Raw genomic sequence first — 144,179 nt, forward strand, 5'->3', positions numbered from 1 at the left:
TGCGGCTAGTGTAGTCTACAACGTATTCTGAATAGCCCGGCTTTCGTTGAGCGAGGACAGCTCCTAGCCCGAAGCGGGTAGCGTCGGTGTGCACTTCGGCAGAAGCCGTCGAGTCGAAGTTGCGAAAAATAGGTGGGGAGGTGAGCAGACGGCGCAGAGTAGTAAAGGCAACGTCACATGCAAGGAACCAGGAGGAGAGGTTCACGTCACCGCGAAGAAGGTTAATGGTGACATGACGGATGCAAAATTGCGAACAAAGCGCCAGAAATAGGAGCATAGTCCTACAAAACTGCGTAGTTCCTCCATGGTCGTCGGCTTGGCAAATTCTGCGACTGCTCGAAGTTTTGCTGGGTCAGGTAATACGCCGTGCTTGGACACGATGTGGCCTAAGATGACGAGCTCGCGTGCAGTGAAGCGGCATTTTTTCAGGTTAAGCTACAGGCCAGCGTGGGTCAGACAAGTCAAAACATGTCCTGAGGCGAGGGAGGTGTGTAGGAAAGTCATAGGAGAAAACCACGACATCGTCGAGGTAACAGAGGCACTATTCCATTTGAGGCCACGTAGCGTATTATCCACAAGTCGTTCAAACGTAGCAGGCACGTTACAAAGCCCAAAGGGCATGACGTTAAACTCGTATAGTCCATCTGGTGTAATAAATGCAGACTTCGGCGATCGGCTTCAACCATTGGGACTTGACAGCAGCCACATCGCAAATCTAGCGACGAGAAGAATTCCGCTTCGTGAAGGGTGTCAATGGCGTCATCAATGCGCGGCAAAGGATAGATATCCTTACAGGTTATCTTATTCAAAAGACGACAGTCCACGCAAAATCGGATAGATCCGTCTTTCCTACGCACCAGGACGACAGAAGACGCCCAGGGACTGTGAGATGGTCGAATGACGTTTCTACGAAGCATATCTTCGACTTGATCGTTGATGAGGCGGCGCTCTTCAGTGGAGACACGGTATGGTTTTTGACGCAGTAGCTGGTGTAGGCTGGTGTCAACATGATGTTTGATTTGCGACGTGCGGCCCAGTTGAGGTTGCGACTTCCGGAACTCATGCAGAAGATCCAGCAGGTCGGCATGTTCGGTGGGAGTGAGGGTGTCGGCGATGGCGCTGGAAAACGTATCCTTGGACGACTCCTCGAGTGCTGACAGTGCTTTTGGGTGGTCGCTGTAGTCATCCGGGACATCAACCAAAGACGAAGAGTCGAGATCCTTGACGCGGCTGAGACATTCCCCGGCAAGCAAAGTGACAGGTGTGGAAAGCTGATTGAATACGAACATATTGCTTTTTCCGACGGCAAGGTCAATCGTTGCGAAAGGCAGAGGCAGAGCTTGACGACTCGTGAAGATATCGGAAGGCATAAAAAGGACTGTAGCGTCAGTGTAGGCGTTGCATAAACGGGAACAAGTGTGAAATTTCCAGGTGGACTATCGGTATCTTCGTGAACGAGCAACTTCGGCGGCTGATGAAGAGCGTCAAGCAATGGGACATCACACAAGGGTGAAAACTCAACTTCAGCGCTTGAGCCGTCGATGATGGCATTATGGCGGGATAGGAAGTCCCACCCGAAGATGACGCTATGCGAACAGACAGTGAGGGCAATAAATTTCACAATGTAAACAATGCCTTCGATGGACACTCTTGCAGTGCAGGCTGCAAGAGCCGTTACTTACTGTGTGCTTGCGGTGTGGAGCGACAGTCCCGAAAGTGGCGTTGTGACTGCGTAATAAACGGCAGAGATTAGCGGCAATAACAGAAACAGCGGCGCCGGTGTCCACAAGGGCGAAAGTACAATAACCTTCAACAGCTACTGCGACCACGTCAGCACGAGAGGAGCGAGGCAGTTCGGAAATGGCGCAGTTCTTGCCTCTTGAACTGCGCTGCTTAGTTTTCGTGGTCGGAGCGTCCGGGCCGGTGACGCATGGGGGAGGGCGATCGCCGACGAGGAGAGGGTGCACGCTGCGGCTGGAAGTCAAGGTGGTCAGTAGAGGCATGCGGAGGTGACAAGACCGACCCGTATTGGGTGAAGGGTTGGCTGCCTGGTAGCGGCGACCACGCATAGTCACCGAACGTCTGAGGTCGACGGTGGCAGTAGCGGGCAACGTGTCCGGGAGTGAAACAGGCGTAGCAAATCGGTCGGTTGTCGGGCGTCCTCCAAGGATTAGTGACTGGCGGTGCCGGCCAAGGTGTAGTATAACAGCTGGGTGTGCGTGTTGTGAGCACGTGGGGTAGGGCGGTTGCGAAAGCCTACGCACAGTCTCTGCATATGTGAGCGGGGTGGCTACAGGCTGCATCTCTTGCGAACAGGCGACCGGAGGAGCTACAGGCTGCACTGCATACCACAATTCAGCGACACCAGTGAGATATAATATGACATGGCCCAGCTTGTCGGCTTCATCCCACTTATTATTGGCGCTCACCAGCTCGTAGTGCTCGAGCCAGTCTTCCACGTCGGTCCCATCCACACCGCTGAAGACCTTCGGGTCCCGTAGCCTAGGATGGCCAGCAGTTGACAAACTGGGGCGAAGACGCCGATAGATTGGCGTTGTCAGTCATGACGAGTGGTAGCGTGCGGCTTCGCCGCTCCAGGGTGTAGCGACGGGGATAAACAGCACCCCCCACCAAATGCGAAGAGGTTTATTAGTCGTTAAGGACAGCGGACAGACAGCGTGAAGAACCGTCCAGAGACTGGCACAGCAGCGAACCGAAGCACGAGCTGAGAAAGCCGGGCGTTGGCGATGTTGCTCGCTGCAGGCACATCTCCTTCACACTAACATCATCATATTTCACGAACCTCAAAATTACGCAAAACGAATTCAATAATGAAGCTTCACCCCGCCGTGGTGGTCTAATGGCTAAGGTACTCGGCTGCTGACTCACAAGTGGCGGGTTCGAATCGCGGCTGCGGCGGCTGCATTATCGATGGAGGCGAAAATGCTATAGGCTCGGTTGCTCAGATTTGAGTGTATGTGTTAAAAAGAACCACATGTGGTTCGCTGCCTGTGAACAGCTCAGACCTGTCCACGGGCACGGGAACGTCAGCGCAGCCTGGTAGTCCTGGAACCCCTCAGGTCACCAGAAGATGAAGGTAGTAGCCTTGGCTCGGGTAAGAAACCCGGCCACCCTTATCCGTGGCTCGTATTCCTCTCGCCACCACTGCGCCTCTTTTCCTTTTCTCTGTCTCGCGCGGGCCACCAATAAAGCTGTGTCTGCGTCGAAAGGGCGCTTCAGTCATTTCTCGTTTTTCATCAACATCCGTGCCATCTTCTTCTTCCTTGACGACTTCGAACCTGGTTCAGGGCACGCACATCAAATTCCGCTGACCCCGTTTCATGTTCCGCGCACTCCGCCCGCTTTAAATTCCGCGCACTCCATCACAGAGGGCAGACCAGCCAGCCCAGGGACATCATATTCGGTGTCCCACAGGGCTCCGTACTGAGTCATTTCTTCTTCAACATAGCGCTAGCAATACTTCCAGCTTCCCTCCCGACAGACAACAGGTTCCCGGCCCTCTGTTCGGTCTACGCTGACAGCGTGGCACTCTGGGCAAGCGGACCAAGGCGGTCCATCCCTACCATCAGGAGGCTACTGCAGGCAGCCCTGGACGCGGTGATCTCCTTCCTCGGAGGCATTGGCCTCAAGGTCTCTGCCAAAAAGACCGAGATCCTGCTGATCCACCCACTTGCTGCGGCACGGCTCCACGCGAAGCAGATAAGGGTGAACAACCATGGTCTCCCATAGAGGACAAAAGTGAGGTACCTGGTCTCACCATTCACCACCAGCTCGGAGAGTCGAGAGTGTGGCGCGAGAGAACGGGAAAGTGGGGCGCAAGGAGGAGAGAGAGCGAATGGCGTGAAAAGGAGCGGCGAAGCACTGCTCCTAGCCTCTCCTACACACTCTCACACCACAAGCTCCAGTTTCTATAGGCGAGGCTAAGCGCGCGCGCCCGCAGCTGTGGCTATGGGAGAGGGAGTGAGAGCAGAGAGATAACACCTGCCGGCAGGCGGACACCGCCGCGCACGGCGCCGACAACGCTTGATGTCTGACACAGCCCGACTAGGAAATGCATTCTCATTTAAAAAAAAAGGAAACACTCTTCACCGTACGTTAGGCCGAGGTAAACAAATCCCCGCGAAACTTAGGGGAAGTTCTCCCACGGCGTTCCTCATAACCCGCTGAAAATCTTACGAACTTAAAGTGGGAAACCTAAATATACATAGAATATCACACAATAACCCCACTGCATTTTATGCCTACAACGTGTTTCCGTACCTACATTGCTCCTTTAGATCTGATACGCAAACTTTTAACGCGCTGTGTAACTTCATAAAGATAGAGCCGTCGAGGTACGAAGCATATGACAAACAAGAATCTCCCCTCTTTTTATTAAGACGTATGACGTCTCCAGTGATACGAGTTACTTTGGTTTGCGTATTAACCATGGCGAAGCGTCTATTCAGCTTCAGTAATGCTTATAGCTCATACGTAGTCGTACCTTTCAACGCGCAGATCATGCACTTTTTCTCTTTTTTTAATGAAGCGCAAATGCTTGGATGTACCCACTCACACATAATCGCGTCAAATGCATTTTTACCTTGACTAAATTGCCAAATAGTGCTTTTTTGTCGACAACATGTTGACTAGCACCGGTTCATAACGATTTCCATAGTTATCTTAAACAAGACGTATTCACAATGCACACGGCACGCAAAAAAATTCAACGTCTGTAATGGTGAACCAATGATGTCGATACCTTTCAATGTAGTTCACAATTTCGAAGACGATGCTGTGGTTCCTCACACAGACCACTACGTGTGTTCGCTTCTTCAAGATAAACAGCCATCCAGTCAAGAAAATATTTCGCTCCACAGTTTACCTCACAATTAGACTCTTTGTCACATACCACGCTAACGTTGCCACAAGTATTATTTTTCCCGGACAAAATAAACACTTGATTGATTGATTGATTGATTGATTGATTGATTGATTGATTGATTGATTGATTGGTTGATTGGTTGATTGATTGATTGATATGTGCGGTTGAACGACCCAAAACCGCCATATGATTATGAGAGACGCCGTAGTGGAGGGCTCCGGAAATTTCGACCACCTGTGTTTTTTTAACGTGCCCCCAAATCTGAGCACGCGGGCCTACAACATTTCCGCCTCCATCAGAAATGCAGCCGCCGCAGCCGGAATCTTATCCTGCGACCTGCAGGTCAGCAGCCGAGTACATTAGCCACTAGACCACCGCGGCCAGGCCAAAATAAACACTACGGCAATTGCTAATTAAAGGTTCATTGTTACTGTCAACAATAATTAGTTTGGTTTCAGAGAAATTTTGAAATACCATACAAACTTTACTAGAAGGTTCAAGTTTTCAAAGTAAAACCAGCGACACAATTGCGGATCTGTGTCATAGCAAAGACGGAAAGCCTAGACAACGGATGCGAGCACAAAACTGTGTTATGATCACATGTCTTCATGAAATGTGAGGCCCACGGGACGTCTTTATGCTCTCCCCTAGTAGAGTACAAAGTACTCTAAATTGTTAACAACTTTTTTCTAAACAGGCCAAAATGCTAAGGGGCGGCTCAAGTCTCACTCATAATTTGAATACGAAGTACTTGAAACGTGACACATATTTCGAAACACGTAATACCACGCCGAGCACACTTGTGGCATCGTTTCAGTGAATCCGGCAATAAACTTGATCGATAGGTGCAGTTTAATATCCCAAAACCACCATATGATTGTAAGAGACGCCGTAATTGAGGGCTCCGGAAATGTAAATTTCGATCACCCGGGGTTCATCAACGTCCACCCAAATCTGAGCACACGGGCTCACAGCATTTTCGCCTCCATCAAAAATGCAATGCCACCGCAGCCGGGATTCAATCCCGCGACCTGCGGGTCAGCAGCCGAAAATCTTAGCCACTAGTCTGGCGCGGCAGGGTGGCGAAGAACTTGTAACATGCGATTACCTTGAAGCGCTGATACTCAACACAATATCCCAACAGCGTTTAATAAAAAAAAAGATATCTCTTATTCTACTACTTTATGTTTTGGTTAAACGCGTTGTTCGCGACTTGCACGCCTCATCATTTCAGGATCCAGTGAATAACATTATTTCACGTTGCAGCTGGGCGACGAAAGCTGTGTCAAATTTTTGAAAGTAAAACCGAGCTCACCGTACGTAACGCAGCGTCCCTGAAGTTGACGCTCACTTAATTTGAATTTCACTGCGCCGCGTGAAAAAATAGAGGGTGGTGTCACGGCCGCTTTTTTGTCAGTGTTTTTGCCGTGTCAAGCCTGTCGTCGTGAATGTAAATCAATGACACTTTATAATTGCCGTCCTCTTTTTCGGGATTAAAAAGGAGCACAGCATTAGACTTCGTTGATTTCCTCAAAACACCGGAAATGTGCAGAAATGCGTTGATTCTTTTCAGCGTGTGGTAAGTGTTGCGCTTTCTTCGTGTGTTAAACCAACGTAACCACACGTGTCAAAGTCAAAAGACTGCACAATGACTTTCATTGCATCTGTCACCGGTCACAGTTGTGTACTGTGGAAGGTGCTCCACTGCTGACGCAAAAGTCATGAGACCAAATCCCGGCAGTCTGAGCGCATTTAAATCCATCCGTTAATGTTCATTGGTAAAGAACAGCTTTTTCAATACAAGTCATTAATCGCTCTATTCGAAATACTAGCATGTATAAAGTAAAAAATAGACATCATAAATGGAGTAAAGGCTTTTTTGAAAAAAAATTCTATACGCTAATAAACAATATAAATCGACCAAGATAAAGTGATGTGTCACAAAACGGCAAAATTGGAATTATGTCCAACACAAGAAAACAACTGAACTGTGTCATGATATATGATCGAAAAAAAATCAATGACAGCAAGATAGAACCAAATGAACATAATAAATTACAACAGATTTGTCACATGTGATGCAAACACGAAAAGGAAATCCTACTTGAAATGGCCTATACTACAACGAAGCTAAACGTCACTTGAAATAATGTTCCGCAAGGACATTGCTGTGAATTCAAAGGAGAATCTACCATAATTAGTTGCAATATTTGGTCATAAGAAGTTATTACTTGATCATAAACGCATATTACTTTGGTTAGTCAGTTGTCTATTGTTAAAAACTATCGAGAAAATGTTTGAGTTAACGTACATGCAAGTAAGGATTGCCATGCTAAAACTAAGAAAAAAGTTTCTGGAAGCTTATAATTCAGTGATCTTGCAAAACAGCAGGTGGAATGCACCGTACGACTGGCAGGATATAATGCGGATGGCCTGGTTTTGAACATATTTTGAAGCAGCTATATGAGTGTTAAATGCGTTATCCTACTAAGAGATGCAGTAGGTGAAGTGATTGTGAATGACGGCTTAATACAGAGAAAGCCATGCATTTACACTGAAATAGGGACGTGCTTTGATCAGGATTCTGATGCTATAGGCAGTTTTCCACTTGAGATGTGAGACATGGGAAATGTACACCAAGTGTGAATCAATGATGACTCCTAAAAAGTGACAATGATTCGGCGTCTTGGTGGTTTATTTATTAACTGTTATAGATACAAATTCAACGTTCTTTAGTAGTTTCAAATAGCGTAAGTGGAATGTTGGTGCAGCTCTGCTACCTTTGGTGCACGGCTGCTGACTCGAAGGTCGCAAGTTGAAGCCCGGCCGCGGCCGTCGCATTTCAGTGGAGGCGAAACGCTAAATTGAGGTCCATGTACTGTGCGATGTGAGCGTATGTTAAAAACATCAGATGGTCGAAGTTTCTGGAGCTCTACCCTATGACGTCTCTCACATCACGGTTTTAAGACGTAAAACCGCAGACATAATCAGATATGCATCAACTGTGCATCCTGTATTGGGGTCGTTTATGTCGGCAGAAGCCGTGGGCATGGAGGAAGGAAAGTAGGAGCGAGTGTCACGTGATAACCTTCAAGCGTAGTCAAAAACTGTTATGGAGAACTAGGCCCTAATCACGCGCTGGCGAAGTGATTCGTTTGTATACACTAAGCTTAGTAAAGCTTCAACCAGGCGAAATAATTGAGTCCATGCTTTTTCATCCAGGTAATGTGCCAGACCTTAACACATCACGTTGACGCGGCGCAACATGCACACTTTAAGGCTGAGGTGAACGAAGGCTTCAGAAAATTGGCATTATGCACGAATGCCCGAAGACCATCTTGAATATGACTGGTCACGTTTCCGGGTCGTTTCAGATAAACAAGGCAAGCTTTCGTACCGCAAACATGTGGAAATAACCAAGGCATCCTTCCGACATCGATATGTCGCGTCCGCATTTTCAAATTGCGGAGGATTGCGGGATTGCGAACGCCGAGCACCGGAAACAACTATTTTCGCAAATTTGTGTTCTCTTGGGCCCAGGGCCGGACAGGTGAGCTGGGGACCCCGAATATATTCAAGACCGTGCCTTCCCGTGCACGCAGGGGCTAATGCAAACCATGTACTGGTCAACACTGTCGTTCTTCTCGAAGTTTTCAGCCTCTTCGCAGACAGGCGGCTCTACTATACCACGTAAATCTGCATTGCAGCGTTGGAAGTTTCAAGCGTAAAAGAGTCCGTGTGGTAGCATATGATTCAGGCTGCTGTGCGACTCATCCCAGATTTAGAGATAGGGGACTGAACTCCATAGCCTAAACTCGAATCGTTTCTCTTGTTATATAAGGGGAAGAAATCCCCGAGGCGCGTTCAAACATCGTAACTTCGTCACATCTCAGCATTATCAAAAATAGCACGCCATAATCTGAAATAGGGCTACGATTTCGGCGTTTTAGAGTGTAGCCAATTTTTATGAGATGCGAAGTATTTACTGCTCGGCTCTACGCCCCATGGCGTCGGCGTCCCACTCACACTACGCAAGCGCAATTTCTTTTCTCTCCTACGCTCCCCCTCTCACCTCGCAACGCCGCCGCAGGGAGCGTCTGATTTGCTGCGCTCCCTCCCCCATCTCCTCTGGCATTCCATCCCGCGGCGTTTACATCACGATTGCACATGGGCTTCCACTCCCTCTCCTTATTCTCTCCTACGCTCCCCCTCTGTCATCCCGCAATGCCAACGAAGGCCGCTTTTGCTAGCGAGTTTCTTGGTTGAAGAAACCGACTGCTTGATTTATTGATATATGTGGTTTAAGGTCCCAAAGCCACCATATGATTACGATAGACGACACATCATAGTTGAGGGCTCCGGAAATAAGGAACCGGCTGCTCGCGCTGCACTACCGCGCACTGGCCACCCCGCATATATAGGCACTGTATATTGACCTCCAAGGTTGTGAGGATGGGAAATTTCTTCTGTGCGTTGCAGAACAATAAAAATTCGCAGCGTGCGTGTTAACTAAAAGCCGACTGTGGGTCTCTGTGTCCAATCGGAGTCTTCTGTCTCTCATAACCCATTAGCAATGATTGGCATGTTCCAGTAGGAAACACCGGTCCATCACTACGTGCTTGGTGCTCCCCTAGGTTTCTCTCCTGTGCAACGCTGTAATGAGCACCTGCAGCGTCAACGTCACCGCCAGGGTAAGCGTTAGCGCCCGCGGCTTCGTATCTACACATAGTTCCCTTTGGCGGAAGATGCTGTATTATTTTGGCTGCTAACACGTAACAGAATCATTGAGTAAGCGAAAATACAAAACATGTTTCCAGGCACTACACAGCGGGCAAAACTTATCAAAATGATCACCACCACGTCTTTCTCACCGCTCCGGTGCAGAGAAAGGCCGTGGGGTGAAGATCGTGTATATGCCCGGCTGCGGCAACTGCATTTTCGATGGAGGCGAAAATGATGTAAGCCCGTGTGCTCAGATTTGGGTGCACGTTAAAAAACCCCTGGTGGTCGAAATTTCCGGAGCCCTCCACTACGGCGTCTCTCATATTCATATGGTGGTTTTGGGATGTTAAACTCCACATATCAATCATCGTCTATATGACCCTACCCGACTGCGTCATCATTTCATCGATCAATATAGTTGCTGCCAGGTGGTTGGTATCCTTGTAACGTGGATGCGCGTCCCTCACGTGCTGCTTTGCGTTATCATGCCTTCACGTATCGTTCAACAAACAACGCCCGAGCAGCTCCAACGAAACTTTAGTCGTTCCGAATCAAAGCGAGCTCACAGACGGGCCCAAACGTAGAAAGAACGTAGTACATACGTGCGTGCGTAATGCTACACATCCGACGCACGATGCACCTTGTGTGCCAGCAGCTGGAAGACGAGCCCGAAGCGATAACGTTAAGGGACCCTGTAGTTGGGTAGCCCGAAGTGGAAGCGCGTTGTTCTCGTTCTGAAGATGGCGCATAGCGAGAACTCGAGGCCGACGCCAGGTGACAACCCCAACAAGACCCATCAGTTCTCAAGGACGAAGTGGACACGCATCTCTAATCACTTCGCTAGCTTGTACTTGATTGATTGGTGGAGTTTATTGGCGCAAGGGTCATATGTGGCCAAAGAGCGCCAGAGTGATGATAAACTGTGCGCTACTCAGTGTGGATAACACAGATGTGACGTGGCTGTAAATGGGCCTAGAACAGTCGCTGTAGGTGCGTAAAATATACATAGAGTAAAATTATGGCATTGACAAATGATGTGTGCTATGGAGACATAAAATTCATTAAAAATGATACGTACATGAAACAAAAACTTGGCATGGAGCACTAGTGCCTCGGCAGAGCCCTTGTAACAAAGGCATGGAGCTCATTGAAAGCTGCTATCACAGCGGCATCTTCTGAACAGAGGATGCGCTATGAACTTGTTCGACTGAAAACATTCAATACCACATCTTTTAAAAAGCCAAGGACTAATTTGCCTCAAAAAGTGGCTATTCGCCGAGAAACATATTAGGATGTAAAGGAAGAAAATGGCAGTATGCTAAAGGAAAATATTTTTTTTTCTCTCATTCAGCTTCCGGACACTCCAGGAGGACGTGGAGGATGGTTAGCCTCTCGCCACATCTACCACAAGTAGGAGGCTCATCGCCAGTCAGAAGAACGCTATGGATACCATAAGCGTGTCCTATTCTGAGGCGACAAAATAGGACATCAGTTCGCCGTGTTCTTGTAACGGAGGGCCAGTAACCCAACCGCGGCTTAATCAAGTGAAGCTTATTATTTATTTCTGTGTCCCACAGGCGTTGCCTGTGGCTTCGGAGTTTCTTACGTTGGGAGGGTTTTAGATATGTTGCAGGGACAGTAGCAGTAGGGTTAATAGCACGCAATATAAGTGACGTGGCCATTTGGTCAGCTAACACATTGCCCTCGATACTTCTATGGCCAGGTACCCAGCAAATAGTAACATGCTGGTTGGACATATACGCAGTACACAGGACGGAATACAACTCAATTATTACCAGATTTCTGAATCTAAAAAGTGATCTTAATGCCTTTACGATGCTTAGTGAGTCTGTAAATATAATTGATTTTTGTATGTTTGATTTACGTATATGCTTCACAGCCGACAATAGTGCATAGCCCTCAGCCGTAAATATACTTGTTTGCAGGTGCAGTACACCGGATTCCGAGAAGGATGGTCCGACGGCTGCATAAGCCACTCCTGCATGCGACTTAGAAGCATCGGTATAAAACTCTACGCATGAGTAGTTGGACCGAAGTTCTCGGAAATGCATTTCAATATGTGCTTATGGTGCGTGTTTAGTGATCTCGACAAATGAGGTGTCACAATGTATAAGCTGCCACTGCCACGGCGGTAAAAGTTTCGCTGTGGTCATAGGACAAAGTTCTAGCAGTGGAACACCCATTTCCTCACTTAAGTTTCTCAGTACGGCTTTCTCGCTGCGGGTCGATTATGGAAGAGGGTGGAAGCGGTCATATCGTTTATAGTTGAACAAGAAGGATGCTTGATGTTTGCACGTACCTTTATAAAATATGTGAAACTGCTATAGGATCGCTGCAGGTGAAGTGACCACTAACTTGACTCTACATGGAGGCTCTGGATCGGACTTGTCCTGAAAGCACCGGTTGCAAATCGGATACCCAGATAGTGAACGGGGTCTAGAATTTGTAGTGCACTTGGCGTTGTGTAATGATAAATTATAGAGGCATAATCAAGGCGCGACCAGACAAGGCTTTTGTACAAGTTCAAGAGGCACTTTCGATTACTACTCCATGTTGTACGTGATAGGAGCTTTAGGACGTTCATCGCTTTCAAATTTCATTTTTACATATTTAATATGGGGAATAAACGTGAGCTTAGAATCTAAAGTGGTTCCCAGGAATTTATGCTCGCTCCTCACAAAGAATTGGTCTCCCTTGATCGCAACACTTGGTAGTGGCATTACTCCTCGTTTGTTGGAGAAAAGTACGCATTTACTTTTCTTGGTGTTTATTTTAAAACCATTCTCATCCGCCCATTAAGAGAAATTATTCATTCTAAGCTGCACTTGTCGTTCGCAGATAGACATATTGCATGATTAGAAACTCATCTGCACATGATCAACATACACGGAATAAAACATCGTGCTCAGAATTACTGTCTGCAGCGAGTTCATTTTTACAAGAAAGAGTGTGCAACTAAGCACGCCCCCTTGCGGAACACCAGTCTCTTGGGAAAATGATCTAGAAAGAGCATTTCCCACTTTTACGTGAAAGGTTCGGTTAGACATAACTTTCACTTGTGTTTAACATGTTCCCATGGATGCCCATGGCGGCAAGACCGCGTAAAATCCTGAATCGCCATGTGGTATCGTACGCTTTCTCTAAGTCTAGGAATATTGAATGTACAAACTGCTTCTGATTAAATGCACCTCTGATGTATGTCTGTATGCGAACAAGGCGGTGTATTGTCGACCTCCCCTCTCTGAAACTACACTGAAGGGAGTCTAGTATACTGTTACTTTCTAGAAAGTGGATTAAGCACCAGTTTAACATTTTCTCATATAGTTTGCATAGACAGCTTGTTAAGACTATTGGCCAGGAGCTGGCGTTAAAGGATGGGTCTTTGCCTTGTTTAAGTGCCGGGATGGCTATCGCTTCTTTCTATGTGGAATATACCCAGCTTCACACATGGTATTGATGAGGGTTAGGAGAGTTTTTAGTGCTTCGGGGTGAAGGTACTTGATCATTTCCTACATTATACGATCGCAACCTGACGCCGAGCTGTTGCATCACGCAAGAGATGTCTTAAGTTCAGCTAATGTAAATGGGCAGTTGTAAGTCTCACTGCATGAACGTTTACGTTTAGGGGCTGCCACACTTCGCGTTCTTTGAATCTTGAGAACGTTTCTGTATATTGTGATGCACTTGAGACATATTCAAAGTGCTCACCTAGGCAGTCCGCCCATCGCTACTCCCATCGGCTACTTAACAAGGGTAGGGAGTGTGACTCCAGACCCATTAACTTGTTTACCCTATTTCAAACCTTAGTTTCGTCGTTGTAAGAATTTATACCCGAGATGTACCTATTCCAACTTTATTTCTTTGCAAGACGACGCGTTCTTCTGGCTTGCGACTTGACTTGTTTGAAATTGACGAGGTTCACAGGCGTTGGGTAATTTAGGAGTAATCTTCAAGCTTTATTTCGACTATTGTGTGCTTTCCGACAATCGTCGTTCCACCACGGGATGCGACGCTTATTAGTCATTCCGTTAGTTTGCCTAATACATTTCACTGCAGCGTCAACAATAAAACCTGTTAGGTATGCCACAGCATCGTCTATAATAAAATCAGCAATGTCATCTCCGTCTAAAAATATGTTTTCTAGGAACAGTTCCCAGTTGGCTGACTTGGTGTTCCAACGAGGAAAGTCAGGCGAGCACGTATCTTCTTTTGTTAACTTAAACATAATCGGGAACTGGTCCCGCCCAAAGGATTTCTTGAGAACGGACCACTATAGATATAGACTTATGGTACTCGAGACAATACTCAGGTCTATAGAAGAGTATGTGTTTTGTGTAGTGGTTGGTTGGTTCTTTTTTGTTTAGTAAACATGCGGTACTAGGAAAAATCAGAAGTCATGACTTCTAAAGACAATGAAGGTAGTGAGCCTAGAATAAAGGAGGTCACGCTAGAGATAACAGGTAAACACAAATATCTGGGCGTATGGATAAGCAATGGGGCCGACTACCTAAAGAAACACGAAAAATACGTGACGACTAAAGGTAACAGGAGTGCAGCGGTGATGAAAAATAGGGCACTGTGGAATTACAATAGGTATGATGTTGTGAGAGGCATATGGAAAGGGGTCATGGTTCCTGGTCTGATGTTCGGCAATGCGGTATTGTGCATGAGACCAGAAGTTCAAGCAAGATTAGAAATTAAGCAACGTGGAATAGGTAGGAATGCTTTAGGAGCTCACTGGAATACAGCAAATCAGGGAGTACAAGGTGATATGGGATGGACATCATTTGAGGGCATGGAAGCTAACAGCAAGTTAAAATTTGAGAAGCGATTGAGAGAAATGGGGGAGGAGCGTTGGGCTAGGAAGGTATTCAGCTACTTGTACATGAAGAATGTCGATACAAAATGGAGGAAGCGAACCAGAAAATTGACTGGTAAATACTTAGAAAACAGCAGGGGGCCAAACCAAAAAAAATTATTGGTTAAGAAGAAGGTGAAGGAAACTGAGACCGATATGTGGAGAATTGGCATGATTAAAAAATCCGCACTAGAGATCTATCGAACTTTTAAGCAGGAAATTGCCAAGAAGGGATCTATGATAATACTCGAGGTAGTTCTCTACTGTTTGAGGCCAGGACGGGAGTACTGCGAACCAAGACATATAGGGCCAAGTACGAAGGGGTAGACACAGTATGCAGTGCGTGTGGAGAGGAAGAAGAAACTGCCGAACACTTGATATGTTCTGTAAAGGGCTTCGCCCTATAGTTCTGTAAAGGGCTTCCCCCTATAGTTCAGAATGATGGCGCAGAGTTTTTCAAAGCACTGGGGTTTAGGGACCGGGAGGGCAAAATAGACTTTAAGCGGGTAGACTTAACTAGAAGGAGGCTATCTGATTGGTGGCTAAAGTCAAGGCACGAGTGAAAATTAAACTCTTCACTGCAAAGTACGAATCCTCAAACTCACTTTCAAAGGGAAAAAAATAAATCTAGTTTTGGGTTCATTAGGTATTACGGCTTGGTGGCGCTAGCCACCGCCCGATCTGAAGGGTACAGCCATATCCATCCATCCATCCATCCGAAAGATGCGTGATGTTATAAAACTAGATGGTGGTACTTGTACTTGATAACGAAAGATGCGACATGTTATAAAATAGGAAGGATGTGTGTGATTGGTGGAAGGCAATCATTCGATTCAGTGCGGCGACGTACGCGAGGGGGAGCGTTGTAATGAAACTTGTTCGCCGTTGGCGTGTGCTCGGAGTCGCCGGATGGACAAGGCTGCAGAGCGGTGAGCGCGCAAGGTGGCGGCAGTGCGCGCTTGCAGACAGAATGCTAATGTGCGAGCCCACGAAGCAGAAGTGCGCCGTGAAGCTGCGCGACGCCACTGCTAAGGTCCTGTCTTATTAGAGCGGGAGGCCTAAGCGGCACGGCATACACACACATCGTTTCTCACGTAAATGATGATCGACTCGGTGAATTACACGGAATATTTGTGGTTTACCGATGATTCCCTTCGTATATTCGCCCTCCCATCATCATTCACCCCGTGGGTATGCTGCGATTTTTTGAAGACGATAGTCTTTCTTGGGAAACTTTGACGCCAGAATTTTGGTCTGTCTGTCTGTCTGTCTGTCTGTCTGTCTGTCTGTCTGTCTGTCTGTCTGTCTGTCTGTCTGTCTGTCTGTCTGTCTGTCTGTACACTTGTCTGTTTGTCCACCGTAACGATACCCCAAACGGCACTAGACGACACCCCAAATGGCCAACCCTATCCGCAGCGTCCACCAATATTGGTCAAATTTCAGTGTTCATACTTGTGCGATTGTCAATTAAAAATCAATTATTGCCCATATCTGAGCAACCAAACAACACGTTGATATTTTGTATGTGTGGCTTTATACTAGAGAAGGAACACATAAGTAATTCTAAGGACCGTAGCGTTTATCACGCTGCGCTGACAGTGCAACACGATGCTCAAAAAGGCAAGTGTTTCCAACGCTTTGCCAAACGACAAGGTGGTGGCACCTGCCTGTCGCTTTGGGTTCTACACCTGCCCTACCACGGTGGTCTAGTGGCTAGGGTACTCGGCTGCTGACCCGCAGGTCGCGGGATCAAATCCCGGCTGTGGCGGCTGCATTTCCGATGGAGGCGGAAATGTTGTATGCCCGTGCACTCAGATTTGGGTGCACGTTAAAGAACCCCAGGAGGTCAAAATTTCCGGAGCCCTCCACTACGGCGTCTCTCATAATCAAATAGTGGTTTTGGGACGTTAAACCCCACAAATTTGGGTTCTACACCTTATCGCTTCGGAGACAGGCGCGCATCTTTATCGGTGGGCGCACACGCCTTCCTTCGTTTTCGAAGATAGCTGCCAGATAGCGCTCTTGTCTAACGTGCCTTGATGCGCTCGTTCGCCTTCACTGCACGTATAGAGACTCTCTAACGCAGCGCTTCCAGAATGCAATTCACTGATTTCCTCGCGCAGAACATCAAAGAAACGTTTTGTTCACTCCCTCCACACGCAAGTCTATTGTCTTTCGAAGACATTTGCAGTGAAACATGCAGATACGAGGCCAGTTATTTTTTTCTCCATGGCAGCGGGCTCTCAGAACCATCACACTTCGCGCACTCAGGAACACACATATACAGATATGGGTAAAAAAGAAAACTGCTGGGAACGGCCGGAAACGGCCGAGAGTGAAGACGCGCCTGTGTGCCAACCGTGGGACGAAGAATTGTGTTGAGAAAGCAGTTCCAATCAAAGAATACGCTACTCTTGCAATGCAAGCGCATGCCCGCACACTTGCACGGGGTGGAAAATGCGAGAAAGCGTAACACAGGCGGCCGAGAAGTGAAAAAAAAGGAAGGCAAAATTTAGAAGCCCTTTTCCTACCGGGAAAAGGGGGGGGGGGCAACCGAAGCTTCGCATTGGCATGCCCAACTTCCTGCTTTTTACTCTTTATTCCTTTCTCCCTTTGCGCAAAGCTCTCTTCCGGCATGCTGGGCATTGGAACTTTATCCACGTGCTTAGTTAGCAGTGCAACACTTCAGTTGGTATTAACGTTGGCGGTAACGCGTTACGAGTAACATCATCACTGGTCACGCGTTACTTTTTCGGTGGTTTCGTAACGTACTAGCTGCTATTTCGTAACTGTAACGGATAACGTATTTACGTCAAGATTTCTCAGTAATGTGAGGCGTCATTGTACTCGTTACTTTAAAAAAATTTACAGTTATCTCCGGAGCCTTGTGCTAAAATCCTTCGCCTCGTTGGCGCCACATTCCCCGAGGTAATCTTACGCGGCAGTGGTGAACGTCTATCAGCCTGCCAGATGTGGGGAATAGGAGTATCATATTGACGCGTGTGTACTGGTGGACCAAAACGACGATAAGGGGATTTGGCGGACACCAGGTAGTGGAGCTCTGGCTGATTGAAGATAAAGAAGGCGATCTTGCTGTTTGGCTGCTGAGAGTCCCTGTGTCAACGTTTATCTGTTTTTGGTTCACGCTGTACCGTGACACTGGTGGAGGTGCTGGGACGCAACCCTACCTAATGCTCCATACTCCCACTGGGAGCCGTTCATCTAGCTCGGACGCATTGTCACCCATTGCAACTCCCGTGCACCGGTTCAGTCGGCGGCTGATAGGCCTCGCTCCAGAGTTCACGCCTTCCACGGAACCTCGCAAGTACCGATTACCTCTCCAAATGGCCAACGCCAGTCCGCAACCTGCGCCCCAAGGCCCCCTGCCAACACAGCCTTCACAGGTAACCATCTTTCAACCGCTGGTTCCCTATCACTTTAGTGGCGGCGCCCATGAAGACGTGGACGACTGGCTCGAGCACTATGAGCGTGTCGCCAAGATTAATCTGTGGCCTGAACAAGAAAAGCTCCCACGCGCCTATTTCTACCTTGACGGCGGTGCGAAAATTTGGTATGAGAACAGAGAAGCCAGTCTGTTAATTTGGGGCGACTTCCGACAACAGCTTGTCGATACGTTCACCAATGTCGATTGACGCGACCGTGCGCAGCAGCTGTTGGAGCTACGGGTTCAAAAACCCAATGAAAGCGTTACTATGTTTGCTGAAGATATGACTCGTCTTTTTCGTCGAGCTGACCCGAACATGAGTGAAGATAGGAAGTTGACCTACCTCATGCGCGGCGTTAAGGAGCAACTTTTCGCCGGGCTACTGTGCCACCCTCCAAGTACCGTAGTTGACTTCATCAAGGAGGCTACGGCTATTGAGCGGGCGCTCCATCAACGATGCAGGCAGTATCATCGAATATCTAGCAGCGCCCCAATCAATGCTGCCGCCATACCTGAGGATCAAAGCTCCCTGCGAGACCTCATTAGGGAGATAGTTCGCGAAGAACTGCAAAAGTTCCAAAATCCAGTTGCTCCAACCCCCGTTGCGTCCGTCGCTGAACTGGTACGCGACGAAATCCGCCACGCATTTTCTACCGCTGGTCCTGGTGACGAGCACCGTCCCATGAGCTATGCCGATGCTCTGCGACGTTCACCGTCTGGTACATCGCCGCCATATCACCCAGTGCCGACGGCCCATACGTCACCACGGCAAGAGCAGACCCTGAGCCGACCGCCAAGCCAACCGACGTACCACCAGGCGTCCACAGCAGCACCATGGACATCGTCGCAAGAAGGGAGGTTCAGACGTCCACCCCTCAGAAGAACAGACGCATGGCGCACAATCGATCGACGTCCACTATGCTTTAACTGCGGATGTGCAGGTCATATTGCCCGTCATTGCTGGCACCGCAGTGATCCGTTCCGCCCTCTTCGAACATGGTCTGACGATCGACGTACGAACGAAGAATACATACCACGCCGGGAGAACACCTCTTTCCATGGAGCCCGTTCTCACTTTTACGAATACCGTACTTCTGACGAGGAGGCAATACCTACCCGCCAGCAAGGTTTGGGACGTCGATCCCGCTCTCCTTCTCCTGCTCATTCACCTTCGTCACACCGACGTACCTCCGCGGACCTTAACGCAAGAAGGTCACCCAGCCCGCGACGGGGAAACTGAGGGCGGCGACCTCCGGGGATAAGGTTGCAGGCCATGAAGATGACGACGAAAAGCCCCCATTACACGACGCCGTAAATCCGACAAGGCGTGAGAGCGACGACATTGTGACCGCTGACCTGAGTGTTTTTCTTGATGGCCAGAAAGTGACAGCCTTGGTCGACACCGGTGCCGACTTTTCTATCATCAGTCAGGACCTCGCCATCCGCCTTAAGAAAGTGAAGACACCGTGGACAGGCCCTCAAATAAGGACGGCAGGTGGTCAGTTATTGATGCCCTCTGGAAGATGTACAGCGAGAATTGACATAGAAGGTTCTTCTTTCGTTGCGTCGTTCGTCGTTCTCGCCGCATTCTGCAAGGATCTAATTATTGGTATGGACTTCTTACGAGAGTACGGCGCCATCATCAATATCTCAGACAGTTTGATTACATTCCGCGACAGTTCGGGCGCACCTGATTGTACACAGGCACGACCAAACCAATTGCGTCTAACTGATGACGATGTGGTTCTCCCTCCTCGGTCATGCACGCTTGTTTCTGTGGAAGCCGCTGTCCAGTTTGACGGCGAAGGAGTAGCAGACCGAATAACCTCGCTCCTTTTCACACACGGCATTTCCGTCGCAAGAGGTATCGTCAGTGTCGCCGCTGGATGCACGGACTTGCTTCTGACAAATTTTAGTGATGAGCGCCGGCACCTTCCAAAAGGCATGGCTGTCGCTTACTTCGACGATATCACAGACGCAGAAGGCTGCTTGGCAGTAGTCGACGAGGCGCCAGAACTTGATTCGACACCAGTCATTGACGTTAGCACTGCTTTGCCTAATAACGAGCGAAAGAGGCTTCTTGAGCTACTGGCCGAATTCAAAGACTGCTTTTCGACAACATCAAGAGTTGGCCGCACGCCTCTCACCAAGCATAGAATAATTACCGAGGACATGGCGAGACCAATTCACCAAAACCCTTATCGCGTGGCTGCAAAGGAACGCGAAGTGATACAAGAGCAAGTCGACAAAATGCTAGAAGATGACGTCATTCAGCCCTCAAAAAGCCCCTGGGCGTCACCTGTAGTCCTCGTTAAAAAAAAAGATGGCAGCCTGCGCTTCTGTGTAGATTATCGAAAACTCAATCAGGTGACAAAGAGAGATGTGTATCCACTTCCTCGTATAGATGACTCTCTCGACAGACTTCGACATGCTCGTTACTTTTCATCGATGGACCTAAGGAGTGGGTATTGGCAAATCGAGGTAGACCCAAGAGACCGCGAGAAGACTGCTTTTGTAACACCAGATGGCTTATATGAATTCAAAGTCTTGCCCTTTGGTTTATGTTCAGCGCCTGCTACCTTTCAAAGACTTATGGATACCGTACTTTCTGGGTTGAAGTGGAAAACCTGCTTGGTCTACCTTGATGATGTCGTAGTTTTCGCCGCAACGTTTGACCAGCACCCTAAAAGACTTGAGGCAGTTTTACAAGCCATACGGTCTGCGGGCTTGACGTTGAAGGCTGAAAAGTTCCACTTTTGCTATGAAGAGCTGCAATTTCTTGGCCACGTTGTCAGTCACGCAGGCGTTCGTCCTGATCCTGAAAAGATCGCAGCTGTTGCACAGTTCCCGGTGCCGACTGACAAGAAGGCTGTCCGACGATTCCTCGGACTATGTGCGTATTATAGGTGATTCATCGCAGACTTTGCACGCATCGCATCACCGTTGACCCGCTTCACGAGAGAAGACGTTGCTTTCCAATGGAGCAACGAAGAGGAAGCTGCTTTTAAGAACCTCCGCCAGCTACTACAGACGCCTTCAGTGCTTGCCCACTTTGATGAGAAAGCCCCAACGACGCTACACACTGATGCCAGCAATATTGGTTTGGGAGCTGTGCTTGTGCAGCTGCAAGAGGGCACAGAAAGAGTTATCGCCTATGCAAGCCGAACACTAACACGCGCCGAGACCAATTACTCCACGACTGAGAAGGAATACCTCGCCGTGGTATGGGCGGTCAAAAATTTCGTCCGTATTTATACGGCCGCCCTTTCAAAGTCATCAGCGACCACCACTCACTGTGTTGGTTGACAAATCTTAAAGATCCTACCGGGAGATTAGCGCGTTGGAGTCTCAGGCTGCAGGAGTACGACATGACTGTCATACACAAGTCAGGAAAGCGCCACATGGACGCCGACTGTCTATCCCGCTCACCCATTGAATCGGCAACTCTATCCGATGAGGAGGAAACAGCATTTCTCGGCGTGCTTGACTCAACCGCAATTGCACAGCAACAACGTGGTGACCCTGAGTTACTTGCCCTAATTAATTACCTGGAGGGAAGATCTCAGAAGGCACCAACTGTTTTCGTAAGAGCGCTGTCATCATTTTGCTTACGGAGCGGAGTACTGTACAAAAGAAACTTCTCTTCGACAGGATCTGTGTATTTGCTCGTCATCCCAGCAGCCCTTCGCTCCGAAGTACTCGAAGCATGCCACAACGAGGTGACTTCAGGCCACTTAGGTTACACAAGAACGTTGGCCAGAGTACGGCAGCGCTACTTCTGGCCAAGACTGACCATAGCCGTAAAACACCATGTTCGTACTTGCCTCGACTGCCAGCGACGGAAGTCACCGCCGACTAAACCAGCTGGCTTCCTGCAGCCCGTGCAGGTCCCAAGAACACCATTCGACCAGATTGGCATGGATATTTTGGGCCCACTTCCTACGTCTACTGCTGGGAACCGCTGGGTTATTGTCGCGACTGATTACCTTACCCGTTATGCTGAAACAAAGGCTATCCAGAGAGGTACAGCAGCGGAGGTGGCACAATTTTTCATCGAGAACGTTGTCCTGTGGCATGGTGCACCAAGCGTCGTAATCACAGACAGGGGAACCGCATTTACGGCAGCTCTTTTGGAACAAGTCCTCATGCTGAGTGGCACAACCCATCGTAAGACCACCGCCTACCACCCGCAAACGAACGGGCTTACAGAGCTTCTGAACAAAACAATTGAAGACATGCTTTCTATGTACGTAGACGTCGAACACAAAAATTGGGACGAAATCTTGCCATATATCACATTTGCATACAACACTGCCAAACAAGAAACAACCCAGATGACCCCGTTCAGCCTAATTCACGGAAGGGAAGTACGAACCATGTTAGATGCGATGCTAGCGCACGAATGCGACGACATCGAACTGGACGCCAAGATGTTTACAGAACGAGCGGTAGAAGCAAGACAACTAGCCCGCCTGCGAATCCAGCAACAACAAGAGTACGACGCGAGCCGCTACAATTCTCGCCGCAGAACAGTCGTTTACCAGACCGGCGACAGAGTATGGGTTTGGACGCCCATACGGAAACGAGGACTCTCTGAAAAGCTACTAAGGAGATACTTTGGGCCTTATCTAGTACTGCGACGACTGAGTGATGTTACCTACGAGGTCGTTCCCGACAGTTCACATAGTACGAGGCTTCGCCAGCACCGTCCTGGACTAGTTCACGTTGTGCGCATGAAGCCTTATGAAAGGTAGTGACTGCGCAAGACACTTCTTAAAGAACAGAAAAAAAAACTGCACTACTGGTTTAGCATCGGGGCGATGCTCATTAAGAGGGGGGGGGGGGGGGGGCAAATGACGCGTGTCTACTGGTGGACCAAAATGACGATAAGGGGATTTGGCGGACACCAGGTAGTGGAGCTCTGGCTGAATGAAGATAACGAAGGCGATCTTGCTGTTTGGCTGCTGAGAGTCCCTGTGTCAACGTTTATCTGCTTTTGGTTCACGCTGTACCGTGACAATATCAAGCTACATTTCTCGAATATGAGGTCATGAAGCCATTTTGGGGGTCAGAGGGTCCCAATATAAAAAAAAACAAAATCAAAAAGACGCTGATTCCTTGCGTAACATTTTCGCACCAGGGCGAAGCCAACTTGTGTTCTCTCTTGAAGTGAGATAGTTGTAAGCATCAATTGCAGCTTTTTATAACATATGCACGCGAGCAAACTTCAGCATACTTGAAGGGCATTCATATAATCGGACTATATATTCCTATTACAGTTTGAGCATTATGTACCGAAGGAACATAAAAGGCACTTCTTTACTCTTCCTGCAAGGGATTCCTTGTCGCTTCCACCACTACACAAGGGGTCCACCAAGCCTCCGTGGCTGAGGGCCACTGATCTAGCGCACCCGTTTAGCGCCTATACTGATGTAGCTGTGGACGAAAAGAGAGACATATTGTCCAACAACAGCTAAGAAACGAAGCTGTAGCTTAAATTCCATAAGTTTTAGCAGTCAGCAAGCTGTCCCATCAATACCAATGCGCAGTTTATCAATTATGTGTTCTGTATTAGGAACAATGCAGTTCTGTATCAGTTCTGGATCTGTAAAACAGAAGTCGCTTCTTTCTGCTTCTAACTGCAGGTGTATTTTGCTGGTTGTTGAATTTCTGTATACGAGAGAGGGTGACCTTCAGTGCCTTCGCGTAAGCCTTGATTTGATTGATTTGTGGGGTTTCACGTCCCAAAACCACCATATGATTATGAGTGACGCCGTAGTGGAGGGCTCGGGAAATTTCGACCGCCTGGGGTTCTTGAACGTGCACCCAAACCTGAGCACACGGCCCTACAGCATTTCCGCCTCCATCGGAAATGCAGCTGCCGCAGCCGGGATGCCTTCGCGTAAGCACTTGAAGTTTTCGTATAGGAATAATATTTATGTTAAAGGGACAAAAAGGATTTAAGCTGAAAAAGATTTTTTTCTAGGACTATGCAATTTGGAAAATTTTTTATTCCTAGACTATCTGCACATATGATTTCAACGCTAGTAGAAGCACGGCTTTAGAACAACTGTATATTTTCTTTATAGATTGGTGAAGTTTTCTTTCCGGAGAACTTTCCGGATGAAATATCATTTTATGTCGGCTGTCACATTAACAAATGGCGGACCACGGGCCACGAAGATAAAATCCATCAAATGCAACTCCGATGTTTACATAAAGCCACTATATAATTTTGCTAAATTCCCACAGACTAGTGCAAAATATTCAGCTGTCTCAAAAATTCTGCTAAAATTACAATAAAATAGAAACTTTGGTGAATTGATATGCGTTCATCTTTCTTGAATATTCATCATTGTTACTCGTCCAATGTGTGCAACGTCAACGAAAGATCAGCTAAAATCGTTGTTTTGGTTAAAGGTTTCATGTGATATACAAATTTTAGGTTCTTCAAATTGTTAATCGAGTACCTGCAGTGACAGCTCACTGATGATTTGTCACTCCTAAAACGACAGTTCTAGTGCGCCGGCAGCCATACGCACTAGCTAGAGGATGTTAGCGTCAGAAAATTAGACCTGCATGGGTGATTATCGTGACAAAGCTTTCATGCTCAATAAGCTTCCATGCAGGTCAACTCTTCTTACACTGACGTGACATTATTTGTATATGGCTGCCAACGCGCTCTAATTGTCGTTTTAGAAGCGGCATTTCACGATCTCTTCAAGTAAAATAATGATCAACCCCTTGCAAATGATATCAAGCTGCCAATCTTTTCATTAAAACAACGCCACCACCAAATGGTCGCGTAAGCATCTTGATTCCGTCTTGCATGGGCGCTTAGGCTAAATGATCATGCTACAATGTCTATTAATTAACGCAAAGACAATTTTACGTGCTAGACATATGGGCGCTGCTATGCCTTAGCCTGATCAGCGAATGTTTTCTTATTTTTGTATCTTGTGACGTGACTTGATAACGTCATGAAACGTGGGATTCACCAACCCAATCATTTTCACGCGTGTACACCACCGTAGCTCAGCTCGTTCAGCTCTGCAAAACTGAAGACGGCAAGGTAAAAGGGGTCGTGAAATGTCCCTCTTAAAACGGCAGTGCGAGAGCACCGGCATCCATACGCAAAAACTATAGGTGACGTTACGGCGGCTACAAACAGTTTCGTAAGAAAACTGCTTGTAACCGTTGACAAGATGAGCCAGTTAGCTGATAGTTATGTTCGAAACGGAATCAACATATGATATGGTCAAAAAAGGAGCAAAAAAAGTTTCTATATGGTGCAAAACGAAGTGCCCCGTGCTGGACCGGTGGCTATGGTTTTTGTGTGCTGACCCGATGGTTGATCCCGTTTCTTTGGAAACTAAATACACGTGTGCTGCGTGGCGCCAGTGCGCGTCTAACATTTCCTGTGGCGTCATTAGGTCAGATGTTATTGAATTGAAATTATTCAGTACCATGTCGTTCCTCTTGTGTTGGGCGACAATGAATCAGCGCTACCTACCTATCCGTTGAATTGAGGCTACAGCGAGCACAACGGTGGAAGCCTGAACGAGCGACTTTGAGCGTCCGCAGTGAAACGCCCCTATTCAGGACCGTAGAAGCACGTAAACAAATAAAAAACAGTATTGTGCTTATAGCGCGGACAGAACGCCGCCATTTGCCCTCTTCAATCTCAGGCAGCCTGCGTGTCGCTTATACCCTGCCCTCTTTTCACAAAGCGCTCTTCCGATCTCCATAGAATGTCGTTTAAATGACCGCACAGTCGCGACCCGGCGAGATCCGCCGTTCAGACCCTCGCTGTCTCTGCAACACGAAAATTGGGGACGGCCTCTCGTGACCCCGATTTCTGAGTTCCGCGCGATGCTCATCTTGCGTGACCGCCAACATTTCTCTTTGTTGAGCAGTGCGCACTTACTTAAAGTGCACACGAGAGTGAGCGTGTAATATAAGAAACGTGATTTCCAGTCATGGGAATAAAATGGAGACACAGCACATGCTGTTTTCTCTTTTTTGTTTTTGTTCATTAGAGTTATTATTTAATTATTGGCTAAAGATCAATGCTGCATGTGCATTACTGGCAATTTCACAGTAGTGATGGGCGACGCAATAGGTTTTCTGTGAATCCATATGTAGAACCTTATGGCATATCTTCTCCAGCTTATGATTTCATCCTGGGCGCGGCACATCACATTCCAATCAACCTTGGTAAATGTAGTGGCACTGTTCGTTGAACTACCTGTGTTATTATGTGATGTAAACAGCTGTTTGACGCCATGGTCACATCAAGACAAATAGCGTTTAGCTTCTTTCTCGTTGCCTGATCAATTTCCTGCAGAAAAATAAAAATAAACATTGCACGCCATTGGCGCGAAGCCCGGAGAATGGGTGGGTTGGCAGCTGACTCCCCTTCAAAATTTTCTGAGAGGGGGCGGGAGATGATGTCACCCTTTTCAGAAAAGTTCACTGATCACCCTTCATCCCCCCCCCCCTCCCTCAACCTCTCCGTTCACTCAACGAAGGTTCCATTTTTAATGGACCACTGGAAAAAATAAATGAAAGAATCGAACCAAAAACATCGCCTGATATAATTCATGACAAGAGAAAACGTTACATGCGGCACTATTGCTGTTGTGGTCACCAATATGTTTTTTTTCACAACTCTAGAGTGCGCAAATGGTCCCAAATCACGCGCCTCTGTCGAACTCTGCGGCCCGTCCAAGGGAGCCAAGTGCGCCGTACGCATCGCGTGCAGCCTGCGATGATCGAGGAGGAAAACGCGTGCGCGGGGGAGAGTGTTACCACTTTCCAAGATCAAGGGAACGTGATGACTTCAGGCTGGCTTCCAATAGACATAAAAGAAAGCGCTTTTTCGGTGCTAACCGAAAAGGCACTTTTTTTAATGTCTAGGTGTTTTTTTTTTATGCCAACTGCAAAAAGTGGTCGGCCTGAAAGTTCGGGCCGATCACTTTTTTTGTTGTTGTGTGGCCGACTAAACTGGCCACTGACTGGTAATCAACCCTTTGCCAGCCGTCAGCCACTGACTATGTCCTATTGAGAAATTTCATATTTTTCCTTTCTTTTTAAATAACGTTCATGGTTTTATCGTGCGTTTTTTTTTACTGCATAATCGTGATGAAACGCAGGTGGTTTACTAAAGACACCGAAGTTCGAAATGAATCCTTTTCTCAAAAACGCCGTTTATCTCTAAAATTGAATTCAGTGACCTCTTCTACCATTTCGTGTTAAAAAAAACATTACAATAATTTTCTTATTGACAAGTTCTATATCGTCACATGTGACCAAGTCGGCCTTGCTGCCGCACCGTGCGTTATGGGCTGCAAAACGGGTATAACATTAAGTTGTTCAAAGCACGTAATGCAATCACGAAAAAGCAACTTCTCAACAGCAAATGCTCAGCAAGTTTCCATGGTACAGATAGCTCTTTTTTGCGATCAGCCACTTCACAAATCTGTGACAGCGGCTGCTCGTTGCTGCGGGCACTCACATTGCTTAAGTGCCGCTTCGGCGCGCGGACAAGTTTTGCTATCGCTTGAAAACTGCACTCTGAAAACTAATGAGATGCGGAAGACTCAACTATGTCGGCAGAACTCTTTCTATGCGCGTTCAGAGTACGCGCGCAGTTCGAACGCCTTTCCAAGAGCACGACGGGCAGATACGCACTAGAAAAGTTAGGAATCCGCTCAACACGGTATGAAATACTGGAGCACATCACTTGCTCTGGACCTATACTGCTTGCTGAATGACGCGTGATGATGAGCCGCTATCGCCAGGCAGGTCTTCCTGCTACAACTGCTTAGGACTTCCTTTTCTCCGCCCGGTCGAAGATAACGGCTCTACTAGAGTTTCTGGACTTTGCTGTTCCCGCAGACCTCGCCACCTTGTAGCCGAACGCTTTGCCATCGTGCTTCCGACTGCGCTGACAACACATTAGCTTGCCATGTTTCTCACTCCGTTTGCTTGCTTGCTTGCTTGCTTGTTCCTTTCTTTTGTGGCTCTCACCCACTAAGGGGGATTGGCCAAGAAGCCGGTGGTTAATGCAAGTAAATACCTATAAATTTTCTAGATTAGGGGAATATGATTACTGTGTTTTGACTGTGAAATTAATTTGGCGCAATGTTAAAAAAAAGAAAAAAAAGGGGGGGGGAGAAATAATAGAATTTGTTGAATATCTGTGGTGAAATCGTTATATGAAATTCTCCTGAAAGTTGAATCATTGCAGTGTATCAGCTAAATAATAAGTGGTAGTGTGACTAGTAAAATTCGAGAGCTGATGGCTGACTCAGCAAGGTAATCTTCTTGTGTTATATATGAATTCGCAGAGAGCCCCGCAGATGTTCCTGTCACTATGTCCCAATGAAATGGCCCCAAAAGACAAAATATTGGGAGTATTAGTGATATTCCTAATTTTCTGAATAAAATTTTGAAGCAGTTTTTTCTTTGATTTTTGAATCGGTGACATGTGATAAGAAAATGGTCGATATGTTCAGGTTCGTTACAGCTTGAGCACAGAGGGGATGGCACCAGACCAGACCTGTTTAAGTAGAAATTAAGAGGTGGTACACGGCAACGTAATTTTGTTACCAAGACTTCCAATTTACGCGTGGGACACCATTTATTATTCCTTGTGAAGTGCAGGTGCGAGAAATCTGGATTCGGTATCATGGTTTTTGATGAGTTTTCAATAAGGGAAAGTTTTCTAAACCTCGCTTCTGTTACATAAGCTGTAGGAGGCATGATTGGCACAATCGGAAGATCAAGAGATGTTCGCGCAAGTTTGTCAGCCATCTCGTTTATAAATATACTACGATGGCCTGGCACCCATATCATTCGCACTAGACGAATGTTTGCTGGGATTAATGATTTAAAAGTCTCTAGTACTGCTGATGTCGACGATGATGATAAGAATGAACACACGGAATACGAGTCAGTCACTATCACAGCTGTCGAATGAGTCGCAGGAAGTTTACGAATAGCTAGTATAACGGCCGTTAATTCCGCTTCAAATATTGGTGTATAATCTGGGAGGCGTAATGAAAATGACCACAATAATGAGAGAGAAAAAATACCCACACCTGCCTTTTCGCCACTCATAGATGCATCCGTTGCAATTACTGTATTAGTACCTAATTGAGACAGGTGTTGTTCTAATAAACCAATCAAATATTTAGAGGGCAAGTGTTTAGCGTTCATGGGGAAGATATCGTCAAATTCTATTTGCACTTGGCCGATTGGTTTGACAGATGGTGTGATCTCGAATATATTAACATTTAAAGCATCTAGAAGTGTTTGAACAAATAGCACTTGGGGTTTATATACACGGGACCAATGCTCATTGAAAAAGACACCAGGCTCGGCAAAGAATACAAATTGTCGCCTTCTTAAAGTGGATTCAGAAAATTTTAAATGGGTGTTTACTGTTAAAATACGAAATCTGCAAGCAAGGCTGGGTATCCGAGCTTCTTGATACAAAACATTGTTAGCTGTGAATTTCGGCACACCTAAACAACTACGTAGGGCTTCCCGCTCTAAGAGAATGAGGGGGTTTATTTTGTATGCTGGTCCACCAGAGAATAGTACACATCCGAATTCAAGAATCGGACGAACGTACATGCGATAAATCATGATCATCGTATCTCTGCGAAGACCAGAAGGGAGGCGGCCAAGCCTACTTATCATTCCAACAGCGCGTGTAGCCTTATTTTTAATATATTCAATGCGGTCACGCCTGCTCAGTTTTTGATCGTACAGTGCACCCAGATATTTAATGCAATACCTCGGGTATTATTTCTTGATGGTACTGAAGAGAAATAGTCACTGGTGCGTCCAACGGAAAAACTATTATAGCACTTTTAGTTACGTTCAGGTTCATATGAATTTTCTGAAACCAGGTTTCCAATGTTGCCAAATAATACTGTAAAGTCGAATGTAGTGAATAAATATCGTTGTCAGATGCAAAGAACGCGATATCATCTGCATATACATATACGTGTACCTTATCACTCTGTGGTATTGAACTTAACAAAATGTTAAGTAGCACAGGCGATAGAACAGAGCCTTGAGGAACACCTCTCGTTTGGCTATACTTCGGCGTGGAAATACCTCGTTGGAAGCAATAAAATTTTCTGTCTTTTAAAAATTCGTATATCCAATTTGTTATGTACTGCGGGAACGTAAGCTCTTTTAGGACATTGATAAGAACAGCATGTTCAACACTGTCATATGCCTTGGCTAAATCAAGGGTTACTAGGGCTGCATATTGTCGTCTGTGCCGAGCAAGCTTTATACGAGCCTCTAAATCAACATGCGCCCACCATATAGAGTAACCTGGTCTAAATCCAATCTGGCACGCACTGAGTATTGTATTATCGGTTATGAACTTCGTAACTCTAATGTAAAGTATTCTTTTTATTAACTTAACTACGTGGGATGTTAAAGCAATTGGCCTAATGTTATCTATCTGCATTCCTAGTCCCTGTTTTTTAAGAAGCGGTGTTATTTTTGCAAGTCTCCAGTCAGGAGGTATCCAACTATTTTCAAGTGAATAGTTGACAACGTTAAGGAGGTCTTCAGGAGAGATGTCGAATAATATTTTTAACATTTCCGAAGTGACGCCATCTGGTCCAGGACCTGTGTTTGGCAGAATACGAACGACGTGTGCAAGTTCATCCCTACTTACTTCAATAAAATCATTTCCGAATGACGGTTTTGCACACTTTATTTTGATTTGTGATGTAAATCTCTTCTCCAATTCTATTGCAATTTCCGTTAATGTATTTTCCAAATCAGTTGGAGAAAAAATAACTGAGTCAATATTTACGTGTGCTGTAATAGCTTTACGATTACGGAGAAATCTGAATAGAGCTTTCTTATTGCCACTCTTGGATAAGTAGCTGTACCGTTTTTCTTCATAATCGTCTTTCGCTAATGAAACTGTTCTCCTAAAGGTAGCTTTAGCAAATAAATAATTTCTCCATTTAGTCGGACATTGGTTGGTGAGGAGTTTTTTCCATGCAGCGTTGCGGCGTCTATAATCTCTGGCGCAATCCGCATTCCACCAGGCAGATATGAATTTTCCCTTTGTTGAAGATATAGTGAACTGTGATTTTTTAATTGTACACTTTAGGGTGGAACAAAGGCTCATAGCTTTCATATTTGTTTCCATATTGGGCAAGGAAGACAGCGTTGACTGTAAGTTCTTTTTAAATTTGGAGTAGTTTAATAAACTTTGCACCTGGCGATCCACCGTCACTAAAGGAATGCTGACTTCAAATACCAGAGGGCAGTGATCACTACTTGTAGCAGTATCAAGAACAGTCCAAGACAATATTGTCACACTTGAGCTAGCAAATGTCAAGTCTAAGACGGACCTGGAATTACATCGAACGAATGTCGGAACTCTGGAGTTCCAACAAACAAGGTTATTCCGGTTAGTCCAGTCCCACAACCGTTTTCCTGATGAATCAGTGCGGAATCCCCATGAAACGTGATGGGAATTGAAGTCTCCCGCAAATAGCATACTGTTTCTGCAAAAACTCGCAGTCACGTCAAGGGCTCTTTCATCTTGTATTCCAGCCGGAAAGTAGATGTTGGCTATAGATAGTGGCGCGCATCCGGGAAAGTGAATTTCCAGAACCAATACTTCATAATCGTGTGATATTTGTTGGTAAACTAAGTGTGCTTCATGGCAAATTTTGGATGAAATGAAAAACATTAATCCTCCACCACTGAGTCTCGGTCCAGTCGAAAGCACTGATAGTCTTTTAGATAGAAGTTTTGATCAGCAGACAGCCAAGTTTCTTGTAAAATTATGACGTCTGGAGATTGTTGAGAAATTAGGTATAATAAGTCTGTAGTTGCAGAGAGAATTGAACGGCAGTTCCACTGAAGTACTCTAAGGTACCCTATGATGATAAGCAAGCAGTAGCAACTGCTTGATCTAAGATACTATCTTTTAAGAAGTCCGCTTTAGTCCTAGGTTCCTTCACACTCTTTTTTGTTTTCGGATGAGAAGAATTATTAAGTTTGCTAGTGGGTGATCTGGTGCGTTTCAAAAGGCGAGCATCCATATCTACATCCCGATTAATTATTGATTCTGAATCAGATATACCTTCCTGCTCAGTTGTGTTAGGACTGGAAAGAATTGCCTCATTATCGATAGAGACATCTGACTGATGTTCGGCAGGTTTACTAATTGAGGCACTAGGAGGTGGGATACGCTTAGTTATTCGATCAGATGCACCCGACATCTGTGAATCCATAATACTATTGAGTGAGTCGAACAGATTGAGTAAAAATTTTTCTGATACTTTTTATACGGCCTTTTCTACCATAGCAGAAATGGACTGAGAAAGTGATGCATCCATAGAAAGAGGTGGACGAGCTGCTATAGCAGCATAACCCTGACTCCTGCTTTGAATTTCTGCAATTGCTTCTCTACGAGAGCATCGTCTCCTTTCAATGATTTCAATCACCTGAAGTTCCTTTGATCTTGCAGGGCAGTTAGGATCGTCTGCAGCGTGATTTGCCTTGCACAAACAGCATGTCTTATTGTCTGATTGACACTCAGCAGTACTGTGACCAGCCCCGTATATGGCTCCGCATATGCGGCATTGAGTCTCCGATCGACAACCTTTAGTACTGTGTTCGAAGCGCCAACATTTAGCACATTGCAGCGGATGGGGAGCCAAAGCTTCGACCTTATAAATAAGCGGCCATGCCTTGATCTCCGAAGGGCGATCTGTTCCAGCGAATGTGGCAATTGCAGTTTCAGTGGGAACTTTCTGTTGGTTTTCCTGTTTGGTACAGCGGTAAACAGAAATAACACCTGCTGGGGAAAAGATGTCCAAGACTTCTGCTGGGCTTACACTTGCGTCTACCCCCCGAACCAATCCTTTGCAGCAAGCTAGATGAGGTGGGATAAAAGAGCTCACCGGATGTGATGCAAAAGTAGTGCACTTCAGAAGGTCTTGGATGCAGGCCTTGTTTAATGAGCAGCATAGTATCCCCCCGCGTCCAAACTGACGGACCTCTGTTATCAGTAGAGAGTGGGAGTGATCGCACGAAGTTCCGTTTGAATTGTCTTTGGGTTTTTCATGCGGATGAACCCACTGGTGGTCGGCACCAAAGCGACAGGAACGCTACGGGTTCCATTGCGGAGAAACAACTCAAGGGGAAGATCTTGAGGGGGAACAGAGGCTGACCAGAGGGCAGGCCTCTGGCCCGGAGAAGAAACAGACATGAAATAAGAAGAAGTTACACTTATCAATGCACTAAAACAGTTGCGGAACAAGAGGTAGATCTAATAAAATAAAATAAAAGTAACCGCCGGCTACTTGACCGCAACCCTGAGGATGGAACAAGGAACGCAGCCGCAGGCACGAACGCAGTCCTCTTCACCAAGCTGACATGCCAGCTGTTCTAGAACGAGCAGATGTTGTTCTGCAGCACGATGGAACGTGAAGCCACTCCGTTCTATATTCTCTGTCATCTTTACTTCCTCTTCCCCATCCACAAAAGCCGTGACCCCACTATACGGGAGAGGGGGGCAGAAAATAACGTCATTTTTTTCTTCCTCTTTCCCCAAAGCACTCTTTCTCAAGCTTGACGTACCAAGCAGTGTGAGAGATATGTTGTCCGTCCTTTTTTTGCCGAAGAACATCTATCGCGAGTACAACAGTGGGAGGAGGGAAACGAGAGCACGGGACCTGCAGAGTAAATATGACAACTGTAGAGACGGGTGTTTGGCGTCAAGGCTAGCTAGGCGCGAGAGAGGTCGGGTTCCCAACCGCGGTATCAGATTTCGAGAACTCTTACTGGAATCGCGTAAAAGCTCGCACGAAGCACGTGGAGACTGCGGAGGAAGTGACTAAACACGCTAGCGGTGGCCACGACCGCAACCGATGTGGTCATCAGGGACTCCCAGATTATATGCACCCAACTTCATCCACAACCATGCCTTCTCAGAGACGTTGAAATTATACTAGCGCGAAAACCAGAGAACAGGGACTTTTACACTTTGTGGCCGTTTGCTCACACCATGCACTTCGATCGCAGGCAACGAGGCGGCGCACGGAGCGACTCGAGAAACTGACTGAGCCGCCACCATCAACACTGCCGTCGCCTCGGCCGCGACGTCGGGCGGCTAGTAGGTGTGGGAAGGCCACCTCATCAGTTTCAGAATTATTGCACAGCATTACAGGCTGACCATGCGCTGATTTTTACCACCACACCAAAAACAGGAAATAGGTGGTCACGTGACGACAGCTGCAGACCAGGAGGTTTCCGAACCCAATTATCTTTCATCTTCCAAGAGCTGTATTCATCAATCGGCAAATTTCGCGAGGCCAAAGCAACCTGTGATCACGTGTTATGAGAGTGTGACACAGGGGAAGTTTCAGATTGGGGCAGCGCCTGGCCCGTACAGCGGGCCAAGGAGCTCGGGACTAATACCTAAGCGGGGATATTCGCTCAAATCCCCGAATGTCTCCCCGGAATTTTTTAAAATTAGGTTGTAGTTGTAGTTGCGAAGACGCGCCGGCCAAATGGAGATCGTGCCACAAAGTTCACAGTGGCGATTCGCGTGCTCTAATGTCACGCTTCATAAACGGCAGCCAGCACGTTGTCCGGCAAACTTGGATTTCGTCTTGCTGGAATCTTTCCGTGTTGTTCACGGCTGACGCTGTCACGGCCCTTCGGCGTGAGTTAATGACTCATTGGTGTAAGATAAGTTATTGTTCCTTTGAGGCCCCCGTCTGTGCCGCTTTAACTACGGACAGTACGCAGCAAGGCTGTCGTTGCCCTAATATTTCCCTTTATGTGGACCTGTAAGCTTCCTTTAACCTATGCCCTTTATACGTATTTAGGATATTTTGAATAAAATAAACAAATAATAAAAATAATTTAATATTGCCCCCGGTCTAGCTATAGCCACCAGGAAAATTACAGCACAGCAAGATTTGAACTTCGGTGGTGCTGATATTCTGCTGGAGAAGTTTGTTTAGCAGCAGTAGCAGACTAAGTCTTGCCGTTGGCTGCGTACAAACTTCGGTACGCACAAAGTTACACCAACTGCACACTGCGCTCGCTGTCTTTCATCCTCCTCTGTACCAAATATTCGCTAGGTGCTTAAGCCTAAAACTCCCAGGGTATCATGATTGCCATAAACGGTGGCAATATATTCTTGCGCAGAGTACCACCTCTTACTTGGAAGCAAACGAGGCAGTCTTGTGCGTAGCGCTTCTGGGGCCGAATTCACAAAGCTTTCTCTTTGGCTACGCATTTTCTTAGCCAAAAATTCTCTTATCTGGAGGGATTACTATAGCGCGGGTATGAATTTAACTTATTCGGTACTTAAGAGGGCAAGGAGGACACACGATAGCCAATGAAACGACAAGGAAAGAAAGAAGTGTGTGCCGATAATATCAAGGTAGCACGCAAAGCGTCTAGCATCGAGAGTACACGATGATAGCCAATGATTTCCTGCATCTAAGTTTCAGTTCCGCGAGCGTCTGCTACAGCGCTTACGGGATGCCGCGTACGTTGTAATAGACGTTTTTGCGGGCTGTGCAAAGCCAAGCACTCGCCTTTATTCAACGACTGTAGCTATAAAAATTAATTGCTCGATGGCCTTAAGCCACCGAGCAATCCATGCACTATCTCGCCAAGTACAAGTAAACAACACTCCAGGTGCACCACATAAATGAAACCACACATAAATCGATGCATGCAATGTTTGAAAATGTGCCTCGAATGTCTTCCCCTATTTAACTCGACCAGTTACCTTACATTTCATTGAAGCTGCGCTGCTACTTAACTAATTCGGTACAATCTAGCACGGTATAGTGGTGAACGTAAGGGTGTTTTGTACCTATAGTCAAAGGTATCCTTTGTTACAATATTCTTATTACAAGACACATGAGCGACTTTAGTGCCTGCAGACGAATTGCGCGGAAATAGTTAACAGCAGTAATCAAATGAAATTGTGAGCGCAATTTCGCTGGTTCCATGCACCGCAGCATTTTTATAAAGCCGGAATGCGAGAACGTGCATACGCTTACGCTTGCGTATATGTTTACGTAAAATGAGGGAGACTCGTTGGGAGGTGTCTCAGTGCTAATGCTTTCTACAAAACACGGTGCAAATATTTCGTCCAGCGTTGTTTGAGTGCGCAAACAAAGCAAGGGACGTGTATACGAGTCTTGAGGTCCAGAGACGTTATCACACGTGCGAAAAGAATGAAGAGAGAGAGAGAGAGAGACTCTCGTTTCGGCTTCGCGAAAGCTTGAAATTGATAGATAACAAAGACAATTTTCTGGCCCAGCAGACGTCAGGGAAAGTCTCCGCAAAGCAGCGTCAGATGCTGGGAGAGCATAAAGAAGTGGAGTACGCGTTATATGGGAGTGACAGCCACTCAGAAAGCGAGATGAAGTGTGACTGTCCTTAGATGTGAGAATCAATGATAATTAGGAGAGTTGAGTTAATGAGCCAAAACTTTCCTAAATAACGATAATGGAAGCAAACTGAGCATCTAGTGAAAGTGACACTATTGACAGTGAACTCATAATAGTTGATTAGCGTTGTCACAGGCCGATATAAATTTTTATTTCCTTATTTATATTTGGCAAACTATGAGACGGTAGCATACGTTAGAGCCGGCTATCCCAATGTCATTACAGTAATGTACAAGAATAAATAGCGCACGGTTATACAGTCACACGTGGCGGTTTCTATCTTCTAGTAACCTTGGGCAAACGCATTCTAACTATTTTTTCTATTTTTGACAAAGTTTTCCCGGACGTTTTTGCATTTGGCTTCATTCGAAGGAATGACGATATATCAGCAATAGGGTGAATGCAAGCACTGATGCAGTGGACGTGCGGTTAGAGCGCTCAACTACAATCTAGGAGGTACTTAGTTCGATTCGCAGAATCACTGAGCACTTTTTTTTTTCAAGAGGTTGCCCGGCCTCACATTATGCGTGGTGGCGGGCACTGATTTTTTGAGAAGTAGGCTTTCGCACTTGCTTCTTTCATTCCCCTTTTGACCCAAAAGCGCTGTACTGTGCTCCTTCAAAAATTAAACAATTCAGGGTTCATAATTTTCTCCTCCATCCTCTCTTATCGCAAAAGTGTCCAGTGCTGAAATACCAATATCATACCTGGTATATTACTTTTCACGTGTTTGGATATTCGACCAGCAATCAGTCTTCACGGTGTTTTGAAGCAAATCTACACATGCAGTGAGCTAACTGCTTGCAGCCACGTTGACTGCCTTTGTAGGGACACGCTTTCGTGCTAATTTGGTGGGCATCATCTCATGCAGCAAGACCAAAGAGCACGGACAGTTAGAGCTGACGCAAACAGAGTGATTAGTTTGTGTCTTCTCTCCCGCTATTTGTCATGCTGCACGCTTCAGTGTAATGTCGCTGTCAATGGTTAAAATGAACTATAGCAGTTAATCGAGTTCTGCTGAGAGGGTCCCCTATTGTGCAGAATGGAACAGAACAATGGCAATTTGATTTGTGTGATAAAGAGATACCCTGCTTTTGGTTACTAGAATAAATTTCTAAACTGAAGTTTATTTTTTATTAACAACAGTTCCAGTGCAGATGAAAGGTGCATGGACAAAATTCGTGTATTCAGCTTGACTAGGTTTGTGACCTTAATTGTAATTGTGAACCGGTATCACAGTATGCATAAATATCACACACATATACAACCACGGGTGATAGCTTGCTTATTCTGATTAAAATTGAAAGTTTTAAATCGACATATTCAACCAACGCAATGTGTATGAGATATGCCATGTAGAGTAGCTATGCTCCAAACTAATCTTCGCAGGTTCGTTCCATTTTACCTAATTTCTCGCCCATGACTGTAGGTTGGTAAATGAAACAACTTCTTTGAACACACATATTCTGTGTAAGGTTACATTTATTTTTATGGAGTACAAAACAAATTGAAATGTATAATGGCTCAAAAGAGAAATAACTAGAAACAAATTCCGCAAAATCATTACCAAACTTACTCACCAATGATAAACGGATTCTCATTTAAAAGATACATACATACATACATACATACATACATACATACATACATACATACATACATACATACATACATACATACATACATACATACATACATACATACATACATACATACATACATACATACATACATACATACATACATACATACATACATACATACATACATACATACATACATACATACATACATACATACATACATACATACATACATACATACATACATACATACACGCACACACACATATACATATGTACACCCATACATACAGACATACACTCAGGTGTAAATATTAAAATGAATGGCTATAAAACAACAATTCTAATACACTCATTTTGAATATACTACAGAAAGTAACTTACGTGAGAAATCCACCGGCACTGTTATGTCTGAACACGGTGTTTCTCGAACCATCTCACAAAAGCTTGATGCATAGTTTTCCGCTGCTGCCCAGTGACAAGCAGTTTTTATAAAAAACACAAGAATAAAGCACTTGACAATGGCATGCTAAAGAAAAGGGCTGTGCATCAATATTTTGTACATGTCTGCAATATCACTCTGTTTATTTACATACCTTGGCTCATTCACAACCCACTAACTAACAAAGCATGTTAGGACACTTGGGCTGAAAGTTGGCCCAGCACGAGTAAATTCTAGACAATACATGAATAATACAATTATAAGCTACTAAGCTCGTTGGTGCAAACAGTGTTTATATTGACAGCTATAGGTGCCATTTCATTTCCCCAAAACACTTCTCAAAAGTAGAATCAACTTTATTTAGCTAAAAGTTTCTATTCTGGCGCGTCGTGGTGGCTCAACGGTGGAAGTGACTCTTTCGGCCAAGAAAACAAAGACCAATTATTTTTCCAGTTCGTGAATTCACCCCATGCTAACATTGAGGCAGCTGGTAAGAGTGCTTTTGGAGAGATGAAACCACCACATTCCCACCAGTTGTGGCCTTGGGTAGCTACTTCACTTGGACAAAAATGATGAAAAACACTCCTCAAGAAGACTTCAAAGTTTGCACAACAACACAGTTCTCATACAGCTGTCCATTAGTCTGCTTGAAAAATATTAAGTTTACTGGTGGGCAAAGACTGTACACTATGTGAGGTGATGCTCCAGTGCACTGCATGTATGTCTTGCTGCTGGCCTCAACTGCGATATTGCTCAGCACATATGTGTAAAATAACAACTAATACTATGCCACTGCAAAGTAATTATGTGTCATTTGCATGAAACAGGGACCAAAATAAAAGAACATAACGACATTTGCCTTCACAAAGTTCAAAAAATGTAAAAAAAATTCCACAGAGTTTTCACAGTTCATCTAAGCATAGTAATATTGGTTGTAAACACATTCTTATTTCCACTAACAAACTATTTTAAGATGCCAGATTCAATATTAGAGTATACCAGCACTTTTGTAGGGCTAAACAATTGTACAGGCACCTAGAAAAACACAAGTGAATGCATGCTATAGCTACATATAAAAATAAATATTTTTATTTCTAGTCTGAGTAGAGCTGCATAGATGATAAGTCACTTGCATTACATTATGAACAAACCTATCCGAGCAAAGTATACATTTAAAAAGTTACACTTACACAGTAGATAAGTAGACTGTTGAAGGACGGACAGGCAGTGGGATAATACCCAAGCACTAAAATCTACTGTTAAGATATACTAGGAGTAGTGATGATCCTCTTCCTTCCAAATAACATAATCCACATAGATTCACTTCCCAGAGCTTATACACTCATGGCATCATTGGTGCTATACAAATGAGTGTACACTGAATGATTCCATCAACTAAGTACTTAACACGCATGGCACTTAACACACATGTTAAAAACTTCAGCTCAAAAATATTTGCCTACTAACACTACAGCAGCCTTTAAATTGGTGTCATAGTTTGGTATCTTCCATCCAAAATTTAAATAATTTTGAATGCAAGCAAATGAACTGCTGAATACTGCACTGCTAAGAAGTTAAGCAGCAGCTTCTCCTGACATCACAATGTGCTCTTTCTGCTGTTGTAAACTTTGAGCAGGAGAACAGTCACTGGCAGTCCGTTTATACTTGTTGGTCTTCTGTGCTCTGTTCTTGATACACTGTACATGACCGTGGAGCACCGAACCCCTTGTTACTGCTGGAACTTAGAAAAATACAGATCATTGTTACAACCATGCTACATGCAAGAGTGTATAGTTGTCAATTATGTGCTCATATTTACCGATATTGTATTTTCAGAAGCCAATGCCAAGCCTCAGCACACACACACACACAAACAGTGAAGACTGAAAATATATTAATTATGATACAAGAGCAAAACTACAATGTTATAAATGAAGGCATGAAACTTCTGCCAGACATAAAAAGCCAATAAAGTTTCTTCTATTTTGACTTTACACTAGGTGCGAGAAGCAGACCACAAATAAGTTCACTAAGAAACACAAGTTGGACTGCATTACAACACAACAGCCAATGTTCATAACTTTAAGGCTGTCTAACATAGCCAGCTCACCGTACTGCGTATAGGTGCAAATGGGCAGTCTAGAAGACACAAAGAACTTGTGGATTATGAGTGTGCTTGTTGCTGACATCTATCATTCTAAATGAAGAAAACCTTTCAAAAATACACTTCATCAGGAGAAATAATCATACGCAACAAACACAACGGGCTCCTACAGGTGCCACCAACACTCACCATTATTGTTGATACCAGTGTCTTGCCGGATTGATATGCTGCGTCCTGCACAGAACACCAAAGGAGCGCTCCATGACTTGGATTGCATGTGTGCTAGCTGCCTCGCTCTGCTGCTGAAATAGGCTAGCCACAGACAGAGAAATGAGAAGCCATGGCTTTGAAACACACTGAACGTCACCTTTAAAGATCAACAATGCATACTTAGGTCAGGTACAATTTGTAGAAAAATATATATCACTATGCAATCGTGGTGAACATGTTCGGCTGAAACACAAGCAACAGCACTGAGAGAGAAAAAGCTACATTAGGTAAAAGATGCAGTTACTGGCCCTATGTCATCTGAGGCTTCTTCAATAGGTCTTTCTCCTTGCAAGTTGTGAACAGCCAGGCAATTTTCACCCACTTGCTATTTCCTTCCAGAGCACTTGATCCACAGAGGGAGTCACAAGCTCGAGAGCTCAATAAGGAATCAAAGTATTTGTGCTCATTTCAAAGCACAAGCTTTTCAGTCTCAGATTATTGGAGTTTCATTCATAAGCTGCAGGCTTTCAGCTGTCAACATTCTCAATTATCTTGCAATTTAGTTTCATAAATGTTGAATAAGAATTATCTATAAGAATATTACAGGTATCCACTGAAAGCAACCATGCTTGGGTTTTCAATTTGTGCACAGTAAGTGGTGTTCACGTAATCGTATGTAATAAAGAAAAACTAACCTTGCAGCCAGCCGTTAGGCAGTTTTGTGCCCTCGAAGCTCCCAAGCAGATCGCAGTCCTTCCAGATGAGGCTGCCATGCATGCTTCCACGCCACATCCGCTAAATGATAACAGTCCCAGCAGTGACATAGGCTTGCATAGTTAGGGAGAACGTGTCCTTCCTATTTTTGTACAGGTGCTCCAAGTAATAATGAGGATTGATGTGCCAGAATGTGCAACCGATGCATCACAGGACCTTAACAAACCAATCTCTGCGATCTGTGAAGAGCCAAAAACGAGATATTTAAAAACAATCATTAAAAGCACTCACTTATAATACTTATTTGAGGAAGCTATCACTTTGTTAAAGTGACCAAAATCTGCTATAATTACTTTGAAATAAACTGAAGCCTCATGTAAAATTTATGTACCGCAATATATATGTCGTACCGAAGTATAGTACTACCACAGTGGTAATCGTCTATAGAACTAATTTTCCAAAATAACAAATTATTAAGTGCAACCTGGCTCCTGAAAAATAAATTCACATTAACTTTTCAATTATCAAACCTGGTCAATCGACTGGCCCAACCTCATATTCAAACAAGAGCTCACTTGTATCAAATCACAAAAAAGTTTTGATGCATTTGCTCCATATTATATGTATGTATATAACAGTAGTAGTAAATTTTTCATGCTTCAACTTACCATAGAGAAACATTACATCTTATGGGCTTAAAAACTTGCACACGTTATAGAACTGCGTGAATTATAGTACCGGTGAAATTTAGTTATGCAAGGTGAACTCACCGATGGCAGCATTTAGTAGCCGTTGGTGTCATGAGGAACCAAGTACGGCCAACAGGCAAAGGGCATCTGCAGACTGGAAGGTGCCAATGACAGCAATGAAGGGCTGACCAGGCGTGTACGTCCATTGATAAAGTGTAAGAACTGGCCATGACCAGCTGTTGTCAAGGCTCTAGTGCCGTGCAAAACGATGGCCAGACGAACTCGGAAACCTGTAGTTAGGCGATATTGGCCTACAACTTCATCCAAAGCAAGGCACCTGTGAAATCTTTGCTTTTTCTGGGGGCCGGAGGGAAGCTTGACGTTCACGGGCTCTCGCTGCCACATAGAACTCTCAAGTTGTTACCGAAGAACAGTCTAGGCGCGCTTCCAAAGTAACACGATCCACAATAGAATGTAGCATCTCGCAGTTTCGGTTGATCACATCACAGCGCTAGGACTATGGTTATCACAAAAAGGAGAAGTGACGACTTAACAAACAAAAGCGCCAAGCTGCCCCACCACAACTTCGCAGGGCAAAACAGTTATCAACGCTGTCTTTCAATTTTCGGTCACACGAGCACAGCTTGTTCACAAGTCTTGGAACGTCAGCACAGCACCACTGTTCACAACGAACATCGTTTCACTCCCGAACAGTACATTGCTCTCAAGTAAATAGAAGCGTACGGGCTAACTAGTGGCGAAGCAAGAACCGAGCGCGTAGTTCATACGTTTCCGTACGTACTTGGGGTCACTCAAGTAACGTGTCAAAACGCTGTCAATCCGAAATGTCGCACAGCACCCAACTGAGAGACTGGAAAGTCAAGCGAACGAACTGTTACCGGCACACAAACAGACATTGCAGGCTTCTCGAGTGCTAGTTGCCGTCGATACATCGACGCTGATCCCCGCTTGATAACCACACCGATGCACAGGCTTCGCTGCGCTTCACCGTACACCATTGCACTGCTTACACGCACCGAAAGAGCTGCTGTAATCACAACACATCCGGTCAAACGCTGAAGTAACTCGTGCGAGAAGCATTTGCTGAAAGTCGCACCAACCGATATGCTCTGTTTACGACGACATGTTGTTTTCGACAACTGCGCAGCACATAAGAGAGCTCTTAGAAAGTACTTGCACTATTTTCACGGCGTGAAAAAATTTTCTCTTATGTGTGAGGGGGGTAATATGACGAACAGGACAGGCGTGCCAGATGAAAGAAGTGTTTTGGCAACGTCACGGAGTGAGCTGATGTAAAGGGTATTGCTTCACAACCACTCACAAGCTGTGCCTGTCGGCCAAGCCGTCGTCTGCTCGCGTTTGTCGTTTGCTTCGATCAGAGCATGCGACAGGGGATTCGCTTTCGCAACGCTATTATTCTCAGGTCAAGTGGTCGCTGCGTCGCGCAAAATACATGTCTGTGGCTCGCTCTACCTTTGAATGATGTTCATGCGCCAAGTTAAATGGCTGGTAATTGACGCAGGGATGAATTCAGCCAAGGTTTGCTCCAGAATCGTGAGAGTTTGCATATTTTCGGTGTCATACAAAGTTACTAGGGTCATTTCATTCCGATTGCTTGCCATATTATCACGGTCCATATCGGTGTCTGAACAGTGAAGGCGAAGATGCATGATTTGTTTGTAGTTCCATGCGTAATCACGCGCACCCCTAATACGCTTTGGTTTACAAAGTACGCTTTGTTCCAGATCGTCCCAAAGTGTATCGACAGCTGTATTTCAGAGATCGCAACCATTGGACAGTTAGAGCCAATGAAAGTACACTAGAGCACAAACTTTATGAACCACTCACTGAAAACTTCCTCTCATTTTTATTTCCAATAGCGTGCAAAGAATGTGCTCCCATTAACCTCTTTGGTGGTAATTTCCACCAATGAGGCAAGGATCTCGAGTCGGACTTTTAATTGGATGAGATGGGGCGCAACACAACAACATAACAAATAAGGTTGATCCTATGCCATTCCGCGTTCGAATGCACCGACCATTCACGTATCACATTGGTTTTCATCCAACCACAAATCTTTACATGCGTACGTTTATGCCATTGACGCCCAATAGAATTCTTCAATCACTGCGACTTCGAACTTATTGGACGATGGTGGTTGTCAACACCATCCACTGCGTACAAGGGAAACAACACGCGAAGCTCAAAGCGCCGAAAGAAATAAAAACGCACCAGCAGTCATCAGGCAGCCTTTAATGGGCGTGAATTAACTCAAAACCAGCCAGGGCACCAAAGTATACCGCCGCGGCAGCAGGTTCTAAGTAGCCATATTGTCCCTAAGAATGGTCCGGACCACTCTTAGGATTTTCTCTCAGCCATGCTGTTTTTACGCGCAATTTCGCTTTGTGAATCCACTTACGAGCACTTTTCGGTGACGTAAGCAAATATAGCAGCTGCATCACCATCGTTGACATGTTCCCAAACAGTCACAGCGCACTTTATTTGCAGCGGCCGATGTGACAACGATGGCCTCTTACGACGTTTTTTCGTTTCGTGAATCGACTTACGCAACAAAATTTCTCTTGCGCAAAAATGTTTTCGTAAGTGAGTTTTGTGAATCCGCGCCCTGTTTCGGACTGAATATGTAGGTGATTGTAAATGTGATGACTATCTATCTATCTATATATATATATATATATATATATATATATTGCGAAAAATGGCGTGCATATGCGCACGCAGGATTTTACTTTCGAGGAAGTGAAGGTTCCTTGCAGCGAATCCTCCTTTTTATTACGTCATTGTAAGCGGCAGACCCCTCGCCTTCTCCCCTCTTACGTGACTTGCCCCCCCCCCCTTCTCCCGCGCAAGCCTATGATGGCGGGGAAATATATAGTTAAGTTGAAATATTTAGTTGTGCCAACGGTTTTTTTGCAGTCAGCAACATTATGAGGGCTTTATGGGGTGAAGCTCCTTAAGGCGTCACCCAATCGTTCTCTGTAGTAACCACCTCTCTCAGGTATGATTGATTGATTGATTTAAAACTTTATTGAACTATTTACAATGTGCTCTCGCTTGTTAGCTTCAGCACCACGAAAAAAAAAACTCGGGTGAACTCAAACTGGTCAGCTTGTTACTGCAGGGCAAGGAACGGCGATCGTGCGCAATGCAGCACACGACAGGTTCAGCCTGGCTCTGATGAGTGGGTCTTCAAGTATCCAGATGGTCGTCCCTTCCATGTCTTGCTGTAGCTGAAGCAGGGTACGTTGGGCTTTTTTTATAAAAGCAGCTCGGCTTGATTCGTGAACGGGGCATTCTCAGAGGATATGCTCCAACGTTGCTGGCTCGTGGCAGTAGTGACAGTTCGGGTCGGAGTACTTTGTCGGGTGTATCTTGTGAAGGACCGAGATTGTCGTGAAATTTAGTGTTTGCAATCTTTTGAGTGTGACCTCGTAGAGGCGGGTGGATCTTGGGGGTTGGGCATCGTGTTTTGTAGCTTCTTCTAACTTGGACCTTAATTGCCACCGGCGTTGATCTTTCGCTCTCGGTAGTTGCTTTCATGGGTCTCATCTTGGTCATTGTTGCGGCCTGCTTCGAGCTCGCATCCCCAAGTCATTCCTTGCTATGATCCTACAAGGTTCGTTGATGAGCCAGCTCGTGTCCAGGTATATTTGTGTGTCCAGGAATCCAATGAACTCGGACCCGGACTGATCGTACTGGATGTTGGGCGGTATAGTGCAGGATGTGCCTGACGTACGCTGGTAGCTTTCTTCTTGTTTAGAGTGTTTGAAGCACTTCCTGCGAATCCATGAAGATGTGAATAGCTTTTGGCGATGATCCTGTTTGATTGTAATGGGCTAGAGCTTCCGAAATGGCGTACCCTTCAGCTGCTTCGGGCAGTAAGCAGGGTTGAGTTATAAAAAATGAGGATGCTTCCCCTGTTCTCAGGTTGAAAAACGCCCATGTGTTGGAGCCTTCTAGAGTGCATGAGACATCTGTGTAGATTATATCTTCTTCGCCAGGTATACTTTTAAGGTGTTCAATATGCCGCAGAGTGTAGTATGCCCTTCGCTGATTGTCCGAGGCTTAGCTCATATGTTTTGGAAGCGGCCGATTTTCTGTCCCGGTAATATCTTCCCATGGCGGAATTGTGGGTATAATGTGAGGCAGGTCTTGGTAGCTTAGACCTAGCTCGTTTCCGATGGCTCTTTTGGGACGGGTTATCTTGAGGCGCTCATTTTGAGCTTGCAGTGCAGGCTCTACATAGTAACATAATGGAAGAAGTAGACCTGTTCCGTACAGGTCTTCGACTTGGTGTATCTTGGTAGCCCTGTGGCGATGCTAATGCATGTTTTGTTGATGCATTCAAGTTTTTCATGCTGGGTCGGCGTCATTGGCAGGAAGGGTAGTCCATATAGGAGCCTTGAATGGACGAGCGTTTGTGAGAGTCTTTTAATTTGACTTTCGGATAGGCCCAGGAGCAATTTGTCAACTTTCGCAGCACTCTTGTTGTCTGTTTCGTGGTGCACAGCGCTTTTTCTACCCATTGAGTGGACTTGGCGTTTTGTTGATATATAATGCCTACTACCATAATGTGCTCTTTGCGCTGTATGCTTGTGTTGCGTACAGTAAGTTGGATTTTATCTCGAATAAATTGCTGCTTGCTGTGGTTCGTACGTTTCAGAGCAACTATACATTCTGTCTTTTCCGGTGAAATCCGGAGACCTTGCTTGTCAAGGAAAGTGGTGATAACATCAATTGCCTTCTGGAGGTGCTGCTGTTGCATAGAGATGTCTCACGTGTTACACCAAATTGTAACGTCGTCGGCATAGATTCCCGCCGAGATGGACTGAACTTCACTTAGAAAAAAGGCAAGTGGGTGTGAGGGGTTCTTTAGTACGTCCTCGTATAGGCGCCGGAGTGTGTCCTAAGTAGAAAGGTGGGGTCTAAAGCCAGTTTGGGTGCAGTGATAGTGTTCCCCATTTTCTCGCATCCATGTGAGGCGCTTGTTTACCATTCGCTCCATTACCTTTCCGATTACTGAAGTTAACCAAATTGGCCGAAGGTTACTTGCAGTCGTCGGAGGTTTGTTTGGTTTAGGCAGTGGTATAGCATTTGAATGTTTCCACTTTTTCGGGAGATTGCCATCTTCCCATACTTGAATTATGATGAAAAGAAGAGGCGTTAGTTGGTTCTCTGTCAGTTGCTGTAATTGTTTGTAGGTAATCATATCAGGGCCCGAAGCTGTTTTACAATTTGACTCCTTTAGTGCTATTATAAGTTCTTGAATTGTGAAGGGAGCATTCATTGTGCCGTTGCTTTGTTTTTCCTCTGGCCACTGGATACTCCGGATGTCTTGCCGGTTGTGGAAAAAAATGTGTTGGCGCACGTATCAGCAGTGACTGGTGCTGATGAATGGGAAGCCAAACACAGTTTTTCAGCGGCTGTTTGAGTTTTGCCCCGGCCTTCCAATGATTTGACTATGTTCCATAGCCTTTCATTGTTTATCCTACCATGTAGCTGGTCGCAGCAATCCTGCCACTGTTGCATACGTAGCTTGCATGTGTACTTAGATGCTTGTCTCGTAAGAATTTCAAGCTTCAGGCAATTGAGAGCTGATTTTTCAGTCATGTATGCATGTAAAGCAGCTATGCATGCCTCCCACAAGTTTAAGAGGTGCCTATCGGGTGCAGGCTTTTGAGGACTCTTTTTGTAGGTATTGCTTGCCTTCCTTGTCGCTTCCCGTATATGTTTTCTACATTCGTCAAGGGTGACTGTTTTAGGGCAACCGTCCATATAAGACCAATACTTGTCCCAGTCAATGAAGGAACACTCCTTTGACATAGTAAAAATTTCGCCCCAGACAATCACAATTGGTACGTGGTCGCTGCCAACATTGCCAGACCATAAGTCCTAGTGCGTACCTTTTGGTAGGTGCCTAACCCACGTGAGGTCTCGCGATGTATTATTCTGATTCGCGCCCCCAATCCTTGTGTATTGACCTGCCGTGTTGAGGAGGGTAAAGCCGACGTCTTCCAAAGCTTTTTTGAGTTGCTTCCCTTTGGGAGAATTTTGTGAGTATCCCCAGAAGACGCATGGCGCGTTGAATGCTCCCGGAATTAAGGTTGGTCCTTTATGTTCTATTTTACTGAGGGGTAGCTATGAGGGGTAGTGCTGCGGCAGTAGCGGGAGATATGGCCAACTCGGTGGCAGCGGAAGTAGATCAGTTTGTCGTCTGCAGTTCTCCATTTCACCGGATTGCGGGATCGCGGAAGAAAATGTGAGTCATGACGTGGTGCATTTATTGTCATTGGTCTGGAGTTGGGTCGGGAGACAGAGCAGGCCACAGGCAAACCTAGCTTTGCGCTTTCCTGCCTCACGACGGCTTCAATAACGGAGACCGCCGGAGGCGTGTGTGTGGCGCCGTGGTCGAGCAGATGTGGAGGAAATGGTGCCGGACTTGACGCGTCAAGCTCCTGTCAAACTATTTGTGTCACGCTGTCCTGCATGGGTGGTGCGGCACCGAGATCGGTGCAGGTGGATGTAAGAGCCGTGTTTGGTAGCCACGTAAATTGAGGCAGAACACGGCGGCTTTTGGCGATTTCGAAGTGGCGGCATTCCTTGATAAATATATCTACGGTCGTAACATTGGTGTATACGAGCAAGTTGAAGGCGTCGTCTGCGATACCCTTGAGTGTGTGGCCCACCTCGTCACTCTCTGTCATTTGCTCGTCCACTTTTCGGCACAACGCGAGCACGACCTGTATGTACGAGACATACGACTCAGTTGAGGACTGCACACAGGTGGCGAGTTCTTTTCGCGCTTCCATTTGGCAACCGGACGGGTCCCCAAAGATGTCGCGTAATCTCTCCTTGAAGATATCCCAGCTAGTGAGCTCGGTCTCAAGGGCGTCGAACCAGACCCGTGGGGTGCTGTCCATGTAAAATATTACGTTGGCGAGCATCATGGTAGGGTTCCATAGGTGTGTCTGGCTAACACACTCGTATATACGGAGCCAGTAGTCAACGTCAAACCCAGGTTGTGCGGAGAATGTACCGGGATCACGGGGGGTGGGCATCTTCAGGTATGTAGTGGCTGGAGCTACAGGTGGAGACGCTGACGGGTTGTTGTTATTGGTAGCCATGGCCAGAGACTGAACGGTACGACCACTGCCAAGCTTCGTGGTGAAGACAGGGAACGTTCCACTTCGACCAAATATGTTACGGAAAAGAAGATACAGCGTTGATTTGATTGATATGTGGGGTTTAACGTCCCAAAACCACCATATGATTATGAGAGACACCGTAGTGGAGGGCTCCGGAAATTTCGACCACCTGGGGTTCTTCAACGTGCGCCCAAACCTGAGCACACGGGCCTACACCATTTCCGCCTCCATTGGAAATGCAGCCGCCGCAGCCGGGATTCAAACCCGCGACCTTCGGGTCAGCAGCCGAGTACCTTAGCCACTAGACCACCGCGGCGGGGCAAGAAGATACAGCGTATCGACGAGCCTGGGGGTTAGATGTATTCAAAAGCAGCGGTAATGGCGTGACCGGTTCACCAGCGATCGAGCGGAGATAGCCGTTCGTCTTCATCGTCAGGCACACACGCGTGTCGCTCCCTAGAATATCAATATATATGCATGTAGCAATATAAACCTCAACCTGTCCACAGCAAGCCAGTTAGAGTAAAACACAACAAACATTCAGTCACTCCTGGCCCTGATCTTATCCTCGTTGAATTGATGCATAAACTTCCATGGGCGCCAGTCTGCGCTATTAGGTGAACCGCAGAGACTAAAATGACAGCGGGAACAGCAAAGCAAGCCTGTGTGTCATAACTATGCGCATGGCCGACGTTTAAAATATTGCAAAGCCCTGCGATCCCAAAAAGCCTAAACTTAATTGATCAAAAATACCACAGTTCCTACAGCGTGCTGAACGCGTGGTCTTGAGGGTCGTTTGGATGAAGCGGCAAACAGGTCTTCGCAATCTAACTTTTTAACCACCATACGGTTCACTTGAATCGTACGTACGTCCGAATCCGAACAAATAATCATTCGTCATTGCTGTCACCACTTCGGTGCTAAGTGGTGATGATACTAAGGAAACAAAAATTAATAGTGCGTAACGCTTGAAAATATCCTATTTCACGAACTTGTTAAATTCTTGGCCTGACAGACTGCAGCGGTTGTTGTTGTTGTTGTTGTTGTTGCTGTTGTTGTTGTTGTTGTTGTTGTTGTTGTTGTTGTTGTTGTTGTTGTTGTTGTTGTTGTTGTTGTTGTTGTTGTTGTTGTTGTTGTTGTTGTTGTTGTTGTTGTTTTATAACCTTTGTTAACATACATGTGCATACATACCTGATGGTTTTAGCTGGGCGAAGAACCACGCGTTCCACGTCATGACGCTTCGCTGTTGCATTTAATTTTATGCAAGAGTGGAGATAATCAAGGGATGGTGGAGATGGTGGTGGTGGTGGTGGTTGTGGTGGTGTTGCAGCGGGCGGGGTGAGCCTGGCCTGCATATGGCCGGCAATTGTTCCGTCTGAGCATCTCCTGAATTTGGAAATTGTCACCACGTGTCAGAAAGCCCAGTGTCTCTCAGGAAGACCAACAAAATTTGTTGCACGTTCCTTCTAGTTGCCTTGGGTTCTTCAGGAAAAATGACGTCATCAACTGTCCGGTGCCTATGACAGCCTTTTTGCAAGATACGGATCATCGCTGCTCTTTGCACATCAAACTGTGGGCAAAGCCAAATGAAATGCTCAATATCCCTGATGTCACCGCAGAAGGCACAGGAACGGGGAAGCGTATCTCCCAGTCTTGAATAACGAGGCCGGGGTGTATTGACTATCCTCATTTTAGCTCCCAAAGACAACAACTTTCGGCAATGTTAGCACGACTTAATGGCCGGCCACTTTCGGAGCAGTCAGTTTTAGCGTGCCGAAACGTTCAACCCTCCAGCCATAATCATATGGTGGTTTTCTGACGTTAAACCCCACATATCAATCAATTGACCCTCCAGCCAGAAACCGATGAAATCGCTGCTCAAGTTTCTGCTCAAAAACCGCATAATAACCAGAGCCGGTTCTTATGCGGTACAACAGCGTCGCTTGTTCACGAGAAAGTCCATGAATTACACATGCTTGGTGTGGAAACTTGTAGATCGCCTTTAGATGATTGCGTATCACATCTTTGTTGTTCTGGTAAGTCTTTGGAGTTCTTACTTTTGGAACAGATGTCCATGCTTCGCATGCAAGGGCATTAGCCTTTTCATTGCCTTCAATGCCAACGTGGAATGGGATCTACTGAAACTTTATATTAAAACTATTGCCAATTAGGTGTTTAATTAGTGCCAGAGATTGCCTGGTGAGCTTTTCTTTAGGTAGGCCACGATGCAGTCTTTATAGCGCCGATTTGGAGTCCGTCAGCACTAACGCATATCGTGCAGAAAAGGATCGCAATTTTCGCAAAGCCGCCATGATTGAAACGCTTTCTACCATTGTGGACGAGACCACGTGATTCAGGCGGCCCAACCATGACACGCCAAGGCAGGGTATGCAGAAAGCCGCTTCGCAGATGTCCGTTTGTGTGCACACTGATCCGTTGGTTTACACTTGTAGGTGGCCGCGGTACAGGGTACGTAAGTGGTCCAACACAAGAAATTTTCCTTCCACGGCTGGAATGGTGCGCTTAGCTGGTAGCTTGGGTACGCTGAAGTTGCACGCAACATCCACAAAAGACCATGGTGGGTCCATAGGGCGCTGTTTAGGTAGTTTCAAGCCTAAATATTGAAATGGGTTCAGTGTCGCGTTGAAGATTGAGCCAGTTCTTGCTCTTAGCCACCGGAGAAGCGCCGTGCCTGCGAAGGATTCGCCCAGCCTTGACAGCTGCGTCAATAAGGCATGAGACGCCAAAAGGCGGAGTGGAAGAGACTCGGCTTCATTGGTGACCTTCGTGTTTGAAGCCACCTGAGGAACTCCCATCACCAAGCGAAGACCATTTCTGTACACTGCCTCTCGGCGTTCAAACTGGCTCGATGATGGTGATATCAGGGGCAGCTGATAAAGAATGTGGCTTGTTATAAGTGCAGCATTCAATTTAAGCATAAACATAGGATTGTTGCCCCAGCGTACCCTTCTATGCGACGAAGAGCATTGACCCTTTGCACTGACGCAGTGACTATACCATTAACCTCACATCACCATAATAGTGTGTTGTCGATGGTAATGCCCAGGAAATGGGCACTTGTTGCACACCGAATTGAGTGGCCTAGAATATTCAGCGACCAACGTGTTGACTTCCGTCTGGCTCCCGGGAAGAGCATAAAGGCCGATTTTTCCGCTGATAAAGATAGGCCAAGTGTCAACGAGTGACGCTGAATGATTGAAATAACGCTCTGTACTATCCGGGTCAAACGTTTGTGCTGGTACCCTGAGATCCAAATGCAAATGTCATCGGCGTAGATGGATATTTTAACTGCTTTCAGAGCAAAGTGCAGAATGTCAGGAAGGCTGGCCAGGACACCGTTAAAAAGCAAGGGAGATAGAACACTTCCCTATGGGACGCCGAGGGAAACGCGTCTCTCTTCGCTCGTTACATTTCCAAGCTTAACCTGGACACATCGGTCTCTGAGAAATTCATGTACGAACCGAAGAGCATTTCCCGACACACCCATGGCTTGAAGCCGGTTCACGATGCCTGCCTGAAGCACACAATTATATGCCTTGGCAACGTCCATGAAGACGGCGAGTGTCGAGAGTCCGCTGACGCGGTGGTGCTTGATGTGGCTTAATAGGTCCAAAACACTGTCCTGGGCACTCAGTCATGGACAAAATTCCGTCATACACGATGGCCATCGTCTTCCTTGTTCAAGGTACCAAGTTAATCTTGTACATATTAATCTTTCCATCAACTTAGATATACGCATGATGTAAGAGATACCGGTCGATATGATGCGAGGCTCGCAGGATCCTTTCCGGACTTCGGAACTGGCACCACCCATGCAGTGTTCCAAACAACTGGGATCTCTTCCGTGCTCCAGACATGATTAAATGTCCAAAAGGGCCCTTTTTCGCTCATATGGCAGATTTGTTAGCATTTGATTGCTGATAAAATTGGGATCCACGGCACAGCGTCTTCTTAATTTGCTAAGTGCCATATCCAGCTCTCGAAAGGTGAATGGCGTATCTATCGTGTGAAAAAACTCGGATGACGAAGGAATCGCCACTCCTGCTGATCTGCGAGATGTGTACCCGTCTGCGAAATCCTCTGCAAGGGTTTGCAAATCTTTCCCTTGTTTCAAAGCGAGTGCTTCGAATGGCCTGTGGGAGCGGATCTTTCCAGAGAGACTATATATTACTGCCCATATTCTTGTCAAGGGCGTAAACGTTGATAAACTCTTACATAATTAAAGCAGCCCATTGAATTAATGAAGGGATTGAGTAATTAAGGAATCTCCACTTTTGAATGTATCTCCACTCTTGCATGTAAAAGATCTCGCTTGTTAGATATCTTAACAACCTATTTATTTAACTTTTGTGACTTTGATAAACGCCGCAAATCTCGCCTGCCTTTCTTTTCTTTTAAATGCGAAGCATTTCTTAGCGAACTTCGGTGACTTTGAGCGTATCTATCTATCTATCTATCTATCTATCTATCTATCTATCTATCTATCTATCTATCTATCTATCTATCTATCTATCTATCTATCAAGCTAGCTAGCTGCCTACTACTTTTAGCTCTCCTGGCCGTTTCGATAATAGTATCAATGCCTAACTTGGTATGACATAACATGACTGTATGAAGAACACATTTGACTAGTCACTACATAAAATTCGTAAAAAATATGTCATTATTGTCATAATTTACATTTCAGGGTCCTGTAGCTCTTGCGGTAGTTTCGTTCACATGGCATGTTGCAAAACTGGTATGGTATGACATCATTGCATGTCGAACTCAAGTGACCGACCCCAACATGAAAATCCTGACATGCGTGTTCTGTAACACTATGACTACATGCCACGCTCATGATGGGCTCGCGGCCGTTTCGTCAGCGTCACATTTGCCAAATGTTGTATTACGGTACGTGAATGGATGACGAAGGTATGTGACTGGTGCAAACATGACAATCCTGAAATGCGTGTCATGTAACAACATGACTACATGCCACGCTCATGATGTGCTGGCGGCCGTTTCGCTAGCTTCAACTATACCAAATTTGGTATGACGGGACGTCAATAGATGACGAATGTACGATACCGGTGCAAACATGATAAATATCAGGTGCGTGTCATTTAACAACATGACTACATGCTACGCTCATGAAGCGCTCGTGGCCGTTTCGCTAGCTTCACATGTACCGAACTCAGTAATACGCAACGCGAACGAACGACATAGGTAAATGATCCATCCAAACATGACAATCACGACATGCGTGTCATGTAACAACATGACTATACGCCACACTCATGATGCGCTCACGGCCATTTTGCTAGCTTCACATGCGCCAAATTTTGTATTGCGTGACGTCATTGAGTGACGAAGGTATGCGACTGGTGAAAACATGATAATCATGAGATCCGTGTCATGTGAGAACATGGCTAGATACCACGCTCAAGGCGCCAATACATTTCGACGTGACATCGTGCGCGTGCTCGCCGGCGTTCATTTCGTCGCGTCACGCCGGCGTTGCCATGCCAGGCGCCAGTCTTATCATATACTCGCAGGTGCGCACCACGCGTTGCTTTGAAGCATGCGCGTTTCAGCGCATCCGCCGTCCCTCCATCAGGAAAAGAGGGAGACACAGTGTTGTATGGGAAACCCATCGGCCCCAAATGCAGCATGTCGCCTTTCGCGCCGATTGCCATTGGTCCGCGCCGACGGACGCTGGTCGCGCCTGGTGTCAGACTATAGAGTGCTCGCATTTCGCTAACGTAGCGTCGCTGTTCCCGGCGTGCGCGAGCGTCAACGCTACATTGCAGTATATGGGGCCCTTCATGATGCGCTCGCGGCTGTTTTGCTAACTCCACATATGCCAAATTAGTGCTACGTGACGTCAACGGATGACAAAAGTATATGACTGGTGCAAACATGATAATGCTGGCAAGCGTGTTATTTAGGAAAATGACAACATACCACGCTCATATCGTGCTCGCTGCTGTTTCGCTAGCTCCACATATACTAAATTTGGCATCACGTGACGTGAATAGATGACGAAGGTAAACGACACATCCAAACATGATAATCATGACAGGTAAGTCATGTACGGCAACGTTCACCTCTACTTCGTAACATTACGCTGATTTTGGAGTTACATATCAACCTTACCCATTCATGCTTCGCATATCATCGATTCCCACTGTACGTGGAATCTGCCATTTTTTTTTTTTTTAGGGGTGAAGCTCCTTATAGCGGCACCCATTCGTCCCCCGTAGAATGTAACAAGTATAACATTTTGACCTCCAAGGTGGTGCCGGTGAGAGACTTCTTCTGTGCGTTGTTGAATAATAAAAAATAGTGCTGAATGTACATGTCAATGGCTGCTAATGTGGAATGAGAGACAGGAGCATTCGGGTTTTAGTTAACGCGCAGGCTGCAATCACCATTATTAGCCATTGACATGTACATTGAGCACTATCTGACAAGAAAGGGTTGCTACGTTATACTCGCTAGGTGTAACCTCCTTAGCTTTAGAAAGGTTTAGCGAGCGTTGAGCCGCAGTGCCATGAATACAATGAACTTGTATATACCATGAATGAACTCGAGGTGGTTAAAAATGGGAAGTAGATACGAAGCGCAAGCCGTAAGAAAGTAAAAGCCGAATTCTCCGCCTCTGATTTCCCATTAGCAGACATTGGCATGTACATTGAGCACTATCTGACTGAAAAAGTTTGCTACGTCACACTCGCTGAGCGTAACCTCCTTGGTTTTCGAAAGGTTTAGCGAGCGTTCGGCCGCAGTGCCAAAAATACAGTGAACTAGTATATACCATGAACTCGAGGTGGTTAAAGGTGGGAAGTGGACCCGAAGCGCAAGCCGTAAAAAAGTGTGCGTGTGCCACCTCTCGTTTAGTCCTTGGAATGTCCGCTGGTAGGCCGTGCTTCTATATGGGGAATATATGATGAAAAGATGCGAGATGGTGGTACTTGGAGTGTTGAATAGATGGACGAACGGACGCATAGACAGATGCATGGATGGACGCATGAAGGGACGCAGAGACGGCTGCATGGACGAACGCAGGGACGGACGCACGAACAGACGCACGCACGGACGGGCTGATGGACGCATGGACGGTCACACTGACGGACGCATGGACGGACGGAAGCAAGAACGAATGGACGGACGAATTCTTCGCCCCACTCTCCATCATTCACTCCGTGGATATGCTGCGATTTTTTTTTTGTACTGAATGCTGGTTAACTTTCATTCAGTAAAAGTTTTTCAGCCTATCGTTCTTGAAGTGCCAATAAGCACGCGGCAGGGATTGATATTTAAAAACAAAACAGTGAGCTAATTTCTACTTTCTGTGTCTTGACCCACTGCGAAAACCTAGCGGAAAGCGTGTCACGGAAAAAAAGGCTCAGTGTAGATTCCTGCTCAAGGCGCTTTCATGCGAGCCAAATGCGCAGACATCCGTCTGCTCTGATTTAGCGCCTATTTGAAAAGCCAAAAATAATCTACAGGCCCACACTGCGATGTTCCTTGTAATCATATAGGCCTTTCGCCACGTAAAGTACCATAATACGTCATTTTTTCGGGTGCAGATAAAACAAGCCAATTGTTTTAGTTGTCATTCTGTCGCTCTGTAGACAGCTCTCGCTGTCCGATAAACGCACACTTCTTTTTTCAAGCAAAAGCAAAACAAAATATGTATTCAGCGTTTAGCGATGCCCTCACGTGCGTCCATGGCAATTAGAATATAACCTCGAGCAAACGTGCCTCACAACGAACGGCAGAGGCGCGAGTGTCGTGCTCCCTGAATCCCAAAGGCGTCGCCATGCAGCCCCAAGGGTGGGCGAAACGCGGGCCGCACTTCAATGGGCCCGGTGCGAATTCCGACCACGGCTGGACGAGATTACGCCGATCAGGGCCATGCTTGGTGGAGCACCTGCACGCTCCGTGCACCGCGATAGATTTCTTTTCGCCCCTGTCACACGACTGCGAGGATTTCAGCTTTCTCAACACGCTGATCTGCTCTACCACGTCCTCGTGTATGTCTCGTCATGCTTTATATGGTGAATTTTGTTTTTGTCGCAGCCCGCCTGAATCTCTACCTCAAACTTTTAACGAAACAACGGGGAAATTATGAACGGCTTGTTTCCTTGTTAGACGTAACCTAATACCATAATTGATATGTGGGGTTTAACGTCCGAAAACCAGCATATGATTATAAGAGACGCCGTAGTGGAGGGCTCCGTAAGTTTAGGCCACCTGGGGTTCTTTAATGTGCACCCAACTCTAGCACATGGGTCTACAACACTTTAGCCTTCACCGAAAATGCAGCCGCCGCAGCCGGGATTCGATCCCGCGACCTGCGGGTCAGCAGCCGAATACCTTATAACCACTACACCACCATGGCGGAGCCTTGTTTAACTACAGTACAGTAACTGTGACATTAATGTAAGGAAACTAAAATGGGTGAAAAACCCCTGCCTCCAGCAAGTGAATTTTTCTTCCACTTTCTTTTTTTTCTTTATACGTATGTCATAATCAGTACAATTAAACATGTACCTTCATTAGTTCTCTTGTGAAAGATAATCGGTAATTTCGAACGTCGCTTTACTCGCAGGGGACCAAAGAACAGTCACAAAGACAGTGCAAGTCACCAGAGACAGCTGGTCCCCACTATAGCCATGAATTCTGGCCGTTTTGTAATATTATCTATTGCTTTCAGTGAGAAAATTCGTGACCATCAAATGGTATTAGAATCGTACTGATTTCTTGTTTCACAATTTATGACTATAAAGCTTGATTACGTGTCTTAAAAATGAATACAGAATCTCGCCCATTCATTGGTGCTGCTGCTTTTGAAGAGATGACACTAGATAATACATACATGCAATGATGGACATGATAATTTTGAAAGTGCGTTAAATATATACATGTTTTTGTAACAGTGTATAACACATTTTGGTACGAACTCTTTCTTGTCAAGTTTCATTGTATAGAGATTACATTCTTCCCCCAATAGTGTAACAGCAATTCTGTGATACATGAAATGTTCTGTGGTACAGGAAATAGATAGATAGATAGATAGATAGATAGATAGATAGATAGATAGATAGATAGATAGATAGATAGATAGATAGATAGATAGATAGATAGATAGATAGATAGATAGATAGATAGATAGATAGATAGATAGATAGATAGATAGATAGATAGATAGATAGATAGATAGATAGATAGATAGATAGATAGATAGATAGATAGATAGATAGAAACGCGCAAAGTTTTTGCTGTTCACTAGGAAATGCTTCGCATTCATTCAGCTGGGGACAAGAGGTAACTGACATATGCACTTTTGTTCTTTCGGCCACAATGGTGTCCTTCCACAACGCAGTTCAACGAAAGAACGTACTGAAAAGTTACAACGTAAAGATGCAAAATGCGAGTCATGCATAGCCTCTACAAGCGCTCGCAGACCGAGAACCTGCTAGAAGGCATACACGTCATTTTAAACCAAGAACCTAAAGAATGGGGTAAGAGTGGGACAGAAGGCGGCACGGCACAAAAAGGAGATTGTTAAGAAAAAGGTGGCAGAAGGGGATAGTAAAAGGCAACCGCTCATATTTTTCTCGGTAAGCCAGCCAAGGAGTGTCGTCCACGTGAAGCGAGGGTCAAAAGGGTGTGTCACCCCACTAGGGATCCTTAAAGGTACAATTACCCGGTATCGGCTCTACACCCAAAATTTTCCTTTCACTGGGCATGACTCACCTACGCATTGCTTTCAGCCGGAGCGGGGTGACAGCACCTTCCCCTTTGGCTCGGGTTCGTGTTGACGCTACTCAAGCAGATGAACCCAAAAAGATTGATTGATATGTGGGGTTTAACATCCCAAAAGCCCCAAAAAAAACGGTACAATCGTTTATGCTATAACTATACCGGCGTTTGAGTTTTTGTACTTATCACGAACTGTTGAAGAAGTTAGTGACATCTGGTTCGTCATCTATTGTAGCTCAAAACAGGTCATTTTGATCAACGGCACGGTTTACCAAATATTGAAGAGGAGTTCTTAATTAAAACGATAGAATAATAAATAAAAATATGCATAATATGCTATTTCTCGAGGTATTCTTTACAAGGTTTCATTCAAATTAATAAGCACCTTATAGACGGCATGATCAGGCTTACGTTTTAATGAATATCGAATAGATATCGCGCCAAATAGGAAACACACACACACACACACACACACACACACACATATATATATATATATATATATATATATATATATATATATATATATATATATATATATATGTATATATATATATATATATATATATATATATATATATATAAAATATATAAGGGAGAGAAGTGTATACCTAAAGGCTCGTATTTCCGTGTTTTAACACAATATTAATGAGATATAACAGACAGTAATGCCAAGGAAAGTACAGGGGAAGTTATTAGAACCAATGGAATGTAAATAAGAAGAAAGAAGAGAGAAAAGTGGATGAAAAAATTACCAGCTGTGAGCAGGAATCGAACCTACGACCTTCGAATAACGCGTTCGATGCTCTAACCACTGAGCTATCACAGCGGCCGTCCCTCCATCCACTTTTTGGGGTTTATATGTGAATTTAGAAGTAGGAGTGACAGTCAGCGCCATCTATAAGCCAAACAACGAGTGTGAAAACACTCTTATTCGCATGTTTGGCGCCACGTAGCACGTGAACTTATAATGAGCGGGCAGCTGATTAATTGTCCCTCTTATACAACCTAAACACACCAAGTCTGCCAGTACGAGACCCTCGTTCAATGAAATAAGGGAGAGAAGTGTATACCTAAAGGCTCGTATTTCCGTGTTTTAACACAATATTAATGAGATATAACAGACAGTAATGCCAAGGAATGTACAGGGGAAGTTATTAGAACCAATGGAATGTAAATAAGAAGAAAGAAGAGGTCGTAGGTTCGATTCCTGCTCACAGCTGGTAATTTTTTCATCCACTTTTCTCTCTTCTTTCTTCTTATTTACATTCCATTGGTTCTAATAACTTCCCCTGTACATTCCTTGGCATTACTGTCTGTTATATCTCATTAATATTGTGTTAAAACACGGAAATACGAGCCTTTAGGTATACACTTCTCTGCCTTATTTCATTGAACGAGGGTCTCGTACTGGCAGACTTGGTGTGTTTAGGTTGTATAAGAGGGACAATTAATCAGCTGCCCGCTCATTATAAGTTCATGTGCTACGTGGCGCCAAACATGCGAATAAGAGTGTTTTCACACTCGTTGTTTGGCTTATAGATGGCGCTGACTGTCACTCCTACTTCTAAATTCACATATAAACCCCAAAAAGTGCATGGAGGGACGGCCGCTGTGATAGCTCAGTGGTTAGAGCATCGAACGCGTTATTCGAAGGTCGTAGGTTCGATTCCTGCCCACAGCTGGTAATTTTTTCATCCACTTTTCTCTCTTCTTTCTTCTTATATACATTCCATTGGTTCTAATAACTTCCCCTGTACATTCCTTGGCATTACTGTCTGTTATATCTCATTAATATTGTGTTAAAACACGGAAATACGAGCCTTTAGGTATACACTTCTCTCCCTTATTTCCATGAACGAGGGTCTCGTACTGGCAGACTTGGTGTGTTTAGGTTGTATAAGAGGGACAATTAATCAGCTGCCCGCTCATTATAAGTTCACGTGCTACGTGGCGCCAAACATCCGAATAAGAGTGTTTTCACACTCGTTGTTTGGCTTATAGATGGCGCTGACTGTCACTCCTACTTCTAAATTCACATATAAACCCCAAAAAGTGGATGGAGGGACGGCCGCTGTGATAGCTCAGTGGTTAGAGCATCGAACGCGTTATTCGAAGGTCGTAGGTTCGATTCCTGCCCACAGCTGGTAATTTTTTCATCCACTTTCCTCTCTTCTTTCTTCTTATATACATTCCATTGGTTCTAATAACTTCCCCTGTACATTCCTTGGCATTACTGTCTGTTATATCTCATATATATATATATATATATATATATATATATATATATATATATATATATATATATAAATATATATATATATATATATATATTATATATATATAAGGGAGAGAAGTGTATACCTAAGGGCTCGTGTTTCCGTGTTTTAAAATGAGATATAACAGAGAGTTGATTGATTTGTGGGGTTTAACGTCCCAAAACCACCATATGATTATGAGAGACGCCGTAGTGGAGAGCTCCGGAAATTTCGACCACGTGGGGTTCTTTAACGTGCGCCCAAATCTGAGCACACGGGCCTACAACATTTCCGCCTCCATCGGAAATGCTGCCGCCGCAGCCGGGAATCGAACCCGCGACCTGCGGGTATATAACAGACAGTAATGCCAAGGAATGTACAGGGGGAGTTTATTAGAACCAATGTATATAAGAAGAAAGAAGAGTGGATGAAGAAATAACCAGCCGTGAGCAGGAATCGAACCTACAACCTTTGAATAACGCGTTCCATGCTCGAACGCGTTATTCGAAGGTCGTAGGTTCGATTCCTGCTCACAGCTGGTAATTTTTTCATCCACTTTTCTTTCTTCTTTCTTCTTATATACATTGGTTCTAATAAACTCCCCCTGTACATTCCTTGGCATTACTGTCTGTTATATCTCATATATATATATATATATATATAGAAGAAACAGAAGTTAGCGGTTGTCTTAATTTTTTATTACCAACGGTTTCGACCGGTGAACTGCTCTTCGTCAGAGATAATATATATATATATATATATATATATATATATATATATATATATATATATATATATATATATATATATATATATATATATATATATATATATATATATATATATATATATATATAAGACATTATCAACAGAGCCCGAGCACCATGTAAATAAAATTTTCTTCTCATGACACGAATGTAGTTTTTTCTACAGAAGCCATGGTCGCGCTAAAGCATGGAGCCAGGATTGCTTGAAAGCCGAACGTATGAATACAAAAAGCGAAATTTCACTTAATTGACAAAAAAAAACATACTCCATTTTTTGTCCACGCATGTCAGCACCCGCTCCCCAATCTGGTAATCCCATAAAAGTTACATTTCGAAGTCAGCGTCTAACAAACGCACTGCTACGCGCAGCTTTTTTGTTTGTTCTTTGGCGTACTGCTCCACTGAGCAGGTCACCACACAGTACATCCAGCTGTTATTTAACACTTCATTGGATAGTGTTCTGTTCCTTCATCGGTTCAGAGGAGTTGTATTGTAAACCTGTTGGTTTCCGTTTAAATTTCGCATTACTTACCAGGGTACATACTGCACAAACCTAGCCATGTTGCCTGTTTCAAACAGACAACAAGAGTCTACGGGCCCGCTATGTGCTGTAGTAGAGTCTACTACAGCACATAGCGAGCCCATAGACAGCAAATTTTTCCGGGGTGGAGGACATGAAATATATCTACTTTCGTTATTTATTCTCGGTAAAACACTCTGCAACATCTAAATTTTCTAAGGAGAAAAACCCCCTCTGTGGCTACGGGCCTAGCTTGCAAAAAGGGCCATGCTGCTTAGCGCTGCTTCTGATCCGGCAAACCACTGGCTTGCGCAACTGCGCAAACACTCGTTTTTGCATGGCCACGCGCACTCCGTGCGCGCATGCACATTTAGCCATTTCCACACGTCATAACGGAGGAAAACGCGAGTTGCCTGATCGCTCCTCCTGGCCGAGTGAAAATGGTCTGTAATTTTAAGTATAAGGGAAAACACGTGGTACCTTGTAACGTTTTCCAGACATTCATTTTATTTGTCAATCATTTGGCAATGCTTCTTCAATTAGGAGCAAAAGGGTGGAGAAGCCACAGCTAACTTTGGTACATATACGAAAAAAGGAAAACAAGGTAAATACAAGCAAGCAAGCTAAAGAGAAAAAAAATCAGCAATATACTGGACTCAATGAACATAATACAAATTTGAAGCATACGTTTGCAGAGTAAGAGACATAAACCGTGATGTGAAATCAATCACAAATAGGTAAAAAAATCAAACTCGTGCTTCAATAAAGCTGTAACCAAGGCCGTTGAAAATTATCTGCACGAAGCGCGTTGTGCAGCCATGCGTTATGTTACGCTCACGGCGTGGGCGGACGATCACTCCGACCACTGGCCAAACGCTAAAAGCACGAAAAGGAATTGTTAAGAACTGCTGATCTTCGCGGTAGTCTATTACACTGAAAAAATGCACGATAATGACAATATTCTTGAAAACATTCGTCCAAGCAGTGCATGGAAGCAGGTATACACGGCACATGTCAACATTTGAGTCTTCTCAAAATAAAAACTAGCTCCTGCCATTCGTAACAAAATCAAAAACGAAAAGGTGACACTATCAAATTATACATACTCGCAGGTGCCGTTAGTAAAAATTGAGGCCAAAAAATAAGAACCAAAGCTGTTGATTCCAAAATAAATATAAAATACTAAATTCGCGTTTCAGCGCAGTGCTATAAGCATGTGTTTGCATCATTTTAGCATATGTTCTGCTTATTTTAAACTCTGGCATCAGTTTTGGAACAGCACATTTTCACGCTCGAAAAATATTGCTCACTTATCATGATCTTCTTTGTTTTTCTAGCAATATGTTCTACACGACAATGTGACTGTAAAACACATTTAATGGGTTGCAGGGCGTTGCACATTGCATTATTTGTTTTTTTTTATTCTTTCAATTTTTTTATTGTTAGCGCTGCTGTACAGCACGCTACCTTGTGTGACAGATTTCTCAAGCTTTGATTTGTTTGCCTTGAAGCAAACCATCTTAAAAAGTGCGTTGTTTAAGACAACTTGTTATTCAAGCAGCGGAGTGTCTCGAGCAGGTTTCTGGTAAAGGGTAGTAATGGTGACTTAGTGCATGACAGACTATTTGCACCACGTGGTGTTGAGCTGAGTGCTGCGCATGCGTCAACAGTGTTTCCCTCTATCACCCCAGGCTCACGTCGCCTGTGGTGAATTTGCAGACTAGAGTTTTAATCTCGTCCCCTTCGAGCTCCAGTGACGGGTGAAACCGGATCGTCAGGCTGTTCGTGAAGCTGCCAGTCGCGTCCTGCAAAAGTAGTTGGAAGAATAATGAATCGCCATTTGAATGATACAAATAGAATCAGGGTATTTGACAACAACAGAGAGCCACTAAGAGAAGGAATGGCTAGAAAAACAAAAATTGAATAAAAAAGTGGCTGAAACAGTGGCTACATAAAATTTTTCGAATAGCAGATTGATATAGTAACTGTAAAATATCATCTTTAAGGCCATCGAAGACGAAGAGCAAAAAAAAAAGTGCCCGTGGGTGCGAGCGCGCGCCCCTTCACTTCTTTATTAACCCTTTGTGGGTTCGCCTATACTTTTGATATAAAAAGTGGCTGTGGTATTTACATACTAGTAGTACACTCTTAGAAAAGAAGTAGGAGTACTTGCTAACTTAGGGGTAGTAATGCTTTGTCACATATGTTACAACCCTGGTAGTAAGCGCAGTTAGTAACGACGAGGGCAGTAACAGTTACTACCCTTGCTGTTACTACCAGCATTTAGTAACTGTTACTAACCTAGCCGTTACCACTCAGGGGTAGTAACTTTTAAAGGTTTCAAGAAAAAAAGTAGTAACCGATGACACCCTGTTCATTCATTTTGGCGTATTATTTATTCATTGCTAATGCTGGTTAATGAATGTTTTATTACTACACAACCTCGGGTGATGTGGCGTGGTGTGTCACAATTGCGAAGAATACATGGGCCTAGCAAGTTCACTATTTTTTACGCATACACAAAGAAGTAACCGTTAAGAATATACAGCGCCTAATTTGCAGCTGCATGTCCGGCACAGGACAGCCCTTGTTTTTCGGGATGAATTAAAACAAATGTGAACCTATAGCACTACATTATACTACCTAAGTACGTGTGTTTGATGAAGTAGCACAAGACCTTAAATTAGCTTTACTTATAAAAAATTATATGTCATATCTATTGATTACAAAAGGGCCACAAAAATACGCTATGTACAGTGGCCTAAACAAGGTACCGAACTCATTCTCAACGTTGTTCAATGCTTCACACGGCTAGTATATCAGCGGTGAAATGGTCATGATCGTTCTTGGGGTTGGACGCACCAAAATAATGATAATATTTGCAGACCCGCCACAGTGGACTAAATGTGACCGTCCTCGTGGCTAATTGTGACCTTCTGCTTATTTTGATCAACCAGTCTTATTAATTTGCTGCAATTTACTAAGTTTATTGTAATTGTCTATTGCTGTAATTTACTAAGCTTATTGTAATTGTCTATTACAACGCGTGTAGCAGTGCTTATGGTTCGTTAACTTGTACTTCTCCGTTTCGACAATATCGGAATGAATTTTACATATCTCGGTTGCGTAATTTAAGACAAAATGTTTTCCTGATCTATGGATATCTTCTGTGTCATTTTTCTGTTTAATGATGATACTTTGAGACGATTTCTCTTATAAATTATCAGAATCAGATACGCACAAAATTTTTTATTAGATAGTCAACAGCTTGGTGGCAAAAAGGTAGTGACAGGGGAACAAACGTAGTAACAGCTACAGTTACTACTTATTTCATTCCGGTTACTGTTTACTAACCTAGGTAGGAAACAGGTCGCAAAAGTTAACGGTTTCAGCTAATAAATGTTAACTAATGTAGGTAGCAAACAGGTAGCAAAAGGATAGTAACGGTCCAAGAAAAGCCGTAAGCGCTGCAGTTACTACCTGTTTGCTTGCAGTTGCTACATTTTTACAAATTTTTAAAAGTGTAGTAGTAGTAGTAGTAATACACTTTTATTTTCAGCCACAAACTAAAGGCCGAGCTTTTTGACTGCCTGCGCGACCAGTCGACGTTGTTCTTCACCTAATCAAACAAGAAGAACATAAAACAAACTTCCTAAAATTCAAGCCACTCTGGAAAAAAGTGCGACACATAAGTTCTCTTGACTCGTGACAGATTTTACAGTGTGAAAACATTGTCCCACTTATATTTATGAAGGCACCATCTCGCGATTGCATTACCGGACATTTGCGATGAAACTACCGAAATAAGTGGCACGGTGCAACGCTGCTCAAGTTACACAAAGGATCGGTAGCTGCGTTTGCTGCTGTTGCCGTAGAAACTTATAGGAACGAAGCACGAATAGTGCCCGCGACTGGTATAGCTGACGACAAAGAGCTTCCGGTGCGATCTCTCCAGGAGAATTTGCGTGTTCCACTGCAAATTTGGCGGCATGCAATATGAGTACTCGCTCAAGAATTTCGGCGGCTGCTCCCGATCTCCCAGTGCAAAAATGTCGTTAATAAGCTTTACTACTTCTCACTTTTTTTCCCCTAATGAATAGATCCGTGCTTTCAGTTGCGTAGCACGAGTGCTCGAACATAGTATATATATATATATATATATATATATATATATATATATATAAGGGAAAGAAGTGTATACCTAAGGGCTCGTTTTTTCCGTGTTTTTAACACAATAATAATGAGATATAACAGACAGTAATGCCAAGGAATGTACAGGGGACGTTATTAACATTAATGGAATGTAAATAAGAAGAAAGAAAAGTGGATGAAAAAATTACCAACTGTAAGCAGGAATCGAACCTACGACCTTCGAATTACGCGTTCGATATATATATATATATATATATATATATATATATATATATATATATATATATATATATATATATATATATAATGCTCGCATAGCACGTGCATTTCAAAAATGCACGTTTTTTATTAATGCACGCGGTATGCGTAGTACGCACACGTGGCCGTTCGGCTGCTTATCAGTGCATGATGGGTAGTTGGCCCACTGGTATATGCATATTTTTCTTTTTCTTTTTTTTCTCTCTCTTTTTTTCTTTCTCTCTCTCGGCTGGACGATGGCATAAAAGCGCGTCGGAGCTTACTAAATTTTGTCTGATGAAGATAGGTCACCGATCGAAACGTCACCAATAAAACGTTTTTTAGAGGCGTATACTTATTTTGATTGATATGTGGGGTTTAACGTCCCAAAACCACTATATGATTATGAGAGACGCCGTAGTGGAGGGCTCCGGAAATTTAGACCACCTGGGGTTCTTTAACGTGCACCCAAATCTGAGCACACGGGCCTACAACATTTCCGCCTCCATCGGAAATGCAGCCGCCGCAGCCGGGATTTGAACCCGCGCCTTGCGGGTCAGCAGCCGAGTACCTTAGCCATTAGACCACCGTGGTGGGGCACTTATTTTTCCCACGTATATATATATATATATATATATATATATATATATATATATATATATATATATATATATATATATATATATATATATATATATATATATATATATATATATATATGTAATAAACAAAGAAAACTCAACAACTTTGCGCCTGGTCCGTTTAGGTTAGACTAAACAGCTGCTTTGCAGGTCTCGTACGTGTGGAGATGTGTTGCCTAAAGCGAGCAAGAAAACGTGAGGTTGATGAAACAAAGAAGCTTACGAAAGCAGAATGGCAATAGGAGTATTAGACGCAAGGGTTTCTGGGTGTGCTTGTTGGTTCATCAACATTCTGGCGAAATGGCGCGAGTGACGGGACAAAGAATATCCAGGATGCAGCGCTAAAGGCAGCGCTGTGTTCGGTGTGTATTCGGCGTATGTGTGTCCACGGTATATTCTTCGTTCCGTCACCTGCGCTGTTTCACCACAAGGAAAACCAACATCACAAAAATCATGAAACAGCGACAATGCTTGAACATACGAAACAGAGGGAATAAGACCTGCCAAATTACACTGCGCTTTCAAGACGAGGAATAGCCGCAAAGTTAGCGCTGGCACTACATCAAGTTGGTTAATTGATATTGCGAAACTAAGCAGTAAATGAAAATGCAAAAACAGTGTGACGTACTCTAGGAAATAGCAACATGATTTTGGTCACACGGTCCTCGAGTGGGCCGGCATATTTTTAAGCTCTGGCTAGAATTACCTGTGACACCCTGTATAGACCTCGGTCAACTCAATTTAGAAAATGGAATAGGGCAAGAAACAATACGAACATGAGAGGAGACAGAGACGACGCTGATTAACAACCAGTCGTTATTGCGTTTGTACGTGTCGTCTTAGTGTTCTTTGCTGAGCTGTTTCATCGTCTAAGTTCAGTTAACGAAGGTATATATACTTTTGTACAGACGCCAAGGGCTCGTTGCCAAACACGATTTTTTTTCTTTTGACAAGGCTATCAATCAATTAGCTTGTCTTAAGGAAGTTCATTTTTAGCGCTACTTCAATACTTTTTTGATTAGAGTCATCATTCATATATTGCAATTTTGTGCTCTCACTACTGAAAAGCAGGGGCATAGGAAAAAAACGTTTCTTTCGAGGGAGGGTGAGGGGTGGAGTGGGCCTGGTGTGTGCCCCTCTAGCTACGCCATTGCTGAAAAGTGCTAATTCCGCAAACTGTGATTTGCTGAGACATTCTTCTTTACTCTTTTTTTTTTACTATTTCTCCTCAATGTAGCTGTTCGAATAACTTTTTCTGGACAAGCAGTCGGCACTAATGCAACAATTTCATTTGCTGGATGGGCCACTTTCTTAGAATCTTCCTGCTTTTTATTGAGCCTACTAGCTTTGCGATCTTAGTATACGTATATTGGCTATACGTTTCTGTAGCATGTTCAAAGTACTCCTTGTTGACAAAATGCCTCCGGAACTGCTGTATCTCCATCGTGTCGAATGTCTTCTCGTGGTATGCGGACGTTATATGAAGGGTTTTGTTGTACTCGGCAGACTGTTCTGATACTTCATTAACCACGTAATTGTGATCCACTGCACAAAATTCCTTCCTAAGCTGATGGGCTGTCTGGCTTGGTTGACGTTTATAATTTTTCTCCTTTCCTTTTAGGAGCTATCGTTATAAATAATTTGTACAATACTGAACTACGCAGGCGGGTCTTTTATTTCTTTATATATTTAGCGTCTTCCTTGTGGGTTTAGGTTGCGTTTTTCAAGCTCACTTATAAATTTAAGCTGTTAAGACACCGAGTGTAAAGTGTGCGCATACGTGCATATATAAAGTGCTTTTGTTTCACTCAGTTGAACTGTCTAGTAGATTGATACACTATTCAATGATGATGTGTCCGGTATGGTGGTGTGGCGATGTCATGCAGATGGGCATGAATGAGGGTCTTTATTTGCGGTTCGTCCATGGCAAATTCCATTGTCCCTTCTAATGCTAAAACCTTGTTGTGTATGGTACATGCTATGAAAGATCAATGAGATATAAAAAAAAGATTCTTGCCACCAAGGAAGGATTCGAGACAGAATAGAAACGGGTGTCAATTAGCCCCCTACTAAGTTTTACTAATTAACTAGGTAAGTTCACAAGGATTAATCTGGATCTTACCGGTGCGAAAACTTTCGAAGTCCAACTGCTGTTTTGCGTAAATGAGCTCTCAATACTGCGCGAGTTGACATGGCAATTTCCAAATAATTAAAGCGGTATAAAGAATGTCATAAAATAGACAAAACACCATTATTCTTGGTCTTTACCATGCTATAGCTGGTTTTAAGGTGGTTTTCGTCGTTATAGCAGCTTCTTTACAAGGGTGAACACAGCAGGAAAGTGACCTTGCTTAGTGAACAGCATTACAACGCCACACTCTCTAAAAGCTCAGGAGTCTGGGCGCCACTTACGTTGTGCGCTGTGCTGCAGTCATTGAGAGGCACAGGCAGTGTGTAGAAGTGTGACCCATTGCCCCGGATGCGGCAGTTGTCGCGTTTGTCGCCAGCGTGAACGACGCCTCGGAACGGCTGTGTGAAGTTGATGCGCACCAAAAAGCGCTCCGGCTCACAAGTCAGCACCACTGCGTGAAACATTCAAAGCATAACATATTCACACTCCCGTGTTTATCTCCACTTGACTACAGTGTGTCATTAATCAAATATTTCCCGCATACAGAAAATACCACTCTGCTTTGTTCCTGGCATCAAATTGAGCACTGGAGAAAGCTTTGGCAGATTTTTAGGGGCGACAAAGATAGCATCTACACCATCGCGCAAACTGGCATATTCCACGCACAGGACTCTATGTAACGCGAGGCAGTCAGCGAAGAGCTCCGTACATCGCACTGTTTCGCTGTGAGGCAAATCAAGGCACTCATGTCGCGTAATATCATTCACTGTCACATGTTTTCATGCGTGTATCTACATTCAGGTTTATATCATTCTGATCTAACGACCGCAACGATTTCACAATGTCTGCATGATGTCATTTGTGTTACTCGGGCTAAAGAACAAGTGCTATGCATGTCATGAGCATTAATTTTGTCCCTTGTGTTCGTCCTCCAGCGACCAGAGGCGCAACCAGGTAGTGGTACACCGGGCTCATGCCTCCTCACCTCGCCCCTGGACTTTTTTTTTTCGCCATGGCATACCGAGAGATGAATAACCCGCCCGGCCCCGCTTCCCCGAAAAAAGTTCGGCCTACGCCACTCTCACCAACAAATCATGATGCACACATTACTGCATAACAAGTTATATACAAGTTTTAGTACTGAATCCAGGTGAAGAGAAATCGCCCTGTTGATTCTTGAACATGTTTCTGTTTTTCAGTGTGTATAAATTTGCCCTTCCTTGAAATACTTTGCCATATTGTAGGGTAGTTTCTTATTGCTGTGATTTCTCGTTGTGTTTCTTGATGCATATGCCAATGTGTCAACCAATGTGTCAACCAAGTCGCTGCATTTATTTTCTTCTGACAACTTCTCTTTACACTAATGTTTTATGCCCTCTTTGATCTGAAATTGTTAAATGATCCGATTCTGTTAGTTTCATTCTGTACTTTATCGCGATGTATGTCTTTATTGTGTACCTATTCGAATTTTTATGTTCACGCCCTTCCTGCTAAAATCCCTGATGGGATTGGCAGTATGTCGAAATAAATAAATAAATAATAAATATAGTTCACTATAAGGAACTAGGTATCTTCATGCAACGCCCCTGGCTGGCGTATTCATTGCGCACAGCCACTCTTGCTGAGGACCGACAGCGATGCCAAGTACAATTTCCCACAGTTCGCCCTCCCCCAGAGTGTCACAGCCACAGCAATATCGACTACACGCCTACCGGACCCTTTAAAAGCCCACCTAACGGATCTTATCGCCAGTGGGCATGGATGCACAACCAAAATGTGGCACTCACAATTCTTGTTCATCATTGCGCAAGTTAGTTGCAGTTAATTACCACCTTTTAAGTCTTTTCGATCAGACAACCGATTCGTTGTTGTGCTTCCATGCCCCAGCGTCCTGCTTGAACCTTTCTGTGTCTTGTTTTTGGTGTTTTGCGGAGACGTCGAGCAAAATCCCGGTCCTACTGATGAAATGCTTAAAATGGTGAAAGAAACAAATGCTAGATGCATTCGAATTGAGGCAAACCAAAGCAACATTGCACAAGCAATAGACGACCGTAAAGCTGCCCACACTTTTTTGGTGTCCACTGTATCGGTCTTTAAGGAGCGCTTCCAGTCAGTGGAACAACAAAGAGCTTGTTTCGAGGGATTCCAGGGAGACGTCTGCCGCACACGTGAATGTGTAACTACAATGGAAAAAGAACTAACCACATTGCGTGCTAGACTTGAAGATGCTGAAGATCATTCTAGGCGGGACAACCTGCTGTTCTTTGGCATTGAAGATGATCCCCTGGAAAACTGGGAGCGATCATCAGCAAAAATTATCGCGCTTGCATCGGATAGACTACAGCTGCAGCTTTCGTCAGATAGTATTGTACGTGCCCATAGGTTGGGACGATACAAAGCAGGGAGTAACAGACCCATTATTGCTAAGTTTGCTGCAGATAAAAGTAAAGATTTAGTTTTCTCAAAGCGTTCTCTGCTTTCTGGAACTAAACTAAGTATAAAGCAAGACTATTCACTCGCTACGCGCACTGCCCGGAAAAAAACTAAGTGAGTTCAGCAAAACACTTAACATAACCACTAAGTTAACCCACAACAAACTTCTCGCAGGTGGTAAGTGCTATATTTACGATCCAGGCGAAGACAGTGTGTATGAGCATGTTCGCGAAGAACCTTCAGACAAAATGTGTAAGCCTGCATCAACTTCCCGCTCTTGTCAGAATGCCCCTCTCTCGCCTAGGTTAACGCGCTCTAGTAGAACGCAAGCCACAAAAAATAAGATGCCGCGAGGGGTGGTGGCGTCTTGTTTCCTATACCTTTTCTGTATACCAATATTCGCAGCCTTAGTAATAAAAAAGAGAGCCTCAGTGCTCTAATCAACGATTCGGATGCAGATGTCGTTATATTAAGTGAAACTTGGTTGTCAAACGAAGTAAAAAACAACGAGCTGTTTCATTGCAACAAAAAGTTTGTTGTATACCGACGTGACCGTGACGAGAGGATTGGTGGTGGTGTTTTGATTGCTGTAAATGAAACATTCGAGAGTTTTCTAATTTCAACTGCGAGTAGCTTGGAAATAATTTGGTGCTGTGTAACAATCAATTTCAAGAAAATAATTTTTGGTGCCTGTTGTCGTCCTCCAAGTTGTGCCAGGGGTTTTTCTGAGGTGTTTCATGACTCGATGAATGAAATCACTGTCAAGTTTCCTGCTGTGCCCGTCTTTCTTGCTGGTGATTTCATTTTTCCACATATTCAGTGGCCAGAACCTTACCTCTCCTCCATTTCATCATCCGCGGAAGCTATCACTTTTATTCACGCATGCCTCGACTTTAATCTGTCTCAGTTGGTAACTGGGCCAACGCGTGTAACGCCCACCACAGCGTCACTACTTGACCTGATACTAACATCAGTTGCTGATATCGCTTCCTCTGTAACACACACCCCTGGCTTAAGCGATGATGACGTACTTCACTTTACCATTACCCTTCCTGCACCAAACCCACGTAGACAGTTGAAACAGATAAGAGACTATAGCAAAGCAGACTTTGAAGCTATAAACTCCAGTCTCTGCTCTTTTCTCGATGAATTTCTTTTTGATTATTCTCACAAAACCGTTCAAATACTATGGCAGTCATTCAAAGTAAAGGTTGCAGAACTAACAGCCCAACATGTCCCTCTAAGAACTATATACAGTAATTCTAACGCACCTTGGTATTCTAGGCACCTTAAAAGGTTTTCGAAAAAAAAATCACGCCTGTTTCGTGCCGCGAAACGATTACAAAGCGCCGAACGCTGGTCTGTCTATAAAACGGCAGCTAAGCACTACAATGACGCTCTCAATAGTGCCAAACACCATTTCTTTCACTTCACACTACCAGCAATGTTACAAGCTAATCCAAAAAAGTTTTGGAACACATTTAAGCCGAAAGAGAACTCAACTATTTGCCTTGTTGATGAACTCGGTAATCCAGTCCCAAAAGTTCACTGTGCTTCATTACTGAATGAAACGTTCGCTTCTTCTTTCTCCGACTCCATCATTAACAATCGTCCATGCATGCAGAATCTTGACGTTCTTCCTATGGATCCCATTACCTTTAATACAAGCGGCATTGCGACACTTATTGATAAGCTAAAGCGATCATCGTCATGTGGAGTTGACTCAATTAACTCTAAATTTCTTCAGAATACTAAGGAATACAGTTCCCTTATCTTAGGCTGCCTCTTTACTAAATCGCTCCAAGATAACTGTCTACCTAAAGACTGGAAAACCGCTAAGGTGATCCCACTTCATAAGTCTGGTGAAAGACATAACCCCCGTAATTATCGTCCTATTTCTCTCACATCGGTCCCTTGCAAACTAATGGAGCACAGAATTTACTCAAACCTCGTTAAACATTTGGAATCAAATAACCTCTTTCATAACTCTCAGCATGGTTTCCGCAAATTTTTCTCTTGCGAAACACAACTAATACTATTTACTAATAATCTCCACGCTGCACTTGACTCAGGTGTGACTATTATTTGTATTTTCCTAGATTTCGTCAAAGCTTTTGACAAGGTTAACCATGAACTGCTCCTACTAAAATTACATTGCTTGCGCATAGACCCTTTATTACTTGACTGGATAAAAGAATTTCTTTCTAACCGCACACAGTTTGTTTGCACTAACGATATTGATTCCTCTGAAGTGCCCGTGCGTTCAGACATATCTCAAGGTTCTGTTTTAGGCCCCCTACTATTTTTAATTTATATTATTGACTTGCCTAATAACATATCCTCCCCTATTTGCCTCTTCACTGACGATTGTGTCATTTACCGTACAATTACTGATCATAACGACAACGAAACCTTACAAGCAGACCTAAACAACATTTTACATTGGTGTAACCTTTGGAAAATGGAACTTAACATTTCTAAATGTAAAGCAATGAGAGTTTCACCTAACCACACATCTATCGATAACTATTCCTTAGCCTGAACGCAACCCCTCTTGAATATGTCTGGTCTTATAAGTATCTTGGTGTTCACATTACTAACTCGCTATCATGGTCCGACCACATTAATCACGTCACATCCAAGTCTAATCGCATGCTCGGTTACTTAAAACGAAACTTTCCTGTTGCGCCGACTTTTTTAAAGAAACAGCTGTACATCACCTACATCCGTCCTCTACTGGAGTACGCCGCAGGTGTATGGGATCCTGGCCACATAACACTCGTTAACAAATTAGAGGCAATCCAAAACCGGTCATCACGTTTCATTCTTTGCAGCTATAATCGAACATCTAGTGTAACTGCCATGAAGGTCAGGCTTAATCTCCCTCCGCTTGTCATGCGTAGAAAACTCGCTCGCCTTTGCGCGTTCCAAAAAATATACTATCACAATCAGGTTCTGAAATCGCGCTTATTACAGCCTGCATCTTTCATATCATCCCGCATAGATCACCCCCACAAAGTGCATATTCCTCGAAGTAACACCGTCACCTTTTCCCAATCTTTCCTTCCTAACACATGTCGCGACTGGAATCTTCTGTCAGCATCAACCGCCAGCATTACTGAACCTGACGCGTTCCGTCAGGCCTTGACATCTTCCCTGTAAATTGAATTTCATGTTGCGCATGCGATAATTCCTCATCGTATTCGTAACTTGTATTTCACACCGCATTCTCTTTTTTTTTTCTTCTCGTTTTCTTATTATTGAATCTTTTGCATCTTTTTTGCGTTGCCTGGCTTATTACGTGCATGTTTTGCTTTTTGCCCGTTTCGCTTTTGCCCGTCCCGCTTTTGCTCGTTTTCTTATTATTGAATCTTTTGTAGTTTTTGTGCGTGGGCTGACTTATTACGTGTATGTTTTGCTTTTTGCCCCTCCCCTCTACAATGCTGTAAAGCCCTGAGGGTAAAATAAATAAATAAATAAATAAATAAATAAATAAATAAATAAATAAATAAATAAATGAAGAAAGAAAGAAAGAAAGAAAGAAAGAAAGAAAGAAAGAAAGAAAGAAAGAAAGAAAGAAAGAAAGAAAGAAAGAAAGAAAGAAAGAAAGAAAGAAAGAAAGAAAGAAAGAAAGGCAGCGGTAGTGGGACACGCGGAGAGCGAAAGCAAGCGGCGGCGGTGGCGAGATGAAACGCATGAAAATCTTCGTGCGCTGAGGGGTGGCGCCTCTGTGCCTATCTCCTGAAGCCTCAGTACGGCATATAGTCCAGTTGCTTCCATAAAATTTGTCGCAGCTAGAAAGAATTTCAAATACTCACCTCTCTATCTTTCTTTTCCCCTCCCACAGAGTACAGTAGCAGGCAAGCTATCGCTCAGGCCGGCCTCTTTGCCTTTCTGTAAGTAAACCTATATCTCTCTCTTCTCCCTCAGTACGGCAACGTGCATTATTACAACAGACACTGACGGTTGCATTCGCTTGTGCGTGGTATTTTCGGTGGCGTGATTAATGTAACGCCGAGTTAGATGGGAAAACCTCGGCGAAAGAGTGATTATTTTGCGCCAGGTTGTAAAACTGGGTATACAGCAGAGTGAAACTTCTGCCTTCTAACTACACCGAATGACTGGGCTGGCCATATGTACCCGTGAAAAGACTTGTGGCACAGGGCTGGGCAGTATCGCGATGCAGTGGTATCCCACAGATACTTTCGAGTTCCTGTATCCAGATACATTTAGAAAATGTATTTATATTGCAGTAGTGAAATACTTTTCCCGTATATGTATAAATATATCAGAATATTTCGCAAGACACTGTTATCTATCTAGCTACTCTTTTGTCCGAAATAATGCGGATGTGTATCTAATAGCGAGAGAACCAATTGTTTGCGCTTATCTAGCTAGGCAAAAGCGCCCCGCCAGTCGGCGATACATGGAGACCAGCAAAGGGTCCTCCACACGCATAGAATGTTCTAGTTTCCTGCCGTGTAGAGCAAAAGCGTAACGTCATTTGCGCTTGAGGCTGTGATCTTATATTCATAAGTTTGCTTCTTGTTGTTGGTTGTCCCCATGATACGTAGATGGCGACAGTTGCAACCAGTCGCCACCTTGTTGACATGTGTGCTTCTATGGAAATTCCACTACCACTTAACATAAATTTGAGCTGTGCATTCGTATATATAATGTTTCAGTCACGCTCAATGAGCATTACATTGTATTAAACGCACAAGAGTTTGTTTTTTTCGCTGGTCCTAGAAGCAGCAATGCTTCAACTCTTGGAGCGGGCTTATAATGCACATTAATTGATCCAGCATTGTGCGACTCTCTGAGAGTAGCGTAACTACAGCCGGAAAGCGTGCTTTAAATCCTGCAGAGAGTGCATGTACTTCATTTCAGAAGTGTGGCTTTACTCTGTCAAGAGCTTCTTTACTCTCGTTAGCCAGAGTACCAGAACTCCGTCGAGGGAGAAGAGAGTTCTCAGCGCCTAGATAATCCATGGAGTCAAATGTGCGACAAGCGTTTACTCCCGCAGACTTGCTGGAACTCTCTTACCGCTCTGAGTGTAGATAAAGAGCAAAACTACGCGGGTACATAAAGAGACAACACAAAGTTAATTTAGCAAAGGTAACAATGAAACCCCGCGGAACACATAGATAACACCAAGTCGTATAACACTAGGAGAATCAATTTTTCTTTCTGTGTATCGTGTGGTTTTGTGGTTACCTTTGCTTAACCCGGATCCGTGCCTCACAGAAGCAGCATGGGAATTCATAAGAGGCGCAGAACTGCTGTGCTCAGGTCTTAGTGTGTGGCCATTGCCAGTGCTATGAGCGCTGCCCCAATGCGAAGTCTGTGGAGCACCACCTCTTCTAAAGAACCAGCTCTCTCGCTACCTACCGACTACGTTCCACCTTCCCTACCATCTACCACCGCAGTCGTCCCAGCAAGCCATTCTCGTCGAAACGCTGCCTGAATACACATATGCCACTTGAAGACGCTCATCCGCTCTCGCTCGTCTCAATGCCCGCAATTCTTGCCGTAAGCTCCCTCAGGCTGCAGATTGTTATTTCAATTCAAAGGTGTTCGAATACGTTCAAAGGCATCTTGGAGGCTGGGTCTTTTCGGCGCATTCATTGTGATCACGGCTCCACCTTAAAACGCTACCTGGTCGTGACGACAACCTAACAGCTCACGTCCACGAAGACAGCGGTGTCTCCTTCGTAGAAAGTGTTGCCGTTTTCGTATTCCATGCTACCAGGTAGGAAAAGGTGAGTGGGTAGTAGTGGTCTGAGACCCGAGTTCGCGCTGGCAACACGAAAGAAGCGCCAACGTTTTGTGGAGGGGAAGCGTATCTCTCCGCAATGAAGCCTCCAGCTGGGTGGCGCCCCACAGCTCTTTGTCCCTTTCTGAGTGGCCCTTTTAAATGCCAAGCATTTTTTAATTGAACCGAAAGCACTTTGTTTGACCATTTCTTTCTTTCTTTCTTTCCTTCCTTTTTTTTCTTTCTTTCTTTCTTTCTTTCTTTCTTTTTTATCTATCTATCTATCTATCTATCTATCTATCTATCTATCTATCTATCTATCTATCTATCTATCTATCTATGTGACCACCTTCTTCCAGCCGCTCTCATGGTCATGCGTTGAGCTTCTGTAGTGTACACATAATTGGCACAAGAGGAGATGAGTGTCGCCCCGCCGCGGTGGTCTAGTGGCTAATGTACTCGGCTGCTGACCCGCAGGTCGCGGGTTCAAATCCCGACTGCGGCGGCTGCATTTCCGATGGAGGCGGAAATGTTGTAGGCCCGTGTGCTCAGATTTGGGTGCACGTTAAAGAACTCCAGGTGGTCGATATTTCCGAAGCCCTCCACTACGGCATCTCTCATAATCATATGATGGTTTTCGGACGTTAAACCACCCATATTAATCAAGGAGATGAGTGTGTGAGGAACCAGATGCACAGATGCTTCAATAACGCGGCTTGCGCATCGCGTACGTCTCGAATAATTCACGACTGCAAGACAGAGCCAATAGCAAAGACACAGAACAACGGACAGGGCCAAGCGCTGACTATCAAGAATGCGCATCAGTGCGAACCTAAGTATATTCTGATAATATGCGGAAGCGTATCGTGAGACTGAGTGCGTCGAGCCACAGGCGCTGCCATACAGTGGAGCTGATAACTACTGCACCTTTCGTCCGGTCAGTTGTGAAGTAGTTCTTGATTACAGGCTTCGTGGGACCTCGAAGAATCTCCCTCCCTCCAGGGTTGCTAGAAACCATAGGCAGCACCATCTGGAAACAAAGCGAAAATCATCCTTTGTAAAATTCACTTAGAAAATGAGTCACTTTGTTGGGGCTATAGTTACTTCACCTTTCGTAGTAAACTACAACTGTGCAGCGACACACGCAGAAACATACACAGCAGTGATCCAACTGAATAGCCGACTACCAACTGTCTACACGTGTACTTGTAAATAAAGTTTAGCCGCTTTTTTGCCAGTAGTGATCAGAAGCTGCTTTGTTGGAAATAAATGTTTGTGATCCGTTGGAAGAAAGTGGGTCTGGTGGATTTGTGGGTTCTATTAGAGGATGTCGTGGTATGCTTATTTTGTGTAACGTAGCCTAGGATGATTAATATCACTTTCATGCATTTCACAGATGTTATGTGCTCTCATGAGTGTACATTAGGCTATATATTTTTATGTGCTTCTTTTAACGTATTTTTTGGCTATAAGTAATATTAGTGTCCCGCTTTTCTTGTTGTTCTCTTTAGAGTTTACTGAAGGTTGCAGTACGATCAATCATGACACTGTCCCTACTCATTTTTTTAAATCTAGCGTTCCCTGAAGGCCGCTTCCTAAATATTGTCCGTGATTTCAATTAAGATTTTGATTAAATCATATGCCTCTATGGCACGTAATCCATGAGAAAATAAACGTCGATGTCCGAGAAGGCTCCATTCTGGGTCTGTTTATATTTTAAATTAAATGTGAATCATTTCTTACAAAACAAACGGCATTTTGACCATATCTATCTATCTATCTATCTATCTATCTATCTATCTGTCTATCTATCTATCTATCTATCTATCTATCTATCTATCTATCTATCTATCTATCTATCTATCTATCAAAGTGACTGTCTGTCTGTCTGTCTGTCTGTCTGTCTGTCTGTCTGTCTGTCTGTCTGTCTGTCTGTCTGTCTGTCTGTCTGTCTGTCTGTCTGTCTGTCTGTCTGTCTGTCTGTCTGTCTGTCTGTCTGTCTGTCTGTCTGTCTGTCTGTCTGTCTGTCTGTCTGTCTGTCTGTCTGTCTGTCTGTCTGTCTGTCTGTCTGTCTGTCTGTCCATTCGTCCGCCCGCCTAGGCGCCTACATCAAGGCGCCCTTATGGTTTACTGCTAAATTTGATATGTACTGAAACTGGCACATCAGGCCATGAGGATAGGACGAACCCAGCACACACGCCATGATATAAAAACTTAAACTTTGTACCATGTAAACAGCGTAAACATAATAAACTAATATTAGTACGTGGTAATTCGTTGATACACCTTCTTTGCGTAATTCCCAACTACGGCCGAGAGCCGTCTTCTCTGAAATAAAGGTTCAATTTACTCCTTTATACCACGTATACGTTATGAAACCCTTCCCGCCAGTACCGTGTGACACCTACCCACATAAGACGCTTCATGGTGTGCTGGTGTGTGCCACATTTGATTAGCAGTATATACCAGGGACAGCGAGAATATAGCGTGAAATTCTTAACTCTATTGCATGAAGCGCTTGTTTCACTAAACCGTGTAAGCCTGCTTCGCCAGCGTTGGCACCGATGCCGACAAATGATTCGGCGTCGGCGATAAGCGGAAAATTGTGGCGGGAACAAAGAAAAACATTCACGGGCCAAAGCCGGAATCAAAACAAGGCGTTCTGCATGGAAGTCAAGTGTTCTACCACAGAGCCACGTCAGCCCTTCAAAGTTCTTCGGAAAAACACCCTACAAAAGCGTCATGTCGCGTCAAGGTCATATGTAGCAGAATCATCTGTTATCCGTTTTTATAACAATATGATAAGCATTGTGTAGTCCTGTGACTTGGCGAGATACATTCAAGCGTTGCTGGAACACGACGATAACCACTACTTATGTAATGTGCAGATCGTAGTGTGCACTTTGTCGTGATGACGTCCTTGCTGTAACCTGAGAGAAAATGTTACGCCAGACCACGAGCTATCTTTTAAGGTAAACACAAAACCATTCTTAATTTACAAAATGCGTCGATCCACCTAGTAACACTTGGCTCCAAGTAAACGACTCGTTGACTAAAATCAATTCCCACAACGCGTGGGATCTTCTGAATTTCCTTCTGTCAGTAACTAGCTTCCAAAGTGGCTAAACCGAAATGCATTTTATAAGCCGATTACACCATCTCTGATGACAGATAATTACCTAAGAAACGTAATAACAACACCTAAATGAGTCACACACGACCCTTCGGACTTGCTGAAAGAGCACATCCCGCGAATAGCAGACACATACTGTGACTATCTCAGCCAAACATTGCAGTCATGCGTGGCAATAAGACTTTAGAAGCGGAAAGCGATGGTATCCTCCTTTCAGGCGATCTTTTTAAATGCGAAGCATTTCTTAGTGAACTTCAGCGACTTTGACCGTATCTATCTATCTATCTATCTATCTATCTATCTATCTATCTATCTATCTATCTATCTATCTATCTATCTATCTATCTATCTATCTATCTATCTATCTAGCCGACGACGACATTTAGCTCTCCTGGCCATTTCGATAATCGTATCGATACCAAATTGGTATGATACAATTATGACATGACAAGCACAAGTGACTAGTCATAACATGAAAACCATAACATGTATGTCATAAATGTCATGATTTACATTTCATGATCTTGCTGCTCCTGCGGTGGTTTCGTTCGCATGACATATTGCGAAATTGGTATGGTATGGCATGACTGCATGGCGAACATAAGGGACAGACCCTAACATGAAAATCATGACATGCATGTTATGTAAGCCATGACTACACGCCAGGCTCATGGCGCGCTAGCGGTCGTTTCGCTAGCTTCACATATACTAAGTTTGGTATTACGGGACGTGAATGGATGACGAAAGTATGTGACTGATGCAAACAGGATAACCATGAGATGCGTGTCATGTAAAACATGACTACTTGCCATGCTCATGGTGCCCTAGCGGCCATTTCGCTAGCTTCGCATATACGAAATTTGGTATTACGGGACGTGAATGGACGATGAAGGTAAATGACACGTCCAAACACGATAAACATCACATGGATGTCATGTATGGGAAAATTTACGTCCACCTCGTAGCGTTGGGCTGATTTTAAAGTGACATATCAACATTGCTCATTCGTGCTTTGCACATCATTGATTCCCACTATACGTGGGATCTGCCGTTTTTTTTTCGCACAAATTCCTGTGCCTACTCCCCACTCTCTTGGGAGTTGTTGACGCCAGTTATTTGACACTGAAATGCACATCGCAGGTTGTTGGTCAATAGTCGGCATAAAAATTAGGGCAGCTTCTCATTACTGGGAGTGGCAAGCCTGAAGGATGTGCGAACCTGGGCAGCCTTCTTTGGTTCTCTTCGGTTTTCTCTTTACTTCATTCTCTCTTTGTTTCCTTTTTTTCTTTCTTTTTTCTCTCTTCATTTTTACTTATTTCATCCTCTCTACTTGTGTATTTCTTTCTCTTTCTTACTACTTCTGTTATTCTGCGTATTTTGCCCTTTTCAACCTTTCTATTTAGTGCTTGAATTTTTTTCTATTTTTTCGTGTTTTGTCTGCGTTACGCCAAGCGTACTAGTTGTTTTATTGCTGCTGGTTATAAGTGATCATCAAGAGGAAGAAGGCTCACTTATCGTCATCTAGGCGCTCGAAGAAGAGGAAGGAACTTCTCCTTGGCGCATGCTCAATATGCTACACATGAAGAGTTACGCCAAGTGACCACGACAGCATACGACAGCCTGGCCCCTTGAAGTGCTCCGCACTTTAAAAATAAAAACAAGAAAGGGAGCGTTTGGATGCGCTTCCTTCCACGGGCCGCCGCCACGTGCTGGCACGGCGCTCCGTAGTCTGCTAACATTGATAAGAAATGGGTCCGGCAATGGACGATAGACTAGCCTGGGAACATTGTCATGCCCATCACCTATGAACAAAGTTCATTCCTACTTTCTGCCCAATAAGCCATACTCGCGCAAAGGTAGCACAACTGCGATCACGTTTGCTTACGCGAGTTCACGGTCGTAACACGCGCTGGCATAACTCCTTCATCCCATGAGTGCACCGATGCCAGTGCCACCGCTTCCAGGGTGGAGACACCTCTTGACCTAATCCACGCCGCCGTTTCTTCGGTGGGTAGGCGTACTGGTTTTAAAGTGTCAGACGGAGCGCAGTGGCTAGCGCGGGGATGGTGTTGAAAACGCGTTGGTGTTGGGGCAGAAGAGCCGGACAAATCGAGCCACCTTAATCCCTGCCTGCGTGGTTTGCAGCGCTGTCGTCGGGACGAAAGACAAACTCCTGTAACACCATTCGTTCTTTAGGGTTAGAGAAACTTTTGCGCAAATCAATTCGTTAGGCAATAAGCTTCGGCAGTGAGCTTGTAAATACCAATACAAAGATGGTACGCTAATAGAACACGTGAGGTCCGTCGTTCCGAAGCTAAATTTCTCATTTTTACACCTTGGACAGCAAATAAAGCCTAGAATATGCCACTTATCATTTATTATGCATCCTTTTTATCCATCAAATCATTGCTCTTTCTCAGGAATCAGGCTCTATCCCCACCTACAATTTAATTTACACCAAGAATTACTATCCGGAAAACTTCTTACGGTATTAGTGTTACTAAAAAAAATGGCCCCGTATCTGCATGTAATCTGCAACTGTCATCAAAAGGCGTTAATCCTATGTGTGAAGAGAGAGTGAACAAAACGTTTATTTGATGTTCTGCGCAGGAAAATCGGTGAATGGTAATCTGGAGTCGCTGCGTTAGAGTGCCTCGAGCGTGCAGCGGAGGCGAACCAGCACGTCAAGTCACGTCACACGTGAGACATGAGCGCCATCTGGCAGTTTTCTTGGAAAACGGAGCGCGTGACTCAGAGACAGGTGTGCGCGCCTGTCTCAGAGGTGATAAGGTGTGGAACGCAAAGTGACAGGTAGGTGCCACCACCGTTTCGTTTTAGCAAAGCGTTGGAAATACTCGCCTGTCCGTGCAAGCGTTGCATGGACAGCGCAGCGTGATAAGCGCTACGGTCAATAAAATTACCTATGTATGCCTTTTCTAGTAAAAGGTGCACATGCAGAATATATACGTGTTGTTGCGGTGCCCCAGACATGCGCAATTATCACTTTTTAATCGACAATTGCACAAATATGAACGCTGAATCTTGAGCAACATTGGTGGGCGCTGTGGGTGGGGTGGGCTATATATCAAGAACCCAATGCTGTTAAGAGTGGACAAACAGACAAATTTACAGACAGACAGACAGACAGACAGACAGACAGACAGACAGACAGACAGACAGACAGACAAACCAAAACTTTTGCGTTAAAGGTCCCCAAAAAAGACTATCGTCTTTAAAAACTAGAGGTTATTTTCACTTAACTGCTCTGATCCCCTTATGTTAGGGTTCGTTCACACGGAACAAGTGTATATTGAAGGGCTAGTTTCCTTTCATAGTTTTCTTTGCATAATTTTCTGTTAGTTCTCGTTATTATTGCGTTCATTCTCTCTCATCTAAACCGTTGCGTCGTTCCTTGGGCATTAACTGCCATCTTTATTCCCTTTAACGTCTGTCAAACCAATCCATCATATGACCAGGATCGCTTGATTTATTTTTATGTGTGATTGGGCCTAAGCTACAAAAGAGAGAGAGAGACCATGCCAGCAGCGTCTGCGAAGCTTCATGATTTATTCAGGTTGCTCTACTAAACTTATGCGCCGTACGCAACTACTTATTAGGTGCCTTACATGAGCACCAGTGATAATGCTGGAAAGTTGTATCTCTCACATATAAAATACGAGGGGTTGTACGGATGACCAGATTCTTTGACGAGCATCTACCGTATACTCACCGCTATTGCAATGTGAGTGTTGCTTGCTTCTAGAAAAGTAGTTGACATTTCTGGGCACAAGTTCGCAAAATAAAAGGTTGCATTTTGATCATCCTTGCTGCCACCTTTTTCACCAACACAACCTCGTGAGAATATACCTGCTGAGCGTTACAGATGCTCTTATGTCGACTAACTGCACTGTGAGCTCAACGTACTTCGTGTTGCTGAGCTAACTGATGTTAGCATATTTGCTTATTGAGCACTTGAAAACCTTCGCCTTCTATCAACTGTTTTTATACAAGACCCTGCTAATCCAAAAGTAATTTCATTTCGTATGGTTCAAACTAACTAAGGCTCTCGCATATTTGGATTTGTTGAAATCAAACTGTAATTCCTGGTCTCAAAGCATTAAGTGTGCCGTATCACCATCGGTATTTATCTACCAGCTTTAGAGTTTCACTATTAGCCAATAGCAACTTTCATTAAAGTATGTAATCTACAAGACACCCTTGCTTTTTGTACATTATGAAATGTCTGCCTGGTTTTATTTTTGCTCTTCTGCCGGAGCTCTGTGTTTCTTTTTATTGTTTTGCGACTTTTACAGTCATCATGGTATTATAGATTACATAGTTATGCATGCATAACTTTATAAAACACCCAAAATTTTATTTTTAGTCTATTATTTTTTGTTGCTCGTATTAAGTGTATTACATTTTTTTTCTGGGGTGGAGGGGTGGGGGATACTTATTAGTATTGCAGTTTTTCACACCTGAAAAGCTCAAAATTTTTCTACTTGAACTTGTTTTGTATTAAAATTGTACAAACATTTGTGTCTGCATTAAATAAACTTCAATTTTCAACGTCCAGTTGGCCTGTCTTCGAGCGAAGCTTGTATTGCCTCATTAATGTCGTTGGCGTTGTATACATGTGACCACAAGCTGTGTGCAGAAATATACGAAAAGTCTACCGAAACACTGGTGTACTCTAATGAGGCCCATAAAATTTGCCACTCCCATGCTTGTTTGTATGCTCAGTTTTATGATAACTGATGTTCTCGCGATAGTGGGTTTGTCGGAGATCGGCCATTCCTGAGATGACAATCTGATCTTTTATCGAGGTTATCGAGGTGACTTCTTACTTCACGCAGCGTAATTTCATTGTCGGTACAAGAACGCATGAACGTCGTAGTTGCCTGTGGGAACGGAAATGTCGTGCTCCTAAACACGTGGACGACTGTCCGCTTCTCGGCATGGTGAAAGCAAACAAATAGGAGGCAGCGTTGCGAGATGCTATTGAAAGAAAGAACGAAAAAAAGCAAGTGTGGAGTTGCAGGATAGAGTGTGTCAAGTGAGTGGTCTCTGCAGGGCTCCCAATAAAGTCTTAATTCTCTAAACTGCGTTGCGTGTGTCCATGCTTAGTGGTGACCCGGCAACGAACACGACCTTCAGTGGGTTACCGTAATTCTCAAGACGACCGCGATTCCGCTCCTACACAACCAACCAGGCACCTTCTTCGAGTGTTGCCCTGCATGCCGCGGTGGTCTAGTGGGAACGGCACTCAGCTGCTGACCCGCAGATCGCGGAATCGAATCCCGGCTGCGGCGGCTGTATTTTTGGTGAAGGCGGAAATGCCTGTAATCAGATTTGGGCGCACGTTAAAGAATCCTAGGAGGTCGCGATTTCCGGAGACCTCCACTACGGAGTCTTTGATAATCATAAGGTGATTTTGGGACGTCAAACTCCTCATATCAATCCATCAATCAATCAATCAATCTTCTACGAGAGTTATAGGTCCTACAGCCACCATAACACTACCACGACTATGGCTTGCCAATCCCATGCTAGGTGGTTTATTGAAGCTGAAAAACAAGTTCCGCATTTATCGCGTTTATCACGTCACATCAGAACTTGGCAAGCATGACTGTTAGAAGCGTTGCCTCGCCAGGCAAGGGTCAAGATATGCGACATCCTGTTGCAGCCATGTTGCGAAACTGCATATACGGCAATTAAATGTACTCTTCGAACTGTCGTTCCATCTAACTCTTCGGAATTAACGACAAGCATACTATACGTTTAGGAAAGTCTTAACAGTGCAGCTGACGCTCTCAGCTGTATGAGCAGCAACGTCATGAAAAGTTCCTTAAGCTTTTTGAAGACGATAGTCTTTCTTGAAATACTTCGACGCAAAAATTTTGGTCTGCCGGTCGGTTGACATGTCTTTGTGTCACCCGAAACGGCTAAAATCCAACCACATGCGCAGCGCCCACCAATATTGATTTCGTTTCGGCGTTTATATTTGTGCGCATTTTTGATTAAAAGGAAATATTGTGCGTAACTGAGGCACAACCTCAGCATGCCAATATCCGTGCCGTGTTTCTTTACACTATTGATTGATATGTGGGGTTTAACGTCCCAAAACCACTATATGATTATGAGAGACGCCGTAGTGGACGGCTTCGGAAATTTAGACCACCTGGGGTTCTTTACACTATAAAAGACATACATAAGTAATTATAAGGAACGTAGCGTTTATAACGCTAAGCTAACAAAGCAATGCTATGCACGAAAAGGAGAGTGTTTCCTGCACTTTGCTAAAACGATACGGTCGGGGCACCTACCCGTTACCATGCATTCTACAAAGTATGACCTCCGAGATGGCACGGCCACGCCGCGAGCTCGCTATATCGGAGCCCATCCTTTTGTTTTCCAAGATTACTGCCAGATTACACTCGTGTCTCACCCAGCGCCTGCAGAATCATATTAAACGACTTTCTGGCGCAGTATATCGAATAAACGTTTGTTCATTCCCTCCAGGCGCAATACTATCGTCTTTAGACGACACTTGCAGAGAGACATGCACACACGGGGCCATATTTGTTTGCTCCTGCACTGAGCTTCTCTGCCTCCGAGCTCCTACATCGCTTGGACTGAACAAGTTCCGACCGTTACGTCACGTTCTGGTGGGACGTTTTATCCAACTTTGCCAACATCTATTTTCCTTTTTTATGTCGTCCAGTCTTCGATACGCTGCACTCCATTCCCAATCCAGGCATACGTGCCCTGAAAACACTGAATGGGATGTCTGCGGTCGCGTATGCGCGTTGATATACGCGACTGTGTTCGCACGTGCACAGTATGTATAAAGGTGCAACGACACAACAAGCCTGCATAGGTAAAACTTCCGCTTACCGATGAAGATGTCCTCTTCGGCATTTCAACTTTCCCCTTCAGCACCATTTATATGCAAACTGTTGGACCGTTGCCGCCATGCTGAGGTTATGCGTCTCTGCTTACGTCTATCGGGATGCACACGGGGACCTGATGCAGCTCCAATGCATGGCATAATGCGAAGACAGTTCTCCACACTTTCCTGTCAAGCTGCAGGGGTTAGCCATTGTGGCCTGCCATCAACGGTGACTATATATATATGGATTAAGCAGACAGTTAATCTTCACATTTCACATCTGTAGCATCCCTTCTGGGTTGTGCATGCCTTCGCACAACTGCTTACCACCCAACGTACAATAGCATTGTCGAGACACTACACTGGCTGCGTTCGTTTCCCCGTTTCACGCTGAAGATTAGGTGTCACGTCCCCCAGTGTTGCTTCTCGACATCTGATCCAAACTACGACCAGAACTACCTTGCTCTCCAGCCGAATTCCTCTACGGCTGCACCTTGCGCTTGCCGGGTGGCCTCATTAGCCCAGTATTGATGCCAACTGTCCCAGTTACGTCCTCGTTCGTACAGCATCTGTGGACTTTAATGCAACTTTAGTCCACTCGTAGCCTTGCTCACGAATGAAAACGATGTTTTCCTACCCTCAAATTTGTAAATTCGCTCAGACGTTTGTGTCCCTACTGACGCGCCTAGTAGTTCTCTTCAGCCTCGCCACGACGGTGCTTTACCTGCTATCAAACGGTCCGAATACCATTTTACAATACTACGCAATGTGCGTGAAGACACTGCCAGTCTTGAAAAGATCAATCCGGCCCTCACTCTCCACGCCTCCATCTGACCACCTCTTGAAGTGACCACGGCCACTTGTCCGCAGGGGGGTCCGCCTGTGGCAAACTTTTGTCCTTCTGGCGTGTCACCGGGTAAGACTGCAGAGGCTGCTCAAGGACGAGAAAGAGGGAGTCGCAAGATAGAGTAGGTCAACCGAACTGTTTCTCGCAGGGCTCAAAATAAGCCCCGACTTCTCTTAACTCAGTTTGGTACTTCTACAAAAGAAAGAAAAAAAGCAGGAAATAAAAATGTACCACGACAGACACGCCCAGTTCGCTTGCCCCCGTTCTCCAGATAGGGCAAAGGCTCCTGTTTTTTTTTTTTTTTTTTGCAAGGCTCACATGTTGTGTGAACTTTAGCGCTGCAGCCTTCGTCGAGCGTACTTTTGTTTACAGAGTGCGTAGCAGTGCATGTTACAAATTTATCGTTAAATGAAAGGTAAAAAATGTCCTTTTCTAAAGGGAGGTTGCAAGCACAAGTTATCTATTATTGTAGAACGAAAGCATTGTACGCGCACGCCATAATTACTTTCATTTCTTTTTTGCTGTTTTTCCCTCTCATTTAAATTCTTCTACATACTGTCATACAAGCTGCAGTGACTGTCAAATCCTAAAGCTGTAAACTAGTCATGCTCAGAAAGATTAAAAGGATAAAAAATTTAAGTTGGCAAAAGTTATGAAACTAGTGAAGCGTGAAACAACACAAAAATCTAGCACTAAAAGCACAACGCAAAATTTGTGATCTTGTGCTCAAAAGATTACCAATGGTGAAATGCTATAGGGTATCCAGCACATACGTTTCGTTGCTTTTTATGATTTGTATCCCTGATTGGCCTAGCTTATTTGTACATGGCAGATTACATGAGCCCATGTCACAGCGTACGCTGGCGAATTCATCACATGCCCCTACCGTGTGACATCAAAATTTCGGAAATCTTTAAACATGAGGTATCCGTGGAAAAAAGGATGCCTTCAAAGTATCCTATCAGGTTTGATGATCAGCCGTAAACTTCAAATAGGGTTATTTATACTCATCAAATGCTGCGTCAGCTACAACTCGTAAATTAATTAACATACAACACGTAGTGTTCATCATAGCACGTGGGTGAGTTTACGAGGCCTAAAAATAAACACACCGAAACACGACAGACTCTAAAAGAATAAGCGACCAAGCGGGAGTTTTTATCTTTCACTACAGCATTCCCTTTTGCATATCATTCTACGCCCACAGAATAGGTGCAAATGCAACTCCCATAGAGTGACATATATATGGCGTAGATCACACGTAGTCACATTGTGGTTCAGTGAAAAACACAATGTGGCTTCTATATTTTTTACTTGGGGGTATTTTCGGTGAAATAAAAGTAATATATTACTCTTTCCAAGTGTTTTGAAGTCTTCGAACTGGAGTATCTTACTGAAAAGCGATCGCGCTGTTTTTATTGTTTTCGTATTCAATTAAGAAGAGAATAGGTGGATTCCAGGGCATTCTATCTTACTCGTCTTCGTACTGCTTGCTCTATTCAATGAGAGCAATCATTGCTTGCAGCCAGAATGATTCCCTCTAAAGCTTTCTTTTCACCTTCTGAATCACCGAAGCACAATCTCAAGAATGGAAGCCACGCCTGCAGGACTGCATTTTAAAAATGAAAAAGCGAACAGTTGCTTTAAAGAGGCTTATTTTTGGTCGAAACTCCCGAGTCAAAAAAGAAACTTTTGAGAGTTCCCATTTAACCACTGCGTGAGCACACAAATACCGACGATAGCATATAAAATATTTATTGTAGACGCCAAATTACACACAGAATACAGCTGTCTTGTTCACTTCTCTGGAATAACCTTATTTAAGAATCAAAGAGCATGCAAAACAGTGGCATTGCCCAGCTACCTGCAAATAAAATGCATAAAATACAACTACAATATAAACTTGTCAAATATTGATACCACACATTTACAAAGTTCCTGTCAACAGAAATAGTGACATTATACCAAGCTTTTCGAAGTACACTTCTGCGTCTGGCTACAAATCTGTAAAGCCTTTAAAGCTAAGCTGCCTAAGTATTACGAAATTGGTAATTTTTTATCCGTGACGCTGTGTCTGACTGTGTATTGACGCTGATTATTGAATTGACTACATAAAGTTTGTGTTTCACGAATTTTACCTATATGAGTAATAACTGGAGAGACATTGGCAATTTCAGACGAGCCAGAATAATAACTAACAAAATCCATCACGAACGAAGGCAAGAAGGGTAAGATGGAAGCTTGCGATGAGAAATTCGAAAAGAGGGGGTGGATGTTGGAGTCGACGTTTCGACAAGCCAACTTGTATTTTGCAGCCTCGGAAATGGCAAGCCGGCTGATAGAAACGTCTGCACCAGCACCCACCTTATATTCAAGAATTTATCACCCAAAACAATCAGGTTTCTTCAAAGCACTGCCTCGTATACGCATCGCATATTAGAAATAGGCGTGAAAATGTTCTGCCCCGTCTACGCAGCCTGAGCCATGAGCCTTACCCAACCGCAAAGCAATCTAACTATATAATTGGCAGCTAATGTTGGCCCATTATTTGAGCCAGGAAATATTTAGGATGCACATCGCTGTATAGATACATAGGCATCTTTGAGGTAACCAAGTTATCCGTGCAAATTACTGGTTTGCTTTGCATGAGCATTACGCAGGAAGGCAATGGCGACGTCGTCCACTTTATGTGGGACGGAATAATGTGGAATCCATTTACACTGCACACCATACGAGCTAAAACAGGCATGTTTAATGGTCCGCGAGGGCTTTCGCAGTCGTATTTTTTATGCCACAGGATGTGCACACATCAGAAGGAACCTCGAATGTGGCAGGCAAAAGGAGCTCGGTTGAGGTATTTCGTTCCGCCTAGCGCACGTAGGGTACACACTGACCGATGACTGAGTGCAAAATCTAAAAAGCACAAGAAAAACCACAGAAAGCGAGAAAAAGGTTTCCCTGCTTCTGTGGCACTTTGAAATTCGACGGCAACAAGTAACCGAGCGGAATGCATTCAAGTGGTAACGCAAGGTTAATTCTTGAAGACGCAACAATCACCGAGAATATATAATGGAATCCCAAAATGTTGGGTCTGAAAATAAAGCGCTTGAATGTGCTGGAAATAATCGCTTACTGCTGAATAATCGCCGCAGTAGTCTATAGTGGCTCAGGCACTCGGCTGCTGACCCGCAGATGGTAGGATTGAATCCTGACTGCGGCGGCTCCATTTTCGATGAAGGCGAAGATGCTGTAGGCCCGTGTACTCAGATGTCGGTGCACGTTAAAGAACCCCAGCTGTTCGAAATTTCCAGAGCCCTCCACTATGGCGTCTCTCATAATCATATGGTGGTTTTTGGACGTTAAACATCAACATTTACTATACTGCTGATTAAGCACGTCCGTTTTGTTGTTCTAAGTTTCAATCATCAGTTCAGCCTCCCGTGGGTGCAGGCATACACCGGTTCACGAAAATGCAGTATATTAAGGCCTTAGATCCCGTATCAAGCGTGAAAACTGACCAACGTTCAATATCGGCATCTCCCGTCCAACACGAGCGACGCAATAAATGATCATCACGTGATGACGTCACGATATTGCCACATTCATTCCTCAAGTTTTGTTATCGCCCCGTTACACTGTCAGTAATTCTCGATAAGACAAATGCTTGGGCTAGTTGGTGATTGGGAATCAACAGTCAGTATTTCTCAGCGCAGACCACGCCTTAGTGTTCCAGAAGCTTCAGGACTGCAGTAGACCACTTTGTTAAGATTACTCCATGCACTTCGCGAACATTATAGATTGTTTTGAAACATACGTGGCTGCTAGCGATGACGCTAAAATATTCGACAACGCTGTATAAATGCTGACGCGCTTCACCACTTGTCAGTTGATTGACGGCCGACGCTCGGTTCATCACTATCAGTGCCAGCGTCTTGCTGTAATCTGACTTTCTTTTTACGTGGCACCAACTTCGCCCCGATAAACAACTTAACCCGACTATCAAGTCTGCTTCTTTTGTCCACGTCACAATCCCGTGAAAATATGATGTGATCATGACGTCAAAGTTTGTCAGATTTTGCATGACGTCACCTGACGTAACATCGCATGACATCGTAGCAAGTTGCGCTGATCACGGAAGCAATGCAGAACCAGGTTAGGTGCCTCGGATCCTGAAGGCAATGCATAAGGTGCAGAAAGGTTTCAGACGGTGTAAGGAAGGAACAACACAACTGCTGAGAAAAAACAGAACATTTACGTCTGCCAGTCGTCTTAGGTGTGTGGGACCCTGCAACTTTTTGTGTCCGCTTTCGCACAGCGCATGTCATCATTAGCTAGCCCTAGCTATTCCATATCTTGCTGCATTATTCTAAAGGCAGCTAGGCTAGGGGAAACTGAAGAACTTTTTGTTTTTATCGACTTTAGAGAGTACAATCACAGTTTAGTAGCTGCTGAATTCGAAAAATTCGACAGATCCCATGAACTTGGAAATTGACGTTATCCAAAGCATGCGGAGGGAAGGTGACCATTTAGCGGTTTTTTATTGGGTGACAAGGAATGAAATGACGCTAAATATATATATAAAGGCACTCGGCTCTTATCGAAGAAAACAGCCTTAGCGTTGACGCAATTAATGATAATCTGACGAGTATCATTACGGAGTGTGCAGTGAAAGTTGGAGGTACTGTATTTAGACAGGATACTGGCAAGCAGTCCCAGGAAGCAAAGAATCTCATTAAGAAGTCTCAAAACATGAAATATTCAAGTACGACAGACAAACTAGAGTTGGTAGAGCTTTCAAACTTGATTAACAAGCGTAAGGTATCCGACGTAAGAAGGTATAACATGGAGAGAATTGAACACGCTCTGAAAAACGGAGGAAGCGTCAAAGCAGTGAAGAGAAAACTTGGGATAGGCAAAAACCAGATGGATGCACTAAGGGACAAGGAAGGCAAAGTAACTAGCAATATGAATAGGATAGTAAAATTAGCGGAGGAGTTTTACAAAGATCTGTTCAGTAGCCAGCACATCCACGACCTTAATATAAGATCTAGCAGTAACCCAGATGACACCCCACCAGTAATGATAGAAGAAGTCAGAAAAGCCTTGGAGAGCATGTAAAGAGGCAAAGCTGTTGGTGAGGATCAGGTAACATCAGATCTGCTGAAATGTGGAAGACAGATTGTGTTAGAAAAACTAGCGACCCTGTTTACGAGGTATCTCCTGACGGGAAGAGTACCAGAATCTTGGAAGAATGTTAACCTCATCGTAATACATAAAAAAGGAGATGACAAGGACTTAAAGAATTACAGGCCGATCAGCTTGCTCTCCATAATATACAAACTACTTACAATGGTAATTTCTAACCGAATTAAAACATTACGATTCAATCATCCAAAGGAACAAGCAGGATTTCGAACAGGCTACTCAACAATATACCACATTCATACTATGAATCAGGTAACAGAGAAATGTTCAGAATATAGCGAACCACTATATATAGCCTTCATAGATTACGAAAAGGCGTTTGACTCGGTAGAAATATCAGCAGTCATGCAGACAATGCGGAATCAGGGCGTCGACGAAGCATACATAAACATCCTGGAAGAGATCTACAGGGGATAAACTGCTATCACAGTGCTTCAGAAAACAAAGCAGCAGAATACCAATCGAGAAAGATGTAAGGCAGGGGATACAATCTCCCCAAGACTATTTAGCGCGTGTTTAGAGGAGGTTTTCAAAGGAGGCCTAGAATGGGAACAATTAGGCATAACAGTTATGGAGAGTACCTTGGTAACCTGCGCTTCACCGATGACATTGCATTGCTGAGTAACTCAGGGGACGAATTGCAACTCATGATTACAGAGTTAGACAAGGAGAGAAGAAAAGTAGGTCTTAAAATTAATCTGCAGAAAACGAAAGTAATGTACAACAAACTCGGAAGAGAACAGCGCTTCGAAATAGGTAATAGTGCACTTGACGTTGTAAAAGACTATGTCTATTTAGGACTGGTAATAACCGTGGAGCCGAACCACGAGACTGAAGTGACTAAAAGAATAAGAATGGAGTGGAGAACGTTTGGCAAGCACTCTCAAATCATGACAGGTATATTGCCACTATCTCTCAAGAGGAAGGCATATAACAGCTGCATCTTGCCGGTACTTAGCTACGGAGCAGAAACCTGGAGACTTACAAAGAGGGTTCAGCTTAAATTGATGACGACGCAGCGGGCAATGGAAAGGAAAATGGTAGGTGTAACCTTAAGAGACAAGAAGAGAACAGAGTGGATTAGGGAACAAACAGCGGTTAAGGATATCATAGTTGAAATTAAGAAGAGGAAATGGACATGGGCCGGGAATGTAGCGCGTAGACAGGATAACCGCTGGTCGTTAAGGGTAACTAACTGGATTCCCACAGACGGCAAGCGGGTTAGGGGGAGACAAAAGGTTAGGTGGGCAGATGAGGTTAAGAAGTTTGCGCGTGTAAATTGGCAGCAGCAAGCACAGGACCAAGTTGACTGGCGGAACATAAGAGAGACCTTAGTCCTGCAGTGGACGTAGTCAGGATGATGATGATGATGATGATGATGATGATGACGACGACGATGATGATGATGATGTGTAAATGTTGCAAGCACAGGCATATGTTGAAGGATTGCAAATCTTTATATAACCAGTATACACTTGCGCAATGATGCCAACAGAAACATGAGTATTAGCAACACCAGTAGCATAAGCAGATATATGAAGCGCTGGTGGTTGCAAAGATAGTAGCCGTGGAGACTGCTACATAAATCAACCTCAGAGCATGGCGCCCAACAATATTTGATGTTAATCCGACTTGATGGTTGTATCACATGAGTACATATGTATTGTTTAGAGGATTGGATAGTCAGCGCTACAACCACAGCTGACGTTTCGCGAACATTAGGGTCTATTCGAAAAGCCGTTCCGAGGCCTGACGTGACTCTGTGGTAGAAAGCTTGATCGCCACGGAGAATGCTTGGGTTTGATTCCTGCTAGGACCCTGACTATAATTATTTGCGTTCGTCGGGTCAACGCTGCTGACGTCAGCTCCTTCTTGACGCTCACGTGTTAATATTGGCTCTGTGTGCATTCGTCGTTCCTGAGTTGATGCTAAATTTTAATCACCTGTGGCACATACCCGTATACCACTGGCACATACCCACCCGCGGGTATGTGCCACCGTATGGCGGGACGTGTTTAATGACATACTCAGCGATATTGCGACATTTTTCACGTGTTAATCAGCGCGTCAAACTCGTCATACCACCTTTACCCCCCCATGCTAATTTCGGATGACGCCAAGGGGGAGATCACGAAAGCACCAAGACGTAAGCGGCTTGATAGATAGATATATATATAGATAGACAAATAGATGCCAAAAGTGCTTACAGTGCGCCAAAAAATGTTCGCCTTTAAGATCGATGTTGTGGTGTTGCGGGCCTCTGGCTAGCCCAAAAACCCCTCAGGGAAGAGGCAGAGACCAAGTGGCATCCATCTTTACTGCGCTGTAGCTCGGCCACAACTGCCTGCTGTCAGCGGCTGCCACGTGCCACGATCCACCCGCGATCGTCCACGTCTTCGGAGAGCACTCACAGCCGCCGAGCGCCCCATACTGCCCCCTCCCCTTGGAAAATCGCGGAAGAAGGATGCGGGCGGCGTCACACAGCTAGCCCACGCAAAGGTCCTGGCTGGCCTTGGCCACTGTGGCCCCGCCGCGGTGGTCTAGTGGCTAAAGTACTCGGCTGCTGACCCGCAGATCGCGGCATCGAATTCCGGCTGGGGCGGCTGCATTTCTGATGGAGGCGGTAGTTTTGTAGGCCCGTGTACTCAGATTTGGGTGCACGACAAAGAACCCCAGGTGGTTGAAATTTCCGGAGCCCTCCACTACGGCGTCTCTCATAATCACATGGTGGTTTTGGGACGTTAAACTCCACAAATCAATCAATCAATCAATTGGTCACTGTGGACCTCACGTATCGTACGCGACCTCATGTCGGTACGGTCACTGCCCAGCTCATCGTGGCAGTTCATGGGCCGCCGGACGCGGTAACTGATCAGTCTTGCAGCAAAGGTAACTCTGGTGCAACCTGAAGGCGGAGGCACACCGGACTCACACAGGTTGACGACTACGGATGTTGGCGAGACCATGACAGAACGCCGATGCTCCTGGTGCAGTACTAGTCCCGGTGAGTCATAAGCCGTTGTGGTTACCATATGTCGCGGCCGTTGTCATTGTAGCTGTCCGGACCGTTAGCGTATCGATGGCGGCCACTTCACATGGTAGTCTTCGAACGTTGGTGACCCCGGCAGCCAGGGAGGTGTGACGTCCCCGTAACGCTCTGACTGCATACACTTACGGTACCACATCGCCTTTCATACTCTAGACGTAGCTTTGGTCGTCGAGGACAGCCACCGCGTACGGCAGGTGACACACGTTGGTGTCGTTGCTCGCTTTAACCGCAGCTTCCTCCAACTGCTCCACGTTTTCTGTCGCCCCCTCCAAGTATTCTTGCACCTACGTCACCAATTCTTCTAGTCTGGATTGATATTATTCCGCTTGCTGCTGCCTTTCCTCAAGCTCCTCCATCAGTCGCTTGTTCTCCATCTCAGCCGAAACAAGCACCTGTTTCAGCTCTGCAAGCCCTTCCATCATGGTTTCTTGTGCAATCTCATTCTTCTTGAGGGTGTGCGGCACAACACTGGGCTGATTTCCTAGTTCTAAGACATTTGCCTAAAATGTCCTCCGGCCGCCTTTGAGCCCTTGCTTTTGCTCCTGGTTCGCATTGCACTCCACTTCTTTCCTGCCGAGTTCCACAATTAGTGCATGCGCTTGACTGGCCTCTTGGTTCTGGTCCTATTGGGCCTGGGCGAGCTGTGCATGGAGGTCAGCTGCCTGCATTCGTAGGTCGTCCAGCTGTGTCTTGGAGTAGGCGGTGCCGTTAGAGCTCTTCTTTGTGGCTGCGCTGCATGTTTGACAGTTCAGTGTCCCTCTCCAGCAACTGCATTTGTACTTAGCACACTACTGCGGCTGATCCTTGAGGCGCTCCTGGGAATTCTAGAGCAGCCTGTTTATGCTCCTGCGCTCCTGTGAGCCCTCAGCGAACTTTTCCTCCAGAGTACAGACCTTGTCCTCCATTTCAGAAATGCAGGGGTTCTTCTCATCAGTCATGGTGGTTGCTTTGGACTTGTAGACATCATGCGCGTGCTTGAGACCATCAAGTTCATCAGTCAACCTGCCCAACTCATACTCCAGCTGGCTGAGGTGGGTAACCTGCTTCAGTGTCTCCCGCTTTAGACGATCCAGTTTAGCTTCAAGGGCAGCCTTGCCCCTCTTAAGGTCACGAGCCCGGATTACCTCAGCGCCAGACTCAGATTTATCTGGTGTTATTCTCCTGTCCTTGTGTTTCGTTACTATTGGTTTTTTTCTCTTAATACTCGTCTTCTTTATTCTCTTGACATCCACCACTTCATAATCCCGGAAATTTGTGACCGCTGCTTCAAGGTTATCGTGGTCACCGGCAGTGTCCTCAGAATTTGCACCGCCAAGACGTTGTGCTTACTATTCATAGTAGCTGCCCCCAATCGCTTCGCAAGGCCATCTCGCCTCGCCTCAATGTCCCACATGGCGTCTGCGTCCGCTCCAACCTCGGTGACATCCCTTGCCCCCTGTCGACAAATATAGGCCTCTGCAACGCCTCCGTGGAACTCGCCTTCCTACTCCGCGATGATCGGCACGGTCAGAGCAGACGGCTTGGTACTCAAACACCCGAGTGCTCGCTCGGATCAAGCTCGTACCAGCTTGTATAGAAGGCCACTCGGTTGGTAGCCGTGAAGCTGAGGTAGATGGTGAGGAACAAGCTGGCCCGAGAGAAACCTTGGCAGGTGGTGGCTCGTAGTGGTGCTCCCGAAAGACAGGCTCCTCGAATTTCTGAGCAAAGCGGGCAAGCTCCTCGAGGGAAGGGAAGGAGCAGCGCAGCCGGTGTCGCTGGTAGCGAGGGTACGTGGAGATTATACTAGGAGTTATGAAGGCGCACATAGAAGATATAGATAGGTATACCGACCCGACAAGCAAAATTATCATGGATATGTGTGAAAGGCTTGATTTGTTCATTTGCAACAGTACCGAGAAGTGTGAAGGGCAAATAACATGGGAGGTAGGAAGGCTGCAGTCGACGATAGATTATGCACTGATGTCACATAGGATGTATGATAAGCTCAGAGGAATGCACATAGATGAAGGTGGCTCGAGAAGTCTGGGTAGTGATCACAAACGTATCAAGCTAAGTTTTGGAAGAGCAGTCAAAGTGGGTAAGAGACAAGATGAGCAACTACAGGAAAGGTTTTATCCAGAAAGGCAAATTGAAATAGCCACTAAACAAGTTGAGAAAGTAATCACGGAGGATAATAAAACAGTGTGGACATACACGAATCTAATTAGACTGTTTGAGCTAGAGCTTGCTAAGACGCCTGACAAGTTACCTTGGCAAAGAAGACACAAACCAAAAAGTTGGTGGGATGAGGAAGTTAGGAGAGCCATAGCAAAACGTCAGGAAGCCTCTAGGGAACACAGACATGCTAAGCAGCGGGGTGAACCGACAGATGACGTTGAGAGAAAATGGGAAACCTTTCTAAGCTGTAGAAGAGATGCATTTTTTCTAATCAATGTAAAGATTAGAAGAAAGGGAGCTCAGTGGCTGGCCGAAGTACATAAAAAAGAAAGAAAGGCAGCTGCGAAACTTTGGAACCATCTAAACTCCCTAACAAATGATACGAGCCTAGAGAAGAGGTTTATAACTGCAGCTCAAGGTGCTAGGCTAGAAGGGGACGAAGCTATTGAATATATAGGAACAAGGGTAACAGAAAAATTTCAACAAAGAAGTGCTTTATGCACCACATTAAACAAGGATGAATCAAGTGGCGCAATGGCTCCATTTTCACAACGAGAGTGGGAAAGGGCTGAAAAAAGGGTTCCTAGTAGTACATCAATAGACCCAGTTGGCATTCCAATTATGCTGATAAAGACATTGGGTCCGAGGTTTGAACAGACTTTGAGAGAGGCAGTGAGCAAAACAATAATCGATGGCGAAGTCCCCAATGGATGGAAACTTAGCAGGATGAGCATGATCTATAAAGGAAAAAGGGACAAAGCTGACATAAACAACTACTGTCCTATTACAGTGACATCAGTGGTCTACAGGCTGGCGATGCAGATTATAAACGAAAGACTGCAGGCATGGATAGAGGATGAGGGGGTGCTGGGGGAACTGCAGAATGGGTTTCGGAAACACAGGAGGTTGGAAGACAATCTGTCCTCACTGACGCAGTGCATCGAAATAGCAGAAAAGGAACACAAGCCCCTGTGGCTAGCATTTTTGGATACCAAGGGAGCGTACGATAGCGTGGTTCAAGAGGAATTGTGGGGAATTCTGGACACACTAGGCATAGAAGATGTAGTCACTAATCTTTTAAAGGATATCTATAAAGGTAACAAGGTAGTTATAAAGTGGGAAAAACAGGTATCCAAGCCTGCAGAGGTAAAGTGGGGGCTTAGGCTGGGGTGTCCCCTATCACCCTTATTATTTATGATGTGCCTACAAGGATTAGAGGCCAAATTAGAGGGAAGCGGACTGGGCTTCAACCTCTTTTTCGTCAAACAAGGAAAACTCATTGAACAGGCACTACCAGCATTGATGTACGCAGATGGTATAGTGCTATGGCCGACAACAAGGAAGATTTGCAGATATTGGTGGACGTGTGCGGTAATGAGGGAGATAGGTTAGATTTTAGATTCAGTAAGGAAAAATCAGCAGTCATAATTTTTAATGACAATGAAGGTAGTGAGCTTAGAATAAAGGAGGTCACGCTAGAGATAACAGGTAAATACAAATATCTGGGCGTATGGATAAGCAATGGGGCCGACTACCTAAAGAAACACGAAAAATACGTGACGACTAAAGGTAACAGGAATGCAGCGGTGATGAAAAATAGGGCACTGTGGAATTACAATAGGTATGATGTTGTGAGAGGCATATGGAAAGGGGTCATGGTTCCTGGTCTGATGTTCGGCAATGCGGTCTTGTGCATGAGACCAGAAGTTCAAGCAAGATTAGAAATTAAGCAACGTGGAATAGGTAGGCATGCTTTAGGAGCTCACTGGAATACAGCAAATCAGGGAGTACAAGTTGATATGGGATGGACATCATTTGAGGGCATGGAAGCTAGCAGCAAGTTAAAATTTGAGAAGCGATTGAGAGAAATGGAGGAGGAGCGTTGGGCTAGGAAGGTATTCAGCTACTTGTACATGAAGAATGTCGATACAAAATGGAGGAAGCGAACCAGAAAATTGACTGGTAAATACTTGGAAAACAGCAGGGGGCCAAACCAAAAAGAATTATTGTTTAAGAAGAAGGTGAAGGAAACTGAGACCGATATGTGGAGAATTGGCATGATTAAAAAATCCGCACTAGAGGTCGATCAAACTTTTAAGCAGGAAATTGCCAAGGAAAGGATTTATGATAATACTCGAGGTAGTTCTCTACTGTTTGAGGCCAGGACGGGAGTATTGCGAACCAAGACATATCGGGCCAAATACGGAGGGGTAGACGCGGTATGCAGTGCATGTGGAGAGGAAGAAGAAACTGCCGGACACTTGATAATGTTCTGTAAAGGGCTCCGCCCTATAGTTCAGGATGATGATGTACCTACAAGGGCAGAGTTTTTCAAAGCACTTGGATTTAGGGACAGAGAGGGCAAAATAGACTTTAAGCGGGTAGAATTAACTAGAATGAGGTTATCTGATTGGTGGCTAAAGTCAAGGCACGAGTGAAAATTAAACCCTTCACTGCAAAGTACGAATCCTCAACGTCACTTTAAATAAAATCTAGTTTTTGGTTCATTAAGAATTACGGCTTGGTGGCGCTAGCCACAGCCCGATCTAAAGGGTACCGCCATATCCATCCATCCATCATGGCATGGCCGCCGAACGTACAAAACCTTTACTGGGGTCAACCCGACGGAATAGCTCCCGCATGTCCCGAACAAAATCTCGCAGACCCTCATCTGGTAGTTGCGTTCGGACGTTCACTTCACGCCGTATACGGTAGTCGTAAGCTACCTCCAGCAACTCTTCCCAGAATGCTGAGACAAACTGGTTCCAGGACTAGAATGGAAGCTGGAGATGGCACCATCGTTCTGCGACACCGAGCAGGACATTTGGTAGGACTCGCCGGAGCACGTCGGAGTCCGAGAAGCCGTGATTGGTCGTGTAAACGAAAAGATTATCAATGAAATCGAGGACCCATTGCCTCGCGTCTTGGTCCTAAAATATTGGCATGGTCAGCGGCGTCATCAGTGCCATGGTCGCAGACAGCCATGCTGACTTGATGGCCGTGGCACAGAGACGGGATTCGTCCCGTTGGTTGCCAGATGTGGGATTTCAGGCCTATGGCTAGCTCGAGAACCACTGAGGGAAAATCACTGAGGTGAAGTGTGGGGAGCAACACCTTGGGTGGTTTGGTACTCGAGCGCACGAGCTCACGCGCGCATGATGGAACGGCCGCCTGGCAGTCGAGCTTGGGTAGGAGGCCTGTAAAGATCATTTTCCATACTTTGTCTCTGTCTGTTTTCTAAGGGCTTCAGCCGACGCTTGGCCCTGAGCCTACAATATGTAGAATAGTTCTGAAAAGTGAATAGAAACAGCAATTTATGCAGCGAAGCAGCAGCAACTGAGGCAAATGGGCGTGTTGAGACCCTCAGCGAATGCATTGACATCAGAGGTATGCGGTGTAATCTGTAACAGCAGCACTGTAGAAGCGTGGCCTACGCGATCAGCTCAACGGCGCGAAGCCCGAGCTAATTACAGAGCTATCGGTTGACGATACGAAATGCACTTGTTCAATTACGTTGGGCTGTTTGTCGTTATGACACACACTGTAACCAGCTGCAAAACTTAGCGCCTCTATACTCGAGCCTCCGGTAAATAAAGAGCGCTCCCGCAGTCGGATCAGTGAGTGGCCAAAACTGGGCGTCAGAGTGCAACTAGGCTCTACCAACGTCGTAGTTCCGGTTGGTGCGTTCCCACGAACCAACCGAAGCTCGTACTTTTGGTGCGCACTTGAGGGTGGAGCTCGAGAAACTTGTGTTTCGTGTATTCTTAAGCTATACTGCATGTTATGAAGCGTTGATACTTGAAAAATTAGTAGGCCATAACTGAATGTACGAACAGCGCAACCTAGAAGTCGAACCAGCTGGTACCGAAATAACAAGGATAGAGAAGAGCGCTGACTTTCGACAATGATTTAAACGCGGAGTGGTGCATACATATATAGGCGAAAAAAAAAAGAAGAGAATGGACATGCGTAGAAAGGTGCAGTTAACAACCACTGCGATACAATGCACCATCAGCAAAACTCTTGTTTCTTGTTGATTGAGCTAGAAACACATACACAGCTTAAAAATGATCAAGATACACTATCTCATTTTGCAACAGCGCAACTGATGGAGAACTTACACATGTACCGTCAAACTTACTTGTCTAATAGGCTTCAATTATCTCATTGGTTCAAGGGCACCTCAGAATTCACTGCCGAGACTGCGGCTGCGTGCCCCTATTTGAGCGTTGCGATGTAATAGGCGAGCACCACTCGCAGGCCACACGTTAGATAATTAAAATTTATCAGATGCGTAAGTTTGACGGTCCATGTGCAGGTTCCCCATCAGTTGCACTGATGCAAAAAGACATAGCGTATATTTACTATTTTTATGTTGTGTATTTGTTTCTCGCTCAATCAACAAGAGACAAGAGTTTTGCTGGCATTGTATCACGGTGGTTGTTAACTGCACCCTTCTACGCATGCCCATTCTCTTCTTTGTTCCCTATATATGTACACCACTGCGCTATCAAATGATTGTTTGAAGCCAGCGCTCTTATTTATCCTTGTTTTTTCGCTTCCGTAGTTATGCCATTGGTAATTCTAGGTTGCGATGTTCGTACATTCAGTCACAACTGCAACAACCACGAAAAAAAATTACATCGTCAACGATAATGTCGTTCTTTTTAACCACCAAAGTGAAGAATTTTAAAACCACATGAGCTGCATGTGGCGTAATGAATTTAATGGGTTTCTGAAGGCTACTTGACATTATCGCTATACGTGTTAACCGTGAGTGCACGGACGCTATACTGAAGCAACTATACATATATATTACATTTTACACAGGTTTCCTTCAATAACCATCGTACAGTAAGTACTTGCCACAGTGTTCACTTTCTGTGACAGTAGTAATTGCCGCATGCAGTAATCGTCAATATATTAACTTTACTACCACGACTTGACACTACATAAATCACTAGCTATCTATAGAGAAGGAACACTTCAAAGTTTTAGGTAGCTTCTACATACTACATTGTTTCAAGGTAGCTTTACTGCCTTGACTGTGACTACCCTGTTAGTACGGTTACTAACACTGTTCGGTAACATCGCTAACTGTGTGTTTAGAGCCATTTCGTTTACGTCTGCTGCCAGTGTTTTCATAACAAGTTGAACTTACTATAAAAGTAGGAGCTCAAATAACAAAAGTAAAGCAGTGTGGTTGGTTGGTTTTTGTGGTCCAATGCCCCAGAGCGACTCAGGCTATAGCGACAACGTAGTAAAAATTTTCTTCTGTTGATCCGCTGATAATTTCTGTTCACTTCATATCAGTACTCGAGTAAATACACACCACAATAAGAACTTCAGATAACAATGCATACACGGAGTCATGAATGATCTGTAAACGAGAAAGCGCGCATATTCTAACAGCAACTTTAAGACTATATATGACCCAATTTTGGAGTGGTACACGGCATTCCAAAGAGCAGCCATGAACCTAGATATGAAACCGAGCTATTCGACAGATTTGCATGCCTTACATCTTCATTTACGATTAAGGAGCACAACATGCTTTCCACTATAATGAAGAGAATTATAGTTTGTTTAAACTTTTCCTAATATCGTCAAAAGTACAGTATAAGACGTACACCATGGTCGATGGAGGTAGTCACTTTTACTTAGTCACGTACGCAGGTAGCATTCTTTACTTCACAGGCTAAGTAATGATGACAACATTTACGCCCGCCGCGGTAAAGCGGTTATGGTGCGCGACGGCTGACCCGAGCGTCGTGGATTCGACCCCGGGGGTCGCATTTAGATGGAGGCGCCCCTGTCAGTGCGCGTTAAAAATACAGCATTCCTTCACTACAGCGTATTTCATATTTATATTGTGGCGTTGGGAGGTGAAACCCCCGACAGTGTTTTAATTACTGCATCTCGCGCATTTATACGATAATAAAACTTAAGCGACGCCTAAGGTGACATCGCTCAAGCTGGTATATGCATGAGGTCAGTGCGAATAATAAAGCAGTTCCGCCCTTACTTGATACACTATTTTGATTACTAAAGTTGTTCACGAAGCTTCTAACCCACAAATATGATCGCAGAAAGTAAGAAACCGAACACAAGAGACAGAGGCGCAGCCTGAGGAGGTGAGGGTGGAGGAGTCAAAATATTTCACTTTTGCTTGCGTATATATTCACGCACACGTACAAACTCTCGCAAGAGCATAAATAAAATATGGTAGAACTCCCCCCCCCCCCCCCCCAAAAAAAAAAAACATTTTGGCTACGCCCCTGGCAGAGACGTTCGTGAGACTTACCCCACCCAAAAGCAACGACAAATGCTGTGGTTACAATATTTTTACTACCATTTTTAACAGTGTACACAGCCCGCAAGCATCGTTCCATAAACCTTTTTTTTTTTCGTAAAAGCTGTGATACAAGCCGCCACACGGCGGATGAATTATTCGAGCCTGCGCCTAGTGAAGAAATAAATGAAAGAAAAAACAAAAACAAGGCAAGAACAGTGCGCTCCGATCCCACTCCCAAAACAAGAAACACAAATAAACGGCTAGGCTACTTTCAGCAAATTATAAAACCAAATGGCTTAATTTCAGTTTTTCAAACGGCAATGTTGTTATACACACATCAGCGTTTGCTGCTGTTTATGGGGGCCCCAGTAAAAGGGTTTTATGAATCGTTGCCATAGCCTCATGCAGTTTTTTTTGTTGTTGTTGTTTTGTTTTAGTACATGTGCAAGAATATTTAATGGTTTTTATCCCACTTGAGAGTATTATGCAGTTCTTTGTCAGAATGAATGACGCTTTGATTCACGCTATACAAAAAAAGAAACGTTCGCTCTATGTAATGACCCATCCTGACAGATTATCGCGCTTTTTTCGCCTATAGAAGTGGCTCATATGCTTCGTGTATTTTCAGTGCCGGATCACACGTTCAAGTCGCCGCAATTACCGCCACGTGCGATGCGAGTTGATCGTGGACGACGCATAAAGGCAAAAATTAACTGGGCTGTGAACAAACTGCACGGAAACAAAGACACTCACCGCAAGAAGGAGCGTCGTCCGCGGCTCCATCACGGCTACTGACTCACTCCTGCCGCCGAGGACCGGTCTGGCGCGAAACTGGTTCGATCTCCGCCGAAGAAGGCGGGGCACACTGCAGTTATTGCGCGGAAAGGGGCGCCTGTCATTCATGAGTTTGGCTCAGGTGGAGCACTCGCGTGAACAGCCAAAGGCACCAACAGGCGTTGATTGGCGTCAAGCCCACTACTTTTGAATCGGCCGTTTTTAAGTCGTTTTAAGATGCGAGATATGCATCTGAACAAGGGCAACAGTCGGGAAGTACTGAAACCGGTAGTATTCATGGTAAGCATACGTATATTCTCAGCTGGCCATAAATGTGTTGCTTGCTGAAGTAGATGACGGAGCAGTGAATGCAGCTGACTTCGCAAACCTGTTTTCTTCCAGGGGCAGATATACGCTTCCCAGAAAGTTCTAAAAAACTGCCGCAATAGCGCTGTGGTTACGGCTATTGACCCTAAGTTTAAGAAGCGGCTTCAAACCCGGCCATGGCGGTCACATTTCAGTGAAGGCGAAATGCTAGAGGGCCCCGCCGCGGTGGTCTAGTGGCTAAGGTACTCGCCTGCTGACCCGCAGGTCGCGGGATCAAATCCCGGCTGCGGCGGCTGCATTTCCGTTGGACACGGAAATGTTGTACGCCCGTGTGCTCAGACTTGAGTGCACGTGAAAGAACCCCAGGTGGTCGAAATTTCAGAGCCCTCCCCTACGGCGTCTCTCATAATCATATCGTGGTTTTGCGACGTTAAACCCCACATATCAATCAAATCAAGTCAAATGCTAGAGCACAGCTCCGTGCACGTTGAAGAACCCCAGGTGACTGTCCACGGTTCTCCACTATAGCGTCTCTCATAGCCACAGTCTCTTTGAGACGGTTAGCTCCCTCAAACAAACTGGGATGATGTAAAGTACGCTGGACATGCGTGTTACGTTGCAACACAGCTGTACATGAATGACGCAGCTGAAGGAGTGAAGGGAGATAACTTTGCGGGCTCGTTTCTTTCTTTGACACAGCGTTAATTAAAGTAAGCAGATTACGAAGGCAAGAAAAAAATGGGGGGCGTTAGTTGAACCGTTACAAGCGTATCGTAGTAACTGTGTGAACACGTCACGTTAGCCTTGTTCTTTTTTTTAGATAGATAATATGTGAGGTTTAACGTTTCGAAAGCGCCATATGACTATTATAGACGCCGTAGTGGGGGGCTCCGGAAATTTCAATCACTTGCGGGGATCTTTAACGTGCGCTCAAATCTGAGCACACAGGCCTATAGCATTTTTTTTTCTTTTTTTCCACGCAGCGTGTCAGAATATGTGATTTGGGATGGAATTCTGTGTGTGAGGATGGTACTCGGTCGTTAAATCACAACATGCCATCTTCTCTGTAATAAATCACTAACTAGCCGTATGGGCTACAGATCCGGATGTTTTCACAGAATTGTGAAAACATCCGGATCTGTAGCCATCGATCCCCTTTGTGGGGTATTTATGTGCGTGCAAACCCTACAGGAGTGTTAATCAGCGCCGCTCGCAGCCTCGAATGTGCGCGTAATTAACTATTTCTTTCCCAACTAACGTCATGTAGCACATGATCCTTTAACGTGTGGGCAGCTGACCAATATGCTCTCGCGTACTAGCTGCAAGCATTTAGTCTGTCAGGACTAGACCCTCGTTATGAATCAATGAAGGAAGTAAGTTTGAGGAATCGTTTCTTTTCAGGTATTGTCACATATTCAAGGTACAAGCAAAAGCGTCTGTTCTTGCTAAGTGTTCTTCACAATAAAAAAGATGGATCGGCTGGGAGTTAGAGATGAAGGAATCAGCGCAGCTGGTGTCTTTTCTTTCTCTGCTCCTCACTTTCGCCTCTTTTCCCGACCCCTTACTATAGCTATGCCTTACCCTCCCCTCCCCCTTCACCTTCAGTTTTCTTTCATCATACTATACATGGCTATGCGATTCCATCTTTTCCCCTTATTTTTTTCTCTATCACCCTCAATCCCAGCGGCAGTAATTCGCGTCAAAACTTCGTCCGCTCAAGATTGTCACTAAAAGTGGAATAAAAAATAACGATGGCTTCCAGATAACACAAGTAGGTTTTCCACATATATCTGCGTCTATCGTACGCTCAAGCGTTGCAGAAACGTTGGTTAAAGCGAAAGGCATTACAAAGAACTCATAGAGGTCATCAGGTGCAGCAAAGGCCGTCTTGTCCTCGTCCACTTCATAGTAATTGGTCAACACACTGATCGGAGATCGAGACGAAAAATATTCAGCACCCTAAAGAAAGTGAAGGGCATTGTCGATTCACGGCATTAGATATGAGTCTATAAGCGTTCATAAGTGGTCGCTATTCGACGCATATTTGTACCGAGTCGTCCTTCTTCCGCACCAGCAAAACAGGCGACGACCAAGAACTTGGCCATGGCAGCATGATGTCACGTTTCGGCATGTCAGTGGCGTTGTCTTCGATTATTTTGCACATTGCGGAAGGTGAGCAGCGTATTTTGTGCTCTGGGGTATAGTCGGCACCGTACAATCGAATTGCCGTCAGTATCAATGCAGTGCACTGCGACGGAAGTGGGCTATAGAAGCTTGAAATGAATGTTAAAAGAAGCACTGTGTGTTTTCGAAGTAGTGCTATGCGATCTTCCTTTTGCGCCACAGGAAGATCAGTTTTTATGGTGGCAGTTAGAGCTGTCGTCGTCGCATAGTCCTCATTACCGGTAGGCGACAGTGGTGTTTCGGTGTGAAGAGGCATCAGGGGTGCTATATGCAGGATCGGCCGAGTTTCGCAAAACTCGGGATATTCTCGAGCTCTGGCGACACCCCCTTATAAATGAGCCAACAAGACAAAAAAGTCAAATCCACCTCTCATTGCGCTGCGTTTCATTGGTTACGATGAAGCCAGTCATAGCGTCATGTACGGTCGATTAGGTAGGGTGGTGTTTTCAAACCAGAGGCATCTTCTTTCACTTGCCAAGTTTGTCGTTCCACTGAGCGCAGAAGTTCACCCATGCAATAAAGTGTCAGAAACTTTTCGTGATCATATTTTTTGAGGCAGGAGTGTTTAAAATAAATGTGAAGCTTTTAATGCCTGCACTAAGTCTGTTTTAGAATAATCAGCACGGTTGCCTCTGAGATCACAACCGGCCGAGCGTCTTACATAGCGACTGCAGCTAAATCCGAGGCCACGTGTCAGCCTGTACATTCTGCGCTGCTCGCCCGGTGCGCGTCGTATTCGTTGTCATATCCCGCTAGCACCTGAGCACGTGCGGCCGGCTAATTAGCTATTTGGCTGGACGTATACTCCGCTAGTTAGGCCAGGACATGCTATGACCGAGCTAATTATGCCAAGTCATCTTAAGAAGACCAAGCTGATGAAGTCATGTAAAGCGAAAAGCGGGCTAACTAATGTGTGCTAGTTGATGAGATGACTAAACTATGCTAATTAACGCGATGTTTATCATGAGCACGCCAAGTGAAACCATGCTAATCAGTCTTTACTAATATCATGACAATTAGTATCATGCTAATCAGTATTACGTTTAATAGCTTTGTACTGTTCATAACCTTGTTAATTGCACCCGGGATAATTACCTTTTAATTGAAGCATCATCAATGAAGGCAATACAACTCGGTGTAATGGTCATTAAACCTCAGTCAATTGGTTCAATCAAACTTAGGACAGAGCTGATGGAATCTTCACTTCGAAGCCGATCACGCACATGGGTAGACGACCAACTTAAAAAGCTGCAAGAAACTAGGTTATCACAAGATCTTCCATGGCTCCAGCCTTGCACAAGTTGTGTAAGCTTACCAAATTATTTCAATGCAAGGAAGCTGGCGCTTAGCGTTCACCACATCAAACGCTTGACAGTCCCACTGGCACCATCACAGTCCCGAGTTGAACTCGGGCCTTCTCAGAATCAACGAGTTTCTATCCGAGTTCACGAGTCAATCAGTTTGTCAGACACCCGTGGCGAAGATCAGGTACGCCCACCACGTTTGCTTTTGCTGAGGAGCAGTACTCACGCCAAGCGGCACATTTTATTTGTCAGCTTTATCACGTAATCTATGCACGCACGTACGCAGAAGTAAAAGTCATATCATCGCGCGGTTACGATGCCTCACATTCAATTTCACCGCGCTCACGACGTATCCAATCACAGCCGCGTTACCGCCATAATTCGAGTGCCCCAGGTGACCACCTGTCCTTATATTTATCTGCAATATTTGATAGTAGCGAAAGGAGCAGCACTAAAGTGCTGCGTGTGCACCTTTGCTGCCTTCGAAAGTGGAAATTTCCATGCTGCATGTGGAACGAAAGAACCTGCTCGAAAGAAGACCTACTGCCACGAACACGCCAGTGGAAGGCGCGTGTTCAGTTGGCAAAAAGATAGCACGGCAATAGACGTCAGACTCTGGAGTTTTGCGGAAACGCAGCGCCACCTGTAGACGCAGTTTTGAGTAGTGCAAAGCCCGACTCTCTTGCACAGTTTGCTGCACAACCAGGTGCAACTACCGCCTACGAAACAACGATTGAGCCAAATAGTAGGTGCATTTGCGCATTGAACACTCAGAAAAAGAGCTTTGAATTACTCTCCGCCAGTCGGACGCGTCACCAAACCGCCATAAAGTGCTTGCCTGTTCACTCGCCAGAACGACGGCGAAAGCAAGAGCAGACCAAACAGCTCCGCGCTCTACAAAAAAAAAAAACACCCCGGTCGACGCTACTGTTGCGTTGTGTATTGCCACGGAGGTAAAATACTACAGTTTTGCTGATTTCCACAGTTTTCGCCAAGCAGAATGGCGAGAGCGCTAGAAACGGGTCATCGCGAACGTGTTAGGTAAGCGAATCACTCGCGTTCCCCACAGCCGGTCGCATGAGAAAGTGTGATAATGCAAGTTATGTGATGATGCGCTCGATCTTTATCACAGAGAACCATGGTAACTTTGATTATGAAGTCTAAGAGAACCTCTGACGTCGGTGCGCGCCATGACAGGTGACGCGCGATAAACATCGCAACCACTGCGACCACCGATAATCTGAAGTGGTAGCCACCACACATCATTACGCACACTGGGGCTTTGAAGGCTTGAAGTTCCGGATTTATCTAGGAATGCGAACAGGTACGTCACATAGGTAAATCGTGAAATGATCGCGACCACAAAGAGGCTTTTCTTGCCGTTGGTCTCCGCGATTGCCGGAGCTATCTCGTAGACCTCGGTTTTGCCTTTCGTTGTATGCTAGTGCTTGAAAGTGAGCTTAAGACTTAGGCACTGCAGCGTTCCTTCCTGTGGTAGCTTGTAAGTAAAACATACACCCTTCCCATACCTGTTAAACTTCATCAAAACGTTATCCACATTTTATCGTTTGAGTCCATTTGTTTGTCTAAAACTACAAAACTCGAGCGTGCCTTTTTTGTGGTGTCCTTTTCTAGTTTATAGCATTTTTATTTCGGCATCATTCAAAGAGCGTGTGCTTGGACATATTGGTAATTCAGCTTTCCTTTTTCGACGCATAAATGAAGAAAGGCGGATTGCAGCACGAATGCAGAGCTGCGTCTGCCTCGTTTTTCACCCGTAGATTCAAGGAAAATGGCGTAGTTTGATGGCTTTCGTATCACATATTTTATCAATGGTAATATTGTTTTACTTCTAAGCTGAAAGTCGGCTCCTTCTTTCTTGTTTTTCGCAATTTTTGAACCTCCATTTCTTCACTTCCTCATTTATATAAATGTGTCATAACCTTCTCTATTATACTCGGTTTCTTGAATTTGGTGTATGAGAATTTGTGGCTGCACCGATACAGGGTCGCTGTCTGCAGGTCCTGAAACATTGCATCAGACCCGAGTGTTTGCTTTTTGTCTGTTCTTCCTTTCATTAGGAAGTTCGCCTTCTCCCCTACTCTCATACTCACAGGCTGTCAAATAAGGCCGAAAACAAGAATACGGAAGACCTAATGAGCGAGATGGCCTGAAGATACTACGGATCCATGGTCGGTACTAAAGTAAATAAAGACGGCAGCGACCAAACGCGCGCATATTGCTGCCAATTAAAATCAGCTTTGAGTAAGTGTTCTTCAGCATATCTGTCAAAGCTTTTTGGATTATATCGAAGGTACATTAGAAGGTGTTATTAATAGTGGTGTCTTTTTTCCATGTTTTGCTGACCGTAACTACTGGAAACTGTTGGGGTTACCTTACGTATACACTGCAAGAAAATGGTAAGTTCATGGCATAGTGAAGTAGTGGGTATTTAGTTGCACTCTAATACACCACACCTGTCGTGTCCTCGTACACAGAAAAGAATTTGTCAATGTTTTACAGAACTGCCATGATGCCATGGTGGTCATCCGCTAATTCACAAGGCAAACTCATATTTAGCTGTCACATCTTGATACATGCATGCATGCACGCGTCACATGGTTGTTCTGAAAAGTGGTCAATGAGTTTGCTTCATTTTCCAGGCTGCCGCCACTCTACAGTGGTGGCACAGTTGCATGACCAAGGTAGAAGTTAATTCCAAAGAAGAAACCTGAACAGTTTCACAGTTCATATCTTCCCATGCTGCATATCATTTTGATGGCTTCCGTTTCTCTACAAGACCTTGTATTCACATTGCCAGGTTGGTCCACAATTCGAAGGATTGCTACGTGCTACCATTCCATTCAGGTTTATTTATTCGAGATAGCAGGGTGCAGCAAGACTAGTGTTGCTGTAATTTATTTTTCACGACAGAAAAAAAATAATCTTTTGTCCCACAGCTTTAAACAAGGAAGGAAATTTTCGAACGATCGTTTCTTCGACACAACCTTAATGAAGGTTTTTATTAGGCTTTACTGTGACCGCTTTATACTAGACTAACTAGCTAGCCTGCTTTGGTGGTGCTATTTATTTTTTTATTTATTTATGCAGCCCCTGTCACCAATACAGTAAAGTAGTCGTAAAAATATTGCACAGTTGTACAATCTGAAGAAGAAAGCAAATTCGCTCCACTGCGCCTGCGCATTCACCCAAAGCACACATATTGTAGAGAAGGATAAAATGCAATAGTCGAAACAGCGACAATACAAGCATCCAACTAATGCCACTCACAGATAGCTAAAGGAAAGAATGAGTAAAAACACTCATGTGACAGCTTGTTTCACGATTTTTTTTGAATGATTATTTGTATGTGATACGCAGTATGGGCTCGCCAAGTACAAACCTTCGTTAATACGAGTTTGGTCACGAAAAGAAAAACGAAATAGACAAACTTCAATCGTAAGATTTTTCTTCTCTGCTGAAAAAATTCTAGTTTAAGTTACTCTTTATGCGGAAAATGCTTGAACTAAAGTTGTATATGCCCCGGAAAAACCTAGCAGCACGTATTTGTATGCGTTCAAGTTTGCGGATTAGAATTTGACCGTAAGGATTCCATACTGCACAGTCATATTAAAGTATAGGTGTTACACTTGTGGCACGCGAATTTTCTTTAAGGCTTTTTAGGGGACACTAAGTACGGCAGGCTTTAAGTAAAGGATCAAACCCCAAACCCTGTGGCACAGAGGAAGTTACGTCGACATATATGAAAAAGAAGCATTTATGAGAACGGTATGTTTTCTGCAAGATAAACAATCCTTCAACCAGCTATGAACTGAAGCAGGCCCACCTAAAAGATAATTCATGTAGAAAGAACGCACGTGTAACGATGTCAAGCGCTTTCGGAAACTAGAAGTACCAAATCTACTCGATGGCCCTTTTCGTATGAACTTAAAACATCATGACAAAACTCACACAGCTGTGTAACACACGAAATCTAGACCTAAAACTATGCTGAACTGTAGAAAAAAAATATTCTTTTCCAAGCGATTTGTAAAACTTATATAGATTACGTGTTCAATATTTTAAGAGTGCACGCTATAGTCAACGAGATCAGCCGGTAGTTGGAGATATATTTTTTGTTTCCAGACTTTGGTGTTGGTACTTTTGCTAGCTTCCACAGAGATGCGAGTTTCTGCCTTCACATTGGTTTTCTCGTTCCCAGTCATTTAAATAACTTCACAATCCTTCGCAGTGGCTATCTGTTTTCGCTTTTGTAGTGTGAGAAAACTAGTTGTCCTCCTTCTTTTTAGGGCTCTCCCTTTCTTCACCGTGGTAGGCGGCTCTCATTCTTCTCCTACAATGACACGAACCACTGCCAAAATAACCATTTCCATACAAGGTTAGTGCGTCTACGATTATTATAGTGTTTGCTTATTGTTGACTAGCTTTCAGTCTTTTAGTATTAGCCGATTCGTCATGGTGGAGGAACTAAGATTTTAGGAGTTTTTTTTTCCCTCACCTTTGTTCCCGACGACGCTGGCTTGAAAATTCCTCGAGTTTCGATTTATCCATCGCAACAAATCGGTTTGCAGCAACAACCATGGCTACACTTACCGGACGTTTACAAGAACCTACGTGAGTAGCAGTATACTGGGCGACCTCCGCTAATTTCACTCTAGTGCATACTGCAGATGCCATACGCATAGTTGGCAAAACGTTGGTGCAATTTCTTTTAGAATTAAGACGTCAGTGTACATAGATATTGCTTCACCTTCAAGGAATACATGGTGGGAACTTGACACAGCCCTCAACACAGCGTTTCATAACCTCCAGCAGCTTTGGGACATGAAACATTATTTATTTCGACTCTTTTTGTTTCATGCTCAAAGATCATGTTATATAGATCAATAAATGAAGAAAACTGTGTGTTTTATTAAAATAATAAAAAATGGCAGCTTATTCACGGATATAATGATGGATAGTGGGGCGAAGCATCCGCCCGTCCATTCGTTCTTGCTTCCGTCCATCCATGCGTGCGTCTGTGTGGCCGCCCGTGCGTCCATCCGCCCGTCCGTGCGTGCGTCTGTTCATGCGTCCGCACGTTCATCTGTGCGTCCGTCCCTGCTTTCGTCCATGCATCCACTCCTGCGTCCGTTCATGCGTCCATCTATCCGTGCAGCCATCCGTGCATCCGTCCATGCATCTGTCTGTGTGTCCGTTCGTCCACCTATTAAACACTCCTAGTACCACCATGTCACATCTTTTCATTATATATTCCTCATATAGAAGCACCGTCATCCAGCGGACATTCCAAGGACTGAACGAGAGTAGGCACACGCACACTTTCTCACGGCCTGCGCTTCGTGTCTACTTCTCATCTTTAACCACCTCGAGTTCCTGTTGTATACTAGTTCACTGTTTTGCGAGCGTTGGGCACTGCAGCCCAACGCTCGCAAAACTTTCTAAAACCTAGGAGGTTACGCCCAGTGAGTATAACGTTGCAACCCTTTCTTGTCTTCTGTGCGTTGTTGAACAAAAAAAATCGCAGCGTGCGCGTTAACTAAATGCCGAAATCTCCTGTCTCTCATTCCCCTTTAGCAGCCATTGGCATGTACATTGAGCACTACATTTTATTGTTCAACAACGCACAGAAGAAATCTCTCACTGGCACCACCTTGGAGGTCAAAATGTAATACTGGTTACACACTACTACTACGGCTATGAGGGACGAACGGGTGCCGCTATAAAAAGCTTCGCCCCTAGATTGTACCTACTTTTCTTTTCAAATGAGGATACTATGTGTGTATGCACCTGCACAAACCGGACAGTCTCATGGTTTTTTTCCAAATTTGGATGTTTTTTTTCCTAGACGGTCGTCATGTAATTCTAACTGGAGACTTCAACTGTGTGCTAAATACGCGATGCGATGTACAAGGTCCTGGCTGGGGTCGGTCTGCTTGAAATTCACGTGAGCTGCGACGCCTTGTCCAGCATTTTTCATTGCTGGATGCGCATAATGTCATACACGGGAATACTTTTGTTTGGACATGGCGCCACGGGCACTCCTCCAGCAGACTCGACCGGGCTTATATTCCACATGCTTTAGAGACGTTTGTCTCCGACTTACGTGTTCCGCCCATCCCACCTTCGCCTGTGAACATCTCTGACCATCGTCCGATTCTATTAGAACTAAAAATTCCATTTTCTTTTTCGGAGAAACCATGGCGTCTTGATGTTCGCGTCCTCCAGGACGCGCGCTCTCGCTCAAATTTGTCCCGTGCAATACGCGTGTCACTCGCTGCGTCTGATTCATTTGACTGGAATGCGCTTATAACGCAGTGGCGCCTGCACTGCTCAGTTGAAGGGCGTTCCCTTCGTCGTCGCGTTTCTGAGGAGCTGGCCGATACTGCAGCGAAGTTACGCATCGCATTGTGCGCTGAAACGCCGTCTCCCTTGATGCGAGCTTGGCAACATGAATTACGTGAACGCTTCCAGCGTTTGATTGCCACCTCGTCTCTGGCGGCGGCTGCATGGCGTTGTAGGCACAACCCTTGTGCCCAGCCCGAGGTGTTACGCTATGCGAGGCAATTGTGTTTTTAGCAGTCACAATCACTTGTTTTTACGACCATGCAGACACCACCTACACAGCCGCTTCCTAAGCGTGATCGATCTCTCTTTCTGGCGCATTTTGAAGAGATGTCATGTTCGGCCATGCGGACAAACTGTGATATAATACCGCCTATGCTTAGAGGTTTGCCTCGCGTTCCTCGACAAGCTGCTGATTCTCTGCACGTCCCTCCATCAGTTGAAAAGGTAAAGGCAGCACTACAATCTATGAAACGGGGGACAGCCCCTGGGCCAGACGGTTTTCCAGTTGAATTTTACTTATCATTTTGGAATGAGCTTGGTACTGCATTAACCGCGGTTATCCGGCGATGTTTCGAGGATGGTGTGTTTCCATCAAGTTTTCGAGATGGACGCATTGTGCTTATTCCAAAAGGTGATGCTTTTTCTGTTAATCCTGAAGATTGGAGACCTATCACGCTTCTTAACGTTGACTATAAGATATTCGCGACGGTGATCGTTCAACGTTTGAAGGCTCTGTTGAACACCCTGGTGGGTCATCACCAGGCTTCATCTATGCCTGGACGGGAAATACACAGTTTGTCCTTTACCACCCGGGATATCATAGCCTATACTCTGTCGCGATCTGCGCATGGTCTCCTTGTGTCTTTAGACCAAGAGAAAGCATTTGACCGACTAGAGCACACGTATATCTTTAAAGTGCTCACAGCCCTTGGTTTTCCCGGTACTTTTGTCGAATTAATTAGACATACCTACTCTGGTATAAAAAGCACACTAGTTCTAGATGGTTGGGAGAGTGCTGCCTTTTCTATTACGCGTGGGGTCCGTCGAGGATGCCCCTTGTCTCCTGTTCTATTTGTCCTCAGCCTTGAGCCATTTTTGTGCGCTCTAGAAGCAGATTCGCATGTCCGGGGTCTTGCGCTTCCCGGCAGCAGTACCGTAAAAGTCACAGCTTTTGCAGACGACATAACCCTGTACCTTTCAGATGAAGACAGTCTTTCTCATAGCCTGCGTTTATTCTCCCAGTATGGGGACATTTCAGGTGCCGCGCTAAACCTCTCTAAATCCCGGTATTTGTTCATCGGCTATCCGAACTCCACACTTAGGTCCACATCTCTTCTTCAGCCGGCTGCGTCTCTTCGCATTTTAGGAATTCTATACAACCACTACGGCATTTGTAACTCCGTTTGGTCAAACGCCCTCGATGAAGTAAAACAAGAAATTGAGAACGCCCGGGAATTCGACTTCCCGCTTCTTGAGCGGAGGTATCTTGCGCAGACTGTGTTCTGCGGTCGCATTTGGTACCTTTCTCACGTGGAACAGCCGCCTTTACGCATCGTGAGGTCATTGCAGTCTGCCTTGTGTTCCTTCTTTTGGTCTGGCGGCACTGAGCTGGTTTCTCGTGCGGCGTTAGGACAGCAGCGTTCCCAGGGAGGTTTTGCTTTCCCTTCAGTATCAATACGCTGCCGGCTATTGGCCCTGCGCTTCCTGTTGCGCCTCGTACAAGGAGAGGAATCCCCCGCGCGAACTCTGGCATATTATTTTCTAGGCACTCACCTTCGGTATTTATTGCCTAATGTGCGCCTTAATCAGGGCCCACAATCATTAGTACTTCCTTCGTTTTATGCAACAGCTGTCGCGTTTTTTCGTCATATCCAGTCGACTTGCCCTGATTTAGATGTGTTAGACAATTCTATCGTTGACACAACAGCCGCGTTGTTGCTCCCGTTAGTTCCTCCAGCACGCCGCACTCGCTCTAGTCATGTGTCTTGGAGCACGCTGACGGCATAATTTCTACCTGGCCACCTCCGGGACTTCATGTGGCGGCTTGGGTGGGGCGTTCTTCCTACCCTTGACCGACTAGAAAGGTGGAGAATAGTCCAGTCATCAACATGTCCGAACTCCTCCCTACGGGAAACAAATCAGCATGTGTTAAGGCAATGTGTCGTTGCTCGTGTTTTCTGGAGGGCTGTGCATGCAGGATTTTGTGGCCTCGGAGTAAACCGCTTTGTTTCTTCTGGACGTTGTTCTCGAGGCCGCTTTGCCTGCCTTCTCATTGTTGCTGGTGCCTACTGTCTTTGGCGTAACCATTGTGAAGCTGTTTCAGCAGGTCGTCGCCGCCATGCTCTCTTCCCGATTTTGGAGCGACTGTACAAAGAAATAATATCTGTGTTGTCGGAGGAACTCTTCTTTCTGGGTGAGGAGGAATTCCTTCGACACTGGTCCTGCCGTTTTGTGTTCATCTGTGAGAGACGTGTAAGGCTTGTTTTCAGGCCTGCCTGGGATTGGTAGGTTAATCTTTGTTTAGTACTCATACAGATACCTTGTAAATACTATGTAAATATCTGACATATTGATCTCTACATTTCATTTGTGTGTTCTTCGTTCACCATGTATTGTGCATATCTGGACATTGTTTTTGTAACAATTCCTGTTTAGTTAGGTAAGTTGTGTATGTTGTATTCCGTTTACATATGTACACATATCTTTTTGTAACAACTTTTGGTGTGTCTGTGGATGTTGTGTTCTGTCGCAATGTTCTGTTGGAGTGTAATTGATGTTCACTGTCTGTGAGAATAAATTTCTCTAAACACAAAATACAAGGAATATTTGGACCAATGGCCTCAAGTGGCTAGTGTCCGATCCAGTACCATATGCACAGAGAATGTACCGGTCAGCTTTGAAGTTAGAAGCAGAAACGATCATAAATACAAGCAATACACGTATGCATTTTTTTCTTGCGACTTAGTAACGATTTGAAAGCTCATTGAATGATGGTGTCCATTTTACAGAGCATGTACGATAAAAACGCAGCCACAGCTTTAGCTTCAGACACTGATACGTGTGCTGGTGTCATAGGGTGGCTCAAAATTTTCCACCATTGTTTAAGTGCAATGAACAAGCGTTATAATAACAAAAATGTTTTTCTACGCTGGAAAATAGTATAATTGTTCACGCCAAACTATTTGTATCTCCGCAGGTCTGCAGCCATCCATGCACATTATTTCTCCTCTGAATATGCCTTAAAGTATAGGCTCACAATACATGATTTTATGTAACAAATTTCTCTATAGGGAAAAGAGTGGAATTACTTCCTTATGTTGAAATTGAAACGTGCACAAGAGGCTCGTGCACAATGAAGAGGACAAACGAGTGCTTAACCGTGAGCTGTTTATTTTTGGAAAAGCCAGAACATAGCACACGACATCTCTTATTTCCAAATATGAACAGTTCTGGGTTAAATGCTTGTTTGCCGATTTAACTGTGGTGGCCACTTAGTGCGCGCTGAAATTGAGCAGTGGCAAGTGCCCAACTTTTAGTCTGACATTATATAATAATTGAAAGTCAAGGTGTTGCTGATAGTTGCAAAAAACAAACCTTCGTATTCACTTTGATATATAGACCAAAAGCAATGACATGAATTTATAGCTTAAGTGATAAATCAGAAATTTCATGAAAGATAGCTGTTCTATTAAGAGAAGATACAGTTCAGCAAGGGCCAAAAAATAAGAGGAAATGCATGGTTATGCTCGGTTGGCCACCCTACACGTGGGATGGGGGAATAATAGAAGGAAGAAAAGGGCTGTCCGCATCATTCAATAAAAAAAGTGAGGCTACACTTTAGTTTTGTGTATTGCATATCACTTTTGCAGCGTGGAGGCATAACTATTCTCTCGTGTCCTAATTACACCTGATACTCATAATTCTTTTCATAAATGGCTTCTTATTATTCGTAGGTTACTATTTTTTGTGTTGCCATTGAGTGTATGCTGGACAGCACAATCAATGACAAGTTCAGTGGTTGCATGGAGGCACCACATTTTGATAAGTTGTGTGCCCACCAATTACTTAACGTTAGGCTCGGCTGCTTTAGGTTGCTTCTTTAAGTTAATACTTTTCGTTTCCGTGCAGCTCTTGTGCACTTCATAATGGCATTTTTCATGAATTTTTAATGTTTACTAAGGGTAAGCGCTCTCAACTCACGGAAAATGCCAATGTTTCGCTCACTATCAAAGACGCCAACGCCAACAAGGAAACCGACACAAGCATTTCTGCGACACAAGCTTTTTTTTACGTTTTTTTTATTCTTTAGCGCCCCTTTAAGATAGCGTTTCGAGGCTACTGTTTCGTAGAATATTTCTAATTAATATTTAATGCAAGACATAAAAAGAAAGCTTGCAAGAGCAGGCAGTCGCAACGATTCACTCAAAGAACTTACATTAATTTGATTTAGGCACAAGAGCGAGTGAGCTGATATTTTTTTCACTTAATGTGCAGCTTTATTACGTACTTCTAAAAAACGGCTCTGAATTCTTAAACAGATATTTATTGAATTCTGGACAGTAACTTGAGAAAAAGATGTAATGCAATATTTTGCTTAATTCATACACATCTATGGTTTTGCGAACAGTGCATTTGTGTTTCAGTGTGATTGGATTAATGAACACATGAGTGTGTTTCTACCCTGCAAATACTTATTAGCAAGTATTAGTTTAGAAGTCGAATTCTGCCTACGAGCCCAGGAGTAGTTAAAGTATGAAACAAATCAAATAATGTAGAACAATGACACATTTTGTTTTACATTAAATACCATGCAGCACACCTGTATGGTAAATTGTATCTACAGCTTACTTTATACAGTTTTTGTTGAGTGCTGTTAAGACTTTTGAAGTCTACTAAAGCTGCCAGCTTCCTGGAGTGTATTCGCCTAGAACCGTAATTTCTGTGGCTAGAGCACTTATCAGCTTCATTACATGCAGTAAAAGATTCAGTTGAGTTCTGTGCACTATACATTTGCTAATGCGACAACGTTAAACAACTCTTTTCGCAGAAATTCCGGTGTCCGCATCGACGACCTTTATTGTGAGCAAAAAATCTGCGTTATTCATGAGCGAAAACTTTAGATAGATGCAAATAAAAATCACAAAAATGTTTGTTCATCGAGAAGAGGTGGACACACGAGAGGGCCCTGAAAGAGAAGGAGCACGCGCTTGAGATGGAGCGTCTGGACGTCGAAAAGCTCCGAACCGAGCGAAAGCAAGAACGCTCTGATAAAAGGCACGAGATGAAACGAGACAGAACTGAAAGAGAGCTGCAACTGAGAGAGCTGGAAATGGAAAGTCGCGAACGCCAGCTGCAAGCACAACTCGACGAGAGCCAAAGAGAGCAGCTGTCGAGATTCCATAAGGCTACTCAAGACGCGATACTCAAAATTGTAGAAACGATTTGTGATAAGTTGGCAAAGTAAAAAACGTGTAAATAACATTCGGTTGCATTCACAAGAAGGCAGACTAAATATTGTAACGGGGCTTCTGGCGAGGCAGTAAATTCAGCTCGCGACCTCAAACTTAATTTTATTATGCAAACACTGCAGTGTTGCAGGGAAGACACTTCGACATTATGTACCTGAATTATTACAGTTGTATAGTTTTGCATTATTTTTTTGTTTCATGACAACAATTTATACTTGAAAATAAATGAAGAAAAGCATTTCTTTTATGAGCACGCATGCTTGGCCTGGATTTTGAAATGTTATCGTGGTGGTGGGCTCGTACTGTTACACGAAATGGTTGATTGAGGTTTATATAAGTTCCGTTGCACTTCACTTAACGACTGGCAGGGATCAAGTGATCTTGCAGGCAAGGTGGCTGCACACCAAAATATGTAGACACTTGGCTACCATACATACAAGCATGACAGTTGGTCAGGATAACAGCTACCCTGTACATGCGTGGTACGGCCTGAAGTAGTATCTCCTGGTTTTTTTTCAAGTCAACAAATGCAAATTCTGCGATGAGTTTTCCAAATCCCCACTCAACAGACTGCCTGACCGCACTCATCGATGAATTTAACTCTTGTTGGGCGGCTGTCAATGCTGCTCCTCCGTAGGGCTTCATAACAGTGGGCGGAGAGGATAGGCTGGGTCGCCGTATATAACGAATTTCTTGTCCAGTGCCAATGCATCCAGCTTTTCATACAACTGGCTGTCCCGAAGAATGCCTGAAAACAATCAGTTCCATATAGTTAATCATCCTTCCACGCATTCAACACAGTTCAACTACAAAAACAACGAGTACTCGCATAGTTTGTAGGATGCTTCTGCGATTGTAATTGAGCGACTATATCTATGTATGTGGAACTGACTAATGAACAGTCCGATCAGGTTTCCATGAACGTCATGTATACCGTTCTGACGGAACATAACTCACCAGCATCATGCCTTCGTCCCGTGTATGGTCCATCCAGCTGGCAGGTGAGACCATTTGGACACATCAAAGACTGGTATTTGAGCACATGTAGCCTCTTGTGCCCGGAAAAGTACAGGCGCTGGTCTTGCGAGGGTCGGCATATGGGGCGCGCTGTACCATCAATAAACGCCCAGCAGTTTCTCAGAGGAGCACCTTTACGATGAACAGCCTGGGGCAAACAAATATCAACATGAGAACGAGCACTAATGCGTTCAATCTCGAAGCGCTAAAGAAAGAAAATATAACTTACCTCGCTCATAGCCTTCAAGTCCGAGTGTTTGAGCCACAGGTGAATGTTCATATTATGAAGAAGGCGACCGAAGTTCTTTTCGATGTGGTAGAGTACTTTGTTCGATACGCTCGACACCACAGAATAGTCACGTCCAAACTATTCTTGGAGGTGACACAGCCTGTTTGGATACGCAAGTCTCCGGAGGCATATGCATAGGGCTTCTGTGGCCGTTACCCTCACTCCCTGAGCACTAGTAATGTACTGCGGCATCTTGAGGGCACGCACGAGCACTGGAAAGTCAGCTTTTTTGAAGCGAAACTGTCGTCGAAAACATTGTCTCGACATTTGAGTCCTAGTTCAGTAGGCCATCTCGCGATGCATGCACCCAACACCGTGGCGGTTCTTTCTCCTGCAGCATGAGTACCTCTATGTCCTCCCATCTCAGGTGCGCCAGGCAGTAGGGGTCCCAAAAAATACTTGACCTCACCATTGTCGAGGAGATATAGCCGTACCTACCGCACGGCAGGTGAGAAAGCGCGAACGTTTGGCAGTCATACTCGCGCGGGCGTTCACCAAACGTTTTTAGTGGCTACAGCTACGGTATCGTACTATGGCCTTTATGTGGCTTAAATTTTGGCCATAATTTGGCTATAACACTTGGATTGGCTCACATTGGCTGTCAACAACACGTACTTCTATCTTGATCTACCAGATGGCACAACACGCTTCACGCGCTCGTTACGTACGCGGGTACTACGGCGTACTAAAAGCCGATAAGTGGCAAACGGCGCCACGTAACGCAAGGCGCTTGCGTGATGAGTACGCAACACCATTCCGCAGTACTAAAGCTCTATTGCCGCGTGCGCATCTCGAGCGTCTTCCCTATCGTAGATGCTTCTGGAATGAATTCTGCGACCGTCTTTGGTGGGTTTCTGATCAGCCCGGCGAAGAGTTCCTGCTTTACTCCTCGCATGAGCACACGAAGCTTCTCCTCGGACATGTCGGAGTCAGCGTGGAGGAAGACTTTAATCATATCTTCCGTGAATAGCGCCAAGTTTTCATTTCTGCATGCGGGTTTCGAGGAGAGCTGCGGCCTTCTCCTTGCGCACCACACTTGCGAAAGTGGTGAGGAACCTGGCACAAAAGACGTCCCAGGTTGTAAGGCTTCACTCTTGATTCTCTAACCAGGACCGAGCAGCATCTTCTAAGGCGAAATGCACATGCCAGAGCTTGTCATCGTCTGTCCAGTCATTGAAGGCGGTGGCGCGGTCGAATCTTTCGATCCAGCTTTCCGGGTCTTCCAGTGGCAAACCGCGGAAAGTTGGCGGCTCTTTGGGTTGCCGGAGCAGGAGTGGTGCAGGCTGCACGCGGGCGGTCATGGTTGCAGTAGTTGATGTCGGGATCCGAGTCTGCCTGGCTGCTTCAGGAAGGGGCCCGTACTCTCGTTGCAGTCCCCTCTGCCTGCGGCTTGTTCGCTGTTCAGGTTTAGCGTCCGTGTCTTCTTTGCCGCTTGGGCTGGGATCGCGACTTGAAGGGGGCGTCCGGAACATCAAAGAAGCAGCACCTTCACCAGATGTCACGGGGTCGTGACATCGCCGAAGACCGGAGACTTTGCGTTGGAATTTAACTGTTTATTTGGGCGAAGATGTGCCCGGTAAACGGAAAGTCTGACTACCGTAGCAGTCTTGGCGTTTAGGAGAATTTTATTTCCAGATATATCTTACACAGCTTATATGCACACATAAAAATGGACAATTGTGAACAATGCGTATGTACAATGCAAGCTGTTTTATACGGCGAAAGAACTTATAGCGTATGCAGTGACATACAATGCAAAAATTGTACAACGAAGACAGGACATTCATGACATTGAGATGATTAAACTTAAATAAACAGTAAGACTATATTAACAAACAAGGGAAGGTCATTCACAGTGTAGCGTGATATTTTGCATTCACCTGTGAGGACTATTTGCTCTCGCGCTCAAGAACAATATTGCACAAAAGGACATGTTTCTGAAGAAGAAAAGAAAAATACACACTGTAATGCCACAGTGGTACAAGATCTAGCCCACCTCCTCAATAAGGGAGGAAAGGCATGGACACTCTGTTGTTTTTACGATAATAAATCGCGTAGACCACCGTCGGAGGAAAGCCTCCTCTCCCAGCATGACTTGTTCTGCATTAGGATGCATAAGCATTATGTTTCTTAGCCGATGTAGTAGGGGAAACATGGCTCTCTGGGGGCGTCCCCTCAGGCAGGCCAGTCCCCTTCGTTTCCATAAGACGAAGGCTCCGATAGCCATTAGGAGTACGACAAAGTTATCCCTGTGGCTAGACTTCCACTGCATACTTGTTTGGAACATCCTGCTAAACACGCGCCAAAAGGTGCGCGCTACTATACATTCATGGAAGACATGGTTTAGTGTTTCGACGCGACCGCATTGCGGGCATGTGGCGGAGGGCGCCACGCCCCACGCCGCAAGGCGGTCGGCCGTTGGTAAAGCCCCCCATTCCCTGAGCCAGTTTAGATCACGGACCTCGGAGGGGAGAGACGGGTTTGTAAGAGTCCAGCGTCTTTTCGCCCGGCATTTCCGGTGTTCTTAAGATAGGCTTTTAAATGCTATTAGTTCGCTCATGTCGGTGGGGGACATTTCCATAAGTTCTTGAACTGGAAAATTGTTTCGTCATTGTTGCAAAGATTTTATAACATGTGTGTAATACGCTGGTGGCTGCTCAGCAGCTGGTCCCGTGTCATTTGCTAAACCAAAAAGTCTTCTAGAGGTTCCTAGCAGATACACTACAAGTTGCCTGCCTCGATACGATGAGTTCTCTAAGAGTGCCCAGGTGTTTTTGAGAGCCAACATGCGGCACATTACATCAAGGTTGGGCACACTGAGCCCTCCCCATTTTACTGGTAGGCGGACCAAGGTTCTGGACACAGCTTCGGCGTGACCATCCCAGAAAAAGGAGCCGCACGCAGTAGCCACTCAGCAAAACCAGTCGAGGTGGTCGGGCAATTCTGGCTACATTAAGCAGTGGCTCTGTTATGCTGGATTTAATTAGATAAGCTCTTTCAGTGAAAAGGTAGTTGAAACGTTCTGGCGACTTCAATGCGTCTGTCCACTTTGTGTTGAATTTCTTTCCATGTGGTGCGGGATACCTCACCAGTCGAATGGAAAGTTACACCTAAGACTTTAACGCCTTGGACGATTTGGACGCCATCAGGGAACTCTTCACTGTGCTTCCCAAAGCACAATGCCTTGCTTTTTCCTGGATTAAGACGTGCTCCCGACAGGTAACTATACGTGTGGAATATTCGCAGAAAGGCTCTGTAGCTATCTATGTTCCGAATAAACAACGAGATGTCATCGGCGTATGCCACTACTTTCACTTCGCCCAAGCCTGGAAGAGGGAAACCGCGTATCGAAGTGCATTTCTGGATTTGTTTCAATAGTGGATCTATGCATATTACAAAGAGAATTGCGGAGAGGGGACAGCCTTGTCGAATGCCCCTACTTACTGAAATTGCTTCAGATGTATAGCCATTCACTACTAATGACGTTTCTAAGGCTGTGTAGAGTAAGCGGAGGGTGTCGGTTAAATATGCTGGGAAGCCATAACACTCAAGCACAGCAAAAAGATAGTTCCATTCTACGCGATCAAAAGCTTTTTCCTGATCCAAGGAAACAAAAATGCCAGATATTTGTGTTCTTGTAGCGTACGTGAATAAATCGCGAGTCAGCGCAAGCGAGGTGAACAGTCTGCACGTACGACCTGCGACACAGGATGTTTGTATGTCGCTTACTATTTCCGGTAGAATGATTGTGATGCCGTTTGCAAGGATGGCTGTCAATACCTTATAATCTGAGTTAAGTAGGAAAATGGGCCTCCACGCCCTTGGGTCGGATGGCTCTCCCTCGCTTTTAAGCAAGAGTATAACTCTGCTCTCACGAAACGTATTCGGTCTGATTACGTTAGCAAGAAGCCCATTTAGCATTGTCAAAAGGTGATCTCGTATTGTTTCAAGGAAGGTTTTGTAGAAACTCAAAGGTATCCCGTCAGGGCCGGCGGCGGCGGTTGTGTTCATGCGCTGAAGCACGATGCGTAATTCATCCAGAGTCACTGGGCTCCACAGAACATCGCGGAGCTCCTCCGGTACGCAGGAAATTCCCTCGCGAAACTCATTACCTATGGTGGTATTGTTCAGGTCGTTTGCGTTCTCCGCCCTGAAAAGATTCGAAAAATGTGTTTCAAAGACCCTCATTATGTCTTCTGCTCGTGTAGACTGTTCGCCGTTCGGCAACTGAACGAAAGGGACATGCATTTGTTCATCCAAGGAGCCGTTGCGAACACTTCGAAGAACCGACCGCTGGATCTGAAACCAGTCGTCCGTTGATAAAAGACTGCGCAGCCGTGCGCGAACTAAGATGTAGCAAAAGTTCGTACCGCGCCTTTAACTGATCGAGATAGTCGTGCATTGCGAACGTCAGCGTCTCGCCTCTGCGTACAATGCGCGCTTTTCGTAGCGTGTCGTTTATCTCTGTCGTCAAGCGCGCTTTAATTTCGCGCCACGCTTTGATAAGCCCGGCGCGCCAACTGTGTTTCAATGCGCCCCAGTTACGGGGTTCAGGCGGCCTTTTGCATGCTTGTTCTAGTGCATTGCGCAGTAATGCTACGCTTTCCAGGTCGTGCACGAGTGTGGTGTCCATTTTCTAATGGTTTCTAAATGTAGTGGATTGTTCAAAGAAAAGTTTTACAGACACTGGAAAGTGGTCTGTAATGCATGGAACGTCCGGTGGGAAATGTAGGACCTCGCAACTAAGGACATGTGTGGCTAGCACTTCCGGAAAATAGAAGCGGTCTAGCCGGGTCATGTTGGGACCCCGTTGCGATGTTGCAATGAAGTCATTTCCGTGAGTGTCGACCCCCGCATCCCTGAGCTTGAAATTGCGGATGAGTTGTCGCAATGCACTACCTCCGCTATATTGTCTGCTTTCTCTGCGTCCGCGCGCATCTCTGTCGGTGTCCTCAACACAGTTAAAATCCCCTACTAAGAAAGTAGGGTAGCTGTCAAACATAAATGAGTCGACCGTGCGCCCACGTTGAGCTGGGCCATATATTACGAGCGCCCTTGCTCGTCTCCCGTGGAGGTCAAAGTCTACTGCTAGTGTGCGGCCGTCAAAACCATAAATACAGTGTGCTCTTCAACGTAACGTTGGTGTCAAGAAAACAAATCCTACTCCGCACATCTTTGAATCAGTCAGCAAAAAAAAAGGCTTCGACTCCAAAATGTGAACAAAAGGATTGCACATCAAAAGGGGTTCTAAAATTACATTCCTGTAAGAAGAGAATGTCGACATGACGTGACCTTGCGAAGTGCATGACTTCCTCATGCTTATCTTGGCGTCTGAAACCCCTGCCGTTTAAGGAGAGAAAATGCACCGTAGCCGTTTTGAAGAAGGGAGAGTGCGCGCAAACTTCAGAAAAATCCCTTGCAGAGGGTGGGGCGAGCGCTCAAGGAGTGAACATGACTAAAAAGAGAAATGCTCTGACGTCGTCAGAGCATTAGAGAATTTTTGGTGCTTACTACTGTCCGTAGAGCCCTCAGAGTCCGTGTTCGGTGGGTGGGCACGTTGCGTCAACGGTCAACTTCCATGGCGCTGGCACAGACCCTCGCACCGGTGGCCGCACCTTTAATCTGGTAAATGGGGTTTGACAGGCTCAGTTTGTGGTTCTGAGCCGAGTACTTGCTGGCACAGGCGCTCGTCATTGTCAGTGGCATAATAACCGTCGTGGTCTTGGCTGGGCCGATGACCGGAGCGTCTGCACGTGCCGTTGTTCGGGTGCCGCGTCCCATCGAAGCTCTCGGCGCCTCGGAGCTACTGGTGGTGCCAACTGTGTCAGAGCTGTAGCCCTCGCGGTCTCTGCTAAGTACGGGCACGCTGGCTTCGACTTTGGATGAGCTGCGGTCTTCATAGGCGTCCGGCGAGAATTCGCTGGTCTCGGACGGGGCGTGAAGGGTTGACGAGGCTTTCTCAGACAGGGGAGGCAGGTCTCCTGCGTCTTGTGGTTTAGCATGGGCGTCAGTGTCGCTTTTGTCAGTGTCGCTCGCAGGCTCGAGCACCGGACAATCACCTTGCGATGCGGGCGTGAGGTCGGTGCACGCTTGTTCTTCGGTTGCCGCTGCTGCAGCCGCTGCGAAGGTCTTCGGACGTACGCAGTCAGCTGTTGCATGGCTGCCCGAGCACTTGCAGCACGGATCTGCGCATCCCTCTGTGGCATGCCCAAACACGTTGCAGCGTGTGCAATGAGGCGTGGCACAATCTTTGGCGATGTGGCCAGCATTCCTGCACTTGGAGCACACTTTCTTGACACCCTGGTAGTCCCACATGACATTGTAGCCTTGAACTGTCAGAAAGTTCGGTATTTGGCTTTTCATTTCCACTCGCGCCACACGGACACCCGAGCCAACCCCAGGGCGGCCCTTGAACACTGGCTCGTGGATATGTTGCACGTTGCCGTAGACGGAGAAAGCAGTCGCTAGGGCTGCGTCACCTACCCACAGCGGAACCCGGAAGACTGTGACGTGGACTATTTCAGGACCTACGCTGACTAGTGGAACTGATTCGCCGTTCAAGAGAATGGCGCCCCGGCTCTTCAGCTTCGTGGCTGCATGGACGTTTGTGGCTGCGGTGCCGAACTTTGCACCTCCCATGTGCTGGAGGGACTTGATACCGGCTGGGCCGATTACTGCTTCGAGGGCATCTATGATGTCGTCGACGGTGCTCCCTCGGCGGTGGCGCTGCGAAAGCCATCACGCTTCCGTCCTGGCCTTGGCTTCCACGACTTGCGCTGTGGTGCCCGGGCGTCGGCTCACGATGAAGGCCTGGACAGAGCCGGGGGGTTGTCCAGGGGTTCGCTTGATGCTCGATGAGATGGGGTCGACGACTGGCAGCGTGCCTGGTCGTGGGAATCCCGGCGCCAGGTAAGCGGTGAACGGGGCGTCGACCGTCGATCAACTACTGGCAAGCGGCGAAGCGCGTCGGCATTTATATTCTTGCCGTCGAATGTTCTAGCGTTATCGCTGGCGGTGGCGTAGGTTCCAGAATAATCTGTACTGTTCACAGAGTTGGCGTGATCTTATCGAAATGATCTACTACAGTCCGGAAGCTTCTCGAAAACTGCAGGTGCGGTTTGCACTGAGAATTATGTAGTGTTTTGGGACGATAACAAAACTTGGGAAATGGAACGTGGCAGTATATATCATTATACACCAAAACGAATTCGCCTACATATCTTCTTCTGAAAAGAAAAACACTACGTTAGGCAGGACCACGCCAAGCTTCACGTTCTCCCATTTGCCCAATAACGTAAGGGCTCCTGATCTTTTGTTTTTTACCTTTATTCTATTTTGCCTACAGTACACTTCGCTGTTTTACGGAAGTTGCAACCTCAATAGAAGGATCCTACCACGTTCTTTTCATGTATACTATCAAGTTCACAGGATGTTCGGGATTCACAGGGCCGGTGCGGAGAAAAATTTATATGCATCATACCGGGTACCTGCTGTGAAGTAAGAGATATTTCATCCGCGCAAATACCGCGACAAGTGAACCATTCACCGTGTTGATTCTAGCTACGACGCTAACTATTAGACCAAACACACCATAGTAAGAAAAAATAAAATAAAGGAAACGAAAAAAAATCACCGATCACTTACTCAGGTATAAAGTGCACCAGTGGCGCGCTTGTAGGCACAGATAGAGCCGTGTCTTGCGAGGAGAAATGAACCTTGAGACGACGCGTTAACAGCACACACGACGTTTATGACTGAGCACGAATGATAACAATAGAACATAGAACCAGAAAAAACCGCGAAGACAAATAAGTAACAAAACTGTCTGATCGAATGAGAAACTATAGAACGCGAGTTCAAGGCGGAAAGTTCCAAAACGTCACGATGAAATAGGGGGCCCGATGAACGCCGAGGTGCAGGGCAGAAGGTGGCGACAGGCGATCGGGAGCGGGGTGCGTCTCGATGTGTGACGCTATGATGACGATGACCATTAGTGAAGTGGGGGTGTGGGAGCAGTCAACCCGCATCGGAGACGCGATGCTCTATGCGTGTAAATGGCCAGCCCGTCCAGCGAACAGCTTGCGTCGAGACGCGATGCTCGGCGCAACCGTGACCATTAGCCAGGCCACGTACGTCGCTGTGCCGAACGTCTGACCATGGAGACGCCTCGCCGAGATCCGCGATGCCCTCGGTAAAGAGAACAGCAGGCCAGGCCGCGCCCCGAGATTCAGTACTTGTGCCGGCAATGCCACCCCAGCTGGTGGTTGGACGGCAGCAGCGTGGAAGGCCGCGTTCCCTGGCCGCAACCTGGATCGCCTGCGTCCGACGCTTCGGCCCGCTGTCTTCCGTCTCCCGCTGCTTCGGCTAATCCCCAGCAACGAAGCTTACCGCCACGTAATGGTCACACGTGGCCCAATTGTGGCACGCTACCTCTATGGGCCACCCCAGGTCATCAGCTCATTGGCTGACCTCACGTGCACAGTTGGCTCGAAATCACACGCGCCTTGCCCCGCACCTAAGTCGTTGTCGTCGTTTACTATATTCATCACAATGACCATTTAAATATTGTTACGAGAAGGAGACTGACTCAGAGGGGTAGTCACCGATGTATTAGCCTGTTAGGCGAGCAGCGCCAGCCGCACAGATTAGCTCGTGCCAGTCTATCTGCTTTGTCTTCTTCAGCTCCATGCACTGGCACGTAGCATCACCCCGGCGGTGCCCGGTGCTTTAAAGGTCGCTATCTGACGCATTATTGTAGGGCTTGATCCGCGAGACGTGTACGATATCACTTGGCCGCATAGTAGATGATGATGGACAGATGGGGCTGATCTCGTAGGTGACAGGTGTTACTTGACGCAATATACGGTAGGGCCCCGTGTAATGAGACAGAAGTTTTTTGCATAGGCCCAGCCAACGATGAGGGGACCAGAGTAAAACGAGGGTACCGGGAGCGAAATGTACGTCTCTGTGTTCCGCATTGTACCGACGGCATTGGTTGGTTTGCGACGCCATCAGCCGAGCGCGAGCGAGCTGACGGGCATGATCGGCTCGCGCAATCGCGTCGCGGGCATACTCGCTGGTGGATGAGGTATGAGCTGAGATGACTGTGTCCAGTGGTAAAGTCGGCTCTCTTCCGTACAATAAGTAGAACGGCCAAAATCCCGCTGTGTCGTGACGGGATGAATTATACGCGAAAGTTGCGTAGGGTAAGGCAAGGTCCCAATCTCGGTGGTCGGGCGACACGTACATAGCGAGCATATTTGTTAAAGTGCGGTTAAATCGTTCCGTGAGGCCGTTTGTTTGAGGGTGGTAAGCAGTTGTCAGTGTGTGTTGCGTGGAACAAGAACGCAGAATGTCGGTGACTTGGGATAGAAATGTACGGCCACGGTCTGTGAGAAGCTATCTCGGAGCACCGTGAATCATTATATAACGTCCCGTAACAAGAAGTCAGCGACGTCGGTTGCACAGCTGGTCGGTAGAGCTCGGGTAATAGCGTAGCGTGTAGCGTAGTCTGTAATAACGGCTATCCATTTGTTTCCCAATGTTGATGTGGGAAAAGGACCAAGCAGGTCTAACCCAACACGGTAAAATGGTTCCGCGGGTATGTCAATTGGTTGAAGATGGCCAGCGGGTAGCAGCGACGATGTTTTACGACGTTAGCATAGGTCACACGTGGCAACGTATCGGCGTACCGAACGAGCAAGGCCTGGCCAGAAGAAACGGCGCCGGACGTGCTCGTACGTGCGGGATACGCCAAGGTGTCCAGCCGTGGGAGCGTCGTGAAGTTCGGTGAGAACAGAGTGGCGCAAATTCTTAGGCACAACAATGAGAATGTCGGGCCCGTCTGGTCGGAAATTGCGACGGTATAGCCCACCCTTTTGTATGACAAAGTAGTGGACGGAAGCATCATTTGTGGAGGATTCCATACGGCTGATGATGTCAAGCAGCTCTGGATCACGCTTCTGTTCTTCCCCAATATTAAGGAAGTCGGACACTGCCAAGATAGAGTTCTCCGTGGTCTCGTCAGTGTCCTCAGGATCGTTGACAGGGTACCGGGAAAGGCAATCGGCATCATGGTGTAGGTGGCCAGATTTGTAGACCACCGAATAGGCAAACTCTTGCAGGCGCAAAGCCCAGCGACCAAGGCAGCCTCATGGATCTTTCAGAGAGTTGAGCCAGCAGAGGGCGTGGTGGTCGGTAACTATCGAAAATGGGCGTCCGTATAGATAAGGTCGAAATTTCGCCACCGCCCATACAAGAGCCAGGCACTCCCGCTCTGTTATCGAATAGTTACGTTCAGGGGCGGATAAGAGGCGGCTGGAATATGCAATAACGCAATCATGGCCATGTTGTTTCTGAGCCAGCACTGCACCAATGCCATGTCCACTTGCATCTGTACGGATTTCTGTAGGGGCAGCAGGGTTGAAGTGTGCCAGAATCGGAGGGGTAGTGAGAAGAGTGACGAGAGTCGAGAACGCAGAAGCCTCTTCGGAGCCCCATGAAAACGGGACTTCTTTCTTGAGGAGCTGCGTAAGCGGCCTCGCTATGTGCGCAAAATTTTTCACGAAGCGTTGGAAGTAGGAGCATAGTCCGATAAAGCTGCGTACATCCTTCGCAGATCGTGGTACAGGAAAGTTTTTGACGGCGCTGATTTTTGCCGGGTCTAGTCGTACACCATTGGCGTCTACTAAATGGCCAAGCACTGTGATTTGATGGCGTCCAAAGTGACATTTGGACGAGTTGAGCTGCAGGCCAGCGCGACGGAAGATTCCCAGGATGGCTGAGAGGCGCTCTATGTGAGTTTCAAATGTTGGCGAAAAGACGATGACGTCGGCCAAGTAGCACAAACAGGTGGACCATTTGAATCCTCTGAGCAGGGAGTCCATCATTCGTTCGAAGGTGGCTGGAGCGTTACAAAGGACGAAGGGCATGACCTTGAACTGATATAGGCCATCGGGGGTGATGAATGCCGTCTTTTCACGGTCCATTTCATCTACCTCTATCTGCCAGTAGCCGGAACGAAGGTGTATGGAGGAAAAATAGTGGGACTCATAGAGGCAATCAAGCGCATCATCTATTCGTGGCAGAGGGTAGACGTCTTTTTTGGTAATTTTGTTGTTAGGTGTCGATAATTCACGCAGAAACGCCATGCACCATCTTTCTTGCGAACTAGCACTACAGGAGAAGCCCAAGGACTGCAGGACGGCCCGATGATGTATTTGGCGAGCATTTTGTCGACCTCCCTTCGGATGATGTGACGCTCGGCCGCCAACATCCGATATGGACGCCTATGAATAGGATGCTCATTACGAGTGTTTATGCGGTGGCTCATACCGGTAGCTTTCCCCAACGGACGGCCGCTGATGTCAAAAACGTCGATGTAGGACAGCAGAACCCGGTGGAGCTCATCAGTCTGCTGCGGCGTTAAGTTGGAAGCGATCATCGAAGTAACAGCGCTGTCGGAGCAAGTGGCAGATTGATATTGAGCGTGGGGGTCAGAAGGGGCGGCCATCGCGAAAACATCTACCGCATTGTCTTCTAAGGTGCAGAGCAATGCCAAAGATATCCCTTGTGGCAAAACTTGAGGTGTCAAGCTAAAGTTGACCACTGGGAGGCACGTAGAATTTCCTGCGACAGACAGAATGGTGTGCGGTAATGTAATGCCACGGCTTATGAAGACATCCGTGATAGGGGTCAGAACATAGTCACCGTCGGGAACAGGTGGTATTGAGACGAGCTCTATGTAGGTCGGTGTCTGTGGAGGGAGGCGCGCATGTCCCGTTGTGCAGAGGCGACTCGGCCATTGTGTAGGAGGTTCTGTTGCGGGCAAGTGTAGACGGAGCGTACTGGTTGAACAGTCTATGAGGGCAGAATGCGCGGACAGGAAGTCGAGGCCTAAGATTACGTCGTGGGGACATTTATCAAGGACGGTGAAGAGAACAACTGTGTTTTGATCCGCAATGCTCACACGAGCGGAGCACATTCCAACGGTAGATGCTATTCCACCATCCGCAACACGGACGAACTGAGTGGTCGCAGGTGTGAAAACCTTCTTGAGCTTGCGGCGAAAATCACTCGTCATCACGGAAAGTTGGGCGCCGGTGTCGACAAGAGCAGTGACATGTACGCCGCCTACTTGTACTTCTATGAGGTTCCGTTTTGTCGGTATCGTCAAAAGAGAATTTTCGGTCAGTCCTAGCGATGCAGCGCCACCTCCGGGGGCTGCAACGCTTAGTTTTCCGTCGGGGAACCTCGTGGGAAGGCGGGGGAAGATGGTCGGCGGGGCTGTGGAGAACGAGACTGGCGACGTTGGAGGGATGGAGAGCGGGAGTAGCGGTGTTCAGAAGCAGGTTTCTGGGCAAAATGGTCGCGGCTGGTCTCATGGCGATAGGCAGGACGTGCATAGAAGGGACGAGAGGACGGTTGTGCAGAAGGACCCCAGCGACTTCTGCAATGGCGAGAAATGTGCCCGATTCTGTGACACGAGAAGCATATCGGCTTGTCATCGTGTGTTCGCCATGCGGACAGATTACGGAACGTTGAGGGAGAGCTGGTCGGGAAGGTACGTGCAGGCGTGTATCGAGGCTGGTAGTCGGTGCGGGGAGGCGGTGATATAGAGTGAATTTCCAAGCTGGCGATTTCCTGCCGGACGACTGCTTGAATGAGAGGCAACGTAATTGGCGGAGAGGGGTCAGGGGACGTTGGTCCCACCTTAGCTGGAGCAGCCGCTTCAAGCTCCCGCCTGACGATTCGCGTCAAGTTGTCACAGGTGTCTGGTGGATGATATGTGTCGAGACACGAGGACGTCGCAGTGGTGTTCGGGAGGCGCTGGAACTGATGGGAGATGCGTCTGCTTTTGGCTTGTTGGAACCGGCGGCATTCTTGAATGATCGCATCAACAGATGACACATTGTTGAATACCAACAAGTTGAACGCATCGTCGGCGATACCCTTTAGGATATGCGCAACTTTTTCAGGTTTAGACATATTTTTGTCAGCTTGGCGGCATAGTGAAAGGACAGCCTGAATATAACCGATGTAGGGCTCCATGGAAGATTGTGCGCGAGTCAACAACTCATTTTTCGCAGCTTCACGACGACCAGAGATGTTGTCAAAAAGCTCACGGATCTTTGCCTTGAAGCTGTCCCAGCTTGTTATGTCATGCTCGTGGTTATCAAACCAAACACGAGGGGTTCCGTCGAGATAAAAGATGACGTTTGCGAGCATAAGAGTGGGATCCCACCTGTAAGTGGCACTGACGCGTTCGTAGAGGCATAGCCACTGGTCGACGTCGGAACCCTCGCTGCCCGACAACACGCCGGGGTCTTTGACTGCCGGAAGCGTCACGAAAGTTGTTGTGGGCGCTGGGTTGACAGGTTGGGCAGAAGGGGGAGTGACCGGAGAGGATGTAGCCGAGTCTTGGGTGGTCATGTTGTAAGCCGCGAGGGAGCGTCCGCTTCCAAGTTCCGTGGCGAGGACGGGGATCGCACAACTCCACCAAATATGTTACGGGAAGGAGACTGAGTCAGAGGGGTAGTCACCGATGTATTTACAGCCGGTTAGGCGAGCAGCGCCAGCCACACAGATTAGCTCGCGCCAGTCTATCTGCTTTGTCTTCTTCAGCTCCATGCACTGGCACGTATCAATATGTTTGTTCACCAATCTGGCGATATGTGATTGCCATTTGACTGCGTGGAGCACTGACCATATTCCAGCACGTGCCGATTTATCAGAATCATCGCTTGTAACGCAGCACAAACGATATAAACATAAACACTACGCACTTGGTGATGCACGTCGCATACTTCTTCAGTGAGCAGTTTCCTTTTTCTGTAGTCGTTAGTGCAAACTAAAACAGCACAGCCCCTTCTCGTTGGGCTTTTTCGGGCGGCAGCACAATACGAGAGACGAAAATCCGCAGCTCGACCTAAAGCAAGAAAAAGAATTGTACGACAGTGCCACACATCCAAACACGATTACGCACATTTCAAGCCGTCACGCACATTCCAGAAGGTAGGTGCAGTCCTCCTCGCCCATACAGCGATGAAAAACGGAGTCATTCATCGCTGTATGTGTTGTCACTGACTGCCACCGTTTACCGGCTAGGATAATTTTTCAGCGGCCTTGAGCTTACAATGCAGGAAGCAGCTCACTCACGCCTAAGGGTGCAAAATGATAGACACGCGGAACCAGTTCACGTCGAATTCGACGTCCGACGCAGGTCAAACTCGGCAGATTATTATCCGCCAGATTTGGTCATCGCAAGGCTGCATAGCCAAGCAGCTCGCGAGACGAGTAGTAACGTTTTTAAGGGCGAATCTCTTAAAGCTAGAGGTTGTTGGGTGTTTGCGAAATTTCACACATCTCCACGAAGTGGTTCATGACGAGTGGGTGCAGGAAGGCCCTAAGGTATACGTTGAAGTCGTCGCCAGTGTTTGTGGTTGTAGATGTTTTATATTACTCTGCCGCAATATGATTTATATTAGACTATTGTTATACTTTTTTTACTCCATATGCTAACCAAGCGTTGGCCCATGTGATTGTGAATGACATGTAGTGACACAAAGCGTCGACGACAAAGATAGGCTCTAAGGCCCACAATGCCTCGGTTGGAGTCGCCAACTAGTATAATGAGTTTGTGCTTGTAGGTGTTCTATATGGTCCTGTCGCAATTCTGATTGATATTAGTCTATTAAACTGTTAAAGACGATAGCCTCTCTTGAAATACTTCAACGCAAAAATTCTAGTCTGTCTGCCTGTCTGTAGACCGACTTATATGTCTCTCAGCCGAATCGGCTGAAGTTCTACCTCTCCCTCTTCAACACCCACCAATCTTGACCTGGGTTCGCGTTCATGCTTGTGCGCAGGTCGATTAAAAAGCAAATATTGCGCATATTTGAGGCAGAATATCAACACGCCAATGTTCCGTGGTGTTTTTATACTAGAAAATGCATAAATAAATACTTCTCTCTTAACTTCTTCCTGTCCTGCTCAATTTTGACATTGTTGGCTTCAAAGTGTGCGCTATGTCAGAGTTTTGCTGATTTCAAGTAGTCGCGTGCACTTCTACTTTGAAGCTTCCTGTCAAGTCACTAGTTGCGCCCACCTGTTTTGCGAACTAATCGGCTACTTCTATGTGACTGTTACGTTGAGCGTATACGTAGTGGGCGGTTGGAGTGCACAAGAAGTAAACGCGAAAAGTTTCAAGGTGCCAAAGAATAGACAGACGCTGTCTTTATCCTAGTTTGTTGGCGTTTTGTAGTAGTAATTAAAACTCTGGTTAATTGATATAGAAGTAGACAGTGGCCCTCAGTCGGGAGTCAGGTATACGTACTTGTAATTACATCTGGTTAGCCTCACGGAGTAATTCTTCCTACATGCATTAGCCTGATAACGTTGGATAGAAAGGTAAGGAGCAAAGTATTTTCTAGGTCTAGAAAGCGGCGAAAAGCAAGAAACTTCGTAAAAAAAGTAATGACGTGTTTGCATCACTCCGCACAACGCGTCAGCTTGAGTTGCTAGATCGCAACGAGACTCTTGGTACCACACTCACACGCAACGTTAAGACAACGGGACACGTTCAGCTCGAAAATGCTCCTGTATTGTCCTACGGATGGGGAATGCAACTGATGCTGCATGGTTGGCGCCTGTGCTTTAGGATAAATATTTTTAATTGGCCTGTTCGTTTAGACAGTTTACAATTACATTAGGTGCTGGAAGTAACGTACTGTAGGACTTTTAATCAAATATTAATACCAAGAATGTGTTATGTCTACTTAGCGTAATACCACCTCGTTAAACAGGTTCATGGCAAAATGTTAGTGACAGTGCACAAAAAAACCATTGCGACCTTTAAGTGCCTGCAACCTTACGTAGTACAAAGGTCACGACACACAATAGATATTGTCCAAGAAAGTTAGTGACAGCTCCTGTTACTAACTCTATGCATGTGGTTACAAGCTTTCAACTTATTTTTTATAGTGCACACTTGAGGTACAGTGCAGCGATTCAGACGTAAACAGACATGGATTTGTTCGAATGCAGTTCAAGTTTAACGAACGCCGCATCATTCAACCTACGTTGCGGGTGAACTAAAACTCCAGCTCGAATTTCACGCGACGGGCTGCATGAACACCAAAGTGTGAATGCAAGTTTTACGAGCGTTACGAATAAGAGGAAGCAGCGTATTTTAAAACGCAACAACTCAAGTACCACGATAGTTTAAAGTTGTGTGTCGGCGCGGATGTGTACACCAGCATACGTTAGGCCACCCGCAAGGAAAACACGTCTGATAGTATCCATAACATATAATGATCCTGTAGTTGTCGAAATTAGAACGTATCACAAATGAAACTGCCTTAGACACGTTTGCTTTTTAGCGTACAATGCACAAGCATGCTAAAACAATCGACACATGGTAAGAACAGGTCCCAGCTTTTGCGCCTTAGGCACGATCAAATCTTTACAGCTAACAAACGCCGTCTTCGCCCAACAATTATTAAAGCAAGACCTATTGTAGGTAGGGGGGGGGGGGAGGGGGCTTTAACTTCACTGACGTCAGAGGCAGGCACTACTACAACTTAGTTCAACTTCGCCGAATTCACGCTCCACATGCACACTATGCTTCACACTCCGTACAAAAAGAAAAGCTCTCCCGCGTTTAACTGATATGTGGGGGTTTTAGGTCCCAAAACCACCAAATGATTATGAGAGACGCCATAGAGGAGGGCTCCGGAAATTTCTACCACCTGGGGTTTTTTAACGTGCACCCAAATCTGAGCACACGGGCTTAAAGCATTTCCGCCTCCATCGGAGATACAGCCACCGCAGCCGGGATTTGATCCCGCAACCTGCGGGTCAGCAGCCGAGTACCACGGCGGGGTCTCCCGCGCTTAACTGTGCTCAACATGGCTTATAATCTAATGAAATGATGATACACACTACCCACATCGTCCAGCGCACATAGTCTAGCTTGTTACAGTTGCAGTTACCGTGAAAAAGTAACGTCATTACTTTTACGTTACCGCATAAATTTAGTGGATTACATACCAAACGATAGAATCAATTTATTAGAAACATACGAAGAGGTACAAAAAATGCGTAACGAGTGAAGATGAGGTCCATTCACCATAGACGTGCATTTCCTTATTCTTCAAGGTAGCATGTTAGGAGAATGATGCATCCGCTGAGCATACAGCCGTTAAGACACGTGTTCGCGAAACCCAAAGACAGCACACATGCACGCGGACGATCAGTGTGGCATCGCCTACAAGTACGATGTGGGCATTGCGAAGATACATAATTAACTCGGCGAAACCGGCAACAAAAGACCTGGAAGAACCACGAAAGAAAAGGTTGCTAAAGTGAACTAAGTAACGCGTGCTTAGACGGAGCTTGTTGTAAAAGTTATGTCTACTTAGGGCAGGTAATAACCACGGAGCCGAACCACGAGATTGAAGTAACTAGAAGAATAAGAATGGGGTGGAGCACACTTGGCAAGCACTCTCAAATTATGACAGGTAGATTGCCACTATCCCTCAAGAGGAAGGTATATAACAGCTGTATCTTGCCGGTACTTGGGCCATGTGGGCCACGTGCTCCGAGTTGGGTGCACGTTGAAAAACCCCATGTGGTCGAAATCTTTAGAGCCTTCCAGTACGGTGTCTCTCATAATGATACGGGGGTTCGGGGACTTTAAACCCCACTTATTATTATGAAAATCAGTTAAAGAAGTTTTAAAATTTTTGTCTGTAGTTCACGGCCTTCTAACCTTCAGCCGTTTCACTGTGCTGTTTCTTAGCCATCTGCTAAACACAATTAGCTCAGAGCCTCGGGTAAAAGAATGCTCCACCGGTGCACCCAACAAAAAAGCCAGAAACCTAAGTGACCTCCCCCCCCCCCCCAAAAAAAAAGGGGGGGACGTGCATTTGCGAAGGCGTCCAGCTGCAACGTGATTTATTTACGACATGTGGTTACAAGTGATACCCGAATATGGTTTTCTGCGCGGAAGATATTTCTCTTTAGCGTCATTTTCAAAAACTGCGAATGGAGACCTATTGTGGAAAGTAGAAAGGGGAGAGGATATGGTAAGGCACAAAATTCGAATGAGTGAAAAGCTTCTAACTATCGGTGCTGTTCGATATTTTTGTATAACAACTGAAGTACCAGTAACGGTACGTTCCTCTACAGTTACTATGTAAAAAAAGTAACGGTGTTACAGTTACAAGTTCCGCCAACTTTGAAGTAAATAGTTACAGTTAGAAGTTACTGAAAAATGTAACTTGTTACCAGTAACGCATTATCAGCAACTAGTTACTGCCCAAGATTGCTTCCACCTATGAGTGATGTTAGGCGAACTCGTATATGGGAACCTGTTCATTGTTATTTTTGTTTCGTATCGTCAGTGAACTGTTCACGATTGGTCTCAGTTTTCTTCTCTTCTCATTCGTAATTGCGTTTTTTTTTGATCAGCCCGCTTTGCTCGTATTGGCCACATTGTGATTGTCTTAAATATTCTTCTAGCGTAAGAATTTTTTGTGAATACGGGCCCAGTTAGTAACAAGTTGCAATGAAAGGTGCGAAAACATCGCAGCGCTTAATTACTGCTCATTAACTATTAGGTAGAACATGGCAAAAACTATTTCGTGTACTGCATATCTTTCTCGCCCTTACATCCCTGTACATAGAGTCTGAGTAAAAATTTTCGGACTGTGCTAAGATCTCTTGTCTGTCACGTTACGTTACAAAACCTCAAAAGCTCTATACAAAATCATGTGTACGGAGCCAATATACGATTGCGTCGTGTCGATAATTTCGTAGTAGCTAGCCGTAGTAGCTTGTGGAAATGATGATTCACGTATATTGTTAAGCGTTATTGTAACATTTATCAACTATTCACGCACAGATACATTACTCTGCTAACTTACATTTACTTGAAGATACATTTTATTACACCTTCACGCCAGCCACTGCAAGATAAGCAAGACGGATCGCATTAATCAGAAATACAGAAGGAATTCCTTGGTGTCTTACTTTAGTCATGACCCAACTGAACTGAAACCTTCTCCACCCTCATAGACTCCCTCCTGCCAAGAATATTGACAGGCAATGCTGTAAGTTTAGAAAAAAATTATTTCCTGTACATTGCAGCAACAACAATTGGCCTCTCCATAAAATATTCTTGATGTCGCACGCAATTCCATCGTGACGAATGTAAACTTGAAAATCAGGTAGAACAGAAAGAGAAAATGACACACAAATTAAAAGGCTCACGTCAGGAAACCACTGGTTAATGGTAGACTGTTCCGCAATGCTACAAACGCAAGGCGGGAAAGCGTCGCAAAGGCAGCTCGCATCACTGTGACACGGAAGGCAACTTTAGCAGCAGAAACTGAAGATATGAAATTCAGTAGTGCAAATTTGTGACATCTGTAATGAAAGGAAACTACGCCTTAGCTCTTGGTTCGCAAGTGTGCCGTTGACTATGACCACTCCCGAAAATAGAGAGGGGGAAGGGAAGATAGGTCTGTGTACAGGCTGTTTCACACTTAGGGGAAATCTCGGAGCGCGTGGCATTGAGATGCGACCAGCGCTGCAACCACGCGCCATCAGCCATGGCCTCCGAAATTGCGGTCGCACGACGCCGCGCACCCGCAATCTCGGAGGTCATGCGTCAGCCACTCTCGTGTGCGCAGATGATTCAGGAGTGTAGTATCGAACCGCGTCGTCTGCTACGACGGCTCTTGCTTGCCGTATCACTGGCCAGCGCGCGGTTATCATCCTTAGTGCAGGAACTGAGTCGATAATCTGCAGTAAACGTAGTGCGACGCAAACCTCGCTACGTTTTTTGTGATAATGGGGTGCTACAAGTAGAATTTGACAGCGTACTTTGTTTGCTCTCTCGGAACACCATGGTGCCGGGTGCGTTCATGAATATTTCTTCACTGTGCACCGCAGTATACGCTGGGGCGAGGAAGACACGAAAATTAACACATAATGTGCCAATTTCACTCTGAATAAAAAAGCACTCAACAGTAAGAGCCATACTGCTTCGCTGGCTTAACACGATGAAACAAATGGGAACAAATTCAAGAATGTTTTAGGTGAGCACAGAGCCTGAACGTGTCTCTTTACGACGGTATTTCATTACCAAAGGACTCGCTAGCCGGCTCCTAAACATAGTGTAGTTTTTACAACATAATTCAGTAATCTTATTCTGGTTGCGGGACTTGGTAAACCAGGCAAACAACACAGTAATGCTGTTTCTACACAAAAGGAAATGGAAAAAAGGTGCGGCAGATGAGCCCCTGTTTCATTCAGCTCAATCTGGATTTTGTGATGCCACACCCCCATCGTCCACGAATATGACATTCAGGGTAAACTGGTGTGCGCGAATACTGACAACGACACAGAAAAGGTGGGACAGGGACAAGTGCAAACTTTCAACTGAATTGTATTATTCGTCAACTTTCAAATATATACTCACGAAAGAACATAGAATTTGACATGCTGCGGCGGAACACATCGCATTCACTGCCGCCTAGAATGAGCGCAATTGTCGCTACCACTGGGGACATGATCTTGGAAGCGTCATGAGTGCATTTCAGTACTGGGAGCGAGTCCTTTCTGTTGTGATCAAATGTCGTCGAGAATAAGCATGCACGCTAAGATGGTTAATTCTATTCTAAATCATTCCTGAATTCATTCTCATTTGTTTTGTTGTGTTAAACCCACTCAGCTGCTCAGCAGTCACCGCTGAGTGCTTTGTTTTATTAAAAGTCAAACAGAGACCACGCACGGTGCATGTTCATTATCGTGTCTTCCTAATACAACATCCCTGCGGCGCACACACAATGAAGA

At 45.4% G+C, this 144,179-nt stretch overlaps 1 protein-coding gene and 1 pseudogene across 1 annotated transcript; both read right to left on the reverse strand.

The window, feature by feature from the left end:
• Positions 1-63,142: 63,142 nt before the first annotated feature.
• LOC119160816 (uncharacterized) lies at positions 63,143-106,482 on the reverse strand. Its single transcript, XM_037413064.2, has 4 exons — positions 106,342-106,482; positions 78,938-79,040; positions 70,104-70,273; positions 63,143-64,466 (listed from the first exon to the last, which is right to left on the reverse strand). Exons 1-4 carry the CDS (start codon positions 106,369-106,371, stop codon positions 64,344-64,346), a joined length of 426 nt encoding a protein of 141 aa, XP_037268961.1. The 5' UTR covers positions 106,372-106,482; the 3' UTR covers positions 63,143-64,343.
• Positions 106,483-122,368: 15,886 nt separating this feature from the next.
• On the reverse strand, positions 122,369-123,732 carry LOC142775004 (uncharacterized; annotated as a pseudogene).
• Between the last annotated feature and the right edge of the window lie 20,447 nt (positions 123,733-144,179).

This window comes from Rhipicephalus microplus, chromosome X (assembly GCF_043290135.1).
Source record: "Rhipicephalus microplus isolate Deutch F79 chromosome X, USDA_Rmic, whole genome shotgun sequence".
NCBI classification, from domain to species: domain Eukaryota; kingdom Metazoa; phylum Arthropoda; class Arachnida; order Ixodida; family Ixodidae; genus Rhipicephalus; species Rhipicephalus microplus.

What these genes read in the sequence shown, in the direction of transcription:
- LOC119160816 (XM_037413064.2), bottom strand. Translation starts at nt 106,371, where the DNA reads ATGGAGCCGCGGACGACGCTCCTTCTTGCG. An exon ending in GGACGACGCTCCTTCTTGCG is followed by an intron (nt 79,041 to 106,341) that starts GTGAGTGTCTTT and finishes CTTTGTTTCCAG; the next exon opens with ATGGTGCTGCCTATGGTTTC. An exon ending in ACTGCAGCACAGCGCACAAC is followed by an intron (nt 64,467 to 70,103) that starts GTAAGTGGCGCC and finishes CTACTTTTGCAG; the next exon opens with GACGCGACTGGCAGCTTCAC.